This window comes from Lampetra planeri, chromosome 56 (genome assembly GCF_965212315.1).
Source record: "Lampetra planeri chromosome 56, kcLamPlan1.2.h2, whole genome shotgun sequence".
Lineage (NCBI taxonomy): Eukaryota > Metazoa > Chordata > Hyperoartia > Petromyzontiformes > Petromyzontidae > Lampetra > Lampetra planeri.
Genome location: NC_136162.1, coordinates 1,291,112 through 1,420,846, shown reverse-complemented (window position 1 = coordinate 1,420,846; position 129,735 = coordinate 1,291,112). Strand labels below are relative to the sequence as shown.

Sequence of the window (129,735 nt, the reverse complement as noted above, 5' to 3'; positions counted from 1 at the left end):
TTCCAACCCCCCCTCCCCTAAATCCCCCTCCCCTCAATCCCCCTCCACATGCCCCTCCCCCTTCCAACCCCCCCCCCCCCCCTCAAAACCCCCCCCCTCCTCCACCAGGGGCCTGTAGGCTGGGATGGTCGTTCTACTGCGCATGCGCGGGAGCCGGGCCTCGCGCTGCTCGTGGGCGCGTGCCTCCCCACGTGCTCGCGCTGCGGGGGGGCGGGGTCGCCCCGCGCCACGTGGACCGACACAAGGGGCACGTGACCGAGTGCTGACACGCCCCCTCCCCCCTGACTCCTCCCTGACTTGGAGCCACGAGGGAGGGAGTGGTGGGATTGTGGTTGTTGGATGGTGGAGATTCCACGTTAGTATGCCGCGAGAGATGGCCAGTGATGTTGACCGGTGGAGGGGAGTTTGTCGCACACCGCTGATACCGCACGTCAACCAAACGCATCGCCACCACCACATCAACCACACCACCACCACACCAACAACACCACCACCATACCACCACCACCACATCAACAACACCACCACCACATCGACCACACCACCACCACACCAACAACACCACCACCACATCAACAACACCACCACATCGACCACACCACCACCACACCAACAACACACCACCACCACACACCAACCACCACCACATCGACCACACCACCACCACACCAACACCACCACCACACCAACAACACCACCACCACATCAACCACCAACATCGACCACCACACCAGGCACACCTCCTCGTGTCCCGTGGCCGTCCGCGTGGATTCGCGTGCCACGCCGCCTCCCAGAGAAAGCGCGCGGGGGCGGATGACGCGGCACAGCAACAAGGCGCAGCCCAAGATTGGCTCTTCCCACGTCGAAGGAAAGCCCCACCCCCAACTTACCACCCACCCCCAGCCCAGCCCCACCCCCCCAGCCCACCCCCTCCCAGCCCCACCCCCTCCCAGCCCCCCCAGCCCCACCCCCCCAGCCCCACCCCCCTCCCAGCCCCACTCCCCCCCAGCCCCACCCCCCCCAGCCCCCACCCCCTCCCAGCCCCACCCCCCTCCCAGCCCCACCCCCCTCCCAGCCCCACCCCCCCAGCCTCACCCCCCCCCCAGCCCCACCCCCTCCCCAGCCCCACCCCCCAGCCCCACCCCCCTCCAGCCCCACCCCCTCCCAGCCCCCCCCCCAGCCCCACCCCCCCCCCCAGCCCCACCCCCTCCCAGCCCTACCCCCCCCCCAGCCCCACCCCCTCCCAGCCCGACCAGGCGATTGGCGCTTGCTGGAGATGTTGCTGATTGGAGGCGCGAGGTCCCGCGGAGACGTTTGGAGCGAAGACCGCGAGCTCGGGATCAATGACAGCTCCAAAGTTCTGCATCTATCTCCATCCGAGCGTAGTCAGGGTGTCTATATATATTATATATTTTAAACAAAAAAACTATAAACACATTTTTTTACACACTCTTGGGTTTTTTGGTAAAGTCGCGTAGGTAAATTTTTTTTTTATAATAATAGAAATAAAATAATAAATCACGACGTTTCGGAGGCAACACAAGTCTCCGTCATCAGGTGGGATCGTCACAGCTAATATTTACTGTATCAAGTGAAGCAAAACTCAAAAAAAAATTAGCTGTGACGGTCCCACCTGATGACGGAGACTTGTGTTGCCTCCGAAACGTCGTGATTGTTATTATTTTATTTATATTATTATTTATTTTTTATTATTCATTTTCACCTACGTGACTTCACCGAAAAAACCTAAGAGTATGAATCCTTGCAGTCACGAAAGCTTAACATCTAGAAACATTTTTTTTTTACATTTTATTTTAGCAGGTGTAAGACCCACGGAGTTATCTAGATTTTTTTTTAAATCAGAAGCGACCTGGTCACAAATGATAGCTAAACGAAGTGGCTTATCGTTGCGTGGAAATGTATAGCAGTGGGCCGAACACTCTAAACGCACGCACATTCTAAACGTGTAGGAGCTCGGAGAAAAATCCACGCGATCACGGGGAGAGAGAAAGAGAGAGACACGCAAACTCCAAATATACAGCAGCAGGCATCAGGGTCGGGATCGAACCCACGACCTCCTGTACACCAGGCGAGGTAGTTAACATCTCCTAGCCACCTTGATGATGATGAGAGAGACACGCAAACTCCAAATATACAGCAGCAGGCATCAGGGTCGGGATCGAACCCACGACCTCCTGTACACCAGGCGAGGTAGTCAACATCTCCTAGCCACCGTGATGATGATGAGAGAGAGACACGCAAACTCCAAATATACAGCAGGCATCAGGGTCGAGATCGAACCCTCGATCTTCGGTACCGGTATCGCTTTACCGATATCTGGCACCGGTAACTTCGTTTAATGAGCGGGGTGCACCACGTGTATCCCGAGTCGAGCTGAGAACGCACCGTGTGTGGGTGGAGCGGTGGCGCAGTGGTTAGCGCACAGTGCTGTTGAACGTGAGTGGCGAGGTGAGCGATATCTGAACTGGTACCTGAGTCCTCACCTCCCAACGCCCCCTCACTCCCCCCTCACCTCCCCCCATCACTTCACCAACCCGCCCCCCGCGCTAACCAGAGTGGTGAAGTATGGTGAATTCACACCCCAGCGCAGAAAATATTAATAAATATAGTACATTGTTACGTATGTAATGTAGAACGTCTTTTTGCAGAGTACGTAGCCAACCGCGCTAATCGGGGGCACGGGGGAATGACAACAAACTAAACACGCACACAAAGCTGTTCTAAAGAAATTAGTTCGTCAATCTAGATGATGATTTAAAAGTGCCGTAGCTCGGAAGGAAGAGAGCGTTCCAGACGGCCGCAGAAGCGCATCTGAAGGCGCCGCGCCTTTGTTTGATGGCTTCGTCAAACGCCGCTGCTGCTGCTGTGAGGATGAGCGGAGTTGTTGGTTCACGTTCACATCTAATCGATTTTGTAAAAAACAAACTTTGATTCACGCGAATTTCTCTCGACAGCGCTGCGACGCATTTACCTCTTTTCCACTGGCACAACCGTGCGGCGCCGGAGCCGAGCCGGCGTTGTTTTTTTTTTCCACTGCAAGAAGCCGAGCCGCGCACGCTGACGTCACAAGGGCGACGGCCGCGTGCGTTAGACCCCGTGGCCTGGCCCTGCTTGGCCCCCCTCCTTCCTTTTCTAGCTCGGGTCGGCAAAATCGGCAGTGGGGAAAAAAACAAAACACACCCGTGCCGTGCCGGTTCAGCAGCTGGGCACGGTTCGGTTGTGACAGTGGAACAAATGTGCAAGGGGGGGGGGGGGGGGGGGGGGGGGTGGGGCTGGTGTTCCCACCCTCTCGTTTAGTTTCGCTCGCGTTTTTCATTCACGTCCCCCCCCCCCCCCCCCCCGTTTAATACACCACCGCCCTCGTCTTACGAGCAACGAGTCGTCTCGCCTTACTGTTAACCCCAATCGGCTGTCAAGTCTCAGGCAAACGCGTGGACGTTAGTAACGATGACGAGCAGAGGGAGAAAGTACGTTGAACTTCTTCCGCATCGTACGTAGCCAACCGTGTCCATCGGAGGTGCAGTGTTGAGTCTATGGTGCAGTGTTGAGTCTATGGTGCAGTGTTGAGTCTATGGGCAGTGTTGAGTCTATGGGTAGTGTTGAGCCTATGGGCAGTGTTGAGTCTATGGGCAGTGTTAAGTCTATGGTGCAGTGTTGAGTCTATGGGTAGTGTTGAGTCTATGGGCAGTGTTAAGTCTATGGTGTAGTGTTGAGTCTATGGGTAGTGTTGAGCCTATGGGCAGTGTTGAGACTATGGGCAGTGTTAAGTCTATGGTGCAGTGTTGAGTCTATGGGTAGTGTTGAGCTTATGGGCAGTGTTAAGTCTATGGTGTAGTGTTGAGTCTATGGGTAGTGTTGAGCCTATGGGCAGTGTTAAGTCTATGGTGTAGTGTTGAGTCTATGGGTAGTGTTGAGCCTATGGGCAGTGTTAAGTCTATGGTGCAGTGTTGAGTCTATGGGTAGTGTTGAGACTATGAGCAGTGTTAGTCTATGGGCAGCGTTAGTCTACGGGCAGTGTTAGTCTATGGGCAGTGTTAGTCTATGGTGCAGTGTTGAGTCTATGGTGCAGTGTTGAGTTTATGGGCAGTGTTGAGTCTATGGGCAGTGTTGAGTCTATGGGTAGTGTTGAGTCTATGGGTAGTGTTGAGTCTATGGGCGGTGTTGAGTCTATGGGTAGTGTTGAGTCTATGGGTAGTGTTAGTCTATGGGCAGTGTTGAATCTATGAGTAGTGTTAGTCTATGGGCAGTGTTGAGTCTATGGGTAGTGTTGAGTCTATGGGTAGCGTTAGTCTATGGGCAGTGTTGAGTCTATGGGTAGTGTTGAGTCTATGGGTAGTGTTGAGTCTATGGGTAGTGTTGAGTGTATGGGTAGTGTTGAGTCTATGGGCAGTGTTGAGTCTATGGGCGGTGTTGAGTCTATGGGTAGTGTTGAGTCTATGGGCAGTGTTGAGTCTATGGGTAGTGTTAGTCTATGGGCAGTGTTGAGTCTATGGGCAGTGCTGAGTCTATGGGTAGTGTTGAGTCTATGGGTAGTGTTAGTCTATGGGCAGTGTTGAGTCTATGAGTAGTGTTAGTCTATGGGCAGTGTTGAGTCTATGGGTAGTGTTGAGTCTATAGGCAGTGTTGAGTTTATGGGCAGTGTTGAGTCTATGGGCAGTGTTGAGTCTATGGGTAGTGTTGAGTCTATGGGCAGTGTTAGTCTATGGGCAGTGTTGAGTCTATGGGCAGTGTTGAGTCTATGGGCAGTATTGAGTGTATGGGCAGTGTTGAGTCTATGGGCGGTGTTGAGTCTATGGGCAGTGTTGAGTCTATGGGCAGTGTTGAGTCTATGGATAGTGTTGAGTCTATGGGCAGTATTGAGTCTATGGGCAGTGTTAGTCTATGGGCAGTGTTGAGTCTATAGGCAGTGTTGAGACTATGAATAGTGTTAGTCTATGGGCAGTGTTGAGTCTATGGGCAGTGTTAGTCTATGGGCAGTGTTGAGTCTATGGGCAGTGTTAGTCTATGGGCAGTGTTGAGTCTATGGGCGGTGTTGAGTCTATGGGCAGTGTTGAGTCTATGGGCAGTGTTGAGACTATGAATAGTGTTAGTCTATGCGCAGTGTTGAGTCTATGGGCAGTGTTGAGTCTATGGGCAGTGTTGAGTCTATGGGCAGTGTTGAGTCTATAGGCAGTGTTGAGACTATGAATAGTGTTAGTCTATGGGCAGTGTTGAGTCTATGGGCAGTGTTAGTCTATGGGCAGTGTTAGTCTATGGGCAGCGTTAGTCTACGGGCAGTGTTAGTCTATGGGCAGTGTTGAGTCTATGGGCAGTGTTAGTCTATGGGCAGTGTTAGTCTATGGGCAGTGTTAGTCTATGGGTAGTGTTAGTCTATGGGCAGTGTTAGTCTATGTGCAGTGTTGAGTCTATGGGCGGTGTTGAGTCTATGGGCCGTGTTGAGTCTATGGGCAGTGTTAGTCTATGGGTAGTGTTAGTCTATGGGTAGTGTTGAGTCTATGGGCAGTGTAAGTCTATGGGCAGTGTTAGTCTATAGTGCATTGTTAGTCTATGGGCAGTGTGAGTCTATGGGCAGTGTTGAGTCTATGGGCAGTGTTGAGTCTATGGGCAGTGTTGAGTCTATGGGCAGTGTTGAGTCTATGGGGAGTGTTAGTCTATGGGTAGTGTTGAGTCTATGGGCAGTGTTAGTCTATGGGCAGTGTTGAGTCTATGGGCAGTGTTCGTCTTTGTGCAGTGTTAGTCTATGGGCAGTGTTGGGTCTGTGGGCAGTGTTAGTCTATGGGCAGTGTTAGTCTATGGGCAGTGTTAGTCTATGGGCAGTGTTAGTCTATGGGTAGTGTTGAGTCTATGAGCAGTGTTGAGTCTATGGGCAGTGTTAGTCTATGGGCAATGTTAGTCTGTGGGCAGTGTTAGTCTATGGGCAGTGTTAGTCTATGGGCAGTGTTAGTCTATGGGCAGTGTTGAGTCTATGGGCAGTGTTAGTCTATGGGCAGTGTTGAGTCTATGGGCAGTGTGAGTCTATGGGCAGTGTTAGTCTATGGGCAGTGTTAGTCTATGGGCAGTGTTAGTCTATGGGTAGTGTTGAGTCTATGGGCAGTGTTGAGTCTATGGGCAGTGTTAGTCTATGGGCAATGTTAGTCTGTGGGCAGTGTTGAGTCTATGGGCAGTGTTAGTCTATGGGCAGTGTTAGTCTATGGGCAGTGTTAGTCTATGGGCAGTGTTAGTCTATGGGTAGTGTTGAGTCTATGGGCAGTGCTAGTCTATGGGCAGTGTTGAGTCTATGGGCAGTGTTGGGTCTGTGGGTAGTGTTAAGTCTATGAGCAGTGTTAGTCTATGGGCAGTGTTGGTTTATGGGCAGTGTTAGTCTATGGGCAGTGTTAGTCTATGGGCAGTGTTAGTCTATGGGCAGTGTGAGTCTATGGGCAGTGTTAGTCTATGGCCAGTGTGAATCTATGGGCAGTGTTAGTCTATGGGCAGTGTTAGTCTATGGGCAGTGTTGAGTCTATGGGCAGTGTTAGTCTATGGGCAGTGTTGAGTCTATGGGGAGTGTTAGTCTATGGGCAGTGTTGAGTCTATGGATAGTGTTGAGTCTATGGGCAGTGTTGAGTCTATGGGCAGTGTTGAGTCTATGGATAGTGTTGAGTGTATGGGCAGTGTTGAGTCTATGGGCGGTGTTGAGTCTATGGGCAGTGTTGAGTCTATGGATAGTGTTGAGTCTATGGGCAGTGTTGAGTCTATGGGCAGTGTTAGTCTATGGGCAGTGTTGAGTCTATAGGCAGTGTTGAGACTATGAATAGTGTTAGTCTATGGGCAGTGTTGAGTCTATGGGCAGTGTTAGTCTATGGGCAGTGTTGAGTCTATGGGCAGTGTTAGTCTATGGGCAGTGTTGAGTCTATGGGCGGTGTTGAGTCTATGGGCAGTGTTGAGTCTATGGGCAGTGTTGAGTCTATGGGCAGTGTTGAGTCTATGGGCGGTGTTGAGTCTATGGGCAGTGTTGAGTCTATGGGCAGTGTTGAGTCTATGGATAGTGTTGAGTCTATGGGCAGTGTTGAGTATATGGGCAGTGTTAGTCTATGGGCAGTGTTGAGTCTATAGGCAGTGTTGAGACTATGAATAGTGTTAGTCTATGGGCAGTGTTGAGTCTATGGGCAGTGTTAGTCTATGGGCAGTGTTAGTCTATGGGCAGCGTTAGTCTACGGGCAGTGTTAGTCTATGGGCAGTGTTGGTCTATGGGTAGTGTTAGTCTATGGGCAGTGTTAATCTATGTGCAGTGTTGGTCTATGGGTAGTGTTAGTCTATGGGCAGTGTTAATCTATGTGCAGTGTTGAGTCTATGGGCGGTGTTGAGTCTATGGGCCGTGTTGAGTCTATGGGCAGTGTTAGTCTATGGGTAGTGTTAGTCTATGGGTAGTGTTGAGTCTATGGGCAGTGTAAGTCTATGGGCAGTGTTAGTCTATAGTGCACTGTTAGTCTATGGGCAGTGTGAGTCTATGGGCAGTGTTGAGTCTATGGGCAGTGTTGAGTCTATGGGCAGTGTTGAGTCTATGGGCAGTGTTGAGTCTATGGGGAGTGTTAGTCTATGGGTAGTGTTGAGTCTATGGGCAGTGTTAGTCTATGGGCAGTGTTGAGTCTATGGGCAGTGTTCGTCTATGTGCAGTGTTAGTCTATGGGCAGTGTTAGTCTGTGGGCAGTGTTAGTCTATGGGCAGTGTTGAGTCTATGGGCAGTGTTGAGTCTATGGGTTGTGTTAGTCTATGGGTAGTGTTAGTCTATGGGCAGTGTTAGTCTATGGGCAGTGTTGAGTCTATGGGCAGTGTTGAGTCTATGGGCAGTGTTGAGTCTATGGGTAGTGTTAGTCTATGGGTAGTGTTGAGTCTATGGGCAGTGTTGAGTCTATGGGTAGTGTTAGTCTATGGGCAGTGTTGAGTCTATGGGCAGTGTTGAGTCTATGGGTAGTGTTGAGTCTATGGGCAGTGTTGAGTCTATGGGCAGTGTTGAGTCTATGTGCAGTGTGAGTCTATGGGCAGTGTTAGTCTATGGGCAGTGTTAGTCTATGGGCAGTGTTAGTCTATGGGCAGTGTTGAGTCTATGGGTAGTGTTGAGTCTATGGGCAGTGTTAGTCTATGGGCAGTGTGAGTCTATGGGCAGTGTTAGTCTATGGGCAGCGTTAGTCTATGGGCAGTGTTAGTCTATGGGCAGTGTTAGTCTATGGGCAGTGTTAGTCTATGGGCAGTGTTGAGTCTATGGGTAGTGTTGAGTCTATGGGCAGTGTTAGTCTATGGGCAGTGTGAGTCTATGGGCAGTGTTAGTCTATGTGCAGTGTTAGTCTATGTGCAGCGTTAGTCTATGGGCAGTGTTAGTCTATGGGCAGCGTCAGTCTATGGGCAGTGTTAGTCTATGGGCAGTGTTAGTCTATGGGCAGTGTGAGTCTATGGGCAGTGTGAGTCTATGGGCAGTGTTAGTCTATGTGCAGTGTTGAGTCTATGGGCGGTGTTGAGTCTATGGGCAGTGTTGAGTCTATGGGCAGTGTTAGTCTATGGGTAGTGTTGAGTCTATGGGTAGTGTTGAGTCTATGGGCGGTGTTGAGTCTATGGACAGTGTTGAGTCTATGGGTAGTGTTGAGTCTATGGGCGGTGTTGAGTCTATAGGCAGTGTTGAGTCTATGGGTAGTGTTGAGTCTATGGGCGGTGTTGAGTCTATGGACAGTGTTGAGTCTATGGGCAGTGTTGAGTCTATGGGCAGTGTTGAGTCTATGGGTAGTGTTAGTCTATGGGTAGTGTTGAGTCTATGTGCAGTGTTGAGTCTATGGGCATTGTTAGTCTATGGGCGGTGTTAGTCTATGGGCAGTGTTGAGTCTATGGGCAGTGTTAAGTCTATGGGCAGTGTTGAGTCTATGGGCAGTGTTAGTCTATGGGCAGTGTTGAGTCTATGGGCAGTGTTGAGTCTATGGGCAGTGTTAGTCTATGGGTAGTGTTGGGTCTGTGGGCAGTGTGAGTCTATGGGCAGTGTTAGTCTATGGGTAGTGTTGAGTCTATGGGCAGTGTAAGTCTATGGGCAGTGTTAGTCTATAGTGCACTGTTAGTCTATGGGCAGTATGAGTCTATGGGCAGTGTTGAGACTATGGGCAGTATTAGTCGATGGGCAGTGTTGAGTCTGTGGGCAGTGTTAAGTCTATGGGCAGTGTTGAGTCTATGGGCAGTGTTAGTCTATGGGTAGTGTTGAGTCTATGGGCAGTGTTAGTCTATGGGCAGTGTTGAGTCTATGGGCAGTGTTAGTCTATGGGCAGTGTTAGTATATGGGCAGTGTTAGTCTATGGGCAGTGTTGAGTCTATGGGCAGTGTTAGTCTATGGGCAGTGTTGAGTCTATGGGCAGTGTTGAGTCTATGGGCAGTGTTAGTCTATGGGCAGTGTTGAGTCTATGGGCAGTGTTAGTCTATGGGCAGTGTTGAGTCTATGGGCAGTGTTAGTCTATGGGCAGTGTTGAGTCTATGTGCAGTGTTGAGTCTATGTGCAGTGTGAGTCTATGGGCAGTGTTGAGTCTATGGGCAGTGTTGAGTCTATGGGCAGTGTTAGTCTATGGGCAGTGTTAGTCTATGGGCAGTGTTAGTCTATGGGCAGTGTTGAGTCTATGGGTAGTGTTAGTATATGGGCAGTGTTAGTCTATGGGCAGTGTTAGTCTATGGGCAGTGTTAGTCTATGTGCAGTGTTAGTCTATGGGCAGTGTTGAGTCTATGGGCAGTGTTGAGTCTATGGGCAGTGTTGAGTCTATGGTTAGTGTTGAGTCTATGTGCAGTGTTAGTCTATGGGCAGTGTTGAGTCTGTGGGCAGTGTTAGTCTATGGGCAGTGTTGAGTCTATGGGCAGTGTGAGTCTAGGTGCAGTGTTAGTCTATGAGCAGTGTTAGTCTATGGGCAGTGTTAGTCTATGGGCAGTGTGAGTCTAGGTGCAGTGTTAGTCTATGAGCAGTGTTAGTCTATGGGTAGTGTTGAGTCTATGGGCAGTGTTGAGTCTATGTGCAGTGTTAGTCTATGGGCAGTGTTAGTCTATGGGTAGTGTTGAGTCTAGGTGCAGTGTTAGTCTATGAGCAGTGTTAGTCTATGGGCAGTGTTAGTCTATGGGTAGTGTTGAGTCTATGGGCAGTGTTGAGTCTATGTGCAGTGTTAGTCTATGGGCAGTGTTAGTCTATGGGCAGTGTTAGTCTATGGGTAGTGTTGAGTCTATGGGCAGTGTTGAGTCTATGTGCAGTGTTAGTCTATGGGCAGTGTTAGTCTATGGGCAGTGTTGAGTCTATGGGCAGTGTGAGTCTAGGTGCAGTGTTAGTCTATGGGCAGTGTTAGTCTATGGGTAGTGTTGAGTCTATGGGCAGTGTTGAGTCTATGTGCAGTGTTAGTCTATGGGCAGTGTTAGTCTATGGGCAGTGTTGAGTCTATGGGCAGTGTGAGTCTAGGTGCAGTGTTAGTCTATGAGCAGTGTTAGTCTATGGGCAGTGTTAGTCTATGGGCAATGTTAGTCTATGGGCAGTGTTAGTCTATGAGCAGTGTTAGTCTATGGGCAGTGTTAGTCTATGGGCAATGTTAGTCTATGGGTAGTGTTGAGTCTATGTGCAGTGTTGAGTCTATGGGCAGTGTTAGTCTATGGTGCAGTGTTGAGTCTATGGGCAATGTTGAGTCTATGTGCAGTGTTGAGTCTATGGTTAGCAGTGTTGAGTCTATGGGCAGTGTTGAGTCTATGGTGCAGTGTTGAGTCTATGGGCAATGTTGAGTCTATGTGCAGTGTTGAGTCTATGGTTAGCAGTGTTGAGTCTATGGGCAGTGTTGAGTCTATGGTGCAGTGTTGAGTCTATGGGCAGTGTTGAGTCTATGTGCAGTGTTGAGTCTATGGGCAGTGTGAGTCTATGGGCAGTGTGAGTCTATGGGCAGTGTGAGTCTATGGGCAGTGTTGAGTCTATGGGCAGTGTTAGTCTATGGGCAGTGTTAGTCTATGGGTAGTGTTGAGTCTATGGGCAGTGTTGAGTCTATGGGCGTAGATGATGGTACGTGTGATGAACTTCTTCCACGCCGTACGCATCCATCCGTGCTTATCGGAGTAAGCGGCGTAGCGGTTAGCGCACTGCCACTGCGGGATGAACACCGCGACCCCAGCTCACGGCTCGACCCCAGTGACAGGCGATGTCGGGCCGATGGTGAACAAATCCATGGCAGAGATTTTAGTTTTTTCCCGGGCGTCACACACCGAGGATGGAGATGTCACAATGATGGTGTCCACCCCCCACCCCCCTTCTTGAAAGCGGGGGGGGTGCCACCAGGGCATCGTTCCAATCCAATCTGTCCCATCAATGAGACTTTTTAAATCCTTTATATTAAGTTCGCTTGCTTGCTTAGGACCGTGCAAATCTTTCGGTCGTTTTTTAACCCACTTCCCGTGATCCAATCGAGCTGACATTTTGCAAACAGACTCGTTGTGCGTGACAATGCATTTTTGTGAAAATTATTTTTCCAAAATTTTACACTGTTTAGGGAAAATTGTTTAAATATTTAATTACCAATTGTTTAATGCTGCCAAACAATCATCTGACCCATAGGTGGCAGCCATCTCAAGCCAGAGGACGAGAGGACTCTAGCCGCCCCGATGCCACGCATATACAGATTTATAGTGAAAAACTTTGTTTTTACGGGTTTACTTGTTTTGTGTGTGCCACTGCTGTATCAAAATGATGAAATGTAAGAATAGGTTTTACCCGCTCTGGAAATAAAACGGGAGGTGTTAAGATCTCGATTTGAAGCTTTCGTGGCTGCAGGAATCCATACTCTTTGGTTCTTTCTGTGAAGTCACGTGGGTAAAAAAATAAATAATACATCGCAACACAAGCAATCGTCATCAGGTGGAAATACACAGCCGTAGAACTGCTGAACAAGAAAGGGCTGCTGCAACAAGAGGATATATATAGGTTTGAAGTGGGTGTCACCCAGAGGTCGCAAACGGGTTTTGATTCCTTACCCGTACCCGGCCGCACCAGGGTCGCAAACGGGTACCCGTACCCGGCCGTACCCGTACCCTACCCGTACCCGGCCGGGTATCGGGTAGGGTACGGGTATCGGGTACCTGATTGCGACCTCTGGGATGAAGCCATGTTGCAGGCGCGGGTGGGTTGATTCTAGGAACTTGAATTGTGAGAAGAGACAAGACGTTGGGAAATGAGTGACAAACGGCGACTCACCAGTGACTCACGGCCTACCCGTACCCGGCCGCACCAGGGTCGCAAACGGGTATCCGTACCTGGCTGGGTATGGGTAGCCAGGTATCGGGTAGGGTACGGGTATCGCGTACCCGGTTGCGACCTCTGGTGTCACCCAGGGGTAAGTAGGCGTGGTCAGAGATGGAAATGAGTCCCATCGCCGCACGCACGCACAGCCGCTGCGTTCAAGGGAGAGATTGGCATGTCAATGTAAGCGAGTTGAATGGGAAGATCGCGTGTCTGTGTCAGAGGAGCGGGCATACCGCCACCTCGTGGGCAACACAAGCTGCGTCACAAAAGCAAAGTTTGTTGGGGAAAAAATTAACCCGGAAAAACAAAGTTTTTCACTATAAATCCTTTATATGCGTGGCGGCTAGAGTCCTCTCGTCCTCTGGCTTGAGATGGCTGCCACCTATGGGTCAGATGATTGCCTGGCAGCATTAAGCAATTGGTAATCAAATATAATAAAAATGTTCCTAAAAAGTGTAAAATTTTGCAAATTTTTTTCCACGAAGATTAATTGTCACGCACAACGAGTCTGTGTGGAAAATGTCAGCTCGATTGGATCACGGGAAGTGGGTTAAAAAACGACCGAAAGATTTGCACGGTCGTAAGCGCGCACGCAAGCAAGCAAGCGAACTTAATATAAAGGATTTAAATAAAAAACGACCGAAAGATTTGCACGGTCGTAAGCGCGCAAGCAAGCGAACTTAATATAAAGGATTTAATAATAGACATGTCTCGGACCGCATCCGTGAACATAAAGCAGACTTGAAACACGGTAGGACAAACACCTCAGCCGTGGCAGATCACTGTTACAATTCAGTGCGGCTCACATGACATTGACTTCTCCAAGACGGAGGTTCTCTGCAAGCCATCTGGCTACCATGAGAGATTCGTTCATGAGGCGATCCACATATACAAACACAGAGACAATTTCAACCGAGAAGATGGATTCTGGCTCAGCAATCATTGGAAGGACGTAATAATTTTTTTTAGGTATGAGCAATTACAAAATAACACTTAGTTCCCAGGAACCAAAAATTGTGTTACATAGTTTTAATCATATATGCGGTGTCTCTGATCTTTTTCGATTTAAAGCTTTCGTGACTGCAGGGATTCATCTTCTTGGTTCTTTCGGTAAAGTCACGTAGAAGAGAAATAATAAAATAATAAAACATAATAAAATAATTCTCACGACGTTTCGGCCACAACGCAAGCAGCCGCCCTCGGGTGAAGAACAGGTCTGTCGGAAAGACAGCGTCTGATTCAGGCCGAAACGTCGTGAGAATTATTTTATTATTTGGTTCTTTCGGTTAAGTCACGTCTAAAGATAAAATAATAAATTAAATAATATTTTATCTTTAGACGTGACTTAACCGAAAGAACCAAATAATAATTCCTGCAGTCACGAAAGTTCTAAAATTAATTATTTTATTATTTCCCTTCTACGTGACTTTACCGAAAGAACCAAGAAGATGTCTCTGATCTGTCTGTCCACGCGAAGCTTCGGGTCTTCTTGGCCACAGTCATGCCCTCCCTTCTCAATGCTGGCTCAAACGTGGACCCCTTCTGAAGAAACATTTGCGCCGATTTGAAACATTCAAGGTTGGCGCCTGCCTACGATCCCATCGTGAGTTTAACCAGACCGGATTGTACGAGGAGCTCATGAATCCTTGACCCACTGAGTGATGCAGATCTTTTGCAGAAGCGACTTGGCTGGCCCTATAAAGTGGCTGATACCACGTGGAAATGTATAGCAGCCATGGGACGGCCACAACGCAAGCAGCCGTTGTGGCCGTAACGTCGTGAGAATTATTTTATTATGTCTAGATTTGAAGCTTTCGTGACTGCAATGATTCATATTATTAGGTTTTTTTCGGTAAAGTCACGTAGGTAAAAACATTACCTACGTGACTTTACCGAAAAAAACCTAAGAATAATTATTTTATTATTTTTCATTTTTATTATTTTATTATTTCCATTCTACGTGACTTTACCGAAAGAACCAAGAAGATGCATCCCTGCAGTCACGAAAGCTTTAAATCGAAACTGCCCATAGACTCAACACTACACCATCGACTCAACACCGCCCGCAGACAAGACAGAGACACCAAATCTCATCATCTCCGCTAGGTGGCGATCACCCTCCACGTGTATCGCATGACAATATGGCACCGGCCACCAGTCAAGCAACGAGAACACTAACAAGTATAACCCGTAAAAACAAAGTTTTTCACTATAAATCCTTTATATGCGTGGCGGCTAGAGTCCTCTCGTCCTCTGGCTTGAGATGGCTGCCACCTATGGGTCAGATGATTGCCTGCCACCATTAAGCAATTGGTAATTAAATATAATTTATTTTTTACCTAAAAAGTGTAAAATTTTGGAAAAAAAATTTCACGAAAATAAATTGTCACGCACAACGAGTCTGTGTGCAAAATGTCAGCTCGATTGGATCACGGGAAGTGGGTTAAAAAACGACCGAAAGATTTGCACGGTCGTAAGCAAGCAAGCAAGTGAACTTAATATAAAGGATTTAAAAAAACCGACCAACTGGGGAGACAAAGGCGGCCGGGCGTGGTGCTGGCCACCCCATCCCCTCGTGTGCCACGGTGCCGGCCTTCATAGGCGCTGCTTTCTAACAGCACTTGCCCCAACAGCGTGTGATAGACTTTGCGTGGGATCATTGTATCTGTGTGTGTGTATCTAACCTCATCCGGCAGGCAAGGCTGCGTTGGCTGGGTCACGTAGCCCGCATGCCCAGCCACCGCATGCCCAAGCAGCTTCTGTTTGGCCGCATAGAGAGGGTTGCTGAACAGGCACGGCACGGGCTGGAGCAGAGATGGAGCTGATGTGGTACGGGAGGATTGTGGAGCTGAGTGGACTTGCTGACGACTGGTACCATCGGTGTCAAGATCGGCCTCTGGTGGAGGAGGCTCGTGAAGGACGCTGCTGCTGGGCAGTTGGAGGCAGTCGCCCTCCAGCATCAACGGAGGAGCGACGCTCACAACAACGGAGCGCCGGGTGGATAAAATCCAGCAAGTTGGCAGTGGGGGGGGGGGGGTTGGTGATGGTGCATCTACCGGTGATCTGTCAGCCAACTCATGGCACCACCTGGGTCTGTCCCGAGACCTCCTCCTGTCAGCGAGCCTTCGACACTTCACGTGGCCTCAACGTGCACCTAGCCTGGCACAGGCGCCGTGGTGAATGACGGGTATCGGTATTGGAATATGCACGATGTGCTGATCTAGATTATGGGTGTGCGAGTGTGTTAATGCAACTGCAAGGGTTTACCAACGAATATCCTCTTTAAACTTAAGAGGCAGCTGATAACATCAACCACAACAACTACCCCATGTCCCTTCGTGTGACTACCTCGCCCCGTATACAGGAGGTTGTGGGGTCGATCCCAACCCCGACGCCTGCTGTATATTTGGAGTTTGCGTGTCTCTCTCTCATCATCATCACGGTGGCTAGGAGATGTTGACTACCTCGCCTGGTATACAGGAGGTCGTGGGTTCGATTGCAGGTTCAATCCTGACCCCGACGCCTGCTGTATATTTGGAGTTTGCGTGTCTCTCGCTCATCATCATCACGGTGGCTAGGAGATGTTAACTACCTCGCCTGGTATACAGGAGGTCGTGGGTTCGATCCGGACCCATGACGCCTGCTGCTGTATATTTGGAGTTTGCGTCTCTCTCTCTCTCTCCCCGTGGTCGCGTGGATTTTTTTTTCCTCCCGGTCCTCCCGGTTTTCCCCTCCACATTTTGAAACACGCATCGAGATTATTTTGGTGCGAGAGATGTATCCACATGACGGGGCCACACTTTGTGGGGCTATCATTTGGCCGCATCGGCCATGCCCGGTGCGGCCCGATTCGGTTGACGGGGGACCGTCGGAGGCAGGGTTCCTGTACGAGGCGTTCGTTTTGAACGTCAGACACCAGGGGTCTGCGTTGGCGATGGGGCGGGCGGGGGGGGGGGGTGAACAAAATGACACACACTCTCGCAGCGGGGACTTACAATACAAAATCTCTAGAGTTTATTTCTTTTGATTAAAAGAACGAACCGGGGGGAGGGAGGGAGGGGGTGGGGGGGGGGGTGGGGGGACTAAATTCAGCCGCGACTGGCATTTTGGCTTTAGGCGAATAAGCCGCCTCTATTTGAAACGCGCGTACGTACACACACACACCACAAAGACAAAGATCCCCCCCCCCCCATCTCCCCGGTATAGCCTTCACAGACTTTTGGGGAAAGTGCTGCTAGCGAGCGCCTATGCAGGCCGGAACGGCACACGAGGGGGGGGGGGGTGGGTGGCCTGCACCACGCCCAGCCGCCTTTGTCTCTCCCAGTGGCGATGTTGACGACGCAATCGCACTGGGTACTCGTTTGAGGCTGAGTCAACCTAGGGGAGGGCCGGCGCTGGTCGCGAGCGGGTAATCAAACTCGGGTCGGGCGGCTTCGTGGCGCAGCGTAGCACCTTGACCACAGTGCTGCCGCTCCCCACACACACACACGCGTACACGCACACGCGTACACGCACACACGTACACGCACACACGTACACGCACACGCGTACACGCGTACACGCACACGCGTACACGCACACGCGTACACGCACACGCGTACACACACACACACGCACACACACACGCGCACACACACACACACGTGCACACACACACACACGTGCACGCACACACACGTACACGCACACACACGTACACGCACGCACGCACACACACGCACGCACGCACACACACACACGTACGTACACACACACGTACACACACGTACACACACGCACGTACACACACGTACACACACACACACGCACGTACACACACACGTACACGCACACACGTGCACGCACACACGTGCACAACAACAACCGCCATTCGCCACTAAGTGGCGGTGACGTCACCACGACGCTTGTGCCAGGCCATGTGCACCCTGAGGCCACGTGAAGTGTCGAACGCCCGCTGGCAGGAGGTCACGGGGCAGACCCAGGTGCCACGGGTCGACTGACCGAGATGACCGAGATGACTGGCTGATGCACCACCTGTGCCCCCTACTGTGCCAACTTGCTGTGCTTTAGCCACCCGGCGCTCCGCTCGTTGTTGTGAGCGTCGCTCCTCCGCCCTCCGTTGTTGTTGGAGGGCGACTGCCTCCAACTGCCCAGTAGCGTCCTTCACGAGCAAATCTGCAAACCTGTTCCTGGGGGTCGGAGATTGGATCACCGTTTTTTCCTCTAATGATGGTAATAGGCGCTGCAGGTTACTTTTTTGATGGAGTTAAACGTGCACACACACACGTACACACGTACACACACGTACGTACACACACGTACGTACACACACACACAAGTCGACAAGACTGCCGACAAACGTGCACACGGACACAGGTAAAACAACAACAACAACAACAAGGCATACAAGGGGGGGGGTGGGGGTGGAGGGGGTAAGATTACCAAAAATAACCACGTGGCTTTTTCTGATCGACAGCCCGCGAGGAGAGATGACGTCACAATGTGTTCATGAGATCGGGGGGGGGGGGGGGTCATTACGGCTCCGTGGTTTGACGTTCCAGGGCAGTTGATGATCATCGCCACAACGGGGGTCGATCGATCGATCGATTCGAGCCGACGGAACTCCGGGAAGCGATCCAAGACGCGCTGCTCCCCAGACGCGGTGACGAGGACTCGCACACGGCAACTTTGCTCGATTTGCGCTGAGGGATTGTGGGGGGGGGTCACATTTAACCGGCGCTCGCTTCAACGCCGCAGCGTTTCGGAGAGAGGCCCCCCCCCCCCACCGCCCCGTTAGCCTCGCGTCTCTCATCATCTCGCCCACTGCATCGCCCAAGATGGAATATTTCGCCTAGGGGACCCTCCCCGCCCCCCCTGGTGGCAGCTGTCCCTGCGTGGCACTAGGTGAAGTCAGCACATTGCCCGCAAAGTGGATATTATTCGCCTGCCAGGAGGGAGCAATTTTGCGACGTATTCATGAATTTATTTTTCGATCAAATCGAGGAATTCGCGAGTATTCGCAACAATGCGTCCACACGCACGCGGGTCGACTGCGCACGTTACGTGCGTGCGCATACCTACAGCGGTGGGGGTAGGTGATGGTGGGGTGGGGGGGTGGTGCAGCGGTTAGCGCGCGCTGCTGCTACAAACCCAGTCGCCCGAGTTACGATTAAACTCCTGCTCACAGCCCCCAACATCGGGAACAAACAAACAAACACCCGAACTGTCCCTGGGCTCTCCACGCTTAGTGTCAACTCAGCCTCAAACGAGTTCCAACATCATGGGACCTCCTTTGCCAGTACCAAAATATACTAAAAGGGGTTTTACCCCTTTTATTCTGGCAACAAAACTGACACCTTTTGCAAGGAATCATGCTTACATTAACCACAATACTTGCAGTCAAATGCAAACAAAAAACACAACTCTGATAAGATGCATTGTCTTTGAAACTGATTGGTCCACACCAGAGACAGCTTTCTTTAGAGCCTCGTCTCATATGGTGTTCGACTACTCTGGTAGTGCGTTGTCTTTGAGCTGTGCGCCTTTTGGCGTCATCTGGTCGAACACCGTATGAGACGAGGCTCTAAAGAAAGCTGTCTCTGGTGTGGACCAATCAGTTTCAAAGACAATGCATAAATTATCAGAGTATTGTTTTTTGTTTGCATTTGACTGCAAGTATTGTGGTCAATGTAAGCATGATTCCTTGCAAAAGGTGTCAGTTTTGTTGCCAGAAAAAAGGGGAAAAACCCTATTAGTTTAGCGAGTTCCAACGGTCGCGGTTTGTGTGAGCGGGTGGGGGGGGGGCGGGGGGGGGGCCGTGGTTTTCTGGCCACACCAACCACACCGTCTTCGCCGGCCGTGTTGATCTCCAGAAAGCAGAGGTCGCCAACGGGTTTTCATTCCTTACCCGTACCCGGCCGCACCAGGGTCGCAAACGGGTACCCGTACCCTACCTATACCCGGCTGGGTAGGGTACGGGTACCCGATTGCGACCTCTGGGATGAAGCCATGTTGCAGGCGCGGGTGGGTTGATTCTAGGAACTTGAATTGTGAGAAGAGACAAGACGTTGGGAAATGAGTGACAAACGGTTACTCACCAGTGACTCACGGCCTACCCGTACCCGTACCCGGCCGCACCAGGGTAGCAAACGGGTACCCGTACCCTACCCGATACCCGACCGGGTACGGGTAGCCGAGGATTAGGTCTTTTGGTCATTAATGGGGTCAAACCATTCAGCAAGTCTCTTGCCCTATCGGCGGATTACTTCAGGCGGAGGTTGCCACTGCCTCGGACTTTCCCGTCTCGCCAAAAACGCGAACCGTGATCCCCGTTTGGAGCTGGCGCGGAACACCCGGCCTGGCACAACCAGCCTGGCACAACCAGCCTGGCACAACCAGCCTGGCACAACCAGCCTGGCACGCCCAGCCTGGCACGCCCAGCCTGGCACAACCAGCCTGGCACAACCAGCCTGGCACAACCAGCCTGGCACAACCAGCCTGGCACAACCAGCCTGAGCCATGCGCGGTTTATTTTGGATGTGGGGAGGGGGGGCAGCAAGTAAGGAAGATGTTGCCCGTTTCAGGTTTGCAGACTTTCACCCGCACGCCAAGTTATTCGAGTGGGAAGTGGGGGGGGGGGGGGCGAGGTCCATAACTACTGACCAGACGCCGGAATAGTTTTGCGGTGAAGGTCAAAGGTCGCGGCGGCGCTCAACCCGGTACGCAGTTGCATGCAACAACCCGCGCAACCAGAGTTGCTCGGCCTATTGCTCGGAGGGCGGGGGGGGGGGGCGGGGGGGGGGGGGGGTAGTGGAGCCGGCTTCACGCCCACAGCGACGGACCCACTTGTTGGAGAAAAGCGTCAACGAACGAATGTACACGAAGGATAATTATGCGACGGCAATAATAACAAGTATGATGATGACGATAACAACAACAACAATGACACTACGACTACTCTCAGTTCATCCCGGCCGCGGAGTGGAGATCGACTTCTCAGCAAACTGAAGGTCGCAAGTTCAAATCCCCGCCCATCATCTTCATCGGTTCTTCACGGCCGATAAAACGAGTACCACTTTGTGCAGATGATGTCGGACGTGGAGGCCGTGCTATGCAGGTATTGGAGGTGGGGGGGGGGGGGGGCGGTGGGGGTGGTGAGAGGGGTGTACAAGGCTCCATCTTGCCACGGTAATGTGGAATTTCCGACGCGGGAACCCGTCCGTCGCACACCGTTAGTGGTAAACATCACGAGCGGCGCGAGCGATTCAATTACAAACGCGTCTTGAGAAATATTTGGACGGCGCTTTGTGTCGGGGAGGGGGGGCGTGGTTCGTTGGAGGAGCACGGCGGGCACGGGATCGCTCCGTTCATTCCAGCTCCCCCACTCATTAAATCAAAACAACCGCCACCACCACCACCACGACCACCACCACCACGATCGCCACCACCACCACCACCGCCACGACGACCACCACGGCCACCACCGCCACCACCACCGCAGGAAGAGGAGGGGGGTGGGGCGGGCGTTTAACGTGGCATCATTATTGGATAACAGTACAAAAAAATTAAAGTCTTAAAAGTTAACACCTTCTTGGCGATTGCTCCGTCATTAGTTCCTTTTCGAGCAGCCGCAACAACAACAACAACAACAACCGCCGCCGCCATATTGCTCACAGGCGGCTTACGAATGAACACCTCTTCCGCGCGACAACGTTGCGCATCTGAGCGAGCGGAGCGGTGGCCCCCCCCCCTCTCCCGAACGACAGCCGGGCGGTTAAAGTCAAGTGGTGTAAAAAAAAGAAAGGAGCGAGTCAACTATGAACACACCGTCGCACGACGGCTGCGGCGTCCGTCCGCACAGTTCCGTCTTCGCGAGAGCCACCGGCAAACAACCGCGGCGGCCAACCACGAACCAACGACCGCCGGTCGCGGTTAGAGCACGCCGCGGTTAGAGCACGCTGCCGCTGTTGCACACGTACTCCACCAGATCGGCGACGTCCAGGAGATCCACGTCGTCGACGTCGTCCTCCACCGCGTCGTCGTCGTCGCCGCCGTCGTCATCGTCCACCCTCCTCCTCGTCGCCGACAGGCCCGGCGGGACGGGGGTGGCCCGTGGCGGCGGCGGGTGACCCCCGTCGTGGCCGGCGCCGTCGGTCGTCGTCCTTCCTCCGTTGGCCGGCGCCCGTTCCGACGAGGCGGCTCCCTCCCGGCCGTTCGTCCGGTCGTCGTCGCGCCGTGCGGGCGACGCGGAGGAGGAGGGTGAGGAGGACGAGGACGAGGATGAGGAGTCGAGGCGGTTGCGGTGGCGCTTGACGGGGGGGCGGCCGTCGTCGTCGGAGGCGTCGCTGCGCGAGGCCTCGCTCTCTGGCATCCGGGGGGATAAACGCAGCGGTTAACGCGACAGGGACCGCGGCAGCGTGGACCGTGGCGGCGTGCGTTGTTGTTGTTAGCGTAGAATTGTTGTCGATAACCAGAGGCACAGAGACACGGAGAGAGGGAGACGGAGAGATACCGAGAGACAGAGACACACGGGGGACAGTGAGCCTGAGATGAGACCCAGAGACAGAGTGAGACCAAGAGAGAGAGACAGAGTGAGACAGAGACACAGAGACAGAGTGAGACAGAGACCCAGAGACAGTGAGACCAAGAGAGAGAGACAGAGTGAGACCAAGAGAGAGAGACAGAGTGAGACAGAGACCCAGAGACAGAGTGAGACAGAGACCCAGAGACAGAGTTAGACCAACAGAGAGAGACAGAGTGAGACAGAGACCCAGAGACAGAGTGAGACAGAGACCCAGAGACAGAGTGAGACCAAGAGAGAGAGACAGAGTGAGACAGAGACCCAGAGAAAGAGTGAGACCAAGAGAGAGAGACAGAGTGAGACAGAGACCCAGAGACAAAGTGAGACCAAGAGAGAAAGACAGAGTGAGACAGAGACCCAGAGACAGAGTGAGACAGAGACCCAGAGACAGTGTGAGAAAGACAGACACAGAGACAAGAGTCAAACGGGCGTCTGTACCGAACCCATAATAAACCCGTACTGAGCACCTACCAAACTGAACCTGTTGCAAAGCCGTACTCCCACCAAGCCCGTACCGAACCCCTCCAGAAGCCCCAACAAACCCGCACCGTGCCCCCTCCTCAAGCCGTACCGAGCCCGTATTGTGCCCAAACCGAACCCGTGTCGGACTCGTACAATACCCACACTGTATAACCCCCTACCTCGCCCGTAACCATACTGTGCCCATACCACATCCGGACTGGAATGGTACAGAACCCGGTCCCGCGTCTGTACCATGCCCCTGCCGGACCCCTCCTGAACCAATACCTCACCCATACTCGTGTAATAAATCTCGTTGAGGCGACATCTGGAATCCGTCTTTTATTCAACTTGTATTACAGCTTTCCTTCACGCTGCTGACAGACACGTGAGAGGGACAGATAGAGAGAGAGACACACTGCCACGTGGCAGCCTGGACCACGTGGCAGCCTGGACCACGTGGCAGCCTGGACCACGTGGCAGCCTGGACCACGTGGCAGCCTGGACCACGTGGTAGCCTGGACCACGTGGCAGCCTGGACCACGTGGCAGCCTGGACCACGTGGCAACCCGGAGCCCCGCTCCCGCGTGGCCCCCTTCCTCTGTTCGTTCCCGTTCTGACCACGTGTCGTTCGTCTCCACCCCTATTTAACACCCGGGTCACGTGGTACGTTCCCGCCAATCCTCGTTAGCCTGCATGGAATGTTCCAGGCCCCCTCGTCAGCTCCCGGGACCACGCCCCTGACTCGTCTCCCCATTGGCTGAGGCCAAAGCCAGCAGAACCAATCCTTACAGCTGTCACCTTTCCATCACGTCAGGGCCACGCCCCTAGGCTCCCCCCCATTGGCTGTAAACCAGGACTGGCAGAGCCAATCACCGTGACGAGTTGCGATACGTCAGTGAGCCGGATATATCCTCACATTACACTCGGACCCTTGCCGAGCCCGTACACCGGACCCCAGCGTCACCCGAACCTCGACCCCCGTTACCTTCGCTGTCGGAGCTGCGTCCACGTTTCCGCTTGCGGAAGGCGGCCAGCATGGTGGCGGTGCGCCCCTGGGGCCCGCCCCCGGCCCGCCGGCCCCCGGCGCCATCCTCCCCGGCGCTCTCCGAGTCCTCGCGGTAGTTGACCGAGCGGGCCGCGGTCGCTCGACGGGACCGGCGGCACCGGAAGTCCACCAGGTCCTCGTCCGTCACGTCGCTCCCCAGCTCGCTGCCTGCGGCGGAGGAGGAAGAGGGGGGGGGGTGAGGGGGGTGGGGTGAGGGGGGGGTGAGGGGGGGGGGGTGATGGGGGTGGGGGGGGGTGGGGGGGTGAGTGGGGTGATGGGGGTGGGGTTAGGGGGGAGTCTGCGTGTCTCTCTCATCATCATCATCACGGTGGTTAGATGTTAACTACCTCGTCTGGTGTGCAGGAGGTCGTGGGATCGATCTAAACCCTGATGCCTGCTGCTGTATATTTGGAGTTTGCGTGTCTCTCTCTCTCTCTCATCATCACGGTGGCTAGGAGATGTTGACTACCTCGCCTGGTGTGCAGGAGGTCGTGGGTTCGATCCCGACCCTGACACCTGCTGCTGTATATTTGGAGTTTGCGTCTTTCTCTCTCTCTCATCATGATCATCACGGTGGCTAGGAGATGTTGACTATAGGGGACAGGGGGAGATTGGGATTGCTTGTATATAGGGGACACGGGGGATTGGGATCACTCGTTTATCGGGGACAGGGGGGGATTGGGATTGCTTGTGTATAGGGGACATGGGGGATGGGGATCGTTCTTCTATTGGGGACACGGGGATTATGACTGCTTGTGTCTATTGTGTACGTGAGTGGGTGTGTGTGTGTGTTCGACTTTGAGTGTCGCCACTTAGGAGACAAAAGTGGCCGGCCGTGGTGCTGGCCACCCATCCCCTCGTGTGCCCAGCACCGGTTCAGATAATCGATACTCGTGTTGGCCGTGAGCGGGAATCGAACTCGGGTCACGAAGGTTCGTTGTTCAGCATGCGAACTGCAACATTTACCGCTCACATTCACACACCCGCTCACCCACTCACGCACCCACCGACATGCTCACTGACACACTCAAACGCTCACTCACCCACTCACTCGTCACTCAATCGCCTACTCGTTCACTCGCCCACCCACCCACTCACTCGCTCACTCACACACACACTAAAACGCTCACTCACCCATTCACCCACTCACTCGCTCGCTCACTCATTCACTCACTCACTCGCTCACTCACTCACACACTAAAACGCTCACTCATCCATTCACCCACTCACTCACTCGCCTGCTCACTCGCTCACTCACTCATACACTCAAACGCTAATTCACCCATTCACCCACTCACTCGCTCACTCATCCACTCGCTCACTCACACACTAAAATGCTCACTCACCCATTCACACACTCAAACGCTTACTCACCCACTCACTCGCCCACTCATGCACCGACCCACTCACCACACCGCGGGTCACCCCACGTTCCCCGTTCCTTCCCCACTGTGAATCTCCCCCTCCCCCCACCAACCCCCTCCCATCGTCTCTCCCAACACCGTCCACTCACTCGCCCACTCACTCGCCCACTCGCTCACTCACACACTAAAATGCTCACTCACCCATTCACCCACTCACTCGCTCACTCACACACTCAAATGCTCACACACTCAAACGCTCACTCACCCATTCACCCACTCACTCGCTCACTCATCAACTCACCCACTCACTCGCCCACTCGCCGACTCGCCCACTCGCTCACTCACTCACTCACACACTAAAATTTTCTGACAGCGCTGCTCGTTGCCGTCCGCGCGGCACCCAACTAAACGCGACGCGCGACTCACCCTCCTCCTCCTCCTCCTCTTCCTCCTCCTCCTCGTCATCCGAGAATCCTCCTCTCCTCCTCCTCTTCCTCTTGGGCCCGGGGCGTCCCCTCAGCCTGCGGCCCTTCCTCGCCGACGAGGTCCGGCCCCCCCGCCCACCCCGGCCGCCCCGCGCCCGCCTCAGGGCCCCGCGAGGCCCGTGGGCCGAACCGACGGACGATCCCCCGCTGCTGAGGCCCTCCTCTTCCTCGTAGTCCGCCTCCGACAGCTGCTCCTCGACCTCGCTGTCGCTGGGGGGGGTAAGGGGGGAGACACGAGGGAGGAGGCAGTGGTGATTATATTATTTAATTTTATTTTAATATTCTATTATATAATAATATTATTTTATTATTTTATTATATTATTTAACTTTAGTATGTTTTATTTTTATTATTTTATTATTCGTGACTGCAGGCATTCGTCTTCTTGGTTCTTTCGGTAAAGTCACGTAGAAGGGAAGTAATAAAATAATAGAAATAAAACATAATAAAATAATCACGTAGAAGGGAAATAATAAAATAATAAAAATAAAACATAATAAAATAATCGCGTAGAAGGGGGAAAAAAAAATAATAAAAAAATCACGTAGAAGGGAAATAATAAAAAAATAAAAATAAAACATAATAAAATAATCACGAAGGGAAATAATAAAATTATAAAAATAAAACAATAAAATAATCACGTAGAAGGGAAATAATAAAATTAAAATAATCACGTAGAAGGGGAATAAAAAAATAAAAAAATATATAATCATGTAGAAGGGAAATAATAAAATAATAAAAATAAAGCATAATAACAATGTTGTATTTGTATTATTTTACAATGTTGTATTTTTATTATTTTATTATTTCCCTTCTACGTGATTATTCCATAACGTTCAATTTTAATTATTTTATTATTTCCCTTCTACGTGATTATTTTTTTGTTTTATTTTTATTATTTTATTATTTCCCTTCTACGTAACTTTACCGAAATAACCAAGAAGATTAATAAACAGTTAATAATAATAATAATCATTCTTCAACTTAACCTAAACTATTTTTTTAACGCATAGGCTTTCGCGACCAATGTCATCCATAACATAGGTTGCTTTGGGTTAATATAAATGTGAATAACCCAACCGGCAATGGATACCCATTGTAATGTATATGCATTATAATCCCCCCCGCCCCTTCGCACATGAAGGGCTCCCAGGTAACATCATCACATCAGCCCCTCGATTTAAAAAGACAAAACAGGGTTTCTCCACAAATATGGCTGTCCACCAGCCGGTTGCAATTACTTGCGAAACGTTGCACTCAAGATTGTAAAAGTTGTGGCTTTGCTCTCTAACACACAACCGGTGTGGAGGTGTTATGATGCACTCTCCATGCTGTCAGCCGGTAGTATCCCACACGTGTCAATAGGGGGGCGATAGTGTGAGTAACCCCAGTGTCAACAAACTATGGGCCAGGGGGCCCAACGGTTTCAAGTTTCAAGTTCAAGTTTTCAAGTTCATTGATTAGGTATAGCCCTGTGAGCCATTCGGCTCTTGAATCGGGTGCAACCGCAACAAACAAAAAACAAAAACATGAACAAGAAAACATCTTAAAGTGAATATGTGACTAAGCGCAAACAGAAAATCCAAGAAAAGACAGCAAAATATTGCAGAAAAAACACCGTGTACACCAACGCTGTGTGCAAAAAAATCCCCGATGGGATAACGGATCCTGGGACGCAGACCCCAGACCCCGGGAGGGGGGGGGGGAGCTGGGGGATGACGTCACCCTTCCAGGAACTGGGAGAAGGTTCTGGAAGGAAGGCGTGGCTGGGGCGGAGCAAGCCACGGACTTGTATAAAAGCCGGGCCTCTGAACGGTCCGGGGCAATCGTCGTCCACCCGAAGACCAATAGCCTCCTGAAGAGAAGAGCCCACGGGCAGAGAAGAGCCCACAGGCAGAGCCGTACCCCTGGCAAGGGTTGACTCCAGCTTATAGACCAGCGAAGACCAGGCTTCACTCAAGAAGGGGTAGAATAGCCAGTGAGAGGAGTGTCGGGTGTAAGGGGCCGTGGTGACCCCTTTACGTTAAGGTTTAATTGTTAAATAGAATATGTGTTGCCTCACAGAGCGACTCTCCTCTAGTTGATAATTGTTTTTTTTACCCTTCTATCTGGCAACAAAACTGACACCTTTTTTTACAAGGAGTCATGTTTGCATAGACCACAATACCTGCAGTCATAATGCAAACAAAAAACACAACTCTGATTTTGTTTGCATTATGACTGCAGGTATTGTGGTCTATGCAAACATGACTCCTTGTAAAAAAAAGGTGTCAGCTTTGTTGCCAGAAAAAAGGGTAAAAAACCAATTATCATATCTCCTATAGTTATTGACCCGCTACACAAATTGGCACGTTCCGTTTACGTGACAAACCTTACTAACGGGCCGTGTCGGGTGGTGGCGGGTTTAACGACACGTTTATGTTTTACGCGATCTAACCCAAAAAAACAACTCTATTATGGAAGAACTATTTTCATTTCACCAGCTGTGTAAGGCCCCACCCCAAGCTGTGTAAGCTCTGCTACAGAAGCGACCCTGGCTATCGAAAATGATAGCCCGCAGCCGTCGTGCGACGGCATGTTCACATTTTACTCTCTGTTTGATTGTTTAACTAATACTGCTTGACTCTAACCGCCCGGCACAACAAACCACCGCCAACCAAATTTCGATTTAAAGCTTTCGTGACTGCAGGGATTCATCTTCTTGGTTCTTTCGGTAAAGTCACGTAGAAGGGAAGTAATAAAATAATAAAAATAAAACATAATAAAATAATTCTCACGACGTTTCGGCCACAACGCAAGCAGCCGTCCTCAGGTGAAACCAGGTCTGTCGAGGCGACAGCGTCTGAATGAAACAGCACATGTGCTTGGAGCAACCCAGCTTATATATATGCTCCAAGCACGTGTGCTGTTTCATTCAGACGCTGTCGCCTCGACAGACCTGGTTTCACCTGAGGACGGCTGCTTGCGTTGTGGCCGAAACGTCGTGAGAATTATTTTATTATGTTTTATGTTTATTATTTTATTACTTCCCTTCTACGTGACTTCACCGAAAGAACCAAGAAGATGACACCGCCAACCACTTGGGGCGGTTTGTGGCGGCTATCATTTGGGAGAGGGGGGGGGGGGACCGCACTGAACGGATTAATTCCCCCCCTCCCCCCTCTCACTCAAATCCGCAACGTTGACGCGCGGAAGAGGTGTTCATTCGTTAGCCGCCTGTGTTAGCAGCAAGGATTCCGCGACCGATATTGTCCGCAGGAAAGGTGATTATTTTTGTTGTTGGGTTAGATCGCGTAAATGTCAGCACTGACCTGTTGTGTGTTGCAGAGTAAAACCCACGACCACAACTTTTTCAATTCGAGTGCCACGAAGCTTCGCCGTTGATTACAACCACAACCGGCATCATCAGGCGACAGCCAGAATTGTGGAGAATTCCTCCTAAAACGGTCTTAAATAGACCGTAACAGCCTAGACCGACGTTTCAGGCAATAGGGCTATTTCATGACACGTGAAACGGAGGAGGCCAGGACGAGAGGATGCAGTAGATGATAGGAGATTGGAGGCTGCAAATGTTTACTGTGCCTGATGATGAGAACTACTGTTCATCGGGAAACTCACTCATTCACTCACTCAACTACCCACCCGCTCACACACTCACCCACCCACACACTCACCCACCCACACACTCACCCACCCACACACTCACCCACCCACACACTCACCCACCCACCCACCCACACACTCACCCACCCACCCACACACTCACCCACCCACCCACACACTCACCCACCCACACACTCACCCACCCACCCGCTCACACACTCACTCACTCACCCACCCGCTCACACACTCACTCACTCACCCACCCGCTCACACACTCACTCACTCACCCACCCGCTCACACACTCACTCACTCACCCACCCGCTCACACTCACTCACCCACCCACACACTCACCCACCCACACACTCACCCACCCACACACTCACCCACCCGCTCACACACTCACTCACGCACCCACCCGCTCACACACTCACTCATTCACCCACCCGCTCACACTCATTCACTCACCCACGCGCTCGCACACCCACTCACTCACCCACCCAAGCGCTCACACACTCACTCACGCACCCACCCGCTCACACACTCACTCACCCACCCAAGCGCTCACACACTCACTCACGCACCCACCCGCTCACACACTCACTCACTCACCCACCCGCTCACGCACTCACTCACTCACCCACCCGCTCACGCACTCACTCACTCACCCACCCACTCACTCACGCACCCACCCACCCGCTCACACACTCACTCACCCACCCACTCACACACCCACCCGCTCGCTCACACACTCACTCACCCACCCACACACTCACCCACCCACACACTCACCCACCCACACACTCACCCACCCACACACTCACCCACCCACACACTCACCCACCCGCTCACACACTCACTCACGCACCCACCCGCTCACACACTCACTCATTCACCCACCCGCTCACACTCATTCACTCACCCACCCACGCGCTCGCACACCCACTCACTCACCCACCCAAGCGCTCACACACTCACTCACGCACCCACCCGCTCACACACTCACTCACCCACCCAAGCGCTCACACACTCACTCACGCACCCACCCGCTCACACACTCACTCACTCACCCACCCGCTCACGCACTCACTCACTCACTCACCCACCCGCTCACGCACTCACTCACTCACTCACCCACCCACTCACTCACGCACCCACCCACCCGCTCACACACTCACTCACCCACCCACTCACACACTCACTTATGCACCCACCCGCTCTCTCACACACTCACTCACTCACCCACCCGATCACACACTCACTCACTCACCCACCCGATCACACACCCCACTCACTCACCACCCACCCGCTCACACACCCACTCACTCACCCACCCACCTGCTCACACACTCACTCACCCACCTACCCGCCCTCCCGCTCACACCCTCATTCACTCACCCACCCGATCACACACCCACTCACTCACCCACCCACCCGCTCACACACTCACTCACCCACCCACCCGCTCACACACTCACTCACCCACCCACCCGCTCACACACCCACTCACCCACCCACCCACTCACCCACCCACCCGCTCACCCCTCCCCAACAAACATCGGCGAGCGCTCACCTCTGCTCGCAGCGGTACTCCTCGTCCTGCGAGTCGTCACGGCTGCTCTCGCTGTCCAGCGCGTTCAGCCTCCTCCTCTTCCTGTACCTCCGCTTCCTCCCTCGGCCCGTCGCCGCGGCAACCTCGTCGCGCCCGGTAACCTCGCCTTCCCCGGAGACCAACTCCGCCTCCTCCTCCTTGGGCTGCGCCCCTCCTTTGCCCCCGGCTCCCCACGCCTCCTCCTCCTCCTCCTCCTCATCCTCCTCCTCCTCTGCATCGCCCCCATCGTCGCCGTCTTCCACGGCCGCCCCCAGGATGGCCGACATGTCCTTCCCACGATGCACCGGGGCGGGCGGGCGGGGCCGCGACGCTTTCAGGTTCTCGATGTCCTTGCCGAGGCCGGCTCCTGCGTGCCGCGATTCCGGCAGAGGGAAAAATGGGAAAAATTAGCGAATCGGTTGTCCGGCGATACTGGTGCAGGGGTTGAGCGCGCGCGTGTGCGTGTCAGCGTGTGTGTGCGTAGGTGCTTTCTAACAGCGCTTGCCCCAAAAAGTATTTCAAGGCCTATGAGGGGGATCTTTGTTGTGTATGTGTGGAGAGCGGTAGTGCAGCGGACGATTATCTGAACCGGTCCTGGGCCCCGTGTCTCTGTCCCCGTGTGACCCGTGTCCCCGTGTGACCCGTGTCCCCGTGTCACCCGTGTGACCCGTGTCCCCGTGTGACCCATGTCACCCGTGTCCCCGTGTGTCCCCCATGTGTCCCCGTGTCATCCGTGTGACCCTTGCCCCCACTCACCCTCGACCTCCCTCATGTCGTACTGGATGGCCTCGTCGATGGCCTCGTCGAAGGCCTCGAAGCGGTAGCTGACCGGCGCTCGCCTCGCGCGTGCCGAGCGCCGCTCCAGCAGCAGCAGGGCGTGCAGCTCCGCTCGCTGCACCTCCGGCGGGGACGTGCAGCGGGATGGAGCAGCAGCAGCAGCTGTTTCGCTCTCCGCCTGCGATGATAGCACCACCGTCGTCGTCGTCATTGGCAGCAGCGGCAGACATAGCGTTGTCTTTGTCATTATCGGAAGCATCATGTGGAGCATCAGGAACATCAACAGCAGCAGCAATATCATCGTCATCATCATCATCGTCATCATCATCAGCGGCAGCAGCATCAACAGCAATACCATCATCGTCATCATCATCAGCAGCATCAACAGCAATACCATCATCGTCATCATCATCAGCAGCATCAACAGCAATACCATCATCGTCATCATCATCGTCGTCATCAGCAGCAGCAGAGCGTGCAGCTCCGCACGCTCCTCCGCCGGCAGGGGCGACGTGCAATGCCCTGCCGGAGAAGCAGCATGCAGCGTCGCTCTCTGCCCGCGACGACACCGTCATTATCGTCATCGTCGTTGTCATGATCATGAGGAGCATCAGGAGCATCAACAGGAGCAGCAATCAAATCTTCGTTATCAGCTGCAGCAGTATCATTATTGTCAGCAGCAGAAGCATTAGCAACATTATTGCCAGCATTAGCAATAGCATCATCATCATTGTCAGCAACAGCAGCAATAGCATCATCGTCAGCTGCAGTAGCATAGTCATCGTCAGCTGCAGTAGCATCGTCATTGTTAGCATCATCAGCAGTAGGATTCCAGCGGTGGCCGTGACAGTGCTCTGTCCAGCAGCAGCAGCTGCAGCAGCTGCAGCAGCAGCAGCTGCAGCAGCAGCAGCAGCCTGTTCAGAGTTAACGGAAGCTCCTGGGGCATGGGACAGAAACCCAAGAGGGCCCATCGACGCACCTTGATGGCCGGACTGATGATGTTCTCAGTGTTGACTCCCAGGTAGATGCTCCGTTCCTTCCTGCGCCGCGGGAAAAAACACAAAGACAAAGATCCCCCGTGTAGCCTTTCACGCGCTGCAGGGGAGGCAAGTGCCGTCATCGCCAGAACGGGACGTCACACATCGCAACAGATAATCATTTGAGGCCGAGTCGACCTAGGGGAGGGTGCCGGCACCGTCACACATCGCAACGGATAACACTGGTCAGCTCACTTTTTCTGGCATAGGGTATTCCAACGGTTGTAAGGTGATTTTGGGGTGCCGATTCCAAATCTGGCATCAGTTTTTGTCCATCACATCAGGTTTTTGAGACTGCGGAAGAAAAATATTAAATAAATGTGGATATCTACATAAAATGATATTGTAAACACACTATCCTCAAAATACAGCACCATATTTTAACACTAAAGCAGTCACTGACTCGCAACAACTTGCAATCATAAGTGACAGAGTTAATTTCGGGTAAAATCAATGAAAATGGGGTATGCCGATAGCATAAACATGAGATGTGATAGAGCAAATCTGAGATCACATTTGGAATCAGCACCCTGAAAATAGTCTTTAACAGCTGCAAAAGTCCAGGCCAGAAAAATGTTCTCTTTTTTTGTTGACCAATGTAATCATTTGAGGCCGAGTCGACCTAGGGGAGGGTGCCGGAACGGTTCGCGTGTTTCGTCGCCGACGTTGGCAGCGGATGGGAATCGAAACTCGGGTCGCCGTGTTTCTAGCGCAGCGCGCTAACCGCTGGGCCACCGCTCTCTCCGCAAAGATACAAAAAAAAGTTCAGCCGGTGGTTCGACTCAACTGGGGCTACTAGAGCGGGGCTGTAATCGAAAAGCTAAAAAAATCGGATTACTAAAGTAATCGGATTACTCCGGTAATATGAATGCTCAAGTAATCGGAATGGTCAACTGATCCAAATGCTCAAGTAATCGGATTACTCCGGTAATAGGAATGCTCAAGTAATCAGAATGGTCAACTGATCCGATTGCTCAAGTAATCGGATTACTCCGGTAATCGGAATGCTCAAGTAATCGGAATGGTCAACTGATCCGATTGCTCAAGTAATCGGATTACTCCGGTAATAGGAATGCTCAAGTAATCGGAATGGTCAACTGATCCGAATGCTCAAGTAGTCGGATTACTCCGGTAATCGTAATGCTCAAGTAATCGGAATGGTCAACTGATCCGATTGCTCAAGTAATCGGATTACTCCGGTAATCGGAATGCTCAAGTAATCGGAATGTTCAACCGATCCGATTGCCCATGTAATCGGATTACTCTGCTAATTTGATTACTAAAGAAATCTCATTACTCGGGTGATAAAAAATACTCAAGCAATCCGATTACTCGCGTATCGTCACCGCCATCGTCACCATCGTCACCATCAACAACAACCGTCATTCAGCCTCCCCACATGCCCCCTCCCACCGCCCCACCTTCTCTCCGCCCGCTCCTTCTTCTTGAGCATCGCGTCGAGGTCCGTCAACGCCTCTTGAAGCTTCACGCACAGCTTCTTCTGCCGGTGGGGGACGGGGAGAGGAACGATGTTAATTACCTCGCCTGGTATGCAGGAGGTCGTGTTCATTCCTGCGCCCCCTCTATCCGGCCAAACGGAAGCTGCTTGGGGCATGCGGTGGGCTGGGCACGCGAGCTCACGCGCACGCACACACTCACTCGCACACACTCATGCTCAAGCAATCACTTACTCACGCAATCACTCACTCACACTCACTCACGTAATCACTTACTCACACACTCACTCACGCAATCACTCACTCATTCACACACTCTTACTCACGTAATCACTCACTCACTCACTCACACACTCACGTAATCACTCACTCACGTAATCACTCGCTCACTCACACACTCACTCACACTCTTACTCACACACTCTTACTCACGCAATCACTCACTCATTCACACACTCTTACTCACGCAATCACTCACTCACTCACACACTCTTACTCACGTAATCACTCACTCACTCACACACTCACGTAATCACTTACTCACTCACACACTCTTACTCACGTAATCACTCACTCACTCACACACTCTGCAGAACGGGTAGAACACACAAACTCTACACACACACACTCTCACTCACACTCACTCACTCGCACACTCTGCAGAACAGGGGAAGAACATACAAACTCTACACACACACATTACTCTCACTCACACTCATTCACTCAACAGGGGGAGAACACACAAACTCTACCCACACACATTACTCTCACTCACACTCATTCACTCAACAGGGGGAGAACACACAAACTCTACCCACACACATTACTCTCACTCACACTCATTCACTCACACACTCTGCAGAACAGGGGGATCACTGACTAACTCCAAGCGGCAGGGCGCCCGAGTCGAGAATCGAAACTCGGCTGACGCTTGTTGACTGTGCGGGCACGAGGCGATGCCACTGCCGCCCACTTGCTGGAGCACTCAACCCTAAACCCCGCCCCCCACCCTCGCTAGCGGCACATGGTGGGCGGTTGGACGGGTTCGCGTGGGACGTACGTGCTCACAGGGCGGGCAGTACCACTCCCCGTCGGGGATGAGCATGAGCGGGGGGCGCAGGCATGCCGTGTGGTAGCCGCTGTCGCACGAGTCACACAGCAGGATCTGCACACACACACAGAGAGACGCGCGCACGGGCAGAATCGTCAACATCATCATCAGTTTCGATTTGAAGCTTTCGTGACTGCAGGGATTCATCTTCTTGGTTCTTTCGGTAAAGTCACGTAGAATGGAAATAATAAAATAAACATGATAAAATAATTATCACGACGTTTCGGCCACAACGCAAGCAGCCGTCCACAGGTGAAGAATAGGTCTGTCGAGAAGACAGAGTCTGAATGAAACAACCCCAGGCTTGGAGCGTCTATTTAAGCTGGGTTGGAGGGGGAAGAGCGCCTTGACAAAACCCCCCGCCCACCTCCTAGTGATAGGGCCGGGAGGTATGCGGTCAACAATGCTTGACTCAGGGAGGAGGACGCCCCTGCCATGCATAGTCCCATGGGATGTTGGCTATCAACAACAAGGCAACTCCTATGACTAATTGGGAATGGGACGCAAGCGTAGGATTGATCACCCTGTCGCTGGCCACCTTTGGGGAGGGTGTATAGTGTGAAAGGCCGAAACACCCTAGGAACCAAAGGTTCACTACTGACGATGCGCTCCCCAAATTTCACCAGGCTCACTGTTCATGAACTCTTGGAAGTGCTTGCACAAAGGATAGTAACATCTCATCCTGTGTTCTTGGAATCTAATCCCATATCTGCATTTCCCATAAATATGCTAAATTCCTCTTGATATGCAAATTATTTTGTCAAGGCGCTCTTCCCCCTCCAACCGAGCTTAAATAAACGCTCCAAGCCTGGGGTTATTTCATTCAGACTCTGTCTTCTCGACAGACCTATTCTTCACCTGAGGACGGCTGCTTGCGTTGTGGCCGAAACGTCGTTAGAATGATTTTATGTTTATTTTTATTATTTTATTATTTCCATTCTACGTGACTTTACCAAAAGAACCAAGAAGATCATCATCAGTGGGAAGAGAAGCAGTGGCGGCGATGGAAGCGGCAGCAGCAGCAGCATCATCAGTAGTAGTAGAAGCAGCAGCAGTAAAAGCATCAGTCAGTAGATCGTCAGCAGCAGGATCATCGTTAGCATCAGCAGAAGTAGCACCATCGCCATCATTACCATCACCAGCATTGCCATCAGCAGCAATAGCATAAATAGCAACAGCATTATCATCAGCAGCGGCATCATTTGCATCATTTGCATCACCATCACCACCAGCAGCAATATCAGCAGCAGCACACATATTGGGCGATTTGCCAGAATATTCTGTCAAATCGCTCGATGATGCCGGTTCATGTAATAACCAGCGAAACGTCGTACAACTCAAATTGTAAATGTTGTGGATTTACTCTCCAACACACCGGCGGGCTGAAGTAATAGCTAAATTGGTGTTTTGTTTTACGTGACAAATCTCTTACCAATTGGCTGTGTCGGGTGGTGGAGGGTTACGACACATCAATACTTACGCGATCAAACCCAGAAACATTTATCGATAGATATAAAAGGGAAATTTGTGAATATGTGCGTCTGTTCGAAATGTTTAGCATACTTCCCAACATGCAACAAACTTTAAATTTGGCATGTGGGTAGCTTCCAGACTGTACACAATGCAAAAAGTATTAAAATAGACTTTTGTATTTGGGGGGGGGGGGGGGGGGGCAATAATGGATATAATATTTTGCACGGCAAGTGAGCGGTGACGTCACATCTGTGATTGGAATCGCTCGTCTATAGGGGAAACAGGGGGATTGGGATCGCTCGTCTATAGGGGACACTGGGGGATTGGAATCGCTCGTTTATAGGGGACACGGGGGATTGGGATCGCTTTTCTATAGAGGGCACGGGGGATTGGGATTGCTCGTTTATAAGGCACATGGGGGGATTGGGATCGCTCATCTATAGGGGACATGGGGAGATTAGGATCGCTCGTTTATAGGGGACACGGTGGATTTAGTATTATAGTTAACTTGGCCCCATCAGTCTGCGTGGTCGATAGTGGCTGTGCGGAGGGGTGGTGGTGGTGGTGGGATCGTCACTCTCGTGGGGCCCGTACCAGCTCAGGATGGTTGGAGAGTCCACACTTCTTACAGGGATCCTCCTCAACCACCTCCACGTGCTCCTGCCCGCTGTCCCGCCCCTCCTTCCCTTCCTCCTCCGCCTCCCCTCCCTCCTCCTCCTCGTCCTCCTCCTCCTCCTCCTCATCCTCCTCTTCGCCATCCACATCCCCGCCCTCCGCCTCGCCGCCGCCCTCCGTCGCCTTGGCCTCGTCGGCGCGCCGCTCGGCGGGCGCGAGCCGGGGCCACCGCGCCCCGCCGTAGACGATGCCGTCCCCCTCGTCGTCGTCGTCGTCGCGCTGCAGGCCGTCCATCAGGAACTCCTCCTCCTCCTGCTCCTGCTCGTCATCCTCGTCCTCGCTCTCCGTGTCCGCGTTGCACCACCGCGACCAACGCTTGCGCTTGCTCCGGCCGCCGGCGCCACGCGGGCGCTTGTTGGCGCCTTGCCGTCGGCCCGGCGTGCGCTGGTGACCGTGGTGGTGACGGCAGTGGCGGTGATGGTAGAGGTAGTGGATATGGTGGTGGTGGTAACAGTGGTGGTAAGGGTGATGATGGTGGTAGTGGCGGTGATGGTGGTGGTAGTGGATATGGTGGTGGTGGTAGTGGATATGGTGGTGGTGGTAAGGGTGATGATGGTGGTAGTGGTGGTGATGGTAGTGGATATGGTGGTGGTAACAGTGGTGGTAAGGGTGATGATGGTGGTAGTGGCGGTGATGGTGGTGGTAGTGGCGGAAGAAGTGGCGGTGGTAGATATAGTGGTGGCGGTTGTAACAGTGGCGGTGGAAGTGGTTTTGACGGTGGTGATGATGGTGGTAATGGCGGTGATGGTGGTGGGTAGTGGCGGTGGTAACGGTAGAGAGCACGTGAGATGAAGGTGATGACAAAGATAACATCGTTAACATCAGAGGCAATAACTCCGTCGTCATCAAGCGCATACAAAGCGGCAACATCACGACAATCGCTGTGCCTTTTGTGTGGCATGGCGGCCTTCATAGGTGCTACTCGCTAACAGCACTTGCCCCTACAGTCCGGTAAGGCTACAGGGGGATCTTCGTTTCGTGGTGTATGGGGAGCGGCGGCGCAGTGGTTCGCGTGCTGCGCTACAAGCCTCGTGACCCGAGTTCAATTCCCGCTCACGGCCAGTGACAATTATCTGGACGGGTACTGGTACCTGGTGCTGTGTGGAAGCATCACCACGAGGGAGACAAAGGCGTCCGGGCGTGCTGCTGGCCACCCACCCCCCTCGTGTGCTGTGCCGGTCTCAATGGGTGCTACTCGCTAACAGCACTTGCCTCGTATGGTGTGTGGCGTTTGCTTGTTTTCCCCCTGTTCTGCAGGGTGTGTGAGTGGAGGTAACGGGACAGACCCAGGTGCCATGGGGTAGACTGAATGAGATGACTGGCCGATACACGACGGGCGCCTTCGACTGTGCCAACTCGCCGCGTTCCAGCCGCCTGGCGCTCCACTCGTTGTTGCCGAGTTCACCACGTACATAGATACGTGATCATCATCACCATCCATGGGCAGATAGCCCTTCGTAGGTGTCCAATGCATATTCTTCCTTTTGTTGTTTCCACTATAGTCTCTGTCTTGTGCCAATATGCTCAAGTAGTGCACATCATAGTCGTGTAGTGTATAGTCATGTATATTATAGTGTATAGCGTAGTGTATAGTGCAGTGTATCATAATCATCACGACCCATGGGCAGATAGCCTTTTAATGCATATTTTGCCATTTGTTGTTTCCGCGTTCCTCTCTGTCTTGTGCCAGCCAATATGACTCAAGTAGTGCACATCATAGTAGTGTAGTGTATAGTGTAGTGCATAGTAGTGTATAGTGCAGTATATCACCATCACCACGACCCATGGGTGTCCAATGCACATTTCGTCATTTGTTGTTTCCACTTTCCTCTGTCTTGTGCCAGCCAATATGACTCAAGTAGTGCCACATGCTTCTGGCACCAATCTCTCATGCACCGTAACAACAATATCCAAATGAAAAAAGAAAAAAGTGGCCCGGCGCCGCCACCAGTCCCACTCACCTTGCGCTTGACGGCCTCCTGCCTCGACCCCTGCGACCTCCCCACGTCCCCGGCCACGTCGCTCCGGCCACGTTTCCCCTTCATCTCTTTCGCCGCCGCCGCCTCCGATGCCGCCGATGTTGCGGCCGCCCCCGCTTCGTCGTAGCTCGGCGGGGGCAGGCGCGAGATCCGCGTCGACCTCCGCAGAGTCCACCTCGGCTCCCCTCCTCCCTCCCCCTCTTCTCCGCCCTCTCCTCCCTCCCGCTGCTCGCTCTCCTGCCCGGCCGACGGCAGCTTGCTCCTCTCCACCACCCTCGCCTTCCCGCGGCCGCCGCGCCTCTTTCCGCCGCCCCTGCCAGGGGCGGCCGCCCGGCCGGCGTCGCAGTCTGGAGGCCTCAAATCGTCGGCGTCCATTTGGCGACCCGCGGACGCCGTGTCCTCCTCCTCGCCGCTGACTCCCGGCGTCGTCTCCGTCGCCGTTTCGAGCCGGCCGGCGTCCGCGGGCGTTGCCGACGATTCTGGTTTAGCCGAATCTCCTGCCGCTTCGGCGGCCTCGGGCTGCGCCGGCTCGTTGGCAGTCCGCTGCTGGGCCTCGGGGTCCTCCGGGGGGAGGCGGACGTCGGGGTCTTTGCCGTCGTTCTTTGAAGAGTGGCCTCCTCTCTCCGCTGATTTCCCGCAGTCCTCCCGCTCCTCCTCCTGGTTCTCCTCCTTGTCCTCCTCTGACCGTTCCTTCACAATCTTCTTCTTCTCGCTCGCGGGTTCCTTCGAGGACTCGTCCTGGCCGTGCACTCGGAAGTTTGTGTCCAGGTGTGACTCCCGACCCGTAACCCCCGGTCCTGCTGGCTCTACTCCTTCTCCATCGGCTATTTTGACCGGGTGCCCCTCGCCCTCCGAAGCCCCTTCGTCCAGTTTGTCGTCTGCGCCAGAAGATTTGTCACCTTGTAGGCCGCGGGCTCCGTCAGCATTGTGCTCACCAATATCAGCGCCAGCATTGCCGTCAGCTGTGCCATCAGCAGCAAGGATCCTGTCAACGCGACCACCATCGCCACCATCGGCTCCACCAACAACTTCACCTCCAGCTCCACCGACACCGAGCTCATCACGACGAGCGGCTGCAACAGCAGCATCACCAGCGCGGTCTCCTTCGCGATCGCAAGACTCGTCGACGTTGAGGGAATCATCTTCGTCGTCGTCCCCGCCGACGTTGGGTGCTGAGCTGACAGAAGAGGTGGCGTCTCCTCTGCCATCTCTCCCGTTAGCCTGGTCTCCAACGACGCCGCCCCCATCTCCACCCTCGGTTTGAGCGTCAACGGAATCGGCTGTCTTCTTGGCTCCACCAATAATTACATCGTCTTCTCCACCCTCGACTTCATCAACTGTGGCAACAATTCCCTTTTCTAGTTCTTTAACTTCGTCAACACCTTTCATTTCGTCAACACGACCCTTGACTTTACGAATGCCACCATAATCTCCACCTTTGAGTTGCTCCACACTAGCCACATCTCCCTTCTTGCATTGATTATCACCAGCAACATCTCCCTTCTTGAGTTGATCAACACCAGCAACGTCTCTCTTCTTGAGATGATCAACACCAGCCACATCTCCCTTCTTGAGTTGATCAACACCAGCAACGTCTCTCTTCTTGAGATTATCAACACCAGCCCCATCTCCCTTCTTGAGATGATCAACACCAGCCACATCTCCCTTCTTGAGTTGATCAACGCCAGTCACAAGTCCCTTCTTGAGATGATCCACACCAGCAACATCTCCCTTCTTGAGATGATCAACACCAACATCTCCCTTCTTCAGTTGATCAACACCAGCCACATCTCCCTTCTTGAGATGATCAACACCAACGTCTCCCTTCTTGAGTTGATCACCACCAGACACATCTCCCTTCTTGAGATGATCAACACCAACATCTCCCTTCTTCAGTTGATCAACATCAGCCACATCTCCCTTCTTGAGATGATCAACACCAACGTCTCCCTTCTTGAGTTGATCACCACCAGACACATCTCCCTTCTTGAGATGATCAACACCAACATCTCCCTTCTTCAGTTGATCAACATCAGCCACATCTCCCTTCTTGAGATGATCAACACCAATGTCTCCCTTCTTGAGTTGATCAACACCAGCCGCGTCTCCCTTCTTGAGTTGACCAACACCCGCCACATCTCCCTTCTTGAGTTGATCAACACCCGCCACATCTCCCTTCTTGAGTTGATCAACACCAACATCTCCCTTCTTGAGATTATCAACACCAGCCCCATCTCCCTTCTTGAGATGATCAACACCAGCCACATCTCCCTTCTTGAGTTGATCAACGCCAACATCTCCCTTCTTGAGATTATCAACACCAGCCCCATCTCCCTTCTTGAGATGATCAACACCAGCCACATCTCCCTTCTTGAGATGATCAACACCAGTCACATCTCCCTTTTTGAGTTGATCAACGCCAACATCTCCCTTCTCGAGATTATCAACACCAGCCCCATCTCCCTTCTTGAGTTGATCAACGCCAGCCACATCTCCCTTCTTGAGTTGATCAACGCCAACATCTCCCTTCTTGAGTTGATCAACGCCAGCAACATCTCCCTTCTTGAGATGATCCACACCAGCAACATCTCCCTTCTTGAGATGATCCACACCAGCAACATCTCCCTTCTTGAGATGATCAACACCAACATCTCCCTTCTTCAGTTGATCAACATCAGCCACATCTCCCTTCTTGAGATGATCAACACCAACATCTCCCTTCTTCAGTTGATCAACACCAGCCACATCTCCCTTCTTGAGATGATCAACACCAACGTCTCCCTTCTTGAGTTGATCAACACCAGCCGCGTCTCTCTTCTTGAGTTGATCAACACCCGCCACATCTCCCTTCTTGAGATGATCAACACCAGTCAAGTCTCCCTTCTGGAATTGATCAACACCAACATCTCCCTTCTTGAGTTGATCAACACCAACATCTCCCTTCTTGAGTTGATCAACACCAGCTGCATCTCTCTTCTTGAGATGATCAACACCAACATCTCCCTTCTTGAGTTGATCAACACCAACATCTCCCTTCTTGAGTTGATCAACACCAGCCACGTCTCCCTTCTTGAGCTGATCAACACCAACATCTCCCTTCTTGAAATGACCACCAACATCTCCCTTCTTGAGATGATCAACACCAGCCGCGTCTCCCTTCTTGAGATGATCAACACCAGCAACATCTCTCTTCTTGAGTTGATCAACGCTAGCCACATCTCCCTTCTTGAGTTGATCAACACCAGCCACATCTCCCTTCTTGAGTTGATCAACACCAACGTCTCCCTTCTTGAGTTGATCAACACCAGCCACATCTCCCTTCTTGAGTTGATCAACACCAGCCACATCTCCCTTCTTGAGTTGATCAACACCAGCCACATCTCCCTTCTTGAGTTGATCAACACCAACATCTCCCTTCTTGAGTTGATCAACATGAGCCACACTTCCCTTCTTGAGATGATCAACATGAGCAACACATCCCTTGAGTTGATCAACACCCGCCACATCTCCCTTCTTGAGTTGATCACCACCAGTCACATCTCCCTTCTTGAGATGATCAACACCAACATCTCCCTTCTTGAGTTGATCAACACCGGCCACATCTCCCTTCTTGAGTTGATCAACATAAGCCACACATCCCTTCTTGAGTTGATCAACACCAACGTCTCCCTTCTTGAGTTGATCAACAACAGCCACATCTCCCTTCTTGAGATGATCACCACCAGTCACATCTCCCTTTTTTAGTTGATCAACACCAACATCTCCCTTCTTGAGTTGATCAACACCAACGTCTCCCTTCTTGAGTTGATCAACACCAACATCTCCCTTCTTGAGATGATCACCACCAGTCACATCTCCCTTCTCGAGTTGATCATCACCAGCCGCGTCTTCCTTCTTGAGATTATCAACACCAGCCCCATCTCCCTTCTTTAGTTGATCAACACCAGCCACATCTCTCTTCTTGAGTTGATCAACACCAACATCTCCCTTCTTGAGATGACCAACACCAGCCCCATCTCCCTTCTTGAGTTGATCAACATCAGCCACATCTCCCTTCTTGAGTTGATCAACACCAACATCTCCCTTCTTGAGATGATCAACACCAGCCACATCTCCCTTTTTGAGTTGATCAACATTAGCCGTGTCTCTCTTCTTGAGATGATCAACACCAACGTCTCCCTTCTTGAGCTGATCAACACCAGACACCTCTTTCTTCTTGAGATGATCAACACCAACGTCTCCCTTTCTGAGCTGATCAACACCAGACACCTCTTTCTTCTTGAGATGATCAACACCAACATCTCCCTTCTTGAGCTGATCAACACCAACATCTCTCTTCTTGAGATGATCAACACCAGCCACACCTTCCTTCTTGAGATGATCAACACCAACGTCTCCCTTCTTGAGATGATCAACACCAGCCACATCTCCCTTCTTGAGATGATCAACATGAGCCACATCTCCCTTCTTGAGTTGATCAACACCAGCTACATCTCTCTTTTTGAGTTGATCAACACCAGACACATCTCCCTTTTTCAGGTGATCAACATCAGCCGTGTCTCTCTTCTTGAGATGATCAACACCAACGTCTCCCTTCTTCAGTTGATCAACACCAGCCACATCTCCCTTCTTGAGTTGATCAACACCAACGTCTCCCTTCTTGAGTTGATCAACACCAACATCTCCTTTCTTGAGTTGATCAACACCAGCCACATCTCCCTTCTTGAGTTGATCAACACCAACGTCTCCTTTCTTGAGATGATCAACACCAGACACATCTCCCTTCTTGAGTTGATCAACACCATCATCTCCCTTCTTGAGATGATCAACACCAACATCTCCCTTCTTCAGTTGTTCGACACCAGCAACATCTCTCTTCTTGAGATGATCAACACCAACGTCTCCCTTCTTGAGATAATCAACACCAGCCACATCTCCCTTCTTGAGCTGATCAACACCAACATCTCTCTTCTTGAGATGATCAACACCAGCCACATCTCCCTTCTTGAGATGATCAACACCAACGTCTCCCTTCTTGAGATGATCAACACCAGCCACATCTCCCTTCTTGAGTTGATCAACACCAGCCACGTCTCCCTTCTTGAGTTGATCAACGCCAGTCACATCTCCCTTCTTGAGATGATCAACACCAACGTCTCCCTTCTTGAGATGATCAACACCAGCCACATCTCCCTTCTTGAGTTGATCAACACCAACGTCTCCCTTCTTGAGTTGATCAACATTAGCCGTGTCTCTCTTCTTGAGTTGATCAACACCAACATCTCCCTTCTTGAGTTGACCAACACCAGCCACGTCTCCCTTCTTGAGTTGATCAACACCAACGTCTCCCTTCTTGAGTTGATCAACACCAACATCTCCCTTCTTGAGATGATCAACACCAGCCACATCTCCCTTCTTGAGATGATCAACACCGGCCACATCTCCCTTCTTGAGTTGATCAACACCAACATCTCCCTTCTTCAGTTGATCAACACCAGCAACATCTCTCTTCTTGAGATGATCAATACCAACGTCTCCCTTCTTGAGATGATCAACACCAACATCTCTCTTCTTGAGATGATCAACACCAGCCACATCTCCCTTCTTGAGATGATCAACACCAACATCTCCCTTCTTGAGTTGATCAACACCAGCCACGTCTCCCTTCTTGAGTTGATCAATGCCAGTCACATCTCCCTTCTTGAGATGATCAACACCAGCGACATATCCACCCTTGACTCGATTAACACCAGTAACTTCTCCACCCTTGCCTTCATCATCTCCACTCATGATTTCATCATCTCCACGCTTGACTTCATCAACACCAGCAACATCTCCCCTCTTGAGTTCATGAGCTCCGCCAACATCTCCACCCTTGACTTCATGCGCACCGGCAACATCTCCACCCTCCAGTTTATCAGCACCACCATCTCTACTCTTGACTTCACCATCTCCACCCTCGACTACATCAACATCACCAACATCTCCACCACTGCTTTGATCGGCATCATTTCCATTATCAGTCTGACCATCGTCAGCAGCAGCACCATCTCTATCTCCAGCCCGTTCACCACCACCATCACCACCTCCTTTTCCTCCTCTATCTGGATCAACGCCAAGGGCTTCCTCGGCTTCATTCCCATATTTCTCAGCGCCAGCAGAAACAACGCCGCCGCCAATCCCACTCCTCCCCTGACCACCGGACGCCTTCCAACCATCGTCAGCCCCGGCTCCAGCTACGGCTCGACGATCGCCTCCGTCGTCGGCAGCGGTAGAGGTTCCACGGGCAACACCACCACCACTGATGCTGCCACCATCACCATCAGCAGCGTGTCCACCTCCAGCAACGGGATGGACACGTTGAGCAACGGGGGGGGTTTGGGCTCCAGCCAGAGGTCGCCCAGTCCCAACCGCGTCACCGCCCGTGCGGCCCGACGCTTTACCTCGAGCTCCGACCTGGTCGCCGGTGGGTTCATCGCAGTCTCCGGCACGATCGTCTGCTCCACCCCTCGCCCGACGGCCACCGGTACTGGCGACGCTGTCGGTTTGGTCAATAGTTGCACTGCTCGCGCCCGCAGCTGCTGGATCGCCGATGGCGACATCTCCACCGCCGACTGGATGAGCATCATCAACTCCGGCAGAATTATCAACACTGCCGTGCCCGTCTCGTCCACCGTCGGCGCCACTCATGCCAACCGCCCTGCGGTCTGCAGAGTTCACTTCCGTGCGCTCCCCACCGTCTTCCGCTGCGCCCCCGATGCCGTCATCCCAAACCGGTTCACGGCACGTTAACGGACCAGCCTCGCCACCTGGACTGGACCCGGCGCCTGAATGTGGACCAGGACCAGAAGCCGAATCTGGACCAGACCCAGGTCTTACGTCTGGACCAGACTTAGGACCCAAATCCAGGCCAGACTCGGGACGTGAATCCGGACCGGACCCTGGTCTTACATCTGGGCCAGACCCAGGACCTAAATCCGGACAGTGACGAGCCCCAACCACATGATCGGTGTCGCCAGCAGCAGCAGCAGCTGCCGTTGATCCTCTCGCCGGTTCGCCCTCCGTGTTGCCGCGGTCGCTCGCGTGCTCCTCCAGTCGTGCCGCGCCAGACGTCGCTTCCGCTGGCTTCACGGAACCCTTGCGGGCTGCGTTGGCAGCGCTCGGCCGAGTTTCCTCTTTTGGTGTTTTCGTTGTCGTTTGCGGCATCGGCCGGTGCTTCTTAGCTTTCGGCTCCTGCCGCTCCTCTTCTACGGCTCCGACAGCGCCCGCGACGACGCCCGCGGCACCCGCGTCCGGTTCTCCACCGCCGTCTCGAGCCGCCAGCGAGGAGGTGCCCGTCCCTCTCTCCCGCTCCCTTCTTGGCGCCTCTCCCCTTTCCTTATTGCCCTGGTGCCCCTCGCCCCTCGGTTTCTCCGCCCTCGTCGATACTGCCGCGCCATTCGCCTGCGCTCTGCTCGCCTCCTTGCTCGTGGCGATGGCGGCAACAGCGGAAGCGGCGGTGCCGCCACAGTCCACCACCTCCTGCAGTGACGACGTGAGAACGGCCGTGTCCTCCGAGGTTCCAGAGGGATGCTCGCCCGCATCAGCGCCGCCCCCTGCCTCCGTTGGAGGAGGGGCGGCCTCCCTCATGTACACATTGGCTACGATGACGCCCTGGCGCTGCTGCTGATGCTGCTGGTGAGAGTGGTGGTGACGCTGGTGAGAGTGACGGTGGTGGTGGTGACGGTGGTGAGGGAGGAGTGGATACGGGGCCCCAGCTCTGGCGGCCACCGCCTGCGTCTCATCGGCGCAGCGGGCCAGGTCCGCGTCCCGCGACTTCACACGGTCCGCCTCCATCGCAGTATCTTGCTTGCGCTCGTCCGAGACGGCATCGGCCAACCCCCTAGCGAATCCCTCATCGTCGTCATCGCCGTCGTCGCCGCCATCGACGTCGTCATCGTCGTCATCATCAACGCCGTGGCGCGAGGAGATCGGCCCGGTGTGCAGATTACCGAGCGGGGCTGCCTCAGTCGCTGCGTCATTATTACCGGCTTCTCCTCGTCCGCTCCGTCCACCACTGCGATCGCCCTCCTCCTCCCGCTCACCGCCGCTTTTAGGAGTGGGCAACAGGCCAATCCTCTCGCCGCCCTTCCTGTCCGCGCCGATCCACTCCACCCGGCCGCCTCCACGAGGCTCCGACTCTCTCGGCGCCGCCGCGTCGCCGCGCTCCGCATTCTCACAATGCCGAGCCGCCGTTTCCCCACAATCCTTTGCAGGAGACTCCTCCGCGCCGGTTTCCTCCTTAACAACCGCGCCTGCGTCTGACGGCGCCTCCCGCTTAAAGCCCAGCCTCGGCCCGGCCTCGCGGACCGGCGAACTTAACGTGACTTCCGGCTTCACGGCGGCGTCCCCCTCACTCTCAGCTTTACACGTCGGGCGTTCTGAGTTCGACTCCCATTTCTGGTGGCGGTGGTGGTGGCGGTGGGTGCCGGGACGATCCTGGCACTTGGCCCCGGCCTCCCAGGGCCGGGCCGGACCCGCCGTTGTCTCCGCCTCCGCCGCCGACGCCACCGCCGAGTACCGTTGAGACATCTTCAGCTCGCGTTTCTTCATTGGCAACTTCGCCTGCTTCTCCTCGCGCTGCTGCCGCTCGCTTTTGACGCCGACGCCGCTGTCGTCGTTCTCCGGCCTCGTCGCGCCAGTGACGTCGGCGTGGAATTTCTCGTCGTGTTCGTCACTTTCGGCGACGGCAGCTTCGAGTTTGACGGCGACCGGAGCGGCCTTGCTCGCCTCCACGAGGTCGGGGAGATGCGCTCGGTCGTCACCTGAAACGTTTCATCGTTAGCAAAGGGAGGAGAGAATTAATAGTTTCTGTCGTTGCTGCCGCTGTTTAAACTCAATCCAACTGTGCTATGGGGCATCCCGATGTGAGCGTTGTATCACCCTGTAAGATGTTAATACACCAAATAGACGAGACCTTTTGCAAGGAATCAAGTATGCATTAACCACACACAGTACTTGTAGTGAACATGGAAATAAACTATCTTTTTTAAACTTGATTTGGAGCTTTCGTGACTGCATGAATTACTTTTTGGTTCTTTCGGTAAAGTCACGAAGAAAATAAATAAATTAAATAATAGAATACGACGTTTCGATTGCAACACAAGCAATCATCAGCAGGTACGAACGAATGAAAAAAACAAACCTAGTAAACCAAGCCATAAGCCCCGCGGTGAGCAAGTGAAATTCCTTTTTCACATCCGTCAACTATAAATTTGTTTAATTAGCTATTTAGTGCGTTTTTTGTGCGCTTTACTTTTATTTATTTCTGACAGGCGCACGACCATACCAACTCACGCGCCTTTAGTGGGGGGGACGGCCCATGCCAAGTCGTACGCCTTCGGTGGGAGTGAGGGGGACATTTTCTTTCACGTTAAAAATGCTATAAATATACACTAAACGCTGACGTTAATTCTTCAGTGTGATGTCCCCTACACCCCGATGCGTGCAGTTATTACTACGAAACAGTCGCTAGATGCTACCACTATAGGCCGTAGATATTACTGCAGAGCGGCAGGGGAGATCGTGGCTGGGGGGGGGGGGGGTAGCAGCCCAGCCCCAGCCTGCCAAGGTGCCACCTCGGCCGGCTGGACAATCTAGGCGAGGCCGGAGACTCTGCACGGGACTAGGCCTCACCACGTCACTCTGTCAGGTGAGTACTTTGTGTCGATAAATGCTGCTATAGTCAGCATGTACTACTGTAGTGATAGCAGGTACCACCACAGTCGGTATGCACTGCTGTAATCATAGCAGATACCATCACAGTATGCACTGCTGTTAGATTTGTAAGAGTAGGTTTGAAATTTTTTTTTTAACTGGGCAACGCCGGGTACTTCCCGCTAGTGAAAAGGTATCTCATGATATAGTTGTTCACCCCGAGCTATAATTGCTTTGATACGTGCATTGTCTTTGTACTGGTCGCCTTTTGGCGCTCTCTAATGTGACACTGGTGATGAGACTAGGCCATAAAGAAGGCTGTCTCCGATGTAGACCAATCAGTTTTAAAGTCAATGAATATATTATCAGAGCTTACGTGTTAAAATGTTTGTTTGCATGTTCACCACAAGTACGCGTGATTAATGCAGACTTGATTCCTTTCAAAAGGTATCTATTTGGTGTGTGAACATTTTAACACCTCCTGTTATATTGCCAATAAGGGTAAAACCTATTCTTATTTTTCGGATCACCCTCTGTTATACGACAGCTGTAGCAAAAATTACATTCCCGCCACCCTGGGTAAACAAGCATAATAATTATAATAATCTTAAAAAATGTCATCGCTACCAAATATTAACTGTTGTTGCTGCTCCCCCGTTATGTCATGAACTGAGGTTTTAATAAATAGTTATCCCCATTTTATGGACCAGTGACACGAAATCTCACAGGACCTGCACGAAACTCCTCTGTGTTAGAAAATGGAACCCACGGAAGTGGATATCACAGATCTACCACTGAGATTCCTTTTTCTTCGAGTGACACTCTGGTCCAGACAGAATGGCCCATGGAAATGGATATCAAAGAGTTACCTCTGAGATCCACTTCTTCTACAAGTTGCACTGGTCCAGACAGAATGGCCCACAGAAGCGGATATCACAGATCTACCTCTGAGATCCACTTCTTCTTCGAGTGACACTCTGGTCCAAACAAAATGGCCCACATAAGTGGATATCACAGATCTACATCTGAGATCCCTTCTTCTGCAAGTGACACTCTGGTCCACACATTGTCACTGGTCCACACACACAGTAGAGGGCGGCACAATCCCACTCGCTCTGCCACGTGAGAGTAATGTTTGTTGCATGACAGTCAAACCGCATTTTATTTGTTATTCTCAGAGATGGATTTTAGCCAAATTGGGTGCAGAACCAAATGTAAATGTCAAGTTTGTTTCGTGTAGTCTTTGGCGAGAGGGCTGATGTAATTAACTGGCTACACCTGTGAAGCCAGTTTAATTACAACTCTGTAAATCAATGGGTCTCCCTGCGAGTCTGTGGATCTCTATTAAGCCTTTCCAATTCGGATGATGTACGTCGTCGGAACAGAGCTGGAAGAGAAACTAAAATAAAATAACTTAATCGGTACCAAGGCTCCTACAAGGCCATGCGGCAGGGCGTGTGGCACAGTTTGGCGCTGGCTATCGTAGAGTGAAAAATATTTAATAATAATAATAAAGAAATGATCAATGAAAATAACTCAATTAAATCACGACGTTTCGGAGGCAACACAAGTCTCCGTCTTCAGGTGGGACCGTCACAGCTAAATTTACTGTATCAAGTGAAAAGAAAACCATGTTGCCTCCGAAACGTCGCGATTTAATTTAGTTATTTTCATTAATTATTATTTTATTATTATATTTTTTTACCTACGTGACTTTACCGGAAAAACCTAAGAGTATGAATCCTTGCAGTCACGAAAGCTTCAAATCTAGAATTATCGTAGAGTGGCGGCGATCTTGTCGCTATATGGTTATCTGCGGTAACAATGTCTTTAAAAACAACAGCGCCACACCTCTCCAAGTATAATTAATGCTGAGCCGCTTACGAGTTCCGAGATTCAGCGGTGAACGGGACACCCACCCTGCAACTTTAAGATGTCTCGGAACGGGAAAGGGTGAATGAATGGGTCTCTGGGCAAGTCTGTGGTTCTCTATGCAGCTATCTCGAAGGGCTGTTAACTACCTCGCCTGGTATACAGGTCATGGGTTAGATCCTGACCCTGAAGCCTGTTGTACATCTAGAATCAACATCACCACACGTTTACAGCATTTGGGCTGCTGTAAGCATCCACGTGATGAAAAGCCACCTGGTTCAGAGAGGCGATCATTTGTGGTGGCCGGGTCACTTTTGAAAAAAAGCTGCATAGCTCAGTAGGTCTCACCTGGCAAAATAAACGAATAAATACACAAAGTCACTCGAATAAATTTCGATTTAAAGCTTCCGTGACTGCAGGGATTCATCTTCTTGGTTCTTTCGGTAAAGTCACGTAGAAGGGAAATAATAAAATAATAAAAATAAAACATTATAAAATATTAAATTTCGATTTGAAGCTTTCGTGACTGCAGGGATTCATCTTCTTGGTTCTTTCGGTAAAGTCACGTAGAAGGGAAATAATAAAATAATAAAAATAAAACAATAATTCTCACGACGTTTCGGCCACAACGCAAGCTGCTGCAGCTCCTTACTATTAAAATTCCTTCCCTCTATTACTGCTAACCCTACTCCCTCGCTTTGATGCTGCTAATCCTGCATACTGCATAATGCACGGGCATAATATGACTTTGAAACCCCACCCCACCTCCTACGCATTCCACAAGTAGTGACTAATCCCATATCTGCATTTTCCATAAATATGCAAAATTCCGCTTGATATGCAAATTCCTTTGTCAAGGCACCCCTTCCCCCCCTCCAACCCAGCTTAAATATACACTGCCAAGCCTGGTGGTGCCCATTCAGACGCTGTCTTTCCGACAGATCTGTTCTTCACCTGAGGACGGCTGCTTGCGTTGTGGCCGAAAAGTCGTGGGAATTGTATTTTATTACGTTTTATTTTTACTATTTTATTATTTCCCTTCTACGTGACTTTACCGAAAGAACCAAGAAGATCACTCGAATAAATTACAACCCGAGATGCAAGTGCGGTTTGGCAATGGCCGTCAAGACGTTTGGGGCCTTTTGGGCCCGAGTTCGTCAACCGTACACGCATGTACACGTCTATCGAAAAACATGAACAACTCCCCCACAACTCGAACCTGATTCCTTCTTCGTCGCCGCCGCCGCGCCCTCTTCCGCCTTCCCGGAGAGAGCCGCTGGCTCCTGCGGGGACTCTCCACAGTGCCGCTCGTCCCCTGGCTCGGCCTTCACCACCTCGCCACCTCCAACCCCCCGGCCAGCGGCCCCCTGGACTCCGCAAAGCCTCTCGATGGCCCCTTGCCTCTGCTCTTGAGACGAATCGTGCTGCTGCTGATTCTCTTGCTTCTGTTGCTGCTGCTGCTGCTGATTCTCTTGATTCTCTTGCTGCTGCTGTCGATTCTCTTGCTTCTCTTGCCTCTGTTGCTGCTGATCCTCCTGCTGCTGCTGCTCCTTCACCCGGCGATCGTCGTCTGGGGAGCAGGGTTGCTCGTGCGAACGATCAACCTCGGCTTTCTGTCCACACGCATCTGTGACGGGCGTCTCTGCGTCCGTCTGCGATTGCTGCCGCCGCCGCCGCTCTGAGTCGGCGGTCTCCGCGCTCGCCGGATCCTCGGCGCACGGCGATCCGGATCCGGCCGAGCCGGACAAGGATGCCGAGGCCTCCTGGCCGGGCGCGGCGAGGGGGCTGTCGCCGGATTCGCCGCAGCCTCTGTCGTCCACCTCCACCTGAGCCTTGAGCAGCTGCACCACCTCGGCCAGTTGACCGCGGTCCCTGGTAGGGGTGGGAGTGATAGACTCACCTCGCTCACCTATTCGTTCGCTCACTCACCCGCTCATGCACTCACTCACTCACTCATCCATTCACTCACCCACTCACTCATCCACTTACTCACCCGCTGAGTTATTCACTCACCCACCCAACAACTCATTTACCCACTCACTCACCGGAAGATGAGTCTCCAGGAGGCCTCGTCATCCTGCTCCTCCGTGTAAAGGCGCACTTTGAAGTCGTCGCTCATCCACTCACCCACCCACTCACCCACTAACCCTTCCCACTGACCCACCCACCCACCCACTCACCCACTGACCCACCCACTCACCCAATGACCCACCCACTCACCCACTGACTCACTGATCCACGCACTCACCCACTGACCCACCGACCTGCTCACCCACCCGCTCACCCACCCGCTCACCCACCCACGAGTCTCCAAGAGGCCTCGTCATCCTGCTCCTCCGTGTAGAGGCGCACGTTGAAGTTGTCGCCCACCCACCCACGAACCCACCCACTGACCCACCCACCCACTGACCCACCCACCGACTCACCCACTGACCCACCTACTCACTCACTGACCCAGCCACTCACCCACTGACCCAGCCACTCACCCACCGACCTGCTCACCCACCCGCTCACCCACCCACTCACTCACCCACCCACCCACCCACCAACCCACCCACTCACCCACCCACTCACTCACTCACCCACCCGCCAACCCACCCACTCACCGGGAGACGAGTCTCCAGGAGGCCTCGTCATCCTGCTCCTCCGTGTAGAGGCGCACGTTGAAGTTGTCGCCCACCCACCCACGAACTCACCCACTGACCCACCCACTCACTGACCCACCCACCGACTCACCCACTCACCCACCCGCTCACCCACCCACTCACCCACCCGCTCACCCACCCACTCACCCACCCACTCACCCGCCAACCCACCCACTCACCGGGAGACGAGTCTCCAGGAGGCCTCGTCATCCTGCTCCTCCGCGTAGAGGCGCACTTTGAAGTCGTCGCCCACCCACTCACCCACCCACTAACCCTTCCCACTGACCCACCCACCCACCCACTCACCCACTGACCCACCCACTCACCCAATGACCCACCCACTCACCCACTGACTCACTGATCCACGCACTCACCCACTGACCCACCGACCTGCTCACCCACCCGCTCACCCACCCACGAGTCTCCAAGAGGCCTCGTCATCCTGCTCCTCCATGTAGAGGCGCACGTTGAAGTCGTCGCCCACCCACTCACCCACCCACCCACTCACCCACCCACTCACTCACCCACCCACCCGCCAACCCACCCACTCACCGGGAGACAAGTCTTCAGGAGGCCTCGTCATCCTGCTCCTCCATGTAGAGGCGCACGTTGAAGTCGTCGCCCACCCACTCACCCACCCACCCACTCACCCACCCACTCACTCACCCACCCACCCGCCAACCCACCCACTCACCGGGAGACAAGTCTCCAGGAGGCCTCGTCATCCTGCTCCTCCGTGTAGAGGCGCACGTTGAAGTCGTCGCCCACCCACTCACCCACCCACCCACTCACCCACCCACTCACTCACCCACCCACCCGCCAACCCACCCACTCACCGGGAGACGAGTCTCCAGGAGGCCTCGTCATCCTGCTCCTCCGTGTAGAGGCGCACGTTGAAGTCGTCGTCGAGCTGCAGCCAGTAGGCGAGGCCGTCGCGGTCGCGCCCGATGGGCTGCAGCCTCATCGCGTCCTCATCCTCCTCGTTCACCACGTTCTTGAACTTGACGTTGTCGTCAAACTGGCTCTCGCACAGGTGCTGCCTCGGACGAGGTGGGCGGCAAGCGGGGGGGGGGGGGGGGGAGAGGAGGAGTGGTGAGTGGCGAGTGAGTGAGTGAGCTCAAGCGTCAGGATGATCCCGTATGACCTGGTGAGAAATTAAGGGGACCAGGAGAGGAGTCTCATTTTGCAAGCAGTGACCTGGGGCCCTGAGTCTGTCGGCAGGGGGCGATGATAGCTGCTGTGTGAGGCCTAGCCTAGGAGCTCCCCAGTGGCAGCTGTCTCTGTGCATTAGTTTGTTGGTATGGGGGAGGGGGCGATGATCGCTGCTGTGTAAGGCCTAGCCTAGGGGCTCCCCAGTGGCAGCTGTCTCTGTGCGTTAGTCTGCCGGTAGGGGGCAATGATCGCTGATGTGTGTGGCCTAGCCGAGGGGCTCCCCCGGTGGCAGCTGTCTCTGTGCGTTAGTCTGCCGGCAAGGGGCGATAATCACTGCTGTGTGGGCAACCACGGTGGCGAGATGTGAAATCCACGCGACCGCGGGGAGAGAGAAAAGAAAACTCTGAAAACACAGCAGCAGGCGTCAGGCTCGGGATGGAACCCACGACCTCCTGCACGCCAGGCGTGGTAGTCAACATCTCGCCAATGGGCGAGCGAGCGAGTGAGCGGGGCGATCAACGTGATGGGAAGACAGATGAGGAGTGGATCCGGGCACCTTGAGGATGACGAGCTTGTAGCTGGGGTTGAGCTTGGGGTAGCCCAGAGTTTCCAGCTCCCAGGCCCACGTCAGGTTGTGATCTTGGCAAATCTGTAACGATCAAAAAAAGAAGCGTCTGTGGAGATTTGTTTGGTCCTCTATAGTGAGGCGGGGAGTCTCGCTGTTGTATATGAGACTCATCTATAGGGGATGGGGAGTGTCACTGTTGTATATGGGACTCATCTATAGGGGATGGGGAGTCTCGCTGTTGTATATGGGACTCATCTATAGGGGATGGGGGGTGTCGCTGTTGTATATGGGACTCATCTGTAGGGGATGGGGAGTCTCGCTGTTGTATATGGGACTCATCTATAGGGGATGGGGGGTGTCGCTGTTGTATATGGGACTCATCTATAGGGGATGGGGAGTGCCGCTGTTGTATATGGGACTCATCTATAGGGGATGAGAGTGTCGCTGTTGTATATGGGACTCATCTATAGGGGATGGGGAGTGTCACTGTTGTATATGGGACTCATCTATAGGGGGTGGGGAGTGTCGTTGTTGTATATGGGACTCATCTATAGGGGATGGGGGGTGTCGCTGTTGTATATGGGACTCATCTATAGGGGGTGGGGAGTGTCGCTGTTGTATATGGGACTCATCTATAGGGGATGGGGAGTGTCGCTGTTGTATATGGGACTCATCTATAGGGGGTGGGGAGTGTCGCTGTTGTATATGGGAGTCATCTATAGGGGATGGGGAGTGTCGCTGTTGTATATGGGAGTCATCTATAGGGGATGGGGAGTGTCGCTGTTGTATATGGGACTCATCTATAGGGGGTGGGGAGTGTCGCTGTTGTATATGGGACTCATCTATAGGGGATGGGGAGTGTCGCTGTTGTATATGGGACTCATCTATAGGGGATGGGGAGTGTCGCTGTTGTATATGGGACTCATCTATAGGGGGTGGGGAGTGTCGCTGTTGTATATGGGAGTCATCTATAGGGGGTGGGGAGTGTCGCTGTTGTATATGGGACTCATCTATAGGGGGTGGGGAGTGTCGCTGTTGTATATGGGACTCATCTATAGGGGGTGGGGAGTGTCGCTGTTGTATATGGGACTCATCTATAGGGGATGGGGAGTGTCGCTGTTGTATATGGGACTCATCTATAGGGGGTGGGGAGTGTCGCTGTTGTATATGGGACTCATCTATAGGGGATGGGGAGTGTCGCTGTTGTATATGGGACTCATCTATAGGGGATGGGGAGTGTCACTGTTGTATATGGGAGTCATCTATAGGGGATGGGGAGTGTCACTGTTGTATATGGGAGTCATCTATAGGGGGTGGGGAGTGTCGCTGTTGTATATGGGAGTCATCTATAGGGGGTGGGGAGTGTCGCTGTTGTATATGGGAGTCATCTATAGGGGATGGGGAGTGTCACTGTTGTATATGGGACTCATCTATAGGGGATGGGGAGTGTCGCTGTTGTATATGGGACTCATCTATAGGGGATGGGGAGTGTCCTGTTGTATATGGGACTCATCTATAGGGGATGGGGGGTGTCGCTGTTGTATATGGGACTCATCTATGGGGGATGGGGAGTGTCGCTGTTGTATATGGGACTCATCTATAGGGGATGGGGGGTGTCGCTGTTGTATATGGGACTCATCTATAGGGGATGGGGAGTGTCGCTGTTGTATATGGGAGTCATCTATAGGGGATGGGGAGTGTCGCTGTTGTATATGGGAGTCATCTATAGGGGATGGGGAGTGTCGCTGTTGTATATGGGACTCATCTATAGGGGGTGGGGAGTGTCGCTGTTGTATATGGGACTCATCTATAGGGGATGGGGAGTGTCACTGTTGTATATGGGACTCATCTATAGGGGGTGGGGAGTGTCACTGTTGTATATGGGACTCATCTATAGGGGGTGGGGAGTGTCGCTGTTGTATATGGGACTCATCTATAGGGGGTGGGGAGTGTCGCTGTTGTATATGGGACTCATCTATAGGGGATGGGAAGTGTCGCTGTTGTATATGGGACTCATCTATAGGGGGTGGGGAGTGTCGCTGTTGTATATGGGACTCATCTATAGGGGATGGGGAGTGTCGCTGTTGTATATGGGACTCATCTATAGGGGATGGGGAGTGTCGCTGTTGTATATGGGACTCATCTATAGGGGATGGGGGGTGTCGCTGTTGTATATGGGACTCATCTATAGGGGATGGGGAGTGTCGCTGTTGTATATGAGACTCATCTATAGGGGATGGGGGGTGTCGCTGTTGTATATGGGACTCATCTATAGGGGATGGGGGGTGTCGCTGTTGTATATGGGACTCATCTATAGGGGATGGGGAGTGTCGCTGTTGTATATGGGACTCATCTATAGGGGATGGGGGGTGTCGCTGTTGTATATGGGACTCATCTATAGGGGACGGGGAGTGTCACTGTTGTATATGGGACTCATCTATAGGGGACGGGGAGTGTCACTGTTGTATATGGGACTCATCTATAGGGGATGGGGAGTGTCGCTGTTGTATATGGGACTCATCTATAGGGGATGGGGGGGGTCGCTGTTGTATATGGGACTCCTCTATAGGGGATGGGGAGTGTCGCTGTTGTATATGGGACTCATCTATAGGGGATGGACGGTGTCTGTGGGTTCACTCACGCGGACGAGGTGCTTCTCCCATCGTTCGTAGCTCACGGTGCGGCCCAACTTCCGTAGCAGCTTCACATGCAGCTCCACCAGCACCTGGGGGACTGTGCGGCGGGCGGAGGGGGAGAGACAGCGAGGGAGACAGGGAGACAGGGAGACATCAAGGGAGGAATACACAGACAGCGAGGGAGACAGGGAGACATCAAGGGAGGAATACACAGACAGCAAGGGAGACAGGGAGACATCAAGGGAGGAATACACAGACAGCGTGACAGGGAGACATCAAGGGAGGAATACACAGACAGCGAGGGAGACAGGGAGACATCAAGGGAGGAATACACAGACAGCGAGGGAGACAGGGAGACATTAAGGGAGGAATACACAGACAGCGAGGGAGACAGGGAGACATCAAGGGAGGAATACACAGACAGTGAGGGAGACAGGGAGACATCAAGGGAGGAATACACAGACAGCGAGGGAGACAGGGAGACATCAAGGGAGGAATACACAGACAGTGAGGGAGACAGAGAGACATTAAGGGAGGAATACACAGACAGCGAGGGAGACAGGGAGACATCAAGGGAGGAATACACAGACAGTGAGGGAGACAGGGAGACATTAAGGGAGGAATACACATACAGCGAGGGAGACAGGGAGACATCAAGGGAGGAATACACAGACAGTGAGGGAGACAGGGAGACATCAAGGGAGGAATACACAGACAGCGAGGGAGACAGGGAGACATCAAGGGAGGAATACACAGACAGTGAGGGAGACAGGGAGACATTAAGGGAGGAATACACAGTGAGGGAGACAGGGAGACATTAAGGGAGGAATACACAGACAGCGAGGGAGACAGGGAGACATCAAGGGAGGAATACACAGACAGTGAGGGAGACAGGGAGACATCAAGGGAGGAATACACAGACAGCGAGGGAGACAGGGAGACATTAAGGGAGGAATACACAGACACTGAGGGAGACAGGGAGACATTAAGGGAGGAATACACAGACAGCGAGGGAGACAGGGAGACATCAAGGGAGGAATACACAGACAGCGAGGGAGACAGGGAGACATCAAGGAAGGAATACACAGACAGCGAGGGAGACAGGGAGACATCAAGGGAGGAATACACAGTGAGGGAGACAGGGAGACATTAAGGGAGGAATACACAGACAGCGAGGGAGACAGGGAGACATTAAGGGAGGAATACACAGACAGCGAGGGAGACAGGGAGACATCAAGGGAGGAATACACAGACAGCGAGGGAGACAGGGAGACATCAAGGGAGGAATACACAGACAGCGAGGGAGACAGGGAGACATCAAGGGAGGAATACACAGTGAGGGAGACAGGGAGACATTAAGGGAGGAATACACAGACAGCGAGGGAGACAGGGAGACATTAAGGGAGGAATACACAGACAGCGAGGGAGACAGGGAGACATCAAGGGAGGAATACACAGACAGCGAGGGAGACAGGGAGACATCAAGGGAGGAATACACAGACAGCGAGGGAGACAGGGAGACATCAAGGGAGGAATACACAGTGAGGGAGACAGGGAGACATCAAGGGAGGAATACACAGACAGTGAGGGAGACAGGGAGACATCAAGGGAGGAATACACAGACAGTGAGGGAGACAGGGAGACATTAAGGGAGGAATACACAGACAGCGAGGGAGACAGGGAGACATCAAGGGAGGAATACACAGTGAGGGAGACAGGGAGACATCAAGGGAGGAATACACAGACAGTGAGGGAGACAGGGAGACATCAAGGGAGGAATACACAGACAGTGAGGGAGACAGGGAGACATCAAGGGAGGAATACACAGACAGTGAGGGAGACAGGGAGACATCAAGGGAGGAATACACAGTGAGGGAGACAGGGAGACATCAAGGGAGGAATACACAGACAGTGAGGGAGACAGGGAGACATCAAGGGAGGAATACACAGACAGTGAGGGAGACAGGGAGACATCAAGGGAGGAATACACAGACAGCGAGGGAGACAGGGAGACATTAAGGGAGGAATACACAGACAGTGAGGGAGACAGGGAGACATTAAGGGAGGAATACACAGACAGTGAGGGAGACAGGGAGACATCAAGGGAGGAATACACAGACAGTGAAGGAGACAGGGAGACATCAAGGGAGGAATACACAGACAGTGAGGGAGACAGGGAGACATTAAGGGAGGAATACACAGACAGTGAGGGAGACAGGGAGACATCAAGGGAGGAATACACAGACAGTGAGGGAGACAGGGAGACATCAAGGGAGGAATACACAGACAGTGAGGGAGACAGGGAGACATTAAGGGAGGAATACACAGACAGCGAGGGAGACAGGGAGACATTAAGGGAGGAATACACAGACAGTGAGGGAGACAGGGAGACATTAAGGGAGGAATACACAGACAGTGAGGGAGACAGGGAGACATCAAGGGAGGAATACACAGACAGTGAGGGAGACAGGGAGACATTAAGGGAGGAATACACAGACAGCGAGGGAGACAGGGAGACATTAAGGGAGGAATACACAGACAGTGAGGGAGACAGGGAGACATTAAGGGAGGAATACACAGACAGTGAGGGAGACAGGGAGACATTAAGGGAGGAATACACAGACAGTGAGGGAGACAGGGAGACATTAAGGGAGGAATACACAGACAGCAAGGGAGACAGGGAGACATCAAGGGAGGAATACACAGACAGCGAGAGAGACAGGGAGATGAGGCAGACAGCAAGACGGGGAAGACAGCCATGTAGGTTAACCAGCTTACGTATGATGATCTGTTTATTTACACAATGAGACCTCCTTTACCAGTGGCAAAATATAGTAATAGGTTTTTACCCTTTCAACTGGTCCAAAAACTGACACATTTATACTATTACTATATTTTGCCACTGGTAAAGGAGGTCTCATAGTGTAAATGCCTACCCCGAGCTCTCAATACTCTGATAGTGCGCTGTCTTTGAGTTGTACGCCTTTTGGCGTCACCTGGTCCAACACCAATGGAGACTAGGCTCTAGGAAAAACTGTCTGGGATGTGGACCAATCAACTTCAAGGACAGTGCATATCATTATCATCATCAGAGTTGTTTCTTTTTGTTTGCATTTTGACTGCTTGTGTAGTGGTTATTGCAAACATGATGCCTTGTATAAAGGTGTCACGTTTTTGTACCAGTTGAAAGGGTAAAAACCTATTACTATGATGATCTGCTCATTGCTTCTCAATCCGAAGAGTTGGAGACTCTGTTGCTGAACCTTGAGCATGGCACTAAGATGGGGCCTAATCATCAGCCTCACCAAAACGAAGCACCTGCCTGGGTATTCAGATCGGACTCGTGATGGACGCGGCCAGGCAGTGCCAGGCTAGGTGCACTTAGAGACTACTGGAGAGTTGGAGGCGGTCGTCCTCCAGCAACAACCAAGGGAGGTGGAGCGAAGCTCACAACAATGAGCGGAGCGCCGGGCGGCTAAAATGGAGCGAGGTGGCACAGTGGAGAGCACAGATGGTGCATCTGCCAGCCATCTCAGTTGGTCAACCCCATGGCACCTGGGTCTGTCCCATGACCTCCTCTCGCCAGCCCTTCATGCGGCAGCGTCACAGTGCACCTAGCCTGGCACAAGCACATGTAACAAATCAACCCAGGCGGCTGCATATGTAACGTATTTCATTGCTCCATGTCCTACGTCGACGTGCCTACTATTCCGATTTAAAGCTTTCGTGACTGCAGGGATCCATCTTCTTGGTTCTTTCGGTAAAGTCACGTAGAAGGGAAGTAATAAAATAATAAAAATAAAACATAATAATTTATTATAATTTATTATGTTTTATTTTTATGATTTTATTACTTCCCTTCTACGTGACTTTACCGAAAGAACCAAGAAGGTGCCTGCTATTGTTATCGCGTAGTGGGCATGCGTGCGGGTGGGGCAAAGTGTGGGAAGGCAGCACATCTCACGCGACATCATGGTTGTGGACCAGAGCGGAAAAGTAAAATGTAATACCCCTCGGGAGTTTAAGACTTATTTTTTTTTTTACAATTTTTTTTATTTTACCAGGTAAGGCCCACTGAGTTACGTAGATCTTTTTCATCAGAAGCGACACTGGCTATCACGCACGATGGCTCAACAAAGTGGCCTTTCATCACGTGGAAATGTATAGCGGCCGAATACACTTGAACGCACGTTTGATACTAAACGTGGAGGGAAAAAACCGGAGGACCTGGATAAAAATCCACGCGACCACGGTGGGAGAGAGAGACACGCAAACTCCAAATTTCCAGCAGGCGTCAGGTTCGGGATTGAATCCACGGCCTCCTGTACACCAGGCGAGGTAGTCAACATCTCCGAGCTACCGTGGTGATGAGAGAGACACACAAACTCCAAATATACAGCAGCAGGCGTCAGGGTCGGGATCGAACCCACAACCTCCTGTATACCAGGCGAGGTAGTTAACATCTCTGAGCTACCGTGGTGATGATGAGAGAGACACGCAAACTCCAAATATACAGCAGCAGGCGTCAGGGTCGGGATCGAACCCACAACCTCCTGTATACCAGGCGAGGTAGTTAACATCTCCGAGCTACCGTGGTGATGATGAGACAGAGACACGCAAACTTCAAATATACAGCAGCAGGCGTCAGGGTCGGATCGAACCCACGACCTCCTGTATACCGGGCGAGGTAGTTAACATCTCCTAGCTACCGTGGTGATTATGAGAGAGAGACACGCAAACTCCAAATATACAGTAGGCGTCAGGGTCGGGATCCAACCCATGATCTCCTGTATACCTCGCGAGGTAGTCAACATCTCCTGGCCACAACGAGGGCTTTCCCTAGAGCTGTAGGGGAGTGGTGGTGTAGCGGATAGCACGACGCTGCTTTTCAAACCCGACGACCCAAGTTCGATTCCCGCTCACAGCCAACACTAGTGACAATCATCCGAACCGGTCCTGGGCCTCCCCGAGGTCGACCCAGCCTCAAATGAGTACCTGGTGCGGTGTGTAGTAAACATCGCCACTGGGGAGACAAAAGCGGCCGCGCGTGGTGCTGGCCACCCAGCCGCCTCGTGTGCCGTGCCGGCCTTCACAGGTGCTGCTCGCTAACAGCACTTGCCCCAACAGTCTGTCAAGGCTATAGGGGGGATCTTAATCTTTGTACATGGGCTCGCCCCTCGCCGCTCCATCCTCGTTCCCCATGGCACCCCCCTCCCTGTCCCCCAAACCTACCCCACTACCAACAACAACAGACGCCATTCGCTACTAAGTGGAGATTACGTCACCACGGTGCTTGTGCCAGGTTAGGTGCAGGAGGGTCACGGGACAGACCCAGGTGGTGCCATGGGTTGACTGCTGTGCCAGGTTAGGTGCAGGAGGAGGTCACGGGACAGACCCAGGTGGTAGTGCCATGGGTTGACTGCTGTGCCAGGCTAAGTGCAGGAGGAGGTCACGGGACAGACCCAGGTGGTGCCATGGGTTGACTGCTGTGCCAGGCTAGGTGCAGGAGGAGGTCACGGGACAGACCCAGGTGGTGCCATGGGTTGACTGCTGTGCCAGGCTAGGTGCAGGAGGAGGTCACGGGACAGACCCAGGTGGTGCCATGGGTTGACTGCTGTGCCAGGCTAGGTGCAGGAGGAGGTCACGGGACAGACCCAGGTGGTGCCATGGGTTGACTGCTGTGCCAGGCTAGGTGCAGGAGGAGGTCACGGGACAGACCCAGGTGGTGCCATGAGCTGACTGTGCCAGGCTAGGTGCAGGTCACGGGGCAGACCCAGGTGGTGCCATGGGGTTGACGGGACGACCGGCAGATGCACCAGCTGTCCCTCCCGCTGTGCCAACTCGCTGCATTTTATTCGCCCGGCTCTCGTTGTTGTGAGCGTCGCTCCTCTGCCCTCCGTTGTTGCTGGAGGGCGACTGCCTCCAAATGCCCAGCAGCAGCAGCAGCAGCGTCCCTCAGGGGCCTCCTCCATAAACTCCAAAGACAAAGATCCCCCGTATAGCCTGTGACAAGACTGTTGGGGGCAAGTGCTGTTAGCGAGTAGCACCTACGAAGGCCGGCACTGTGGCACACGGGGCGGGAGGGTGGAACAACACCACGACCGGCCGCCTCTGTCTCCCCAGTGGCGATGTTCATTACACACCGCACCGAGGTACTCATTTTGTGAGGCTGAGTCGACCTAGGGGAGGCCCAGGGCCGACTCGGATCATCGCCACTGCGGTGGTGGTGGTGGCGATGGCAGCAGTCGGATCCTGAGCGCAGCGCGCTAACCGCTGCGCCACCGCTCCCCGTTCCGTAAACAAAGAGAAAGATCCACGCCGCCGCCACCACCACCACCAAAACAACAACAAAACAACAACAACAACAGCAACAACAACCAACCACTAAAACCACCACCAACCACCACCACCAACATCTCAAACCGCCTCACTAATCAATGACAGAGAGCGCCTCCGAAGGCCGTCGCGGTATAAGGGGTGGGTGGTTGACCAGCATCAAACACCACCAACAACAACAACAATCACCCATCAAACCCACCACCACCAACCACAACCACCACCACCTCAAACCGCCTCACTAATCAATGGCAGAGATCGCCTCCGAAGGCCGTCGTGGTACAAGGGTTGGGTGACCAGCACCATACACCACCACCAACAACAGCAGCAACAACCACCCACTAAACCCACCACCAACCACAACCACCACCACCACCAACCACCACCTCAAACCGCCTCACTAATCAATGGCGGGCGCGAGTAGCTGACGTCGGGGCTGTCTGCCCAGGCGCTCGCTCGCTCTCGATGGCGCCGCGCCTCTCGCTCGCTCGCTCGCCACTCACCGGCGCCGCGTTCGAGCAGCGCCTCCTCGAGCTGCGGGAAGGAGAGCGCGGGGAGGTCGAGGGCCGACGAGTAGCGGCGCAGGAAGGAGCAGACGACGGCAAAGGCCGGAACGTCGGCCACGGCCGCCATCTTTCTCTCCCCCCCCCCCTTTCTCTCCCCCCCCCTTTCTCCAACGACCCCCCCCCCCCAACAGCTCCCGACTCGATTCCGATTCGGTTTGCGATGCGTGTACGCGCGGAGAGGGATTCGATTCCGGCTGTGGAGGGGTAGGGGGTGAGGGTGGAATCGATTCCGCTTTGGTGGTGGTGATGTTGTTGCTGCTGTGGAATCGATCGCGGTTGTTTGTGTATGGGGGGAGGTGGGGGGAGGGGATGTGGAGGGGGGGAGGAGGTGGGAAGGGGGAGGTGGGGGGGGGAGATGGGGGGGGGAGGGGGAGGTGGGGGGGGGAGGTGGGGGGGAGGTGGTAGGGGGAGGTGGGGGGGGGAGGTGGGGGGGAGGTGGTGGGGGGAGGTGGGGGGGGAGATGGTGGGGGGGGGGGAGGTGGTGGGGGGAGGTGGTGGGGGGAGGTGGGGGGGAGGTGGGGGGGGGGGAGGTGGGGGGGGGGGAGATGGTGGGGGGGGGGGGGAGGTGGTGGGGGGAGGTGGTGGGGGGGGAGGTGGTGGGGGGGAGGTTGTTGGGGGGAGGTTGGGGAGAGGAGGTGGGGTGATGAGGTGGGGAGGAGGAGGTGGGGGGGAGGTGGTGGGGGAGAAGGTGGGGGGGAGGTGGTGGGGGGGAGGTGGTGGGGGGAAGGTGGTGGGGAGGCGGAGGTGGGGGGGGGGTGTGGGGGGGAGGTGGGGGGAGGAGGTGGGGGGAGGTTGGGGTGATGAGGTGGGGAGGAGAAGGTGGGGGGATGTGGGGGGGAGGAGGTGGGGGGGGGGAGGTGGTGGGGGGGAGGTGGTGGGGGGGAGGTGGGGGGGTGGTGGGGGGGAACTCGAAGGAATCCGATGAGCTGAGAAGCTCTTTACGTTGACGGATTCTTCCAGGAAGGGGCGCACGTGGGCAGGACGTTACGACGGATCGAAGCAAACAAAACGATGATGCAACAGCAACAACAAAATAAACCCACGAAAGGAGGTGCGAAGTAGAGGAAAAGTAAACAAATCACTTTGAAGAAATATACAAATAAAGTTACGGTATATTGTTCTTATTGGCAGTGTTGAGTCAATGGTGCAGTGTTGAGTCAATGGTGCAGTGTTGATTCTATGGGCAGTGTTGATTCTATGGGCAGTGTTGAGTCTATGGGCAATGTTGAGTCTATGGGCGGTGTTGAATCTATGGGCAGTGTTTAGTCTATGGGCAGTGTTGAGTCTATGGGCAGTGTTGAGTTTATGGGCAGTGTTGAGTCAATGGTGCAGTGTTGAGTCTATGGGCAGTGTTGAGTCAATGGTGCAGTGTTGAGTCTATGGTGCAGTGTTGAGTCTATGGGCAGTGTTGAGTCTATGGTGCAGTGTTGAGTCTATGGGCAGTGTTGAGACTATGGGCAGTGTTGAGTCTATGGTGCAATGTTGAGTCTATGGGCAGTGTTGAGTCTATGGTGCAGTGTTGAGTCTATGGGCAGTGTTGAGTCTATGGTGCAGTGTTGAGTCAATGGTGCAGTGTTTAGTCTATGGTGCAGTGTTGAGTCTATGGGCAGTGTTGATTATATGGGCAGTGTTGAGTCTATGGGCAGTGTTTAGTCTATGGGCAGTGTTGATTCTATGGGCAGTGTTGAGTCTATGGGCAGTGTTGAGTATATGGGCAGTGTTGAGTCTATGGGCAATGTTGAGTCTGTGGTGCAGTGTTGAGTCTTTGGGCGGTGTTGAGTCTATTGGGCATTGGTGAGTCTATGGGCAGTCTTGATTTGAAGCTTTCGTGACTGCAGGAATCCATACCCTTTGGTTATTTCCGTAAAGTCACGTAGAGTATAAAATAAACTAAATCACGACGTTTCGGGCGCAACACAAGTGCCTCTAGGCTAGACGACACAGCAGCAGCAGCAACATCGCCCCCCTCTACTGGTCGACTGATGCGCACGGACAGCTGCCCATGGGGGTGCCCCTTTTCACTCCGAATCTGTATTTATCCTGCAGGAGGAACCTGATGAGCTATACATCTCTTTTCTCACAGATGTCCAGTCAGGGCACAGGGTAAGAATTTTACAACAAGAAACGGTCACAAAAACACGACAGCAGTGCAAGAAAGGTAAACAAATCACCCAAACAACAAACAAATTCAACACTAACCCATCCCCATCCTAGCAGGCGAAGCCCACTGACGTATTAAATTAAATTATATTTTTTTAAACGCCCTGGCCACGGACGATAGCTCAAAAGAAGTGGCTTTTCATTTGGAAATTCATAGCAGCAATATAATTGAATAATCTGAAAGCATGTCGAGATGAAGGTTTGTTGATGCCGTTAACCACGAGTTGTCATATTCATCTCTGTGGGTGTCTGTGGGTCTCCTGAGTCTCAGCGGGAATCGATGAGAATGTTTCGTTATTGGAAGCACCTCGTTTCGTCTCTGGGCACGTCCATTCTGCCGTCTTAGTCCTCATCGGAAGTGACTCGTATTAAAATCACTCAAGCGTCATTGTAATTTTACAACGTACTTGCTGTTAAGGTTTATTTATACTGGTAGGAACGAAGTGAACCAGCCTACAATAGATTATATCGTCCGTCCGTCCGATGTCCGATTAGGTGTAGCAACATTGCCCCCTACTGCAAACACTTGGCAGGACCCTACAAAAACCTTTAGACTCAGTGAGGCTTTCCTGGCTAAACAAGTGTAACATTCCCTTATAATTCCCTGAGATAGTTTTTAATTAAAACATTTAAATTCTAAATTAACTCACAGCGGCCTAAAGCCTACAGCTAGGCCTAAAGCCTAGAACTAGGCCTCAAATTCTCCCTTCGTATCGTACCCCCGCCATTTCATTTTATTATAGCCATTCATTTGTTCGTTCCTACCAGCCCACCCCGCAGGGACCTGTTTTTTATATTTTAAATCTGTAATTTAGTTAGTTTAACATGTAGCATCATGCTTTCTCGACCAATATTATCCATAATAAACGTTTTTTGGGTTGGATCGCGTAAATATAAATGTGTCGTTAAACCCAACACCACCCAACACAGCCAATCAGTGAGGTTTGTCTTTTTAAGACCGAAACAGGAGGAGGATTTATTCACAACTCTGGCTGTCGATAGAATGATGCTGCTTGTTGTTGTTGTAATTACTGGCGAAACTTCACGCTACTCGAATTGTAAATGTTGTTATGGGTTCACTCTCCAACACACAACCTGTGTCCTGTACTAGTATACTACAACAGACGGTCTGTACAGGATTAACTGCGCTTGTGGCAAATGCTATGTTGGGCAAACAAGACGAATGATCAGCACGAGACTAAAAGAACACCAAATAAATATTAAATTCTCCCAAATACAACTGTCAGCAGCAGCATAACACGCGTGCCAATAAGGACACTCAATTGATTTGGATAATGTTGAAGTTCTGTGCAAAACTAGCTACTACTGGCCACGACTAATTAAAAATCTACTGAAACTGAAATAGATAAAAATCATTTAAACCGTTCGAGATAGCTACCGACTTAGTTCTGCGTGCAAGCGAATCATCAAATAACACATTTGTTGTGCCATACCAAGGCGCTGTATGCGGCATTACCTGTCGCCACGCTCACAGGCCGACAGGGGGCAGCCGAGAGAGTGAACGGGGGGGGGGGTGTAGGGGTTAGCCTAAGGCAGTGGTTCTTAACCTGGGTTCGATCGAACCCCAGGGGTTCGGTGAGTCAGTCTCAGGGGTTCGGCGAAGGTTAAGACACACACCGACTCATATGATTCGTGATGACACGTCCGGCTTGGCCATCATTGGCTGCAAGTGATCACGCTACATCGCTTGGCCTATCTGTGCTGCAGGGAATTTGGTGCGCTCGGTAGTCGACTTGTGACTGTCGTGATGGTACGTCGTGTGATTTTTTTCTTAATATTTTAATTCCTTCATACTAACTATGTCGAGCAAGAAAGTGGTCGGACGAATATGTACAATATGGATTCACATGTATAACGGAACGTGATGGGAGTCAGCGTCCTAACTGCATGATTTGCAATGCCAAGTTGTTTAGCACCGGCAAAACTAAGAGAACACTTCCTTAAGCTGCATGGAGATGGGGAATACAAGAACATAACGCTCGCTGAATTCAAGGTGAAGAGAGCCAGATTCGATGAAAATGCTACTCTGCCTGTTCTCGGCTTTGTACCCATCAACAAACCGATCCTCACAGCATCGTACGAAGTTGCTTACCTGATCGCAAAGCAGGGCAAACCACACACCATTGGTGAAACACTCATAAAACCAGCTGTGCTGAAGATGGCGAATATCATGCTGGGAAAAGCGGCTGAAGTTAAGTTATCCCAAATTCCTCTTTCAAATGACACCATCAGCGACAGAATAGAGGGCATGAGCAAAGACATCTTGGCTCAAGTAGTTGCAGATCTGATTTCAAGCCCGGCAAAATTCAGCCTCCAACTCGACGAGACCACAGACGTTTCCAATTTAAGCCAGCTTGCTGTATTCGTGCGCTATGTGAAAGACGACGTGATAAAGGAAGATGTTTTATTTTGTAAGCCTCTTACAACAACAACTAAGGCAGCCGATGTGAAGAAACTTGTGGATGACTTCTTCAAAGGCAACAATCTTTCGTGGGATATGGTTTCTGCAGTTTGTTCGGACGGAGCTCCAGTCATGCTGGGAAGAAAGTCTGGTTTTGGTGTGCTAGTGAAAGCCGATGCACCACACATCATTATTACGCATTGTATTCTTGCACAGGCATGCGTTTGCAACAAAAACCTTGCCTCCAAAACTGACAGAAGTATTCAAAATTGTAGTGGAATGCGTGAACTATGTGCGAAATAGTGCTCTGAGGCACCGCATCTTCAGTGAGCTGTGTAAAGAAATGGGCTCTGGATTCGAGGGTACTTCTGTACCATTCTAACGTTCGGTGGTTATCCCGGGGACAGGTGCTGAATCGTGTTTTAGCCATGCGTGTGGAATTAGCCCTGTTTTTGCAAGAGCACCGACATTGACATGCATTCTCATTTTAGCGTACATGGCTGACGTCTTCGCAGCTCTCAATCATCTCAATCAGCAGATGCAGGGCGGTGGAGTCAACACCATTGAAGCGGAAGAAAACCTGAAGGCTTTTCAAAAAAAGCTACCGTTATGGAAACGACGAACAGAGAACGATGACTTCGCAAACTTTCCCCTGCTGGACGACTATGTAAGTAAGATCGAAGATGTATCTGGAATCGGAGACATTTCTGTACCCGCGGAACTGAAGCAAGCAATTGGCACGCACTTAGATGAGCTTGCAAAGTCTCTCGACGGATACTTCCCTACAAGAGAGTCATATCCAGCATGGGTGAGACAGCCGTTCGCGTTTAGTGTTGAGACAGCAGATGTCAATGATGAATATACCTCGACGAAATCATTGAAATTCAGCAGAGCCAGGCTCAACAGCAACTCTTCAGAACAACAACGCTCTCGACGTTTTGGTGTCAACAAATGGTAACGTACCCTCTTCTTGGTTCTTTCGGTAAAGTCACGTAGAAGGGAAGTAATAAAATAATTAAAAGAAAACAATACAATAATATAAAACATAATAAAATAATATTTTGTTTTATTTTTATTATTTTATTACTTCCCTTCTACGTGACTTTACCGAAAGAACCAAGAAGATGAATCCCTGCAGTCACGAAAGCTTTAAATCGAAATTTTATTATGTTTTATTTTTATTATTTTATTACTTCTCTTCTACGTGACTTTACCGAAAGAACCAAGAAGATGAATCCCTGCAGTCACGAAAGCTTTAAATCGAAATTTTATTATGTTTTATTTTTATTATTTTATTACTTCCCTTCTACGTGACTTTACCGAAAGAACCAAGAAGATGAATCCCTGCAGTCACGAAAGCTTTAAATCGAAATTTTATTATGTTTTATTTTTATTATTTTATTACTTCCCTTCTACGTGACTTTACCGAAAGAACCAAGAAGATGAATCCCTGCAGTCACGAAAGCTTTAAATCGAAATTTTATTATGTTTTATTTTTATTATTTTATTACTTCCCTTCTACGTGACTTTACCGAAAGAACCAAGAAGATGAATCCCTGCAGTCACGAAAGCTTTAAATCGAAATTTTATTATGTTTTATTTTTATTATTTTATTACTTCCCTTCTACGTGACTTTACCGAAAGAACCAAGAAGATGAATCCCTGCAGTCACGAAAGCTTTAAATCGAAATTTTATTATGTTTTATTTTTATTATTTTATTATTTCCCTTCTACGTGACTTTACCGAAAGAACCAAGAAGATGAATCCCTGCAGTCACGAAAGAAACTTTAAATCGAAAGGTAACATACCCTGTTATTGCTAAGAAAGCCCTGGAGATTTTCATACCGTTTGTTACAACATATCTTTGCGAGCAATCCTTTTCGAGGATGCTGGACATAAAAACGAAAAAAAGGAACAGACTTTGTTGCGAAAATGACATGAGAGTGGCACTTGCCAAGGTGAAGCCGCGCATTTCTGAACTGGTCTCTGAAAGGCAGCTGCAGAAGTCACACTGATTTGCAGTAAGTATTCATTATTATGTTTTTGTTTTTGTGTGAAAATCATGTTTTGCTGGTTTTGTTCTTTGAACACAGTGATGTTGATGCACGGTTCATTTTATGCACCAGTAAAACATATACCTACGTTTTGAATTTGAAAAAATAATATTTTATTTTTTTTCAATTAAGAAGGGTTCGGTGAATGCGCATATGAAACTGGTGGGGTTCAGTACCTCCAACAAGGTTAAGAACCACTTGCCTAAGGTAACCCCCCACCTCCTGGGGACCCCGTGACCGGGTGGGGGCTGGGGGACAGGGGCCAACGGCTGATTCCAGACCCTTCCAGACACTTCTGGAAGGTTCTGGAGAGGGTGTGGTTAGGGGCGGGGTAAGCCCCGACCTGGGGATAAAAGCCGGCCCTCTCAACGGGACCGGCAGTTTTCGCCAACTCAAGACCCGAAGACGTCGGAAGACCTGAAGACCAGGCCAGCACCCTGTACCCTCAACCGAGGCTCTTGTCAGAGCCAGGTTGTAGCGGACCGTTGGTGAGACTGGCTAGGTCGGGTCAGTGTAGCCTCCCGTAGCGGAGGACCCGTGTGTAGCGTAGCTCGGGGTGTGTAGGACACACTAGAAGGGAGGCTGTATCTCCCTTACGGGGACTGTTAGTGTTGTTACTGTAATATACGCGTTGTCTCCGCGAAGTTATACACACAACACATTGTTTAAATGCATGCGTATACAGGCCTCCATACTTCAATAGGGATTACCGTTGGTACAGCTATTTTAATACACACAATGGACATGAAGGACAAGATCAATGGGCTCGCATCATGCACATGCATCATGTACGTTGACTCATGAATCCCCCCCCCACCCCCACTTTGCGCAAGAGCGCAGAAGCGTGGTCACCACATCTACGCCTCTAGATGAGGAACGAAACAGGTGATGACTTCTCCACGAATCTGGCTGTCGCCTGATGAAGCTGGTTGTAATTACTGGCGAAACGTCGTACTCAGATTGTAAATGTTGTGGCTTGGCTCTCCAACACACCGGTGTGATGTACTAGTACACTACACTATACACTACACTATATACTACCATACACTACACTATACACTACACTATACACTACACTATTATACACTACACTATACACTACTATACACTACGCTACACTATACACTACTTTACACTACACTATTATACGCTACACTATACACTACACTACTATACACTACACTATACACTACACTATACACTACACTATACACTACACTATTATACACTACACTATACACTACTATACACTACTATACATTACACTACTATACACTACACTATACCACTACACTACTATACACTACACTACTATACACTACACTACAATACACTACAATACTATACACTACAATACTATACACTACACTACTATACAACACTACACTACTATACACTACACTACTATACACTACACTATACACTACACTACTATACTCTACACTACTATACACTACACTACTATACACTACACTATACACTACACTACTATACACTACACTACTATACACTACACTACTATACACTATACACTACTATACACTACACGACTATACACTGCACTATAAATGCAAATGTTGTTATGGGTTTACTCTCCAACACACAACCGGTGTGCTGTACTAGTGTACTATACACTACACCAGAGGTGTGGACTCGAGTCATGTGACTTGGACTCGAGTCAGACTCGAGTCATGAATTTGATGACTTGCGACTCGACTTGGACTTGCATAACAATGACTTTGTCCCACCTATGAGATGTGGACTCGAGTCATGTGACTTGGACTCGAGTCAGACTCGAGTCATGAATTTGATGACTTGCGACTCGACTTGGACTTGCATAACAATGACTTTGTCCCACCTCTGCACTACACTATATACTACTATACACTACACTACCATACACTACACGACTATACACTACACTACCATACACTACACTACTATACACTACACTACTATACACTACACTACCATACACTACACTACTATACACTACACTATACACTACTATACACTACACTACCATACACTACACGACTATACACTATACTATACACTACTATACACTACACTTCCATACACTACACGACTATACACTACACTACCATACACTACACTACTATACACTACACGACTATACACTACACTACTATACACTACACTACCATACACTACACTACTATACACTACACTACTATACACTACACTACCATACACTACACTACCATACACTACACGACTATACACTACACTACTATACACTACACTACCATACACTACACTACTATACACTACACTACTATACACTACACTATAAAAGTCAGCGCTACAAACAACCACCACACTGTGTTCAATCATCACACTCCAGGTCACAACAGCACTCAACCACTCACCCGCCCACTCACTCGCTCACTCACCCACTCACTCACCCACTCACCCACCCACTCACTCACTCGCTCACCCACCCACTCACTTGCCCACTCACTCACTCACCCACTCACTCACTCACCCACTCACTCACCCACTCACCCACTCACCCGCCCACTCACCCACTCACTCGCTCACTCACCCGCTCACCCGCTCACCCACCCACTCACCCACCCACTCACTCACCCACCCACCCACTCACTCACTCACTCACCCACTCACCCACCCACTCACTCACCCACCAACTCACCCACCCACTCACTTGCCCATTCACTCACTCACCTGCCCACTCACTCACCCGCTCACTCACCCACTCATTCACTAACCCACTCACTCACCCAATCACCCACTCACTCACCCACTCACTCACTCACTCACCCACTCATTCACTCACCCACTCACCCACTCACCCACCCACTCACCTCACCCACCCACCCACTCACCCACCCACCCACCCACTCACTCACCCACTCGCTCACCCACTCGGGGGTGAACAACATCACGGAGAGAGAAGGGGATGTGCTGACGAGGTCAAAGTTTATTTTCAATTCTCTAAAACTCTACACACAAAGCCCGCAGCTCCGACGAACGACAGTCAGCCAACGTTGTCTCTCTCGGTTGCAATCGACCTCAAGCGCCCGAAGCCACGACCACCACCACCAGCAGCGATGTTCTCCCTTGCACAAAGACAAAGCCTCTACACCCCCCCATCCCTCCCGTATAGCCTCAATAGACTGTCGGGGCAAGTGCTGTTTGACGAGGAGTTGCAGCAGCGCCTATGAAGGCCGGCATGGCACGCGAGATGAGGGTGGGTGACCAGCCGCCTTTGTCTCCCCAGTGTTGCCAGGACTTGGTGGTCGTGTTAGTGGTGGTGGTGGTGCGAGTGATGGCGGTGGTGGTTGCATTGGTGGTGCTGGTTTGTTGCTTTGGTTGTGTTCGTGGCGGTTGTATCGGTGGTGGTGTTGGTGGTTGTGGTGTTGTTGGTGGTGGTAGTATTAGTGGCTGTTGTATTGTTCGGCGGCGTTTGCATTGGTGGTGGTGGTTGGTGGTGGTTGGTTGTGGTTGGTGGTAGTTGGTGGTAGTTGGTGGTAGTTGGTGGTAGCGTCTACGGCCTGTGACTGAACCCAGGATCATCATCCTCTCGGTCTCATTCTTCCGATTGACTCTTCGCTCGAGGGCGGGGGCTAGGCGGGGAGGGGCGGGGCGGGGGGATGAGTGAGCGGGGGGTGGGGGAGGTGGGGGCACTTGGCACCCCCATCCCACACGGCGGGGGGTTGAGAGGTCACCCTTCACAGGCAGCGGCGGGAGGGGCCGCATGGGTCACAGGGCATGCAGGGCTGCCCACAGCGGTCTGGCACGCAGTGCAGTCTGGGAGGGGGGGGGCAGAGAGGGCGGGCGTTAGTCGTGGTGGTGTGTGAGAGAGAGGCGAGAGGTGTGACAAGCGGGCAGGTGAGTGGACAGGTGAGTGTACAGGTGGAGAGGTCAAGCAGGTGGGTGGATTGGTTGAGGGGTGTCAGACAGGTGAGTGCATTGGTGAAGAGGCCGCCGACACGTGCGGACAGGTGGGACAGGCGAGTTCGTGGGCAGGTGAGTGGACGGCAGGTGAGTGTACAAGTGAATGTTCAGGTGAGTGAATGAACAGACAGGCGAGCGTACAGGTGAGTGTACAGGCAGGTGAGTGTATAGGTGAGTGTACAGGTGAGTGTACAGACAGGCGAGTGAGTGTACAGGTGAGTGTACAGGTGAGTGTACAGACAGGCGAGTGAGTGTATAGGTGAGTGTACAGGTGAGTGTATAGGTGAGTGTACAGGTGAGTGTACAGGCAGGTGAGTGTATAGGTGAGTGTACAGGTGAGTGTACATACAGGCGAGTGAGTGTACAGGTGAGTGTACAGGTGAGTGTACAGACAGGCGAGTGAGTGTATAGGTGAGTGTACAGGTGAGTGTACAGACAGGCGAGTGAGTGTATAGATGAGTGTACAGGTGAGTGTACAGACAGGCAGGTGAGTGTATAGATGAGTGTACAGGTGAGTGTACAGACAGGCGAGTGAGTGTACAGGTGAGTGTACAGGTGAGTGTACAGACAGGCGAGTGAGTGTATAGGTGAGTGTACAGGTGAGTGTACAGGTGAGTGTACAGGTGAGTGAGTGTACAGGTGAGTGAGTGTTCAGGTGAGTGAATGAATAGACAGGCGAGCGTACAGGTTAGTGTACAGGCAGGTGAGTGTATAGGTGAGTGTATAGGTGAGTGTACAGGTGAGTGTACAGATGAGTGTACATGTGAGTGTACAGGCAGGCGAGTGTACAAACAGGTGAGTGTACAGGTGCGAGCCTGTCTCCTCCCCCACCTGCTCTCCTCGCCCTCCAGCAGCTTGCGGTAGGTGGCGATCTCGATGTCGAGGGCGAGCTTCACGTTCATGAGCTCCTGGTAGTCGCGCACGTGCCTCGCCATGTCGGCCTTCGCCTGCGACAGTTCCGTCTCGACGCGCGCGGTCGCGTCCCGGGCCTCGTGAGCGTTCATCTCCCCGTGGGACTCCGCCTCCTGGATGGAGCTCTCCAGCTGGCAACGCTGTGGTGGTGGTGGGGGTGGTGAGGTGGGGGTTGAGGTAGGGGTGGGGGTTGAGGTAGGGGTGGGGGTTGAGGTGGGGGGGTTGAGGTGGGAGTGGGGGTGGAGTGAGGTAGGGGTGGTGGTGGGGGTGGTGAGGTGGGGGTTGAGGTAGGGGTGGGGGTTGAGGTAGGGGTGGGGGTTGAGGTGGGGGGGTTGAGGTGGGAGTGGGGGTGGAGTGAGGTAGGGGTGGTGGTGGTGGTGGGGGTGGTGAGGTGGGGGTTGAGGTAGGGGTGGGGGTTGAGGTAGGGGTGGGGGTTGAGGTGGGGGGGTTGAGGTGGGAGTGGGGGTGGAGTGAGGTAGGGGTGGTGGTGGTGGTGGGGGTGGTGAGGTGGGGGTTGAGGTAGGGGGGGGGGGGTGAGGTGGGGGTGGGGGTTGAGGTGGGAGTGGGGGTGAGGTAGGGGTGGTGGTGGTGGGGGTGGTGAGGTGGGGTGGGTGTGAGGTGTGGGTTGAGGTAGGGGGGGGGGGGGGTGAGGTGGGGGTGGGGGTTGAGGTGGGAGTGGGGGTGAGGTAGGGGTGGTGGTGGTGGTGGTGGGGGTGGTGAGGTGAGGTGGGTGTGAGGTGTGGGTTGAGGTAGGGGGGGGGTGAGGTGGGGGTGGGGGTTGAGGTGGGGGTGAGGTAGGGGTGGTGGTGGTGGGGGTGGTGAGGTGGGGTGGGTGTGAGGTGTGGGTTGAGGTAGGGGTGGGGGGGTGAGGTGAGGGTGGGGGTTGAGGTGGGAGTGGGGGTGAGGTAGGGGTGGTGGTGGTGGTGGTGGGGGTGGTGAGGTGGGGTGGGTGTGAGGTGTGGGTTGAGGTAGGGGGGGGGTGAGGTGGGGGTGGGGGTTGAGGTGGGAGTGGGGGTGAGGTAGGGGTGGTGGTGGTGGGGGTGGTGAGGTGGGGTGGGGGTGAGGTGTGGGTGGGGGTGAGGTGTGGGTGGGGGTTGAGGTGGGAGTGGGGGTGAGGTAGGGGTGGTGGTGGTGGGGGTGGTGAGGTGGGGTGGGGGTGAGGTGTGGGTGGGGGTTGAGGTAGGGGGGGTGAGGTGGGGGTGGTGTGGGTGGGGGGGGTGAGTGCGGGTTGAGGTGTGGGTGGTGAGGTGTGGGTTGGGGGGGTGAGTTGTGGGTTGGGGGGGGGGTGAGGTGTGGGTGGGGGCAGATACACGGGGAGGAGGGAGGGGAGGAGGGAGGGGAGGAGGGAGGGGAGGGTTGCGCTCTCGTCAGAATCCGATGAGCTATGAAGCTCTTGAGTTTCTCAGATGTCCAGTGAGTGGCCCGGCATAAGAACTTTACAATAACAACAACAAAAACACAAAAACACGGCAGCTGGGCAAAGAATGTGAAAGGTAAACAAATCGCTTTAAGAAATATCCCCCAAAAAAACTAAACTTCTTTTTTTTTATTTTAATCTCATCAGGTCAGGCCCGCTGAGCTGCTGTTAAGCGACCTGGTCACAAATGACAACTCAACGAAGTGTGCCTCATCGTCGTTATCGTCATCATCGTCGTCGTCATCGTCGTCGTCATCGTGTGAACATTCATAGCAATCGCCAAACACTCTGAACGCCGTGGTGACGTCGGTTCTAAATGTGGATGGGGACAACCCGGAGAACCCGGAGACAAATCCACGCGACCACGGAGACAGAGACAGAGAGAGAGAGACGCAGACTCGGAATATACAGCAGCAGGCATCGTCAGGGGTCGGGATAGAACCCACGATCTCCTGCACACCAGGCGAGGTAGTCAACATCTCCTAGCCACCTTGATGATGATGATGAGAGAGAGAGACACACAAACTCCAAATATACAGCAGCAGGCATCGTCAGGGTCGGGATCGAACCCACGACCTCCTGTATACCAGGCGAGGTAGTCAACATCTCCTAGCCACCGTGATGTTGATGATGATGATGAGAGAGAGACACACAAACTCCAAATATACAGCAGCAGGCGCCAGGGTCGGGGTCGAACCCACGACCTCCTGTACACCAGGCGAGGTAGTTAACATCTCCTAGCCACCGTGATGACGATTATGATGAGAGAGAGACACACAGACTCGAAATATAGAGCGGGCGTCAGGGTCAGGATCGACCCCACGACCTCCTGTATACCAGGCGAGGTAGTTAACATCTCTTCGCCACCGTGATGATGGTGAGAGAGGGAGACACACAGACTCCAACTATACAGCAGCAGCAGGCATCGTCAGGGGTCGGGATCGAACCCACGACCTCCTGCGTTAGCAGGCGAGGAGGAGGTGGTCCCTGGCTGCCCAGCTCACCTGGGTCTTGAGGCCGTCGATCTCGCACGCGAGCCTCTGCACCATGGAGGAGAGCTCCAGGATCTCGTTCTTGGTGCAGCGCAGCTCAATGCAGTGCCTCTCGGACGCCTCGGCCATGTCGTCCATCTGGGGGTCACGTGGGGCGGTCACGTGGGGTGGTCAGGTGGGGCGGTCAGGTGAGGGGGTCAGGTGAGGGGGTTGTGTGAGGGGGTCAGGTGAAGTGGTCAGGTGAGGCGGTCACGTGAAGGGGTCAGGTGAGGGGGTTAGGTGAGGGGGTTAGGTGAGCGGGGTCACGTGAGGGGGTCAGGTGAGGGGGTTAGGTGAGGGGGCCAGGTGAGGTGGTGGAGGCGAGCAGGTGTGATGGGGAGAGGCGAGGGTGTGGGGGTGAGAGGTGAAGTGGTGAGGAGAGGTGAGGGTGTGGTGATGATGGTTGATGAGGTGGTTGATTATGTTCATGAGGTGATTGATGACTATGAGGATGTTGATGAGGTTGATGATGATGTCGATGAGGTGATTGATGATGATAATGATAATGTTGATGAGGTGATTGATGACGATCGATGAGGTGATTGATGATGATGATGTTGATGAGATGGTTTATGATGATGATTGATGATGATGATGAGGTGATTGATGATGATGATGGTTGATGATGATGGTTGATGAGGTGTTTGTTGCTGAGGAGGTGTTTGATGAGGAGGAGGAGGAGGTGGAGGAGGAGGTCACCTTGCTCTTGTACCAACACTCGACCTCCTCGCGGCTGCGTGCGGCCACCATCTCGTAGTTGGCGCGGACCTCGGCGATGAGGGAGCTCAGGTCGAAGTTGCAGCCCGTGTCCAGGTCGATGGTCACGTTCATGTCGCGGATCCTCTCCTCCATCTCCTGCATCTCCTGCGGGGGTCACGGGGGGGTCACGGGGGTCACGTGGGTCAGGCTCGGTAGGTCACCGTGATCACCAACAATGCCACCATCGTCGTCATCATCATCAACCGGCACCATCACCCGCTTCAACACCATCACCAACACCACCATCACAACCACAAAGACCCCCATCACCACCACCATCTTCACCACCAACGATACCATCACAACCACTAAGAACCCCATCACCACCACCACCACCACCATCACAACCACAAAGACCCCCATTACCACCACCACCATCACAACCACAAAGACCCCCATTACCACCACCACCATCACAACCACAAAGACCCCCATCACCACCACCACCATCACCATCTTAAACACCACAGACACCATCACCACTAGCAGCAGACAAAGCTCCCCCGTGTAGCCTGTAACAGACTGCAGGGGCAAGTGCTGTTAGCGAGCAGCAGAAGGCCGGCACGGCACTCGAGGGGGTGGGGTGGCCAGCACCACGCCAGGTCGCCTTTGTCTCCCCAATGGCGACGTTTGCTACACACCAACCACCAGGTACTCATTTGAGGCTGAGTCGACCTAGGGGCGGCCCAGGACCGGTCCAGATAATCGTCACCGGTGGGGTTGGGGGAGGGGTGGGGGAGAGGGGGGGGGGGCGGTTTGGACGCTGACTGCCACAACCACCACAACCGCCACAACTTGTGGGTCTTAAGTGACACACTCTCTGTGTGTGTGTGTGTGGTGACGCAGGAGGGATGCTCACGCAGGCGAAGAGCTCCTTGATGAAGTGGAGCTCATCGCTGAGCTGCCCCACGCGTGTCTCCATCTGCACCTTGCCCATGTAGTTGTCGTCAGCCTCCTGGGGTACACGAGGAGGGGGAGGCGCGAGGGTTCGAGTCCCGAAGGTCCACGGATCGGAGCACCCAGTCACCAGCGCACTTCGCCTAGCCACTGAGTGTCAATCCCACTCATCAACTCACCCACACACCTACTCACTCACCCACCCTCTCACCCACTCACTCACCCACTCACTCACTCACTCACCCAACCCCTCACCCACTCACTCACCCACCCACCCACTCACCTAACGCCTCACCCACCCACCAACCCACCCACTCGACCACCCACCCAACCACTCACCCACCCACTCACTCACCCACCTGCTTACTCACCCAGCCGTTTACGCACCCACCCCTTCACCCACCGACCCACTCATCCACCGACCCACTCACTCACCCACCCACTCACTCACCCACCCCCTGCACCCACCCACCGACCCAACTCCTCACCCACCCACCAACTCACCCACCGACCCACCCACCCACTCACTCACCCACCCACTCACCCACCCGCTCACCCACCCACTCACCCACCCACCCACTCACCCACCAGCTCACCCACCCACCCGCTCACCCACCCACCCACCCACCCACCCACTCAACCCACCCACCCACCCACTCAACCACCCACCCCCTCTCACCCGCTTAATGGCCACGAAGTTCGCCTCCGCCGCCTCGCGCCCCGTCACCTCCGCCTCGTACCTGCATTCGACATCGCGCAGGTGACACACAGACAGAGGCAAAGGTTCACCACCAGCATAGCCCGCACGCGCCGTCGGGGCAAGGGGCTGCGAGCGGGCAGCAGCGAGCAGCCCCTGTGCCCAAACGACCACCACGCCCGGCCGCCTTTGTATTCCCCCTCCTCCTCTTCCCGCTGCTGACGTTTCATACACACAGCACTAGGTGCGCACCACCACCACCACACCACACGTGGCCCATCACCACCACCACCACACCCACGTGGCCCCCACCACCACCACCACACCCACGTGGCCCCCACCACCACCACCACACCCACGTGGCCCCCACCACCACCACCACACACACGTGGCCCATCACCACCACCACCACCACACCCACGTGGCCCCCACCACCACCACACCACACGTGGCCCATCACCACCACCACCACACCCACGTGGCCCCCACCACCACCACCACACCCACGTGGCACCCACCACCACACCCACGTGGCCCCCACCACCACCACCACACCCACGTGGCCACCACCACCATCACCCACGTGGCCCACCACCACCATCACCACCACCAGCAAGGGAGCCTCACTTGAGCTTGTGCTCGTCGGCGAGTGCTCGCGTCTGGTGGAGCTCCGTCTCGAGCCTTGGGCGATCGGCCAGCACGCAGTCGAGCTGCCTCTTGATGGCTTGGGCGTACGTCTCGAACATCGAGTCGAGGTCGGAGGTGCAGACGCGCGCCTGCAGGCAGCCCCACTGCGCCTCTAGGACCTTGTTCTCCTGCTCCAGGTAGCGAACCTGTGAGAAATGCCCCCCGTGGTGGTTGGGGTGAAATGCGTTGGAGATCGCTCGCTCCGTTCGCTCCAGACGCTAATCCACGCGTCCCATCCAACTAGCAACCACTCGCAGCCTACAGCACCCGCCTGCTCGCTCGCTCACCAACGCAAGCGTCCGTCCATCTATCGGCCAACCCACCTAACCACACATCCATTTTCTCACAAGCACACCGGATTAGTTACCAACCCATTTAATCACCCATCCATCCACCCGCTCGCTCGCTCACCCGCCCACTCGCTCACCCACCCACCAATTAAACTATTAATTTGTTACCCACCCACTCACCAACCAAACTACCAACGTGCCCTTGCATCTACCCACCCACCAACCCATTCATCCACTCGCTATACAACTCACCCACCTACTCACCAACTCACTCACCCACCAACTAAACTATGAATTTATTACACACCCACTCACCCACCAAACTACCCACCCACCAATGTTTTCACCCACTCGCTATACAACTCACCCACCTACTCACCAACTCACTCACCCACCAACTAAACTATGAATTTATTACAAACCCACTCACCCACCAAACTACCCACCCACCAACCCATTCATCCACTCGCTATACAACTCAACCACCTATTCACCAACTCACTCACCCACCAACTAAACTATGAATTTATTACAAACCCACTCACCCACCAAACTACCCACCCACCAATGTTTTCACCCACTCGCTACACAACTCACCCACCTACTCACCAACTCACCCACACCACCCACCCACCCGCTCAACAACCAACCCACCCACCCACGTACCCACCAATCCATTCACCCACCCGCTCAACAACCCACCCACGCACCCACCCACCCAACCACCCACCCACCTACTCACCAACTCACCCACCCACCCCACCCACCCACCCACGCACCCACCCACCCCAGCCACCACACCTTATCGATAAAGCTGGCGAAGCGGTCGTTCAGGTGGCTGATGGCGTTCTTCTCCTGGCAGCGCACGTTCTGCCCGCTGCGGTCGATCTGCACGCAGGGCGCGGGGCACAGCGGCTCCATGCTGATGCGCGGGATGCACGCGGACGGGCGCGGGCATGGCGTGGGGCACACGGGGGGCGGGCAGGGCCGCGGGCACACGGGCACGGCCTTGGTGCACTTGGGCTTGGGCGCGCAGGGAGCCGGCCCGCACGGCGCGTGGAAGTCCGTGTGGTGGACGGGGCCGCAGGGCGCGGGGCCGCAGGGCGCGCTCGTGAACGGCACGTAGGAGGAGCACGACGGCTTCGAGCCGTGCGCGGCGCCCGCCGTGTAGAAGCCCCCGCCGTGGATGAAGGGCGCCAGGGATGAAAATCCGTGGCCAGAGTCGTGGCACGGCTCGGGTCCCGGGGTGCAGCAACGCACGGTGGTGCGAGGCGGGCACGGACGCGGGCAGAGGGCGGGCGCGGGGCAAGGCGCGTGGCACGGCGCGCACGGCTTGTTCAGTTTCGGCGTGGGAGCGAAGTTGCTGACGTACTTGTTGGGCACGCACGGCTCGCAGGGCTTGCTGTAAGACATGGCTGGGTCCGTTGAGTCGGGTTGAGGTGAGAGATTCGGGGTGGCTGGCGACGGGCGGATGGAGAGCGGATGGAGAGCTGGAGGAGAAGGAGACGGGTGCTGATGTGCCGAATGAACGGTGCTCCGACACTATTTATACGGAACGCGGGAGGGAGGAGGCCCGAGGATTATGGACGATTACGCCGAGTAATGGGGTCGCGTCGGCACATTTAGCGGGGCCCAATTTGCCCCCCCCCGGTAACCCGACAACTGCTGTGTTGTTTGGGCGCCCCGTGCGATAATTTCGCGTGCCCTCGGACCGGGAGCGGTGGCGCATCGGTTAGCCTAGCGCCACGGCACGTACGCACGCCGGCGCTGTACCACCCGCGGTGGTCGGCAATAAAAAAAAATTACGAAAATAACGAGAAGGGGGAAAAAAAACACGCGAAATGGTTTGTCGGCGAGTTTTGTTTTTTGCGTTTATGATTTTCCACGATCCGACGCGGTGAGTACGGAGACGGTGGGACCTTGGTGACACGTCACCATACAGCGGCAATGTTTGGTGGACTGGACTCCCATGGTAAACTGGGCTGCCATGGTGAACTGGATTCCCATGGTAAACTGGACTTCTATGATAAATTGGACTTCCATGATAAACTGGACTTCCATGGTAAACTGGACTTCCATGATAAACTGGACTCCCATGGTAAACTGGACTACCATGGTAAACTGGACTACCATGTAAACTGGACTTCCATGATAAACTGGACTTCCATAGTGAACTGGACTCCCATGGTAAACTGGATTTCCATGATAAACTGGACTCCCATGGTGAACTGGACTCCCATGGTGAACTGGACTTCCATAGTAAACTGGACTTCTATGGTGAACTGGACTTCCATGATAAACTGGACTTCCATGGTAAACTGGATTTCCATGGTAAACTGGACCTCCACGATAAATTAGACTTCCATGATTAACTGGACTCCCATGGTGAACTGGACTCTCATGGTAAACTGGGGTCGTCAACTAACACAACAAAATCGAACAATTTCCACCCCCACCCCCCCCCTCAAATCCCGCCTATAATTCCCAGAGCCGCGCCACCGCAGTCCATGAAGAACCACCACATGCCGCTCCAGAGGTCACGGAGGATTGGCAACCACCCCCACCCCACTCCTCACCAGAGGTCGCAACCGGGTACCCGATACCCGTACCCTACCCGATACCCGGGTACGGGTACCCGTTTGCGACCCTGGTGTGGCCGGTTACGGGTAGGCCGTGAGTCACTGGTGAGTCACCGTTTGTCACTCATTTCCCAACGTCTTGTCTCTTCTCACAATTCAAGTTCCTAGAATCAACCCACCCGCGCCTGCAACATGGCTTCATCCCAGAGGTCGCAATCAGGTACCCGATACCCGTACCCTACCCGTACCCGGCCTACGGATAGAGTACGTTTACGGCCGGGTACGGGTACCCGTTTGCGACTCTGGTGCGGCCGGGTACGGGTACGGGTAAGGAATCAAAACCCGTTTGCGACCTCTGCTCCCCCCACCGTGCCACAGGGACACGATTTAGTGAAGATCAGCCACTTGCCCCGTCGTGCCGTGCGCGCTACACGGGGGACCTTGGTCTTTACTTCGTCACGTTTTCGATTTCAAGAAAAAACCCTCCGATCTCCGCCAACCCTCCCTGATCGATTGCTTCGATCCAGAACCGCCTTCGATAACCGCCCCTTCGGTTCCACATCCCATTGCAATGGGACATTTGGAACGCTACGGGACGCGGCGTGGACATCAATGCGGCTCGCCTGTTAACGCCTTCGCCGGATGCCCTGCAGAAGGAGCGTTGCCCGAAACGTCGGGGTCGTCACTGACGCACGCGTTCGGCTTTTGGTTTCGAGCCCAACGAGAATCAGAACCCGGGGGGTTCCTGGCGACCGTACGTGGAACGCGACGTCTGATGGGGGGGGCAGAGGAGCGGTGTCCTTACCCAGCACCTCCGACTCGCCCGGTTGGCTACGTACGGTGCGAAATAAGTTCAGCAAACAGACGGACTACGACACCCTGCACTACGCTGTGCACTACACCATACACTACAGTATGCACTACACTATACACTACAGTATGCACTACACTATACACTACAGTATTCACTACACTATACACTACAGATGCATTACACTATACACTACATTATACACTGCACTATACACTACTATACCACTACACTACTATACACTACAGTATGCACTACACTATACACTACTACACACTATACACTACACTATACACTACACTATACACTACTACACACTATACACTACACTACTACACACTACAATATACATTACACGACTCTACACTACACGACAATACACTACTATACACTACACTATGCACTACACTACCATACACTACACTATATACTACACACTATACACTACACTATACAATACACTGCTACACACTACACTATACCCTACACTACTATACAATACAATATACATTACACGACTATACACTACACTATATACTACACCACAATACACTGCACTACTGTACACTACACTATATACTACACTATTACACACTACACTATACACTAATATACACTATACCCTACTATACAATACAATATACAGTACACTACTACACACTACACTATACATTACACCACTATACACTACACTACTATACACTACACTACATACTATACTACGATACACTGAGAGACAGAGGGCCACGTGGTTTATAGAGGACACACGCAGGCTAGAGACATCGTTATCACATTGATCTCCATCCAGCTGTGGATAGGGTTCATCGGTTCAGATAATTAATCTCACTTGGTGTTGGCTGTGAGCGGGAATCAAACTCGGGACGCCGGGTTCGTAGCGCAGCGTAGCGCTAACCGCTGCACCACCGCTCCACCACATCCATACACTTACACACACACACACTTTATCCCTATGAATGAATTCACCCTCGCCATAGGAACGTGGAATTTCCACCGTTGCAAACCAGGCATTAGCACCACCTCATCCGTTGCAAATGTGTGCAGGAAATCACCGAGGCTTTAATCCGTAATATGATTTCGATCTTGTTTATTTGCTTTGTGTTTTGTCTCACAGATCATCTCCGATTGCGAGCTTGGCTCCCCACACGTCACGAGGGAGACAAAGGCGGCCGGGCGTGTGGTCCAATTGCCCCTTGCGTGGTCCAATTCTATTATGACGAAGTAAGGCGCTGCTGCTGCTGCTGTGTGGTATAGCCTAGGGGGGGGGGGGGCATCCCCAGTGGCAGCTGTCACTGTGTGGAACAAGGTGATCGTCTCGTAGGAAGGCGCTGCTGCTGCTGCTGCTTCTGCTGCTGTGTCACACACGCATCCTGCAGGGATTTCACAGTACGGGGGGTGGGGGGTGCGATGTTGCTGGTGTTATAGGTGGTCTGGTCTAGGGGGCACCCTCAGTGGCAGCTGCCCCTGTGTGGCACAAGGCTCATCATCACGCTGGAGGCAGATGTTGCTGCTGTTTCACACAGTCGGGGGCCGATGTCGCTACTGCTGCTGTGTGGTCTAGCCTAAGGCAGAGGTCGCAACCGGGTACCCGATACCCGTACCCTACCCGATGCCCGGCTACCCGTACCCGGCCAGGTACGGGTATGGGTACCCGTTTGCGACCCTGGTGCGGCCGGGTACGGGTAGACCGTGAGTCACTGGTGAGTCACCGTTTGTCACTCATTTCGGGTCGGGTACGGGTACGGGTAGGGAATGGCTAACCGTACTCGGCCGGGTACGGGTACGGGTAAGGAATCAAAACCCGTTTGCGACCTCTGTCCTAAGGGGGGCACTCTCCCCGTGTGGCACAGTGCAACGTGTGTGTGTGTGTGCTGAACTTCTTTCGCACCGGCGTTCATCACGCGGGAAGGCGTCGCCTGCTGTTGCTGCTGCTGTTTCTACACAGACACAGCGTGCGGCCGTCTTTACTTATACGACTGCGGTAGTTAAAACAGAAATGAAGCCTTTGCTGTGACGTCTGTCGGTAAAGTCACCTAGGTAGGTTCAAAGAAAATAACAAAAAGCGACGACGTTTCGATCGCAACGACCGCGTGTATTGCGATCGAAACGTCGTAGTTTTGTGTTACTTCCTTTGTACCTATGTGTGGCTGTGTGTCTGTGTGTGTCCGTGTCTGTGTGTGTGTCTCTGTGTGTGTCCGTGTCTGTGTTTGGCTGTGTGTGTGTTTGGGGGAGCGGTAGTGTAGCGGTTAGCGCGCTGCGCTATGAACCTGGCGACCCGGGTTCGATTCCCGCTCACGGCCAACATCCAGTGACGATTATCTGAACCGGTTCTGCGCCTCCCCTAGGTCGACTCAGCCTTAAATTAGTATCTGGTGCGGTGTGTAAACATCGCCACTGGGGAGACAAAGGCGGTCGGGCGTGGTGCTGGCCACCCACCCCTCGTGTACCGTTCCGGCCTTCATAGGTGCTCGCTAACAGCACTTGCCCCTACAGTCCGTTAAGGCTATACGGGGGATCTTTATCTTTGTCTGTGTGTGTGTGCCTGCGTCTATGCGTTGCGATCGAAACGTCGTGGTTTTTTTGGGGTTCTTTTCTTATTTTCTTTGAACCTATCTACGTGACTTTACCGAAAGACACAAAGAATACGAGTCACGGCCGATTTGGATATGTCGGGGTCCCGTGATCCTCCCTCCCCGGCTCTCATTAAAAACCATCGTGGAGTCGACGCGATCGAGGGACGGTGTTCGCCTCCAATTACCTGCGGCCCTAATGAGAGAGGACGCTCTTTACCGAGTTAATTCGCGTGATAGTGTGCGTGCGAGTGTGTGTCTGTGTGTGTGTCTATATGTGTCTGTGTGTGTCTATATGTGTCTGTGTGTGTGTCTGTGTCTGTGTGTGTGTCTTTCTGTTTGTGTCTTTCTGTGTGTGTCTGTGTGTCTCTCTGTGTGTGTCTGTGTCTATGTGTGTCTGTGTGTGTCTGTGTCGATGTGTCTGTGTCTATGTGTGTCTGTGTGTGTGTCTATGTGTGTCTGTGTCTATATGTGTCTGTGTGTGTGTCTGTGTGTGTGTGTGTCTGTGTGTGTGTCTGTGTGTGTCTCTGTGTGTGTCTGTGTGTGTGTCTGTGTCTATGTGCGTCTGTGTGTGTCTGTGTCTATATGTGTCTGCGTGTGTGTGTGTGTCTGTGTGTGTGTGTCTGTGTGTCTAGGTCGACTCAGCCTCAAATGAGTACCTGGTGCGATGTGTAAACATCGCCACTGGAGAGATAAAGGCGGTCGGGCGTGGTTCTGGCCACCCACCCCCTCGTGTGCCGTTCCGGCCTTCATAGGTGCTGCTCGCGAACAGCACTTGCCCCTACAGTCTGTTAAGGCTATACGGGGGATCTTTGTCTTTGTATGTGTGTGTATGCGTGTGTCTGTGTGTATGTGTGTGTAGTGGCAGGGTAGGTGGGTGGCACGGTGGGTGGGTTGGTGGCAGGGTGTGTGTGTGTGTGTGGCACCTGCTGGGTCCGCCCCGTGACCTCCTGCCAGCGGGCGTTCGACACTTCACGTGGTAGCCTCAAGGTGCACTTGGCCTGGCACAAGCGTCGTGGTGACGTCACCGCCACTTAGTGGCGAATGGCGGTTGTTGTTGTGTTCGTGTACGTTTGAGACTGAGGTCGATTCAGCCTCAAACGAGTAGCTGGTGCGTTGTGTAGTAAACATCGCAACTGGGGAGACAAAGGCGGCCGCCGGGCGTGGTGCTGGCCACCCACCCCCTCGTGTGCCACAGTGCCGGCAGCCTTCACAGGTGCCGCAACGCTAACAACACTTGCCCCAACAGTCTGTGAAGGCTACACGGGGGGTGGGGGGGGGATCTTTGCCTTTGCGTTATCATGCGCGTGTTTGCGTGTGAGCGTCACTGCCCCATTAGCCGTGAATTGTTGTGACGCTCGGGGATGATTTGACGCGGACGGCGATTTGCAGCACGGACACGCTCCATCACGTTTGTGCACAACAAAGACACCCCCACCACCCCCCCCCCGTGTAGCCTCGTTACGAAGGCCGCCACACACGAAGGCCAGCACCACGCCCGGCCGCCTTTGTCTCCCCAGCGGTGGCGATGGTTAGTCCTACCGCACGAGGTACTCATTTGAGGCTGAGTCGACCTAGGGGGGGGGGGTCCCAGAACCGATTCAGATGATCACCACTGAAGTCGGGTTACCGTGGTTTGTAGCGCAGTGTGATAATCACGACCCTACCGCTCCAACAAAGAGAATAACAAAGATCCCCCGTGTAGCCTCAACAGACTGTTGGGGCAAGTGCTTTTAGCGAGCAGCACCTATGAAGGCCGGCACGGCACACGAGGGGGTGGGTGGCCAGCACCACGCCCGGCGGTGGCGATGGTTAGTCCACCGCACCAGGTACTAAGTTGAGGTTGAGTCGATCTAGGGGAGACCCAGGACTGGTTCAGGTAATCGCCGTCACTGGTGTTGGCCGTGAGCGAGATTCGAACTCGGGTCGCCAAAATTCGTAGCGTAGCGTAGCGCTAACCGCCACACTACCGCTCCATATCTCACACAACAACAACAACCGCCATTCGCCACTAAGTGGCGGTGACGTCACCACGACGCTTGTGCCAGGCTAGGTGCATCTTGAGGCCACGTGAAGTGTCGAACGCCCGCTGGCAGGAGGTCACGGGGCAGACCCAGGTGCCACCCACCCTGCCACTCACCACGTGTCTTGGTGTACCTGCTGAGTCTCAATAATCGGAGTTCACAGACGCCAGATAATAATAGTAATAATTTATTATTGTTACGAAACATTTAAATACGAATCATAGAAATCTGTCTTCAATACAAATAACAACCCTCGTAGATTAATCGCCATTTGGCAGGATAAACAGCCTTCGTGGAAGCCAGCGAATGTATTCCACTCAAAGAGTTCAAACGTTTTAATTTATCAAGTAAAATAAATACATTTCGATTTTATAGCTTTCGTGACTGCAGGGATTCATCTTCTTGGTTCTTTCGGTAAAGTCACGTAGAATGGAAATAATAAAATAATAAAAATCAAACGTAATATTATGTTTTCTTTTTATTATTTTATTATTTCCATTCTACGTGACGTTTACCGAAAGAACCAACAAGATAAAATAAATAAGCGAAGCCGTTTTCTTTCTGGATTAAAAGACGCTCCCCCCCTCCCCCCAACTGTAAATATTAAATCAAATAGCGTCGGGGTCAAGTGGCTGTGAGCGAGCACCCATCAAGCCCGGCACGCGAGGTTGCTGGTCCATGCCGGACCGCATTTGTCTCATATTCTAAGGTTTTCGGTAAAGTCACGTAGGTAAAAAATTAAGATTAATAAAAGTAAAATAAAAATAAAATAAAAAATAAAAATAAAATAAAAAATAAAAATCACGACGTTTCGGAGGCAACACAAGCTTCCGTCTTCAAATGGAACCGTCAAAGCACGATTGCTGTATCAAGTGAGAGAAATTCCAAGAAAACAGTCCTTGTAAATATACTGGTTGAGGGTGGGAGGAGCCAAGGTAGGCCCTGAATATTATTTTTGTGAGGTTTGGTGCGGCTGAAGCACGCTGTTAGGAATGAGCCTTTGTTGTGTAAACTTGGTGCGGATGATGTAAAGGTGCGTGTAAAAGGGACTGAGCCTTTTTGTTATGTAGAGGTGGTGCGGCTGAAATCGATGCCAGGAAATGAGTCTTTGTTGTGTAGAATGGCTGACAGAGCCTATTGTTATGTAGAGGTGGTGCAGCTGAAATCGCTGCCAGGAAATGAGTCTTTGTTGTGTAGAATGGTTGACTGAGCCTATTGTTATGTAGAGGTGGTGCGGCTGAAATCTCTGCCAGGAAATGAGTCTTTGTTGTGTAGAATGGTTGACTGAGCCTATTGTTATGTAGAGGTGGTGTGGCTGAAATCACTGCCAGGAATGCTCCAAATATGTGTAGTTAAATATTTTTTGCATGGTTGATAACATCTTTCCAATGATTACTAAGTTTGTACCCATCATCACGGTTGAAACTATGTCTGTGTTTGTCTCCCCCAGCGCCGATGTTTTTGTTTGACAGACATCAATACGGCAGGGTCCGAGGTCACGGGGCAGAGCGCCCAGCCATTGTGCGCCGCAGCTCCCGATGCAGCCACGGAGCTGGTCAGCGTCACATCGATGGGCACAGCGAGACGTGTGGGTCTCGTTCAGTGGGTCTCGTTCAGCGGGTCTCGTTCAGCGGGTCTCGTTCAGCGGGTCTCGTTCAGCGGGTCTCGTTCAACATGTCTCGTTCAGCGTGTCTCGTTCAACGGATCTCGTTCAGCGGGTCTCGTTCAGCGGGTCTCGTTCAGCGGATCTCGTTCAGCGGATCTCGTTCAGCGGGTCTCGTTCAGTGGATCTCGTTCAGCGGGTCTCGTTCAGCGGGTCTCGTTCAGCGGATCTCGTTCAGCGGGTCTCGTTCAGCGGGTCTCGTTCAGCGGATCTCGTTCAGCGGGTCTCGTTCAGTGGGTCTCGTTTAGCGGGTCTCGTTCAGTGTGTCTCGTTCAGCGGGTCTCGTTCAGCGGGTCTCGTTCAGCGGGTCTCGTTCAGCGGGTCTCGTTCAGTGGGTCTCCTTCAGCGGGTCTCCTTCAGCGGGTCTCGTTCAGCGGGTCTCGTTCAGCGGGTCTCGTTCAGCGGGTCTCGTTCAGTGGGTCTCCTTCAGCGGGTCTCGTTCAGCGGGTCTCGTTCAGCGGGTCGCGTTCAGTGGGTCTCGTTCAGCGGGTCTCGTTCAGCGTGTCTCGTTCAGCGGGTCTCGTTCAGCGTGTCTCGTTCAGCGGGTCTCGTTCAGCGGGTCTCGTTCAGCGGGTCTCGTTCAGCGGGTCTCGTTCAGTGGGTCTCGTTCAGCGGGTCTCGTTCAGCGGGTCTCGTTCAGCGGGTCTCCTTCAGCGGGTCTCGTTCAGCGGGTCTCCTTCAGCGGGTCTCGTTCAGCGGGTCTCGTTCAGCGGGTCGCGTTCAGCGGGTCTCGTTCAGCGGGTCTCGTTCAGCGGGTCTCCTTCAGCGGATCTCGTTCAGCGGGTCTCGTTCAGCGGGTCTCGTTCAGCGGGTCTCGTTCAGCGGGTCTCCTTCAGCGGGTCTCGTTCAGCGGGTCTCCTTCAGCGGGTCTCGTTCAGCGGGTCTCGTTCAGCGGGTCTCGTTCAGCGGGTCTCGTTCAGCGGGTCTCGTTCAGCGGGTCTCGTTCAGCGGGTCTCCTTCAGCGGGTCTCCTTCAGCGGGTCTCGTTCAGCGGGTCTCGTTCAGCGGGTCTCGTTCAGCGGGTCTCGTTCAGCGGGTCTCGTTCAGCGGGTCTCGTTCAGCGGGTCTCCTTCAGCGGGTCTCGTTCAGCGGGTCTCCTTCAGCGGGTCTCATTCAGCGGGTCTCGTTCAGCGGGTCTCGTTCAGCGGGTCTCCTTCAGCGGGTCTCCTTCAGCGGGTCTCGTTCAGCGGGTCTCGTTCAGCGGGTCTCCTTCAGCGGGTCTCCTTCAGCGGGTCTCCTTCAGCGGGTCTCGTTCAGCGGGTCTCGTTCAGCGGGTCTCCTTCAGCGGGTCTCCTTCAGTGGGTCTCGTTCAGCGGGTCTCGTTCAGTGGGTCTCCTTCAGCGGGTCTCCTTCAGCGGGTCTCGTTCAGCGGGTCTCGTTCAGCGGGTCTCGTTCAGCGGGTCTCCTTCAGCGGGTCTCCTTCAGCGGGTCTCGTTCAGCGGGTCTCGTTCAGTGGGTCTCCTTCAGCGGGTCTCCTTTAGCGGGTCTCGTTCAGCGGGTCTCGTTCAGCGGGTCTCGTTCAGCGGGTCTCCTTCAGCGGGTCTCGTTCAGCGGGTCTCGTTCAGCGTGTCTCGTTCAGCGGGTCTCGTTCAGCGTGTCTCGTTCAGCGGGTCTGGTTCAGCGGGTCTCGTTCAGCGGGTCTCGTTCAGCGGGTCTCGTTCAGCGTGTCTGGTTCAGCGGATCTCGTTCAGCGGGTCTCGTTCAGCGGGTCTCGTTCAGCGGGTCTCGTTCAGCGGGTCTCGTTCAGCGTGTCTCGTTCAGCGGGTCTCGTTCAGCGGGTCTCGTTCAGCGGGTCTCGTTCAGCGGGTCTCGTTCAGCGTGTCTCGTTCAGCGTGTCTCGTTCAGCGGGTCTCGTTCAGCGGGTCTCCTTCAGCGGGTCTCGTTCAGCGTGTCTCGTTCAACGGGTCTCCATCAGCGGGTCTCGTTCAGCGGGTCTCGTTCAGAGGGTCTCGTTCAGCGGGTCTCCTTCAGCGGGTCTCGTTCAGCGGGTCTCCTTCAGCGGGTCTCGTTCAGCGGGTCTCGTTCAGTGGGTCTCCTTCAGCGGGTCTCGTTCAGCGGCGTCGGGAGAGACCCGCCAGCACGGGACGGCGGTGGAGGTAGTGCTGGGGGTAGTGCTGGAGGTAGTGCTGGGGGTAGTGCTGGGGGTAGTGCTGGGGGTAGGGGTAGTGGTGGGGGTAGTGGTGGGGGTAGTGGTGGGGGTAGTGGTAGTGCTGGGGGTAGTGCTGGGGGTGGGGGTAGTGCTGTGGGTAGTGCTGGGGATAGGGGTAGTGCTTGGGGTAGGGGTAGTGGTGGGGGTAGTGCTGGGGGTAGGGGTAGTGCTGGGGGTAGGGGTAGTGCTGGGGGTCGTGCCTAGGAGCACGGGTAGTAGTGGTGGTGTGTGTTGTGTGGATGTTTGAAGGAGTTGAATCTCTTCAGGGTGCTGATCGCGTGCTCCACACACCGCTCCTGGAAACACAGCGACAAGATATCATCATCATCATCATCATCATCGATATCATCGATATCATCGACACGATCATCATGATCAATGTATTCGTGGACATTGTTATAGAAGCCGGTGAAATCGCTTGAGTTGGGCGGCTGGCACCTGGGTTTGGATTGGAACTCCGGCCCACTGCTATCATCATCATCACCACCACTATCATCATCACCACCACCATCATCATCATCACCACCACCATCATCATCACTATCACCACCATCATCACTATCACCACCATCATCACTATCACCACCATCATCACTATCACCACCATCATCACTATCACCACCATCACCATCATCACCACTATCATCACTATTACCACCATCATCATCACTATCACCACCATCATCACTATCACCACCATCATCATCACTATCACCACCATCATCACTATCACCACCATCATCACTATCACCACCATCACCATCATCACCACTATCATCACTATTACCACCATCATCATCACTATCACCACCATCATCACTATCACCACCATCATCATCACTATCACCACCATCATCACTATCACCACCATCATCACTATCACCACCATCACCATCATCACCACTATCATCACTATTACCACCATCATCATCACTATCACCACCATCATCACTATCACCACCATCATCATCACTATTACCATCATCATCACTATCACCACCATCACCGTCATTATCACTATCACCACCATCATCACTATCACCACCATCATCACCACTATCACCAACATCATCACTATCACCACCATCATTATCACTATCACCACCATCATCATCACTATTACCATCATCATCATCACTATCACCATCATCATCATTACCATCATTACCACCACCATCATCACTGTCACCACCATCATCACCACCACCATCATCATCATCACCACCACCATCATCATCACTATCACCACCATCATCACTATCACCACCATCATCACTCACCACCATCACCATCATCACCACTATCATCACTATCACCATCATCATCATCATCACTATCACCACCATCATCACTATCACCACCATCATCATCACTATTACCATCATCATCACTATCACCACCATCAACGTCATTATCACTATCACCACCATCATCACTATCACCACCATCATCACCACTATCACCAACATCATCACTATCACCACCATCATTATCACTATCACCACCATCATCATCACTATTACCATCATCATCATCACTATCACCATCATCATCATTACCATCATCACCACCACCATCATCACTGTCACCACCATCATCACCACCACCACCATCATCATCATCACCACCACCACCACCATCATCATCACCACCATCATTATCACCACCATCATCATCATCACCATGATCATCACCACTACCACCACCATCATCATCATCACCACCACTACCATTACCACCACCACCACGACCATCATTACCACATTCACCAAAAAACAAAGATCCCCCGTATAGCCTTTAACAGACTGTTGGGACAAGTGCTGCTAGCGAGTAGCAGCGCCTACGAATGCCGGCACGGCACACGCGAGATGGTGAGCGGCCAACACCACGCCCGGCCGCCTTTGTCTCCCGATATTGCTGCCACCACTACCACCACCACCACTACCACCACCACTACCACCACTACCACCACCACCACTACCACCACCACCACTACCACCACCACCACTACCAATCACCACCACCACCACTATCACCACCACTACCACCACCACCACTGCCACCACCACCACTACCACCACTGCCACTACCACCACCACCACCACTACCAATCACCACCGCCACTATCACCACCACCACCACTGCCACCACCACCACTCACCAGGCTCGAGCAAGTGAGTTCCCGTTGTCTCTTATTCGTTCTGAGCGTCGCCTGTGGGTAGACAGAAAACGAGGAGATGACACACGGTGATGAGATGTTGACTACCTCGCCTGGTGTGCAGGAGGTCGTGGGTTCGATCCCGACCCTGACGACGCCTGCTGCTGTATGTTTGGAGTTTGCGTGTCTCTCTCTCTCATCATCATCACGGTAGCTAGGAGATGTTGACTACCTCGCCTGGTGTACAGGAGGTCGTGGGTTCGATCCAGACCCTGACGCCTGCTGCTGTATATTTGGAGTTTGCGTGTCTCTCTCTCTCATCATCATCATCACGGTGGCTAGGAGATGTTGACTACCTCGCCTGGTGTGCAGGAGGTCGTGGGTTCGATCCAGACCCTGATGCCTGCTGCTGTATATTTGGAGTTTGTGTGTCTCTCTCTCTCATCATCATCACGGTGGCTAGGAGATGTTAACTACCTCGCCTGGTGTGCAGGAGGTCGTGGGTTCGACTTTTGAAACCATTGGGGGGTGGGAGCGGTGATGATGGGGGGGGGCGCACTAAAGGCTCATAGAGATACATAGATACACAGAGACACATAGAGACACATAGAGACACATAGAGATATATAGAGATACATAGAGACTCATAGAGACTCATAGGGCACAAGGGGCCCACCAATGACACCCTCCCACCGCGTGCAGCAGGCATCAGGGTCTGGATCGAACCTTTGTCCTCCCGTGACGTTCGTGATTACATTTAACAACAACAAAAAATCAAGAGCTTTACAGCTCATGTGATTCCTCCTCGAGTCACACCGCGAACGCGACGACCCATTCGCCGTTGTTGTTTTGTGTTTGTTTGTTACCGCGGCTCCTCGGCAGCTGCGGCCGTAGAGGAGGTCGCGTTCCACCACGGATCCGAGGGTCTCCAAGTCGCGGCAGATCGCGGGGACGCACGGAGCGGAGTCGTCACAGCGCAGGGCGACGTGGGCGGCACGAGCCTCGTCACTCACCGCACGCAGCCTCGATACGCACTGCGGGTGGGGAGGAGGGGAGGGGTGGGTCAGGTGGTGGTGAGATTCTCACCTTGAGAGTGGTGGTGGTGGTGAGTGGTGGTGGTGGTGAGTGGTGGTGGTGAGAGTGGTGGTGGTGGTGAGACTTTCACCTTGAGAGTGGTGATGGTGGTGGTGGTGAGAGTGGTGGTGGTGAGACTCTCACCTTGAGAGTGGTGGTGGTGGTGAGAGTGGTGTTGGTGAGAGTGGTGGTGAGAGTGGTGGTGGTGGTGAGACTCTCACCTTGAGAGTGGTGGTGGTGGTGGTGAGAGTGGTGAGTGGTGGTGGTGAGACTCTCACCTTGAGAGTGGTGGTGGTGGTGGTGAGAGTGGTGGTGGTGAGATTCTCACCTTGAGAGTGGTGGTGGTGGTGAGAGTGGTGGTGGTGGTGAGAGTGGTGGTGGTGGTGAGAGTGGTGGTGGTGAGACTTTCACCTTGAGAGTGGTGATGGTGGTGGTGAGAGTGGGGAGTGGTGGTGGTGAGACTCTCACCTTGAGAGTGGTGGTGGTGGTGAGAGTGGTGGTGGTGAGACTCTCACCTTGAGAGTGGTGGTGGTGGTGAGAGTGGTGGTGGTGAGAGTGGTGGTGGTGGTGAGAGTGGTGGTGGTGAGACTCTCACCTTGAGAGTGGTGGTGGTGGTGAGAGTGGTGGTGGTGAGAGTGGTGGTGGTGGTGAGAGTGGTGGTGGTGAGAGTGGTGGTGGTGGTGAGAGTGGTGGTGGTGAGACTCTCACCTTGAGAGTGGTGGTGGTGGTGAGTGGTGGTGGTGGTGAGTGGTGGTGGTGAGAGTGGTGGTGGTGGTGAGACTTTCACCTTGAGAGTGGTGATGGTGGTGGTGGTGAGAGTGGTGGTGGTGAGACTTTCACCTTGAGAGTAGTGATGGTGGTGAGAGTGGTGGTGGTGAGACTCTCACCTTGAGAGTGGTGGTGGTGGTGAGAGTGGTGTTGGTGAGAGTGGTGGTGAGAGTGGTGGTGGTGGTGAGACTCTCACCTTGAGAGTGGTGGTGGTGAGAGTGGTGGTGGTCGTGGTGGTGATGGTGAGAGTGGTGGTGGTGAGAGTGGTCGTGGTGGGGAGACTCTCACCTTGAGAGTGGTGGTGGTGGTGAGAGTGGTGGTGGTGGTGAGAGTGGTGGTGGTGATGGTGGTGGTGAAAGTGGTGGTGAAAGTTGTGGTGATGGTGGTGGTGATGGTGGTGAGAATGGTGGTGGTGGTGAGAGTGGTGGTGGTGGTGGAGGTCGTGGTGAGAGTGGTGGTGGTGGTGAGAGTGGTGGTGGTGGTGATGGTGGTGGTCGTGGTGATGGTGGTGAGAGTGGTGATGGTGGTGAGAGTGGTGGTGGTGGTGATGGTGGTGGTGAGAATGGTGGTGGTGGTGAGAGTGGTGGTGAGAGTGGTGGTGGTGGTGAGAGTGGTGGAGGTGGTGATGGTGGTGAGACTCTCACCTTGATACATAGATACACATTGAGACTCACAGAGATACACAGAGACTCATAGAGACTCATAGAGACTCATAGAGACACACAAAGACTCATAGAGACTTATAGAGACTCATAGAGACTCATAGAGATACATAGAGACACATAGAGACTTATAGAGACACATAGAGACACATTGAGACTCATAGAAACACACAGAGACACACATATACTCATAGAGACTCATAGAGACACACAGAGACACACAGAGACTCATAGAGACTTATAGAGACACATAGAGACACATAGATACACACAAAGACTCATAGAGACTTATAGAGACTCATAGAGACTCATAGAGACTTAGAGAGACACACAGAGACACACAGAGACTCATATAGACACACAGAGACACACAGAGACTCATAGAGACTCATAGAGACTCATAGAGACATATAGAGATACACAGAGACTCATAGAGACACACAGAGACACACAGAGACTCATAGAGACACACAGAGAAGCACAGAGACACATAGAGACACACAGAGACTCATAGAGACACACAGAGACTCATAGAGATACACAGAGACTCATAGAGACACACAGAGACACACATAGACTCATAGAGACACACAGAGACACACAGAGACACATAGAGACACATAGAGACTCACAGAGACACACAAAGACACATAGAGACACACAGAGACACATAGAGACTCATAGAGACACATAGAGACACATAGAGACTCATAGAAACACACAGAGACACACAGAGACACACAGATACTCATAGAGACACATAGAGACTCATAGAGACACATATAAACTCATAGAGACACACAGAGACACACAGATACTCATAGAGACACATAGAGACTCATAGGGACACATAGAAACTCATAGAGACACACAGAGACTCATAGAGACACACAGAGACACACATAGACTCATAGAGACACATAGAGACACACAGATACTCATAGAGACTCATAGAGACTCATATAGATTCATAGAGACTCATAGAGACTCATAGAGACACACAGAGACACGTAGAGACACATAGAGACTCATAGAGACACATAGAGACTCATAGAGACACATATAGTCTCATAGAGACTCGTAGAGACTCATAGAGACACACAGAGACACACTGAGACACATAGAGAAACACTCAGACACATAGAGACACATAGAGACACATAGAGATACACAGCGACTCATAGAGACACATAGAGACTCATAGAGATACACAGAGACACACAGAGACTCATAGAGACACACAGAGACACATAGAGATACACAGAGATACACAGAGACACACAGAGATATACAGAGACACACAGAGACACACATAGAGACACATAGAGACACACAGAGACTCATAGAGACTCATAGAGACTCATAAAGACACACAGAGACACATAGAGACACAGAGACTCATAGAGACACATAGAGACTCATAGAGACTCATAGAGACACACAGAGACCTACAGAGACATACAGAGACTCATAGAGACACACATAGACTCATAGAGACTCATAGAGATACACAGAGACACATAGAGACACATAGAGACTCATAGAGACTCACAGAGACTCATAGAGACACACAGAGACACACTGAGACACATAGAGACACATAGAGACACATAGAGACTCACAGAGACTCACAGATACACATAGAGACTCATAGAAACACACAGAGACACACAGAGACTCATAGAGACTCATAGAGACACACAGAGACACACAGAGACACATAGAGACTCATAGAGACTCATAGAGACTCATAGCGACACACAGAGTCACACAGAGGCACACAGAGTCACACAGAGACTCATAGAGACACATAGAGACTCATAGAAACACACAGAGACACACAAAGACTCATAGAGGCACATAGAGACTCATAGAGACTCACAGAGACTCATAGAGACGCACAGAGACACACAGAGACACATAGAGACACACAGAGACACCCATAGAGACTCATAGAGACTCATAGAGACACATAGAGACTCATAGAGACTCACACAGACACATAGACACAAAGAGACTCATATAGACTCATAGAGACACACAGAGACTCATCGAGACTCATAGAGACACACAGAGACACACATAGACACACAGATACTCATAGAGACACACAGAGACTCATAGAAACACACAGAGACACACATAGAGACTCATAGAGACTCATAGAGACGCACAGAGACACACATAGAGACTCATAGAGACTCATAGAAACACACAGAGACACACATAGAGACTCATAGAGACTCATAGGGACTCATAGAGACTCATAGAGACTCATAGGGACTCACGTCGAGGCGACAGAAGCTTCTGCTGCTCGTCACGGAGAACGGAGTCCAATCATCGCTCTGTTCACGACCACAGTTGTACAACAATCATCAGCGTCGTCATCATCAGCGTCGTCATCATCAGCGTCGTCAACATCAGCGTCGTCATCATCAGCGTCGTCATCATCAGCGTCGTCAACATCAGCGTCGTCATCATCAGCGTCGTCATCATCAGCGTCGTCATCATCAGCGTCGTCATCATCAGCGTCGTCATCATCAGCGTCGTCATCATCAGCGTCATCATCATCGTCATCATCAGCGTCATCATCATCGTCATCATCAGCAGCGTCGTCATCATCAGCGTCGTCATCATCAGCGTCGTCATCATCAGCGTCGTCATCATCAGCGTCGTCATCATCAGCGTCGTCATCATCAGCGTCATCATCATCGTCATCATCAGCGTCATCATCATCGTCATCATCAGCAGCGTCGTCATCATCAGCGTCGTCATCATCATCGTCGTCATCATCAGCGTCGTCATCATCGTCGTCATCATCAGCGTCGTCATCATCAGCGTCGTCATCATCAGCATCGTTCTTATAATATTAGCAACGACATTGTTGTCATGTATCGTGAATGTTGTTATACTGATCACAACAACATCGCTTGGTGTTGGTGATGGTGTCACTGGTGATGGTGTCACTGATGATGCTGGTGATGGTCATGGTGATGGTGATGATGGTGGTGATGTTGATGATGCTGGTGATGCTGATGATGGTGGTGATGATGATGGAGGTAATGGTGATGATGGTGGTGATGTTGATGATGGTGGTGATGATGATGGAGGTAATGGTGATGATGGTGGTGATGGTGTTGATGGTGGTGATGATGGTCGTGATGGTGTTGATGGTGGTGATGGTGATGATGGTGTCATTGATGATGATGGTAGTGATGGTGATGGTGGTGGTGATGTTGATGATGCTGGTGATGGTGGTTATGGTGATGTTAATGGTGCTGGTGATGGTGTCAGTGATGATGATGGTGGTGATGATGATGGAGGTAATGGTGATGATGGTGGTGATACTGGTGATGGTCTCACTGATGATGGTGGTGTCACTGGTGATGATGATGGTGCTGGTGATGATGCTGGTGATGCTGATGATGGTGTCAGTGATGATGATGGTGGGGATGATGGTGGTGATGGTGCTGGTGATGTTGATGATGCTGATGCTGCTGCTGATGATGATGATGGAGGTAATGGTGATGATGCTGTCATTGATGATGATGGTGGTGTCATTGATGATGATGGTGGTGATGGTGATTGTGGTGGTGATGTTGATGATGCTGGTGATGGTGGTTATGGTGATGTTAATGGTGCTGGTGATGGTGTCAGTGATGATGATGGTGGTGATGATGATGGAGGTAATGGTGATGATGGTGGTGATACTGGTGATGGTCTCACTGATGATGGTGGTGTCACTGGTGATGATGATGGTGCTGGTGATGATGCTGGTGATGCTGATGATGGTGTCAGTGATGATGATGGTGGGGATGATGGTGGTGATGGTGCTGGTGATGTTGATGATGCTGATGCTGCTGCTGCTGATGATGATGATGGAGGTAATGGTGATGATGCTGATGCTGCTGATGATGGTGATGATGGAGATGATGCTGATGATGCTGCTGATGCCGCCGGCGCTAGAGACCATCACGACGACGACTGCTCACACTGCTTCTGCTTCTGCAGCTGATGACGATTGATGATGATGATGGTGAGCATAATGAGAGCGCACGCTGCTGCTACATTTGTTTGATAACGGCGACGCTGCTGCTGCTGATGATGATGATGCAATTGGTGATTTCGAAAACGTCTTGGTTAAGCCCAATTAGTTTGTCGGAGTACAGAGTTAGACTGATCACTTTTTTTATTAGCATTTTGACTGCAAGTATTGTGGTTAATGCAGACATGAATCTTTGTAAAAAGGTTTCAGTTTTGTTGCCAGAAAAAAGTGGAAAAACACTATTTTTATTGTCTCACGGTTGTTATTGTTTGACTTGCATCGCCCTGGGATTCTTTGCACACAGCGTTGAAATGCGGTGCCTTTTCTGGAAACCTTTGGCTGTTTTCTTCTAGATTTTTCTGTTTGAAGTAGTCACTTTAAGATGTTTTTGTACAATCTTATTTGACAGGTAATATTCTACTTTACCGAGTGTTGACATCCCCAGCGTTTAACAGTGCGGCTTTCTTGCATTTTCATTATCAGCTAACACCGGCCACAACTTTTTCTTCTTGGTTCTTTCGGTAAAGTCACGTAGAAGGGAAATAATACAATAATAAAAATAAAACGTTATTAAATAATTCTCACGACGTTTCGGCCACAACGCAAGCAGCCGTCTTCAGGTGAAAAATGACGTGAGAATGATTTTATTATGTTTTATTTTTATTATTTTATTATTTCCCTTCTACGTGACTTTTACCGAAAGAACCAAGAAGATGAATCCCTGCAGTCACGAAAGCTTTAAATCGAAAAATAAAAATACAACTTACGTTTTTTTAATTAAAAATACAACTTGTGTTTTATTTTATTTATTTTATTATTTCCCTTCTACGTGCTGACTCTACCGAAAGAACCAAGAAGATGAATCCCTGCAGTCACGAAAGCTTTAAATCGAAATGTATTTAAGGGGTTGTCTCTTGAATTTTTTACTCACTTGATACAGTAAATTTAGCTGTGACGGTCCCACCTGATGACGGAGACTTGCGTTGCCTCCGAAACGTCGTGATTTATTATTTTATTTCTATTATTATAAAAATATATATATATATTTTTTCCTACGTGACTTCACCGGAAAAAACCTAAGAGTATGTTTTTATCACTTTAAGATGTTTCCTTGTTAACTTTTTGTTGTTTGGTTGCGCTTGCACCCGATTCAAGAGCCGAATGGCTCACAGGGCCATACCTAATCAATGCAAACTGAAACTGAACTGCACCTAGATTTGGTGTCACTGGTGTTGGCCGTGAGCGAGATTCGAACTCGGGTCGCCAAGATTCGTAGCGCTAACCGCCACACTACCGCTCCATATCTCACACAACAACAACAACCGCCATTCGCCACTCAGTGGCGGTGACGTCACCAAGACGCTTGTGCCAGGCCATGTGCACCTTGACGCCACGTGAAGTGTCGAACGCCCGCTGGCAGGAGGTCACGGATCAGACCCAGGTGCCACCCACCCTGCCACTCACCACGTGTCTTGGTGTACCTGCTGAGTCTCAATAATCGGAGTTCACAGACGCCAGATAATAATAGTAATAATTTATTATTGTTACGAAACATTTAAATACGAATCATAGAAATCTGTCTTCAATACAAATAACAACCCTCGTAGATTAATCGCCATTTGGCAGGATAAACAGTCTTCGTGGAAGCCAGCGAATGTATTCCACTCAAAGAGTTCAAACGTTTTAATTTATCAAGTAAAATAAATACATTTCGATTTTATAGCTTTCGTGACTGCAGGGATTCATCTTCTTGGTTCTTTCGGTAAAGTCACGTAGAATGGAAATAATAAAATAATAAAAATCAAACGTAATATTATGTTTTCTTTTTATTATTTTATTATTTCCATTCTATGTGACTTTACCGAAAGAACCAAGAAGATAAAATAAATAAGCGAAGCCGTTTTCTTTCTGGATTAAAAGACGCTCCCCCCCCTCCCCCCAACTGTAAATATTAAATCAAATAGCGTCGGGGTCAAGTGGCTGTGAGCGAGCACCCATCAAGCCCGGCACGCGAGGTTGCTGGTCCATGCCGGACCGCATTTGTCTCATATTCTAAGGTTTTCGGTAAAGTCACGTAGGTAAAAAATTAAGATTAATAAAAGTAAAATAAAAATAAAATAAAAAATAAAAATAAAATAAAAAATAAAAATCACGACGTTTCGGAGGCAACACAAGCTTCCGTCTTCAAATGGAACCGTCAAAGCACGATTGCTGTATCAAGTGAGAGAAATTCCAAGAAAACAGTCCTTGTATATATACTGGTTGAGGGTGGGAGGAGCCAAGGTAGGCCCTGAATATTATTTTTGTGAGGTCTGGTGCGGCTGAAGCACGCTGTTAGGAATGAGCCTTTGTTGTGTAAACTGGGTGCGGATGATGTAAAGGTGCGTGTAAAAGGGACTGAGCCTTTTTGTTATGTAGAGGTGATGCGGCTGAAATCGATGCCAGGAAATGAGTCTTTGTTGTGTAGAATGGCTGACAGAGCCTATTGTTATGTAGAGGTGGTGCAGCTGAAATCGCTGCCAGGAAATGAGTCTTTGTTGTGTAGAATGGTTGACTGAGCCTATTGTTATGTAGAGGTGGTTCGGCTGAAATCGATGCCAGGAAATGAGTCTTTGTTGTGTAGAATGGTTGACTGAGCCTATTGTTATGTAGAGGTGGTGCAGCTGAAATCGCTGCCAGGAAATGAGTCTTTGTTGTGTAGAATGGTTGACTGAGCCTATTGTTATGTAGAGGTGGTGCGGCTGAAATCGATGCCAGGAAATGAGTCTTTGTTGTGTAGAATGGTTGACTGAGCCTATTGTTATGTAGAGGTGGTGCGGCTGAAATCACTGCCAGGAATGCTCCAAATATGTGTAGTTAAATATTTTTTGCATGGTTGATAACATCTTTCCAATGATTACTAAGTTTGTACCCATCATCACGGTTGAAACTATGTCTGTGTTTGTCTCCCCCAGCGCCGATGTTTTTGTTTGACAGACATCAACACGGCAGGGTCCGAGGTCACGGGGCAGAGCGCCCAGCCATCGTGCGCCGCGGCTCCCGATGCAGCCACGGAGCTGGTCAGCGTCACATCGATGGGCACAGCGAGACGTGTGGGTCTCGTTCAGTGGGTCTCGTTCAGCGGGTCTCGTTCAGCGGGTCTCGTTCAGCGGGTCTCGTTCAACATGTCTCGTTCAGCGTGTCTCGTTCAGCGGGTCTCGTTCAGTGGGTCTCGTTCAGCGGGTCTCGTTCAGCGGGTCTCGTTCAGCGGGTCTCGTTCAACATGTCTCGTTCAGCGTGTCTCGTTCAGCGGATCTCGTTCAGCGGGTCTCGTTCAGCGGGTCTCGTTCAGCGGATCTCGTTCAGCAGATCTCGTTCAGCGGGTCTCGTTCAGCGGATCTCGTTCAGCGGGTCTCGTTCAGCGGGTCTCGTTCAGCGGATCTCGTTCAGCGGGTCTCGTTCAGCGGGTCTCGTTCAGCGGATCTCGTTCAGCGGGTCTCGTTCAGTGGGTCTCGTTTAGCGGGTCTCGTTCAGTGTGTCTCGTTCAGCGGGTCTCGTTCAGCGGGTCTCGTTCAGCGTGTCTCGTTCAGCGGGTCTCGTTCAGCGGGTCTCGTTCAGCGGGTCTCGTTCAGCGGGTCTCGTTCAGCGGGTCTCGTTCAACATGTCTCGTTCAGCATGTCTCGTTCAGCGGATCTCGTTCAGCGGGTCTCGTTCAGCGGGTCTCGTTCAGCGGGTCTCGTTCAGCGGATCTCGTTCAGCGGGTCTCGTTCAGCGGGTCTCGTTCAGCGGGTCTCGTTCAACATGTCTCGTTCAGCGGATCTCGTTCAGCGGGTCTCCTTCAGCGGGTCTCGTTCAGCGGGTCTCCTTCAGCGGGTCTCGTTCAGCGGGTCTCGTTCAACGTGTCTCGTTCAGCGTGTCTCGTTCAGCGGATCTCGTTCAGCGGGTCTCGTTCAGCGGGTCTCGTTCAGCGGGTCTCGTTCAACATGTCTCGTTCAGCGGGTCTCGTTCAGCGGATCTCGTTCAGCGGGTCTCGTTCAGCGGGTCTCGTTCAGCGGATCTCGTTCAGTGGGTCTCGTTCAGCGGGTCTCGTTCAGTGGGTCTCGTTCAGTGGGTCTCGTTCAGTGGGTCTCCTTCAGCGGGTCTCCTTCAGTGGGTCTCGTTCAGCGGGTCTCGTTCAGCGGGTCGCATTCAGTGGGTCTCGTTCAGTGGGTCTCGTTCAGCGGGTCTCGTTCAGTGGATCTCGTTCAGTGGGTCTCGTTCAGCGGGTCTCCTTCAGCGGGTCTCCTTCAGTGGGTCTCGTTCAGCGGGTCTCGTTCAGCGGGTCTCCTTCAGCGGGTCGCGTTCAGTGGGTCTCGTTCAGCGGGTCTCGTTCAGCGGGTCTCGTTCAGTGGGTCTCCTTCAGCGGGTCTCCTTCAGCGGGTCTCGTTCAGCGGGTCTCGTTCAGCGGGTCTCGTTCAGCGGGTCTCGTTCAGTGGGTCTCCTTCAGCGGGTCTCGTTCAGCGGGTCTCGTTCAGCGGGTCTCGTTCAGCGTGTCTCGTTCAGCGGGTCTCGTTCAGCGTGTCTCGTTCAGCGGGTCTCGTTCAGCGGGTCTCGTTCAGCGGGTCTCGTTCAGCGGGTCTCGTTCAACATGTCTCGTTCAGCGTGTCTCGTTCAGCGGATCTCGTTCAGCGGGTCTCGTTCAGCGGGTCTCGTTCAGCGGATCTCGTTCAGCGGATCTCGTTCAGCGGGTCTCGTTCAGCGGATCTCGTTCAGCGGGTCTCGTTCAGCGGGTCTCGTTCAGCGGATCTCGTTCAGCGGGTCTCGTTCAGCGGGTCTCGTTCAGCGGATCTCGTTCAGCGGGTCTCGTTCAGTGGGTCTCGTTTAGCGGGTCTCGTTCAGTGTGTCTCGTTCAGCGGGTCTCGTTCAGCGGGTCTCGTTCAGCGTGTCTCGTTCAGCGGGTCTCGTTCAGCGGGTCTCGTTCAGCGGGTCTCGTTCAGCGGGTCTCGTTCAGCGGGTCTCGTTCAACATGTCTCGTTCAGCATGTCTCGTTCAGCGGATCTCGTTCAGCGGGTCTCGTTCAGCGGGTCTCGTTCAGCGGGTCTCGTTCAGCGGATCTCGTTCAGCGGGTCTCGTTCAGCGGGTCTCGTTCAGCGGGTCTCGTTCAACATGTCTCGTTCAGCGGATCTCGTTCAGCGGGTCTCCTTCAGCGGGTCTCGTTCAGCGGGTCTCCTTCAGCGGGTCTCGTTCAGCGGGTCTCGTTCAACGTGTCTCGTTCAGCGTGTCTCGTTCAGCGGATCTCGTTCAGCGGGTCTCGTTCAGCGGGTCTCGTTCAGCGGATCTCGTTCAGCGGATCTCGTTCAGCGGGTCTCGTTCAGCGGGTCTCGTTCAGCGGGTCTCGTTCAACATGTCTCGTTCAGCATGTCTCGTTCAGCGGATCTCGTTCAGCGGGTCTCGTTCAGCGGGTCTCGTTCAGCGGGTCTCGTTCAGCGGATCTCGTTCAGCGGGTCTCGTTCAGCGGGTCTCGTTCAGCGGGTCTCGTTCAACATGTCTCGTTCAGCGGATCTCGTTCAGCGGGTCTCCTTCAGCGGGTCTCGTTCAGCGGGTCTCCTTCAGCGGGTCTCGTTCAGCGGGTCTCGTTCAACGTGTCTCGTTCAGCGTGTCTCGTTCAGCGGATCTCGTTCAGCGGGTCTCGTTCAGCGGGTCTCGTTCAGCGGGTCTCGTTCAACATGTCTCGTTCAGCGGGTCTCGTTCAGCGGATCTCGTTCAGCGGGTCTCGTTCAGCGGGTCTCGTTCAGCGGATCTCGTTCAGTGGGTCTCGTTCAGCGGGTCTCGTTCAGTGGGTCTCGTTCAGTGGGTCTCGTTCAGTGGGTCTCCTTCAGCGGGTCTCCTTCAGTGGGTCTCGTTCAGCGGGTCTCGTTCAGCGGGTCGCATTCAGTGGGTCTCGTTCAGTGGGTCTCGTTCAGCGGGTCTCGTTCAGTGGATCTCGTTCAGTGGGTCTCGTTCAGCGGGTCTCCTTCAGCGGGTCTCCTTCAGTGGGTCTCGTTCAGCGGGTCTCGTTCAGCGGGTCTCCTTCAGCGGGTCGCGTTCAGTGGGTCTCGTTCAGCGGGTCTCGTTCAGCGGGTCTCGTTCAGTGGGTCTCCTTCAGCGGGTCTCCTTCAGCGGGTCTCGTTCAGCGGGTCTCGTTCAGCGGGTCTCGTTCAGCGGGTCTCGTTCAGTGGGTCTCCTTCAGCGGGTCTCGTTCAGCGGGTCTCGTTCAGCGGGTCTCGTTCAGCGTGTCTCGTTCAGCGGGTCTCGTTCAGCGTGTCTCGTTCAGCGGGTCTCGTTCAGCGGGTCTCGTTCAGCGGGTCTCGTTCAGCGGGTCTCGTTCAGCGGGTCTCGTTCAGCGGGTCTCGTTCAGCGGGTCTCGTTCAGTGCGTCTCGTTCAGCGGGTCTCCTTCAGCGGGTCTCGTTCAGCGGGTCTCCTTCAGCGGGTCTCGTTCAGCGGGTCTCGTTCAGCGGGTCGCGTTCAGCGGGTCTCGTTCAGCGGGTCTCGTTTAGCGGGTCTCCTTCAGCGGGTCTCGTTCAGCGGGTCTCGTTCAGCGGGTCTCGTTCAGCGGGTCTCGTTCAGCGGGTCTCCTTCAGCGGGTCTCGTTCAGCGGGTCTCGTTCAGCGGGTCTCGTTCAGCGGGTCTCGTTCAGCGGGTCTCGTTCAGCGGGTCTCGTTCAGCGGGTCTCGTTCAGCGGGTCTCGTTCAGCGGGTCTCCTTCAGCGGGTCTCGTTCAGCGGGTCTCGTTCAGCGGGTCTCGTTCAGCGGGTCTCGTTCAGCGGGTCTCGTTCAGCGGGTCTCGTTCAGCGGGTCTCGTTCAGCGGGTCTCCTTCAGCGGGTCTCGTTCAGCGGGTCTCCTTCAGCGGGTCTCGTTCAGCGGGTCTTGTTCAGCGGGTCTCGTTCAGCGGGTCTCCTTCAACGGGTCTCCTTCAGCGGGTCTCGTTCAGCGGGTCTCCTTCAGCGGGTCTCCTTCAGCGGGTCTCCTTCAGCGGGTCTCGTTCAGCGGGTCTCGTTCAGCGGGTCTCCTTCAGCGGGTCTCCTTCAGCGGGTCTCGTTCAGCGGGTCTCGTTCAGCGGGTCTCCTTCAGCGGGTCTCGTTCAGCGGGTCTCCTTCAGCGGGTCTCGTTCAGCGGGTCTCGTTCAGCGGGTCTCCTTCAGCTGGTCTCCTTCAGCGGGTCTCGTTCAGCGGGTCTCGTTCAGCGGGTCTCCTTCAGCGGGTCTCCTTCAGCGGGTCTCCTTCAGCGGGTCTCGTTCAGCGGGTCTCGTTCAGCGGGTCTCCTTCAGCGGGTCTCCTTCAGTGGGTCTCGTTCAGCGGGTCTCGTTCAGCGGGTCTCCTTCAGCGGGTCTCCTTCAGCGGGTCTCGTTCAGCGGGTCTCGTTCAGCGGGTCTCGTTCAGCGGGTCTCCTTCAGCGGGTCTCGTTCAGCGGGTCTCGTTCAGCGTGTCTCGTTCAGCGGGTCTCGTTCAGCGTGTCTCGTTCAGCGGGTCTGGTTCAGCGGGTCTCGTTCAGCGGGTCTCGTTCAGCGGGTCTCGTTCAGCGTGTCTGGTTCAGCGGATCTCGTTCAGCGGGTCTCGTTCAGCGGGTCTCGTTCAGCGGGTCTCGTTCAGCGGGTCTCGTTCAGCGTGTCTCGTTCAGCGGGTCTCGTTCAGCGGGTCTCGTTCAGCGGGTCTCGTTCAGCGGGTCTCGTTCAGCGTGTCTCGTTCAGCGGGTCTCCTTCAGTGGGTCTCGTTCAGCGTGTCTCGTTCAACGGGTCTCCTTCAGCGGGCCTCGTTCAGCGGGTCTCCTTCAGTGGGTCTCGTTCAGAGGGTCTCGTTCAGCGGGTCCCGTTCAGCGGGTCTCGTTCAGCGGGTCTCCTTCAGCGGGTCTCGTTCAGCGGGTCTCGTTCAGTGGGTCTCCTTCAGCGGGTCTCGTTCAGCGGCGTCGGGAGAGACCCGCCAGCACGGGACGGCGGTGGAGGTAGTGCTGGGGGTAGTGCTGGAGGTAGTGCTGGGGGTAGTGCTGGGGGTAGTGCTGGGGGTAGTGCTGGGGGTAGTGCTGGGGGTAGGGGTAGTGGTGGGGGTAGTGGTGGGGGTAGTGGTGGGGGTAGTGGTGGGGGTAGTGGTAGTGCTGGGGGTAGTGCTGGGGGTGGGGGTAGTGCTGTGGGTAGTGCTGGGGATAGGGGTAGTGCTGGGGGTAGGGGTAGTGGTGGGGGTAGTGCTGGGGGTAGGGGTAGTGCTGGGGGTAGGGGTAGTGCTGGGGGTAGTGCTGGGAGTAGTGCTGGGGGTAAGGGTAGTGCTGGGGGTAGTGCTGGAGGTAGTGCTGGGGGTAGTGCTGTGGGTAGTGCTGGGGATAGGGGTAGTGCTGGGGGTAGGGGTAGTGCTGGGGGTAGTGCTGGGAGTAGTGCTGGGGATAGGGGTAGTGCTGGAGGTAGTGCTGGGGGTAGTGCTGGGGGTAGTGCTGTGGGTAGTGCTGGGGATAGGGGTAGTGCTGGGGGTAGTGCTGGAGGTAGTGCTGGGGGTAGTGCTGGGGGTAGTGCTGTGGGTAGTGCTGGGGATAGGGGTAGTGCTGGGGATAGGGGTAGTGCTGGGGGTAGTGCTGGAGGTAGTGCTGGGGGTAGTGCTGGGGGTAGTGCTGTGGGTAGTGCTGGGGATAGGGGTAGTGCTGTGGGTAGTGCTGGGGGTAGTGCTGGGGGTAGTGCTGTGGGTAGTGCTGGGGATAGGGGTAGTGCTGGGGGTAGTGCTGGGGGTAGTGCTGGGGGTAGTGCTGTGGGTAGTGCTGGGGGTAGGGGTAGTGCTGGGGGTAGTGCTGGGGGTAGTGCTGGGGGTAGTGCTGTGGGTAGTGCTGGGGATAGGGGTAGTGCTGGGGGTAGTGCTGGGGGTAGTGCTGGGGGTAGTGCTGTGGGTAGTGCTGGGGATAGGGGTAGTGCTGTGGGTAGTGCTGGGGGTAGTGCTGTGGGTAGTGCTGGGGGTAGGGGTAGTGCTGTGGGTAGTGCTGGGGGTAGGGGTAGTGCTGGGGGTAGTGCCTAGGAGCACGGGTAGTCGTGGTGGTGTGTGTTGTGTGGATGTTTGAAGGAGTTGAATCTCTTCAGGGTGCTGATCGCGTGCTCCACACACCGCTCCTGGAAACACAGCGACAAGATATCATCATCATCATCATCATCATCGATATCATCGATATCATCGACACGATCATCATGATCAATGTATTCGTGGACATTGTTATAGAAGCCGGTGAAATCGCTTGAGTTGGGCGGCTGGCACCTGGGTTTGGATTGGAACTCCGGCCCACTGCTATCATCATCATCACCACCACTATCATCATCACCACCACCATCATCATCATCACCACCACCATCATCATCACTATCACCACCATCATCACTATCACCACCATCATCACTATCACCACCATCATCACTATCACCACCATCATCACTATCACCACCATCACCATCATCACCACTATCATCACTATTACCACCATCATCATCACTATCACCACCATCATCACTATCACCACCATCATCATCACTATCACCACCATCATCACTATCACCACCATCATCACTATCACCACCATCACCATCATCACCACTATCATCACTATTACCACCATCATCATCACTATCACCACCATCATCACTATCACCACCATCATCATCACTATCACCACCATCATCACTATCACCACCATCATCACTATCACCACCATCACCATCATCACCACTATCATCACTATTACCACCATCATCATCACTATCACCACCATCATCACTATCACCACCATCATCATCACTATTACCATCATCATCACTATCACCACCATCACCGTCATTATCACTATCACCACCATCATCACTATCACCACCATCATCACCACTATCACCAACATCATCACTATCACCACCATCATTATCACTATCACCACCATCATCATCACTATTACCATCATCATCATCACTATCACCATCATCATCATTACCATCATTACCACCACCATCATCACTGTCACCACCATCATCACCACCACCACCATCATCACTGTCACCACCATCATCACCACCACCATCATCATCATCACCACCACCATCATCATCACTATCACCACCATCATCACTATCACCACCATCATCACTCACCACCATCACCATCATCACCACTATCATCACTATCACCACCATCATCATCATCACTATCACCACCATCATCACTATCACCACCATCATCATCACTATTACCATCATCATCACTATCACCACCATCAACGTCATTATCACTATCACCACCATCATCACTATCACCACCATCATCACCACTATCACCAACATCATCACTATCACCACCATCATTATCACTATCACCACCATCATCATCACTATTACCATCATCATCATCACTATCACCATCATCATCATTACCATCATCACCACCACCATCATCACTGTCACCACCATCATCACCACCACCACCATCATCATCATCACCACCACCACCACCATCATCATCACCACCATCATTATCACCACCATCATCATCATCACCATGATCATCACCACTACCACCACCATCATCATCATCACCACCACTACCATTACCACCACCACCACGACCATCATTACCACATTCACCAAAAAACAAAGATCCCCCGTATAGCCTTTAACAGACTGTTGGGACAAGTGCTGCTAGCGAGTAGCAGCGCCTACGAATGCCGGCACGGCACACGCGAGATGGTGAGCGGCCAACACCACGCCCGGCCGCCTTTGTCTCCCGATATTGCTGCCACCACTACCACCACCACCACTACCACCACCACTACCACCACTACCACCACCACCACTACCACCACCACCACTACCACCACCACCACTACCACCACCACCACTACCAATCACCACCACCACCACTATCACCACCACTACCACCACCACCACTGCCACCACCACCACTACCACCACTGCCACTACCACCACCACCACCACTACCAATCACCACCGCCACTATCACCACCACCACCACTCACCAGGCTCGAGCAAGTGAGTTCCCGTTGTCTCTTATTCGTTCTGAGCGTCGCCTGTGGGTAGACAGAAAACGAGGAGATGACACACGGTGATGAGATGTTGACTACCTCGCCTGGTGTGCAGCAGGTCGTGGGTTCGATCCCGACCCTGACGACGCCTGCTGCTGTATGTTTGGAGTTTGCGTGTCTCTCTCTCTCATCATCATCACGGTAGCTAGGAGATGTTGACTACCTCGCCTGGTGTACAGGAGGTCGTGGGTTCGATCCAGACCCTGACGCCTGCTGCTGTATATTTGGAGTTTGCGTGTCTCTCTCTCTCATCATCATCATCACGGTGGCTAGGAGATGTTGACTACCTCGCCTGGTGTGCAGGAGGTCGTGGGTTCGATCCAGACCCTGATGCCTGCTGCTGTATATTTGGAGTTTGTGTGTCTCTCTCTCTCATCATCATCACGGTGGCTAGGAGATGTTAACTACCTCGCCTGGTGTGCAGGAGGTCGTGGGTTCGATCCTGACCCCGACGCCTGCTGCTGTATATTTGGAGTTTGCGTATCTCTCTCTCATCATCATCACGGTGGCTAGGAGATGTTAACTACCTCGCCTGGTGTGCAGGAGGTCGTGGGTTCGACTTTTGAAACCATTGGGGGGTGGGAGCGGTGATGATGGGGGGGGGGGCGCACTAAAGGCTCATAGAGATACATAGATACACAGAGACACATAGAGACACATAGAGACACATAGAGATATATAGAGATACATAGAGACTCATAGAGACTCATAGGGCACAAGGGGCCCACCAATGACACCCTCCCACCGCGTGCAGCAGGCATCAGGGTCTGGATGGAACCTTTGTCCTCCCGTGACGTTCGTGATTACATTTAACAACAACAACAAAAAATCAAGAGCTTTACAGCTCATGTGATTCCTCCTCGAGTCACACCGCGAACGCGACGACCCATTCGCCGTTGTTGTTTTGTGTTTGTTTGTTACCGCGGCTCCTCGGCAGCTGCGGCCGTAGAGGAGGTCGCGTTCCACCACGGATCCGAGGGTCTCCAAGTCGCGGCAGATCGCGGGGACGCACGGAGTTGAGTCGTCACAGCGCAGGGCGACGTGGGCGGCACGAGCCTCGTCACTCACCGCACGCAGCCTCGACACGCACTGCGGGTGGGGAGGAGGAGGGGAGGGGTGGGTCAGGTGGTGGTGAGATTCTCACCTTGAGAGTGGTGGTGGTGGTGGTGAGTGGTGGTGGTGGTGAGTGGTGGTGGTGAGAGTGGTGGTGGTGGTGAGACTTTCACCTTGAGAGTGGTGATGGTGGTGGTGAGAGTGGTGAGTGGTGGTGGTGAGACTCTCACCTTGAGAGTGGTGGTGGTGGTGAGTGGTGGTGGTGAGTGTGGTGGTGGTGGTGAGACTTTCACCTTGAGAGTGATGATGGTGGTGGTGAGAGTGGTGAGTGGTGGTGGTGAGACTCTCACCTTGAGGGTGGTGGTGAGAGTGGTGGTGGTGAGATTCTCACCTTGAGAGTGGTGGTGGTGGTGGTGGTGGTGGTGAGAGTGGTGGTGGTGAGATTCTCACCTTGAGAGTGGTGGTGGTGGTGAGAGTGGTGGTGGTGGTGAGAGTGGTGGTGGTGGTGAGAGTGGTGGTGGTGAGACTTTCACCTTGAGAGTGGTGATGGTGGTGGTGAGAGTGGTGAGTGGTGGTGGTGAGACTCTCACCTTGAGAGTGGTGGTGGTGGTGAGAGTGGTGGTGGTGAGATTCTCACCTTGAGAGTGGTGGTGGTGGTGAGAGTGGTGGTGGTGGTGAGAGTGGTGGTGGTGGTGAGAGTGGTGGTGGTGAGACTCTCACCTTGAGAGTGGTGGTGGTGGTGAGAGTGGTGGTGGTGAGATTCTCACCTTGAGAGTGGTGGTGGTGGTGAGAGTGGTGGTGGTGGTGAGAGTGGTGGTGGTGGTGAGAGTGGTGGTGGTGAGACTTTCACCTTGAGAGTGGTGATGGTGGTGAGAGTGGTGGTGGTGGTGAGAGTGGTGGTGGTGGTGAGAGTGGTGGTGGTGAGACTTTCACCTTGAGAGTGGTGATGGTGGTGGTGAGAGTGGTGAGTGGTGGTGGTGAGACTCTCACCTTGAGAGTGGTGGTGGTGGTGAGAGTGGTGGTGGTGAGAGTGGTGGTGGTGGTGAGAGTGGCGGTGGTGAGAGTGGTGGTGGTGAGATTCTCACCTTGAGAGTGGTGGTGGTGGTGAGAGTGGTGGTGGTGAGACTCTCACCTTGAGAGTGGTGGTGGTGGTGAGTGGTGGTGGTGGTGAGTGGTGGTGGTGAGAGTGGTGGTGGTGGTGAGGCTTTCACCTTGAGAGTGGTGATGGTGGTGGTGAGAGTGGTGAGTAGTGGTGGTGAGCCTCTCACCTTGAGAGTGGTGGTGGTGGTGAGAGTGGTGGTGGTGAGACTATCACCTTGAGAGTGGTGGTGGTGGTGAGAGTGGTGGTGGTGAGAGTGGTGGTGGTGGTGGGAGTGGTGGTGGTGAGACTCTCACCTTGAGAGAGGTGGTGGTGGTGAGAGTGGTGGTGGTGAGAGTGGTGGTGGTGGTGAGAGTGGCGGTGGTGAGAGTGGTGGTGAGAGTCGTGGTGGTGGTGAGAATGGTGGTGGTGGTGGTGGAGGTCGTGGTGAGAGTGGTGGTGGTGGTGAGAGTGGTGGTGGTGGTGGTGATGGTGATGGTCGTGGTGATGGTGGTGAGAGTGGTGATGGTGGTGAGAGTGGTGGTGGTGGTGATGGTGGTGGTGAGAGTGGTGGTGGTGGTGAGAGTGGTGATGGTGGTGAGAGTGGTGGTGGTGGTGGTGGTGAGAGTGGTGGTGGTGAGACTCTCACCTTGAGAGTGGTGGTGGTGGTGAGAGTGGTGGTGGTGGTGAGACTTTCACCTTGAGAGTGGTGATGGTGGTGGTGAGAGTGGTGGTGGTGGTGAGACTCTCACCTTGAGAGTGGTGGTGGTGGTGAGAGTGGTGGTGGTGAGACTCTCACCTTGAGAGTGGTGGTGGTGGTGAGAGTGGTGGTGGTGAGAGTGGTGGTGGTGGTGAGAGTGGCGGTGGTGGTGAGAGTGGTGGTGGTGAGAGTGGTGGTGGTGGTGGTGAGACTTTCACCTTGAGAGTGGTGATGGTGGTGGTGAGAGTGGTGAGTGGTGGTGGTGAGACTTTCACCTTGAGAGTGGTGGTGGTGGTGAGAGTGGTGGTGGTGAGACTCTCACCTTGAGAGTGGTGGTGGTGGTGAGAGTGGTGGTGGTGAGAGTGGTGGTGGTGGTGAGAGTGGCGGTGGTGAGAGTGGTGTTGGTGAGAGTGGTGGTGAGAGTGGTGGTGGTGGTGAGACTCTCACCTTGAGAGTGGTGGTGGTGGTCGTGGTGGTGGTCGTGGTGGTGGTCGTGGTGGTGATGGTGAGAGTGGTGGTGGTGAGAGTGGTCGTGGTGGTGAGACTCTCACCTTGAGAGTGGTGGTGGTGGTGACTCACACAGATACACATAGACACAAAGAGACTCATATAGACTCATAGAGACACACAGAGACTCATCGAGACTCATAGAGACACACAGAGACACACAGATCCTCATAGAGACACACAGAGACACATAGAGACACACAGATACACATAGAGACTCATAGAGACTCATAGAGACTCACGTCGAGGCGACAGAAGCTTCTGCTGCTCGTCACGGAGAACGGAGTCCAATCATCGCTCTGTTCACGACCACAGTTGTACAACAATCATCAGCGTCGTCATCATCAGCGTCGTCATCATCAGCGTCGTCATCATCAGCGTCGTCATCATCAGCGTCGTCATCATCAGCGTCGTCATCATCAGCGTCGTCATCATCAGCGTCGTCATCATCAGCGTCGTCATCATCAGCGTCGTCATCATCAGCGTCGTCATCATCAGCGTCGTCATCATCAGCGTCGTCATCATCAGCGTCGTCATCATCAGCGTCGTCATCATCAGCGTCGTCATCATCAGCGTCGTCATCATCAGCGTCGTCATCATCAGCGTCGTCATCATCAGCGTCGTCATCATCAGCGTCGTCATCATCGTCGTCATCAGCAGCGTCATCATCATCGTCATCATCATCGTCATCATCAGCGTCATCATCATCGTCATCATCAGCAGCGTCATCATCATCAGCGTCATCATCATCATCGTTATCATCATCAGCGTCGTCATCATCGTCGTCATCATCAGCGTCGTCATCATCAGCGTCGTCATCATCAGCGTCGTCATCATCAGCGTCATCATCATCAGCGTCATCATCATCAGCATCGTTCTTATAATATTAGCAACGACATTGTTGTCATGTATCGTGAATGTTGTTATACTGATCACAACAACATCGCTTGGTGTTGGTGATGGTGTCACTGGTGATGGTGTCACTGATGATGCTGGTGATGGTCATGGTGATGGTGATGATGGTGGTGATGTTGATGATGCTGGTGATGTTGATGATGGTGGTGATGATGATGATGGAGGTAATGGTGATGATGGTGGTGATGGTGTTGATGGTGGTGATGATGGTGGTGATGGTGTTGATGGTGGTGATGGTGATGATGGTGTTATTGATGATGATGGTGGTGATGGTGATGATGGTGGTGATGTTGATGATGCTGGTGATGGTGGTTATGGTGATGTTAATGGTGCTGGTGATGGTGTCAGTGATGATGATGGTGGTGATGATGATGGAGGTAATGGTGATGATGGTGGTGATACTGGTGATGGTCTCACTGATGATGGTGGTGTCACTGGTGATGATGATGGTGCTGGTGATGATGCTGGTGATGCTGAAGATGGTGTCAGTGATGATGATGGTGGGGATGATGGTGGTGATGGTGCTGGTGATGTTGATGATGCTGATGCTGCTGCTGATGATGATGATGGAGGTAATGGTGATGATGCTGATGCTGCTGATGGTGATGGAGGTAATGGTGATGGCGCTGCTGATGATGCTGCTGATGATGATGGAGGTAATGGTGATGGCGCTGCTGATGCTGCTGATGATGGTGATGATGGAGGAAATGCTGATGATGCTGCTGATGCCGCCGGTGCTAGAGACCATCACGACGACGACTGCTCACATTGCTTCTGCTTCTGCAGCTGATGACGATTGATGATGATGAGCATAATGAGAGCGCACGCTGCTGCTACATATGTTTGATAACGGCGACGCTGCTGCTGCTGCTGATGATGATGCAATTGGTGATTTTGAAAACGTCTTGGTTTAGCCAAATTTGTTTGTCGGAGTACAGAGTTAGACTGATCACTTTTTTTATTAGCATTTTGACTGCAAATATTGTGGTTAATGCAGTGACATGAATCCTCGTGAAAAGGTTTCAGTTTTGTTGCCAGAAAAAAGTGGAAAAACACTATTTTTATTGTCTCACGGTTGTTATTGTTTGACTTGCATCGCCCTGGGATTCTTTGCACACAGCGTTGAAATGCGGTGCCTTTTCTGGAAACCTTTGGCTGTTTTCTTCTAGATTTTTCTGTTTGAAGTAGTCACTTTAAGATGTTTTTGTACAATCTTATTTGACAGGTAATATTCTACTTTACCGAGTGTTGACATCCCCAGCGTTTAACAGTGCGGCTTTCTTGCATTTTCATTATCAGCTAACACCGGCCACAAATTTTTCTTCTTGGTTTTTTCGGTAAAGTCACGTAGAAGGGAAATAATACAATAATAAAAATAAAACGTTATTAAATAATTCTCACGACGTTTCGGCCACAACGCAAGCAGCCGTCTTCAGGTGAAAAATGACGTGAGAATGATTTTATTATGTTTTATTTTTATTATTTTATTATTTCCCTTCTACGTGACTTTTACCGAAAGAACCAAGAAGATGAATCCCTGCAGTCACGAAAGCTTTAAATCGAAAAATAAAAATACAACTTACGTTTTTTTAATTAAAAATACAACTTGTGTTTTATTTTATTTATTTTATTATTTCCCTTCTACGTGCTGACTCTACCGAAAGAACCAAGAAGATGAATCCCTGCAGTCACGAAAGCTTTAAATCGAAATGTATTTAAGGGGTTGTCTCTTGAATTTTTTCCTCACTTGATACAGTAAATTTAGCTGTGACGGTCCCACCTGATGACGGAGACTTGTGTTGCCTCCGAAACGTCGTGATTTATTATTTTATTTCTATTATTATAAAAATATATATATATTTTTTTTCCTACGTGACTTCACCGGAAAAACCTAAGAGTATGTTTTTATCACTTTAAGATGTTTCCTTGTTAACTTTTTGTTGTTTGGTTGCGCTTGCACCCGATTCAAGAGCCGAATGGCTCACCGGGCCATACCGAATCAATGCAAACTGAAACTGAACTGCACCTAGATTTTGATTTAAAGCTTTGGTGACTGCAGGGATTAATCTTCTTGGTTCTTTCGGTAGAGTCACGTAGAAGGGAAATAATACAATAATAAAAATAAAACGTCATTAAATAATCACGTAGAAGGGAAATAATAAAATAATCAAAATAAAGCATAATAAAATAATCACGTAGAAGAGAAATAATAAAATAATAATACATTTAATACAACATCATATTTATTTTATTATGTTGTATTTATTTTATTTATTATTTCCCTTCTACGTGATAATTGTATTATGTTTTATTTTTATTATTTTGTTATTTCCCTTCTACGTGACTTTACCGAAAGAACCAAGAAGACGAATCCCTGCAGTCACGAATAATAATAAAAAAAAATAAAACACAATAATTATTTAATAATGTTTTATTTTATTATTTTATTATTTCCCTTCTACGTGACTTTACCGAAAGAACCAAGAAGATGAATCCCTGCAGTCACGAATAATAATAAAATAAAAAACTAAAACATAATAATTATTGTATTATGTTTTATTTTATTATTTCCCTTCTACGTGACTTTACCGAAAGCACCAAGCAACTGAACTGCACCTGGCATGTAAGATGACGTTCTCTCAGGCTCCTGGCCTCCTCGAGGGAGCCGTTGATGCGGTAGCTGCGGTACTCTCCCTGCAGGGCGACCAGAGGGTCAAGCCCGGCGTCGCTTCTCCCCACGGCGACCAGAGCCACCAGCGCCGCCACAACTCCCACCACTCCCAGCATCTGGTCCGGTGGGGGGGGCAGGGGAAGGGGCGGGGGGGGGTGACGGAGATCACGGCGTTGCTGATGATGATGCTGATGTTGCTGCTGATTAATTTGCTGATGATGATGCTGCGGCTGATGATGCTGCTGCTGCTGCTGATGCTGCTGCTGTTGCTGATGATGCTGCTGATTATTCTTCTGATGATGATGATGCTGCTGATGATGATGATGCTGCTGCTGATGATGATGCTGTTGATTATTTTGCTGATGATGATGTTGCTGCTGATGATGATGCTGCTGATTATTCTTCTGATGATGATGCTGCTGATGATGATGATGCTGCTGAGAATTCTGCTGATGATGATGCTGCTGAGAATTCTGCTGATGATGATGCTGCTGATTAATTTGCTGATGATGATGCTGCTGCTGATGATGCTGCTGAGAATTCTGCTGATGATGATGCTGCTGCTGATTATTCTTCTGATAATGATGCTGCTGCTGATGATGATGCTGCTGATTATTCTTCTGATGATGATGCTGTTGATGATGATGATGCTGCTGATTATTCTTCTGATAATGATGCTGCTGCTGATGATGATGATGCTGCTGATTATTCTTCTGATGATGATGCTGTTGATGATGATGATGCTGCTGATTATTCTTCTGATAATGATGCTGCTGATGATGATGATGCTACTGATTATTCTTCTGATGATGATGCTGTTGATGATGATGATGCTGCTGATTATTCTTCTGATAATGATGCTGCTGATGATGATGATGCTACTGATTATTCTTCTGATGATGATGCTGTTGATGATGAAGATGATGCTGCTGCTGATTAATCTGCTAATGATGATGCACCTGCTGAGTATTCTGCTGATGATGATGTTGCTGCTGATTATTCTGTTGCTGATTAACACTATTCTGCTGCTGATGATGATTATTCTGCTGTTGCTGCTGATGATGTTGCTGATGATGATTAGTCTGCTGATGATTAGTCTGCTGATGATGATGCTGATCATTCTGCTGATGATGATGCTGGGTGGAAAGGGGCTGGTCACCCCGTGGTGCCCTTATAAAACTCAACGTTTAACCTACTCACGCGGCTTGTGCCCGCCCTCACAGTCGGCCATATTTGCGGAATACACCACGCCGCCGTTGACCCTGCAGGCCATTGACCGAGCAACCCGACGTTCCTACCAGCTCCCTCCGCAGGACAATGTGTTTTTGGTGATTTCGAAAACGATTTGGTTTAGACATATTTGTTTGTTGTAGTACAGAGTTAGACTGATATCTTTAATCTAAATTGTCTTATGGTTGTTATTGTTTGACTTGCATCCTACCGGGATTTTTGCACACAGTGGAAGACTTTGCTGTTTTTTCCTGGTTTTTTCTGTTTGTGCGTAGCCAAATAAAACATAATATTACGTAAATTTTATTTTATTTTATTATTTCCCGAAAACATATTATGTTCTATTTGTATTACTTTATTATTTCCCTTCTACGTGACTTTACCGAAAGAACCAAGAAGATGAATCCCTGCAGTCACGAAAGCTTTAAATCACTTTAAGATGCTTCCTTGTCCACGTTTTTTTGTTTGTTGCGGTTGCACCCGATTCAAGAGCCGAATGGCTCACAGGGCTACAGCTAATCAATGAAACCGAAACTGAAACAGCAAAGTCGTCGTGTGTCAAAGGCGGGACTGCAGCTCTCTGCTCAGCTCTGCGCCACTTGCCGCCGACGAAACTCACGCGACCACAAAAAAAAACACGAAAATAAAAAAAAATACTTCCGCGCAATTTAATTTCGTTCTTTTTTTTTGTTTAACGCGATTTACGGTGGGGTGTTTCCGTAAGGTCGGGTTTCCGTAAGTCGCGGTCTTCCGTAACCCGGGGAGTTAGACGCAACACATTTTTCAATCTCCTGCAACATCAGAGTGCAGCGCCACATTAAATGCGCACTACAATGACAATAGTTTAAAGCGATTTGAAGCATGTTTCACTTTCAAAAGGGAAATATGGTTTTGGGGGGGAGAGGGGGGCAGAGCTTTGTGACGTCATATTTGAGGAGGGGGGGGGGGTCTGACTTTTTGTGACGCCGTGTGACGAGAGGGGGGGGGTCAAAAATCGTCCAAAATCGCGTGACGTCATTTATGGACGGCCCCATACTCGAATTGTAAATGTTGAGCCGTGGGTCTGACTCTCTCCCAACACACACAACACGACCGGGGCAGTAGCCACCACGTGTGTGCACGCGCGTCGATACACGATGATTAACTCACTAACCCAGCCAATAACACATTGATCGATTGTCATTAAATCCTTTATATTAAGTTCACTTGCTTGCTTGCGCGCTTACGACCGTGCACATCTTTCGGTCGTGTTTTAACCCACTTCCCGTGATCCAATCGAGCTGACATTTTGCACACAGACTCGTTGTTAGCGTGACAATTTATTTTCGTGAAAATTTTTTTCCATAACTTTACACTTTTTAGGAAAAGGAAAATTATATTTAATTACCAATTGCTTAATGGTGGCAGGCAATCATCTGACCCATAGGTGGCAGCCATCTCAAGCCAGAGGACGAGAGGACTCTAGCCGCCACGCATATAAAGGATTTATAGTGAAAAACTTTGTTTTTACGGTAAATGTTTTTATATTAATGCATTAACCCACCCCCAACACCGATTGGCTCGCAAGTTAATAATAATAATAGTTCAATTTGTAACGCGCGCAAATTTGCAGACGTAGTGGCCGCAACTCATAGGCGCGGAGCCAAGCTCAGAGTCGCTCAAAAGCACGTGGCTGTAGAGGTGAGTTAGTAAGTGTCTCTTGAAGGAGGCGATTGAGGTGATGCTGCGAATGTGCAGAGGGTGATATTGTTCCAGACTGTTGGGGCTGCCACCGAGAAGCGGCGCATAGACATGACCATCCTGGATCTTGATATTAACGCGATTATCCCTACGATTATTTAAGACCGAAACAGCTGGCGGATTTCTCCATAACTCTGGCTAATCGATTTGATGGTGCTGCCTGCTTCTGCTGCTGTTGATGTTATGATAAACACATTCATGCGGAGGGAGCTGGTAGGAACGTTGGGTTGCTCGGTCAATGGCCAGGGTCAACGGCGGCGTGGTGTATTCCGCAAATATGCCTGACTGTGAGGGCGGGCACAAGCCGGCGTGAGTAGGTTAAACGTTGAGTTTTATAAGGGCACCACGGGGTGACCAGCCCCTCCCCACCCAGCCCCACCCCTCCTTCCCCTCCCCACCCAGCCTCACCCTCCCCACCCAGCCCCTCCCCACCCTCCCCACCCAGCCCCTCCCCACCCTCCCCACCCAGCCCCACCCTCCCCACCCTCCCCTCCCCACCCAGCCCCTCCCTGCACGACGGACGGACACAATAATCCCCTGTGGGCTGGTGTAACCAGGAGGTTCCTACCAGTATCACCGTCGAAACGTTACCAGCTACTCGAATTGTAAATGTTGTGCATTGGTTTAACTCTTTCCCAACACACGACAACCGTGTTCTTGGTTCTTTCGGTAAAGTCACGTAGAAGGGAAATAATAAAATAACAAAAATAATAAAAATAAAACAATATTGTTTTATTTTATTCATAGTCTTGGTTCTTTCGGTAAAGTCATGTAGAAGGGAAGTAATAAAATAATAAAAAATTATACAATAATAAAAATAAAACAATATTGCCACGTTGAAGAAAAATAACAAAATAATAAAATTTATAAAATGAATGAAAATAAAACAATATTGTTTTCTTTATATTATTTTATTATTATTATTATTTATCATTGTTTTTTTCATGATTTATCATTTTATTATTTCCCTTCCACGTGACTTTACCAAAAGAACCAAAAATATGAATCCCTGCAGTCACGAAAGCTTCAAATCGAAACACAACAACCGGTTTAGTGCTGAACCAATAAGCACAATGTATGTGCGCATGCGCGTTATGTATGTCGATTTAATGCGAATAACAAAACCAATCATACAAATGAATTGCAACACTTAGGCTTTCGCGACCAATATCATCCATAATAGAGGTTTTTTTGTTGGGTTAGATCGCGTGAATAAATCAATGGTCACCACATCTACGCCTCTAAAAAGGAACGAAACAGGTGATGACTTCTCCACGAATCTGGCTGTCGCCTGATGAAGCTAGTTGTAATTACTGGCGAAACGTCGTACTCGGATTGTAAATGTTGTGGCTTGGCTCTCCAACACAACCGGTGCGCTGTACACTACACCATACACTACACTATACACTACACTATACACTACACTATACACTACTATACACTACTATACACTACTATACACTACACTATACACTACACTATACACTACTATACACTACTATACACTACTATACACTACACTATACACTACACTATACACTACTATACACTACACTATACACTACTATACACTACACCATGCACTACACTATACACTACACTATACACTACACTATACACTACTATACACTACTATACACTACACTATACACTACACTATACACTACTATACACTACACTATACACTACACTATACACTACACTATACACTACTATACACTACACTATACACTACACTATACACTACTATACACTACACTATACACTACACTATACACTACTATACACTACTATACACTACTATACACTACACTATACACTACACTATACACTACTATACACTACTATACACTACTATACACTACACTATACACTACACTATACACTACTATACACTACACTATACACTACTATACACTACACCATGCACTACACTATACACTACACTATACACTACTATACACTACTATACACTACTATACACTACACTATACACTACACTATACACTACTATACACTACTATACACTACACTATACACTACACTATACACTACTATACACTACTATACACTACTATACACTACACTATACACTACACTATACACTACTATACACTACTATACACTACTATACACTACACTATACACTACACTATACACTACTATACACTACTATACACTACTATACACTACACTATACACTACACTATACACTACTATACACTACACTATACACTACACTATACACTACTATACACTACTATACACTACACTATACACTACACTATACACTACTATACACTATTATACACTACACTACTATACACTACACTATACACTACACTACTATACACTACACTATACACTACACACACACATACACACACACATACACTTAGTCACATATTCACTTTAAGATGTTTGTTTGTTCATGTTTTTCTTTTTTGTTTGTTGCTGTTGTACCCGATTCAAGAGCCGAATGGCTCACAGGGCTATACCTAATAAATGAATTTGATCTTGAACATACACACACACATACACAATCACAAACACACATACACACACATACACACACATACAAACACATACACACACACATACAAACACATACACACACATACAAACACATACACACACACAAATAACAAATCGATTATGGATAGACAAAAACACAACCGCTGCTCCCTCTGATGGACACGAGGCATCTCAGGGGGGCCTTAGGTCAACGCTAACCACCCCCCCTCCTTTAGGTCCACTCAGCCTGAAATCTCACCGGCATTCGCACCCCATACCCCACACATCGACTCACCTTGTGAGGCTCGGGGAGACAAAGGTGACGGTGTCCGACGGTGCAGGCGAGAGAGCAAGCACAGCGGCTCTGAACTGCTGGTGCCGGGGCTTGCTCTTGACGGCGGGCGTTAGAACGGCGGGGTGTGAGATTAACGGGTGTTAGAACCGTTCTTAACAACCGCGTGTTAGAACAGTGGGTGTAAGACTAGCGCTTGCTAGAACAGTGGGTGTTAGAACAGCGAGTGTTAGAACAGTGTGTGTTAGAACAGGGGGTGTTAGAGCAGTAGGTGTTAGAACAGTGGGTGTAAGACTAGCGCTTGTTAGAACAGTGGGTGTTAGAACAACGGGTGTTAGAACAGTGGGTGTTAGAACAGGGGTGTTAGAACAGTGGGTGTTAGAACAACGGGTGTTAGAACAGTAGGTGTTAGAACAGTGGGTGTTAGAGCAGTAGGTGTTAGAACAGTGGGTGTAAGACTAGCGCTTGCTAGAACAGTGGGTGTTAGAACAGCGAGTGTTAGAACAGTGTGTGTTAGAACAGGGGGTGTTAGAGCAGTAGGTGTTAGAACAGTGGGTGTAAGACTAGCGCTTGTTAGAACAGTGGGTGTTAGAACAACGGGTGTTAGAACAGTGGGTGTTAGAACAGGGGTGTTAGAACAGTGGGTGTTAGAACAACGGGTGTTAGAACAGTAGGTGTTAGAACAGTGGGTGTTAGAGCAGTAGGTGTTAGAACAGCGGGTGTTAGAACAGTGGGTGTTAGAACAGGGGGTGTTAGAGCAGTAGGTGTTAGAACAGTGGGTGTAAGAATAGCGGGTGTTAGAACAGCGGGTGTTAGCACAGCGGGTGTTAGAACAGCGGGTGTTAGAGCAGTGGGTGTTAGAACAGGGGGTGTAAGACTAGCACTTGTTATAACATCAGGTGTAAGAACAGCGGGTGTTAGAACAGCGGGTGTTAGAACAGCGGGTGTTAGAACAGCGGCTGTAGGAATAGCGGTAGCTGTGAGTCGGCAGGTGTATGTGGTGCAGGTGTGGGGACGGGTGAGTGATGGGGGTGAGTGAGTGAGTGGGTGGGTGAGTGGGTGAGTGAGTGAGTGGGTGAGTGGGTGAGTGAGTGGGTGGGCGATTGAGTGAGTGGGTGAGTGATGGGGTGGGTGAGTGAGTGGGTGATTGGGTGAGTGAGTGAGTGGGTGAGTGAGTGAGTGGGTGAGTGATGGGGTGGGTGTGTGAGTGAGTGGGTGAGTGGGTGAGTGGGTGAGTGAGTGGCTGGGTGAGTGAGTGGGTGATTGGGTGAGTGAGTGGGTGAGTGATGGGGTGAGTGAGTGAGTGAGTGGGTGAGTGAGTGAGTGGATGAGTGAGTGAGTGGGAGAGTGAGTGGGTGAGTGGGTGAGTGAGTGGGTGAGTGAGTGGGTGAGTGAGTGAGTGGGTGAGTGAGTGGGTGAGTGAGTGAGTGAGTTGGTGAGTGATGGGGTGGGTGAGTGAGTGAGTGGGTGAGTGGGTGAGTGAGTGGGTGAGTGGGTGGGTGAGTGAGTGGGTGAGTGAGTGAGTGAGTAAGTGAGTGCCGCAGGCTGCTCTATATCCACACAGGGGACCCACACACACTCAGTCGACTCACTGGGGTGGAGACGGAGCCCAGGGCAGGTGTGTGGTGCAGGTGAGGAGACGGGTGAGTGATGGGGTGAGTGAGTGAGTGGGTGAGTGCCCCAGGCTGCTCTATATATACACAGAGGACACTCAGTCGGCTCCCTGGGGGTCTAGGCGGAGTCCAGGGCAGTGGGTGGCGAGAATCGTTTCGTGTGGGACGCGGGGATTATTCGGAGGAGCAAATCGAGACCGAGAGTGGAAGATGACACTGATTGTGTTCGCGGTGATGACGGTGACAGCTTTTTTTTTATTGATGATGGTGGTGATTTTGGTGATGGTGGTGATGGTGGTGGTGATGGTGGTGGTGATGGTGGAGATGGTGGTGGTGATGGTGGTGATGGTGGTGGTGATGGTGGTGATGGTGGTGATGGTGGTGGTGATGGTGGTGATGGTGGTGGTGATGGTGGTGATGGTGGTGGTGATGGTGGTGATGGTGGTGGTGATGGTGGAGGTGATGGTGGTGATGGTGGTGATGGTGGTGGTGATGGTGGTGATGGTGGTGGTGATGGTGGTGATGGTGGTGGTGATGGTGGTGGTGATGGTGGCGGTAACACTTGGAGTTCTGGACGTATGCACGGTGAACTTCTTTCGCACCGTACGCAGCCAACCACGCTCGCTGGAGACGCGGTGCCATGAGACATTTTGGGGAGGGAAGAGAATTTGCACCCTGGGCTCTCCCCGCCGAAAACACCCCACAACCCCCTCCCTCCCCCCTCCCCTCCCTCCCCTCTCCTCCACTCCCACCCTCCCCCCTCCCTCCCCTCCCACCATCCATCCCCCCTCCCTCCCCTCCCTCCCCTCTCTACCCCCTCCCTCCCCCCTCCCTCCCTCCCAGATACCCTCCCTCCCCTCCCTCCCCCCTCCCTCCGTCCCCTCCCTCCCTCCCCCTCCCTCCATCCCCTCCCTCCCCTCCCCTCCCCTCCCTCCCCTCCCTCCCTCCCTCCCTCCCTCCCCTCCCTCCCCTCCCTCGTGCGTGGCGCTGCAGTTTTACTGAGAAAAGGGAGCGGCCCTCCTGAGATTTGAAGAAATTTCAGAGGGAAGGATGAGGAGGGAGGGAGGGGGTGGAGGGAGGGATGAGGATGGAGGGAGGGGATGGAGTGGAGGGAGGGGGTGGAGGGAGGGAGGGAGGAGGTCGAGGCGAGGTTTGAGAGTGGCCCCCCTGTCGGTCGCGCCTGGGGTTGGGGGTGTTCGGCACTTTCGGCCGCCCCCCCCCGAGACACCGACCCGGCCTGGTGTGAGGAGGAGCAACGCTCGATCCCCGTACGGACGGAGCAGATGGAGAGTTAGTCCGGGCAATTTGCTGTGCTGCATTCTTCTGCGGGAGCCGGGGGGCTTACGGAAGAGATGGAGATTAGTCCCGGGTCCTGTGCCTCCTCTAGGTCGACTCAGCCTCAATTGAGTACCAAGCGCGGCGTGCAAACATCGGCGGCCGGTCGTGGTGCTGACCGCCCCGTTCTGTCATTTGACACAATGAAGGTCTGTAGTGTGTGGTGTGTGGTGTGTGTGTTCGTGGCGGTGTGCGTGTGTGTGTGTCAGTGTGAGTGTGTGGGGAGCGGTGGTGCAGCGGTCAGCGCGCTGCGCTATGAACCCGGCGACCCGGGTTCGATTCCCGCTCACGGCCAACACCACAGTGACGATTATCTGTAACGATCCTGGGCCTCCCCTAGGTCGACTCAGCCTTAAATGAGTATCTGGTGCGATGCGGTAAACATCGCCACTGGGGAGACAAAGGCGGTCGGGCGTGGTGCTGGCCACCCACCCCCTCGTGTACCGTTCCGGCCTTCATAGGTGCTCGCGAACAGCATTTGCCCCTACATTCTGTTCAGGCTACACGGGGGATCTTTGTCTTTGTGTGGGGTCCGGTGGTGCAGTGGCGGCGTTCCCGCGGTGGCCAGGAGATGTTCACTCCCTTGACCTCGTGTCCAGGAAGGGTCGTGGGTTCGATCTCGTTCCTGGCGCCTGCCGCTGTGCATTTGGAGTTTGCGTGTCTCTCTCTCTCTTTCTCTCCTCGTGGTCGCGTGGATTTTTTTCCGGGGTTTTCCCCCCCCGCCCCACTCCACATTCATAAACGTGTTTTAGTGTTAATGATTTGGCTGCTGTAACTCTCCACGTGATAAGCCACTTCGTGGAACTGTCGCTTGCGATTCGCCAGGTTACTTCTGGAGAAGAGCGACACGTCGCTCAGTGCGCCC

At 52.3% G+C, this 129,735-nt stretch overlaps 4 protein-coding genes across 4 annotated transcripts; all 4 read right to left on the bottom strand.

Moving 5' to 3' along the window:
- Nucleotides 1–18,241: 18,241 nt before the first annotated feature.
- On the bottom strand, nt 18,242–24,854 carry LOC144735642 (uncharacterized). The gene is made up of 3 exons (XM_078618092.1): nt 24,845–24,854; nt 23,308–23,535; nt 18,242–21,643 (listed from the first exon to the last, which is right to left on the bottom strand). Exons 1-3 carry the CDS (start codon nt 24,852–24,854, stop codon nt 21,228–21,230), a joined length of 654 nt encoding a protein of 217 aa, XP_078474218.1. The 3' UTR covers nt 18,242–21,227.
- A 15-nt stretch (nt 24,855–24,869) lies between these two features.
- LOC144735684 (uncharacterized) lies at nt 24,870–31,895 on the bottom strand. The gene is made up of 3 exons (XM_078618160.1): nt 31,166–31,895; nt 30,392–30,776; nt 24,870–25,426 (listed from the first exon to the last, which is right to left on the bottom strand). The coding sequence occupies exons 1-3, from the start codon at nt 31,644–31,646 to the stop codon at nt 25,081–25,083; spliced, it is 1,212 nt and encodes a 403-aa protein (XP_078474286.1). The 5' UTR covers nt 31,647–31,895; the 3' UTR covers nt 24,870–25,080.
- A 14-nt stretch (nt 31,896–31,909) lies between these two features.
- On the bottom strand, nt 31,910–64,465 carry LOC144735641 (uncharacterized). The gene is made up of 12 exons (XM_078618091.1): nt 64,327–64,465; nt 57,493–57,584; nt 54,840–54,932; nt 53,968–54,167; nt 53,684–53,715; nt 53,093–53,177; nt 51,706–52,358; nt 38,901–47,722; nt 36,859–37,323; nt 34,741–34,845; nt 33,645–33,724; nt 31,910–32,226 (listed from the first exon to the last, which is right to left on the bottom strand). Exons 1-12 carry the CDS (start codon nt 64,454–64,456, stop codon nt 32,004–32,006), a joined length of 10,980 nt encoding a protein of 3,659 aa, XP_078474217.1. The 5' UTR covers nt 64,457–64,465; the 3' UTR covers nt 31,910–32,003.
- A 10,209-nt stretch (nt 64,466–74,674) lies between these two features.
- Nucleotides 74,675–83,071, bottom strand: LOC144735616 (keratin, type II cytoskeletal cochleal-like). Its single transcript, XM_078618044.1, has 8 exons — nt 82,460–83,071; nt 81,309–81,514; nt 80,664–80,724; nt 79,947–80,042; nt 79,028–79,192; nt 78,302–78,427; nt 75,800–76,020; nt 74,675–74,821 (listed from the first exon to the last, which is right to left on the bottom strand). The coding sequence occupies exons 1-8, from the start codon at nt 83,069–83,071 to the stop codon at nt 74,743–74,745; spliced, it is 1,566 nt and encodes a 521-aa protein (XP_078474170.1). The 3' UTR covers nt 74,675–74,742.
- Nucleotides 83,072–129,735: the final 46,664 nt, after the last annotated feature.

Coding starts and splice junctions, on each gene's coding strand:
- LOC144735642 (XM_078618092.1), bottom strand. Junction 21,644..23,307: donor ACGCAGCTCCGACAGCGAAG/GTAACGGGGGTC, acceptor CCCGGATGCCAG/AGAGCGAGGCCTCGCGCAGC.
- LOC144735684 (XM_078618160.1), bottom strand. CDS start 31,646: ATGACGACGATGATGATGACGATGATGGTATTGCTGTTGATGCTGCTG. Junction 30,777..31,165: donor CGACATGAGGGAGGTCGAGG/GTGAGTGGGGGC, acceptor CGCGGCACGCAG/GAGCCGGCCTCGGCAAGGAC. Junction 25,427..30,391: donor GAGTACCGCTGCGAGCAGAG/GTGAGCGCTCGC, acceptor TACCCCCCCCAG/CGACAGCGAGGTCGAGGAGC.
- LOC144735641 (XM_078618091.1), bottom strand. CDS start 64,456: ATGGCGGCCGTGGCCGACGTTCCGGCCTTTGCCGTCGTCTGCTCCTTC. Junction 54,933..57,492: donor GGGAGAAGCACCTCGTCCGC/GTGAGTGAACCC, acceptor TGATCGTTACAG/ATTTGCCAAGATCACAACCT. Junction 37,324..38,900: donor AGGAGGCCGTCAAGCGCAAG/GTGAGTGGGACT, acceptor CACGGTCACCAG/CGCACGCCGGGCCGACGGCA.
- LOC144735616 (XM_078618044.1), bottom strand. CDS start 83,071: ATGTCTTACAGCAAGCCCTGCGAGCCGTGCGTGCCCAACAAGTACGTC. Junction 79,193..79,946: donor TCAAGGAGCTCTTCGCCTGC/GTGAGCATCCCT, acceptor TGACCCCCGCAG/GAGATGCAGGAGATGGAGGA. Junction 76,021..78,301: donor TCGACGGCCTCAAGACCCAG/GTGAGCTGGGCA, acceptor CCACCACCACAG/CGTTGCCAGCTGGAGAGCTC.